Genomic DNA, 126,681 nt, shown 5'->3' with positions numbered 1-126,681 from the left:
TGGGTGGCTCAGTGGGTTAAGCCTCTGCCTTCGGCTCAGGTCATGATCTCAGGGTCCTGGGATCGAGCACCACATCGGGCTCTCTGCTCAGCGAGGAGCCTGTTTCCTCCTCTCTCTCTGCCTGCCTCTCTGTCTACTTGTGATCTCTGTCTGTCAAATAAGTAAATAAAATCTTAAAAAAAAGAGAGAGAGAGACTCTAAAAAGTGGAGAGGAGAAGGCAGACCAACTAGGGACTGAAGGGACTGAGGGAACAAGTCCTTGGAGGTGTCCTCTCACCTCGTCATACTGAGGTAAAACTTTGAGGAGCCTGGCCACCTGGAAATGCTGCTGGGCTCAGAAAACACCCGTGAAGAAAACCCTGCTTTCTGCAGTGAGAAGTACGGAAGGAGTCAGCCTCGCAAGACAGGAAACTTTTAGACCATATCCTCCATCCTCTAGTTAGACATGGCAGAAAAAACTGTTACCCTCCCCACACTCATACCAGCAGGTGCCCAGTGGGAAGCCTTAGCTTCCCTCCCCAGTCGGCGGTAGTAAGTGTCCCACCGTGGTCCACCAGCCTATCTGATGACAGGGGAAGGCCACAGGAGTCAGACTTCAACCATCCTCCAGTAGTAACATGGCCCCTCCCACCATCCCCCAGCAGTACCGACCTACCAGCACTCGGGTCAGTGGAGGTCAAGTGGGGGCCTCCGAACTGGTAATCCCTGGACATCTGACTCCCTTCTCTTGCTGGAGCGGTTTTGGGAAAGGCCAGCCAAAATAGAAGGTTTATGTAAAATTCAGAACCTGGTAACATGATAAATGTCTAGGTTTAAAGTGAAAATTGTATGTCATACTAAGAACCAGGGAGATCTTAAATAAATTTTTCTTAAGATTTTATTAATTTGAGAGAGCAAGCCAAAGAAAGAGCGCAGGCATGAGCAGGGGCAGAGGGAGAGAGAGAAGCAGACTCCCCAAGGCGGGGCTCCATCCCAGGACCCCGGGACCATGACCTGAGCCGAAGGCAGACACTCAACCCACTGAGCCACCAGGTGCCCCTTAAACTGAACTTCAAAAGGCAATCAGTACATGCCAACATCAGGAGGTTAGAACCACCCAAAAAAGATTTTAAAGCATTTAGATTTTTCTTTTTTTTAGGATTTTATTTGTTTATTTGACAGAGATCACAAGTAGGCAGAGAGGCAGGCAGAGAGAGAGGGGGAAGCAGGCTCCCCGCCGAGCAGAGAGCCCGATGATGTGGGGCTTGATCCCAGGTCCCCGGGATCATGACCCGAGCCGAAGGCAGAGGCTTAACCCACTGAGCCACCAGGTGCCCCACATTTAGATTTCTTTTTTAAAAAACTATCCGCCCCCCCCCCCGCCACACACACACACACACTCCAGCAAGAAATAATGAATATGCTTGAAACGTGGAAACAACAAAGCCTCAGCAAGGAGATGGAAAGAAAGACCAAGTCGGAATTTTAGAATTGGAAAATGCAGCCAAGGCTTCGGGGCGCTCTCAGCAGCAAGATGAAGGAGAAGGAGGAAGAGCTCAGTCCCGTCTGAGTGGAAGAGAACGTAGACCTGAGAAAGACAAGAGCCCGAGGGTTCCCGGCCACAGGCGAGTCTGTCCTCAGCGTCCAGAAGCGGAGGGAGCACGGAGATGAGCTCGGCTGGGTGAGCAATGGCTGAGGACTTGCAGGTTCGGCGGCAGACACGAAGCTCCATGGACTCCATGGACGTCGACGACGGAGCCCAGCAGGACGCACTCGAGGACACCCCTGTGGGATGCACAGCCTCGTTCAAGCTCAGCCCGCCACAGACCCAGCCACTGTGAATCGGAGAGAAGTGGACCCTGCCCGTCAGCAGAGGGCAGTTCAGACGGTAGGGGAGACGGCAGAACGTTCTCCAAGTGCCGAAAGAGGACGTGTCTGGCCAGAATTGTAAACCCAGTGAAAGAATCCTTCAGGAATGAAATGGGAATCACAGCCTTCCTAGTTGAAGGAGAATGTCTAAGAAGTGTGTTGCCAGTAGACCTCCCCTGGGGTAAGGAAGGTCTAAACAGGAAAGAAATACCAGAGGGGACCGTGGACCGCCAGGAAAACAGAAGGAACAGTAAGTACATTTACGGGCACATGTGGTAGGCTTTCCTTCTCCTTTGGAGTCTCCCAAGTAACTCTTTAATAAATGAAGCACAAAATTTTAACACTGCTATATTTTTAAAAAACGTACTGAGTCACCCATTTAAACCATACAGTGTTTTTTGGTGCATTATGTCATTAATATTTTTAACTAGTCGTAAGATATGCGTAACTTAGAATTTGTATTTTCCATTTCCATTTCTCCGTGTAAGGCTCAGCAGCATTGAGCACGCTCACATTATTGTGCGACCACGACCCCATTCCTCTCCAGAATTTTTTCATCCCCCCAGAGCAAAACTCGGTGCCCCTTAAATGATAATTGCCCATTGCCCCAGCCTCTGGTAACTACTGTTCTTTTTATCCCTATGAATTCAACTATTTAGGCGCCTATTATGGTGGATTCGTTAACAATATTGTCAGTTGGGGTCTACCGTATTTCACTTAGCATAATGCCCTCGAGGTTCTGCTTCTGTGTTGTAGCAGGTGTGAAGCTTTCAGTCCTTTGTAAAGCTGCGTCTCTCCCGTGTACCCACGCTCCGTATTTTGTTTATCCCTTCGTCCGCCGACAGATTTCTCTGTTGTTTCCTCCTCCTTGCAGCTGTGAATAACGCTGCTGTGAACCTTGGTTTACAATTCTCTGTTGAGGACCCCGCGTTGTTCTTTTGTGTGTGTGCCCAGCAGTGGGGCCGCTGGCTCCCCCGGTGAGTCTCCGCTTGGTTTCGGGAACTGCTATGCTGTTCTCCACAGCAGCTGCTCCACCTTCACTGCCACCAGCCAGTCTCGCGAGCCGTGTCCCCACATCTTCAGTAACGCTCATCACTTTGTGTCACTTTTCCTAGTAGCCATCCCGGTGGGCGTGCAGCGGTGTCCCCTGTGGGTCTGATTTGCATTTCCCTAATAGTGACACTGAGCAGCTCTTCACGCGCTCTCGGCCACTCGTCTGTCTGCAGTGACGTGTGCTCGGGGCTTGTCCACTTTTGAATTGAGTTATCTGCTCTTGTTGCGCCTCAGGAGTTCCGCACGGGTCCCGGGTATCAATCGCTTATCGGCTATGTGATAAATAGACTGTATGACTTGGGCAGGGAAGCGCACAGAATGTGCAAACGCGGAAGCAAAGGGGATACATTTCATTACACCAACTGCGGCACAGAAGGGGGCGGCTCTAGTCATCAGGGTCGAATGTGGTTGTGGACGAAGCTCTGTTAAAGTTACAGATTTTCAAGTGGGGTTTAGAGGCAGGTGGGGGGCGCCCGGCTGGCTCAGTCAGTAGAGCGTGCGACTCTTGATCTTGGGGTCACGGGTTTGAGCCCCGTGTTGGATATAGACCTTACTTGGATAACTAAAACTTAAAAAGACAACTGAGGCAATGGTGTAAGTCGGTTGAGAGAATTCAGTTTCAGCTGAGAGAAACGGCGCGCGAGAATGTGAAAGCAGGAGGGAGCCGGTTGTATTTAAGAAACTGCCGGTACAGCCATTACGGAGAACGTGTGGAAGATCCTCAGAAAATGAAAAATTGGGTGATCATGTGGTCCAGCGGCTCCACTTCCGGGAACGTATCCAAAGGAAACGAAAGCACTAGCTCTGATGTCTGTCCCGCGCTCACAGCAGCATCGTCTACGGTCGGCAGCCGTGGAAGCCGCCGGACGGGTAGAGAAGAGGCAGCTCTGCGGGCGGTAGAGTGTTCCTGGGCTTTGTTTGAAAGGAGGGGAAGAGAGAAAAAAGAGAGAGTCTTGCCATTTGTGACAACATGGATGGACCTCAAGGGCATCATGTTCGGTGAAATAAGCCAAAGACAAATAGTTCGTAGTCCCACGTGTGTGTGGAATCGGAAAAACAAACTCAGAGAGGGCGCCTGGGGCGGGCGCCTGGCTGGCCTGGTCGGAGAGCACGCGAGCCTCGCTCTGGGGGTTGTGGGTTCGAACACCGTGGTAATGTAGAGATGACTTGAAAATACAATAATAACAAAGCAAAAATCTGTTGTAAAAGGGGGGGCTGGTGGTCAGCTTTGTGGTTACCAGAAGCAAGGGGCGTGAGGAGGGGTGACGGGAGAAAGACGGTCCGCAGTCGAAAGCCGCTGCACGCCAGGCCCACGCGGAGGCTGCGGGGCACAGCACGGTGACCACGGCGAGCCCCGCTGCGGCCCCGTCACGCTGCGCGCCGTAAGCGAGCCTCGTCCCCGGTGCGTGGACATCGCAGTGAGTCGGAGGGGAGAGGAGTTAGCTGGTGTGAAGGGGAAATTGTGCGTAGGAAGAGTTTAATTCGAGAAACAGTGGAGGCAGCGGGGATTAAGGGAGCACTTGTCCTGAAACAAACCTGCAGGGAAGGGTGATCTGCTGCTTTACAGGGTTGAGAGAAAACAGTGGGGACACGCCGCTGGCTCTGTCCCCAGGAGCAGGTGACGCGATCTCAGGGTTGTGAGTTGGAGCTCCACGTTGAGTGTAGAGCTTACCAAAAATTTTTTTAAATTTTCTTGAAGATTTTATTTGTTTACTTGCCAGATCACAAACAGGCAGAGAGAGGAGGAAGCAGGCTCCCCACCGAGCAGAGAGCCCGATGTGGGGCTCCATCCCAGGACCCTGAGATCATGACCTGAGCCAAAGGCAGAGGCACAACCCACTGAGCCATCCAGGTGCCCCAGAAATTTTTAAAATCTTAAGTAAATGAATAAATAAATGAGAACAGTTGGGGCCATTTGTCCAGGCTCATGCCATAGGATACATATTCACATTCATTCATCCGGAATTACTTGTTCGATACCTGCTTTTTGATCACTCAGTTTTCTAGATGTTTGGGACACACCAGTAAGCAGAGCAGGTGAATATCCTTGCTTCCGTGGGGCTGACAGTTTTGCACTGGGAAGAAAATCCCACTCTCCGTGTCCACTGGGTCGCAACTATGTTCCCTCAGGCTGACAAAACCAGAAGCTCAAGTCCTACTTGTGATTTGTTCAGTGAAACTTCAACAGTTTCCTCTAAGTATCCTTGATCATTATTTATAACCTCCTTAATGGCACACATTTCACTGATACACTATTCCTTTCAGTGAACTAGTGCTCCAGGCTTTCTCAGGGGGATTCCGGGACACTTTCACAGAGCAGCGAAGACAGACTGAGTGCTTGCTGTGGTCGGACGACGCTCCAAGTAAATCTTCCCCTGCCAGCTCGGGGCGCATGTGAACCCGGTGAGCTGTAGCTGAAGTCAGTCACTTTATTCTTGGTTTTAGAAAAGAAAAAAAAGCCAGTAGGGACGCCTGGGTGGCTCAGTCGGTTAAGCCTTCGGCTCGAGTCGGGTCATGATCCCAGGGTCCTGGGATGGAGCCCTGTGTCAGGCTCTCGGCTCAGCAAGTGGCCTGCTTCCCCCGACCACCGCCTGCCTCTCTGCCTACTTGTGATCTCTGCCAAATAAATAAATAAAATCTTCAAAAAAAAATTATAACTTACTGGCTTCTCCCTCACTTGTTTTATACCTTCTACAGAAAACACATTAGATACTGCTGGCAAAAAAAAAAAAAAAGGAGTCAATCTTTACATTAAGGGGTTTATCATATCTGCTGAGGATCAATTTTGTCTTTTTAAAAAATTGTATTTATATTGTTAAGAAACACTACATATTTGCAAAGCAATTGTTGTAGTAGAGAAGGGCATGAATTACAGATAAATCTTCCCCTACCAGAGATATAATAACTTAGTATATACCCTCTCAAACTTTTTCCTTTATAAATATCTGTCTTCCAACAATTTACTGTAAAATTTTTCAGTAAACAGAGGCCTCTGGGGCACCTGGGTGGCTCAGTCAGTTCAGTGGCCTACTTTTGGCTCCAGCTCCGGTTTTGATCTCAGGGTCCTGGGTACAAGCCCTGGGTTGGGCTCCACACCGGGTGTAGCGCCTACTTAAAAAACTTTAAAAATTAATAAGTAAAAAGTTGAAAACACTCTGTAGTGAATGTGCAGTATCCCATCACTAAATTTTGTCATTAGCATTTGACCTGGATTTATGTATCCGTCCATCTGTTAGTCCACCTGAGTTTGGGGGGCACGCCGCAGTAAATCGCAGACAATGATGCACCTCCCCTAAATATTTCAGCACTCATGTCAGAACCAAGGTCTCAGGGGCAGAGGGGGAAGGAGAAGGAGTCTCAAGCAGACTTCCCGCTGAGTGTGGAGCCTGGTGCAGGGCTCCATCCATGACCCCAAGTTCTTGACCTAAACCAAAACCAAGAGTTGGCTGCCCAACCAACTGAGCCACCAGGCCCCCAATTTTTTTTTTTTTTTAAGATTTATTTATCCGTTTGAAAGAGAGATTGAGCACAAGCATGGGGAGGGCCAGAGAGAAGGTAGAGAACCTCAAGATCCCGTGGGGCCAGTGAGAGACTTGCGACCGCACACCCCGCTGAGCCACCGAGGCGCCCCACGAAGAGCTCTTAAATGTTTCAAAGTGTTTTTTTCTTAATGAGCTCATGCCGTATTTTTTCTTTTTTTGCAACTTGGAGAATGTTTCCATTTGAGTACATGTGTACCTCGTTTTATCTCTCCAGTTGCGTATTCTTACGTGAACGTACCAGAGTTTGCTGACCTTTGACTTCGCATTGGTTCCGCTTCCTCTCAGCCGACTCTGCAGTCAGGCGTTCGGCTTTGCTTCCCTGTGCAGGAGACTCTGGGCTGCTACCAGCCGCAGACCTTGTCTCGTGTTACTCTGACTCACAAGTTACTTCTTCCGCGATATACCTGTAATCCATGCTCATGTGTCTTCAGATTTGTCAGATAAACTCATTACACATTATGTGTTAACATAAATAGCATATTTTTATGAGAAATAACTTTTCCAAAGAAAAATTCCATGTGGAAAGTGACTTTATTTTCTATTTTTGCAAATTTCATTGATGTCTAGTTTAATATAAGTCAACTGAATTTTCTGATCCATTTTTGCAGTCTCTTATGATGTACTTTGGCTTAAGTACATGAAGAAATCTGTCTCCGTGTAGGTAATAAATAAGTTATAAAGGATAGGAGTATTTTAATAATTCAGATAATTCTTCTTGGACACTCTAGCAAAATATAAATGTAATAGTTCCTTAGAGGTGAGTTGCAACGTAGAATATGAAATCGGTTAACTTTTTGTTTTCTGTTCCATTAAAGTCCATTGGTCTCTCTTGGAATGTAAATGGATTCTCTACCCAGCTGTGATTTTACCACTTCACGTGGGTCATTAAGAAATTCCGGCTCCCTGAACTGTGTTGCTCTTCCACTCCCTGTGTGCGTCCAGAACCGTTCGCATCTGTCAGTCCTCCCGCTCGCTTTATGAGGAGAGGTGAAGGACTGGAAAACTGAAGATTCTCGTGCTTGGTCACAAGTTTTCCAGATCTCCAGTATTCACTTCAAACTCAGTTGTATCACTGGAGACAGATACGTTCCGTTGTTTCTTGAAGTAACAAGCGCACTTCGCTCGTCCTCACGCTCTAAGTCCGAATAACGTAGTCACTCGGTTGTGCTTTCACGGACACGGCGCACGTTCCGGGGAAGAAGCTTGTCCAGCTCGCGTGTGCGCAGGCGCGTGCTGGACTCGGCCGCCGAGGGTGCGGCCCGGGTGCTGTCCGCATCCTTCCGTGGCGCCTTGCAGAATAGCAGCATTTTTGGCTTGTGGGTCAAGACTTAACACATTAATTTTTGAGACACTGGCATGGTTCATGTCCATTAGTTCCATTCTTCTGGTACAGCGTTCCGCTTGCCTTGATTCCTGCTAAGATGCCCGCATTCTTACTCTCCATTGCTTTTACAGCATTGGGACAAACGTCAGGGTAGTGAAGTGCGTGGAACGCCTTAGTGATACCCGTATAGCAGTAGATGCATGGTACTTAGTAGTGGTGAGACAGTCTTTGCCCCTTGCATCCCTCGTACTCCCAGAGCATTGAGAACTGCTCGGCTAGAGTCGGTCAGTGACAGGGTGAAACCCGTAACAAGAAGTTTAGCTTCCTGGGAGGAGCGAGTTTACTAAAGGGCAGAAGGGTCAGAGAGTAAGGAAACTGAAGCGTCCTCTTCAAGGTAGAAGAGGGCTTTTGACTTTTACTAGTAGTACTTCTTGGGGGTGGGGGTTAACATCGTAAATTTGAATGTAAATACTTTTTTTTTTTTTTAATTTTATTTATTTATTTGACAGACAGAGATCACAAGTAGGCAGAGAGGCAGGCAGAGAGAGGGGGGAAGCAGGCTTCTTGCTGAGCAGAGAGCCCGAAGCGGAGCTCGATCCCAGGACCCTGAGATCATGACCTGAACCGAAGGCAGAGGCTTAACCCACTGAGCCACCCAGGTGCCCCGAATGTAAATACTCTTGATTTATTTAAATTCAGGGACTCCTGTTTTAGAAAATCTTATACTTCCCGTTTTTACAGACAGTCTCATAGTATGTATAATAATGTTGGAGAACACTGCCAGATGCTGTAGTTAATAATTTTAATACTCCAACAATTCTTAGTTTTAGTTGGCTTCATAATGACCTGTGTATTTTTTGGTAGTAAGTTTGCCGTGGTCGTTGTTTTATGTAGGCTGCTATCAAAACATCCCTTTAGCGTTTACCACCTGGAGCACAATGGAGTAGAGTAGCTAAAATTAATTAAACTGGTGATGGAAAAGTCCCTAAAATTAAAAATTAAATCTTTATTTTTCTAGTCAGTGCATATTAGATCTTGTGGCTGTTTGACCCTTTGTGTAAATAGATACTGAAATTGATAGTATTTCTTTGTTTCAGGAAAGTATCTGAGGCAAAAGAGAATTGACTTCCAGCTCCCCTATGACATCCTTTGGCAGTGGAAGCACAACCAGGTACAGGGCCGGCCTCCCTCCCAGGCTGCCTTCTCGGGGGTGGGTGGAAGGGCGTGCCAGCCTCGCTCCGCCTCCGGGTTACGCTCAGTGCTCGGTGCTCTCATCTTAGGAAGTATCCAGACTGCCCTGTGAAGGTTAGAGACGAAGAAAAACGAATTTGCATCCATATCTAATGTGACCTCTTTGCCTTTACTCATACTTCAGAATAGCAGTGAGGGTCTGCTTTCCTGGGCAACTTCTCTTCTGGTCTGCACTTGCTCTGGTAGCAGAGCTCCGTGCTGTGAGGTTCCTGTCGGATGTCCGTCCCAGGAGGGTTTAGGTGCGCTGCCAGCAGCACTAAGAAATGTCAGGCTTTATTTTTGTTGGCTCCTTCCCATCGGTTTGGAATTTATTTTTCACATACAAAGGAGATTCTCCTACCAAAGGAAACAGGAAAAATGTTTAACATGCATACACTTTTAAAAGATCTTTATGTTGGGAACTAAAAATGGGAAGGTGCTGTTTTTCTCTGCTTCTTCCCTAATGGAAAAGTTTCCCCTGGCAATTTTTGTAGTTAGCCGTAGGCCCAGGCCTCATGTTGAGAACAAGCATCAGGAAATAGAAGTTGTCATACAAAGGAGGTGAACAGGCTCCTGACCTTTGCCAAAATTCCACCAGAGTTAATTTTGGAAAGCCAGAAGCAGAGGACATTCCCCTCTGCATTCACTTCTCTGGGTGGCCTCTCTTGAATTCTAAGAGGAGCAGTTTGTTAGATATCTGTCTCCAAGTTCATGACCGTGAAGGAGACAGTGCTCTGACGGTCCTGCTGAGAAATGGAGTTGGGCTGTTTTTTGCAGGTTAATACACCCTCACCGAGACCACAGTGCTGCCTTCGTTCGTCCTGCCTCTTACTGGACAACACTGGCCAGCTGATCACCCCTGTTCTAATACCTTCCTTTTTTCCTTTTTTTTTTTCTCTGAATGCCTTCTTAATTGCAATGAGAGCTTCCTTTCCTGCCTTCCCTCTCCCCTGTATTCAGTAAATTAATTGCCTTAATTAAAATGTGAAAAGTGTTTTTCTGGAATACCCGTACTGAAAAGGCCAGGGTACTCATCTTTTTAACTTCATGTGCTAGCCAGACCATCTCAACAAGCCTTTGAGTGTTTTCCTTTCTTTTCATAGACACAAACTGAGTCTTAATGTATCCAAAAGAGTAGCCTCATCCTGCAGGGTCATTTCCCCGCAGGCTGGTTTGCGTGTGCGCCCGGCCACAGCGCGCACGTATTCCCGGGAAGCTCTTCCACATTCCTTCTCTTGTTGAATCTGTTTCTCTTGTCCTGATCCAGTAAGTCACTTCTTATTTCAGGGTAAAAAGTGAAAGCACCGAGAATTTCCCTCAAGTGTATCCAACCCAGAAAATCTTTCTTATAAATATTCCCATACGAGCAGAGCACGTGAATAATTTCTTATATTTTTAGTGATTGATGCTGCTGTCTGGTATTTGAAGTTAAATGCTATATCTAGATTTTTCTTTTTTTTTTCTTCTAGCTGTACAAAAAGCCAGATGTCCCACTATATAAAAAAATCCGTTCAAGTGAGTAACTTGAGAGCTATTTTTTTCTGCCTTCATATCATCGGTGTTCTTCTTAGCCTAGCACTTAAAAAATTATCCTCTATGTTCACAAATTACTCTTTGCTGTCTTCTCTCAAGATGTCTACGTTGATGTCAAGCCCCTTTCTGGTTACGAGGCCACCACCTGTAACTGTAAGAAGCCAGAGGATGACACCGGGAAGGGCTGTGTGGACGACTGCCTCAATAGGTACTGTACTAAAGTGACTTCTCTGAAAGCACGGGCTTCAGGGTAGATGACACTTCATTTGGAGGGAAAAGTTAAGCTCTTTTATTTCCTCTCTTGAAGTTGCACAAAGCTATATAAAACCTAATTGATGTGTCTTGGGCTGGTTCGGCAAAGTACCATAGACCTGGTGGCTTAAACAGCAGAAATTTATTTCTCACAGTCCAGGAGACTGGGAAGTCCAAGGTCAAGATGCAAGTATTTGGTGTCTGATGAGGACCTGGCTTACAGACAGCCACTTTCACCTTGTGTGTTCACATGGCTTTTCCTGAGCACATGCTTATGGAGAAAGAGCTCTCCGTTCCTCTTCCTGTAGGGACACTAATTCCTTCGTGCAGTTCCCATCCTCACACCCTCATACAAGCCAGCTGCCCTCCCAAAGGCTCTGCCTCCAAATTGCCATTACACTGGGGGCTAGGGCTTCAGCTCTTCATTCTGGGGAGACACAAGCATTCAGCCCACGACATAAAGTATTCAGGAAATTTTAGAAAATTTCCTAGATCTCCGTACGTGGTAACCATAACCAGGGAGCAAGGTAGGATGGTGACGGTGAGGAGGAAGAAAGGCATGATGTACTCTGAGGGAAGACCGGGCTGATGAGCCGCTCACATATGCACACAGGTGCACATGCGCTGACTGGGCCGGTGGCTCTGATGAAAGGTGTCCGTGCTGTCGCCAGAGAATGAAGGTATGGGGTCTGGCTAGTTTGGCGATCAAAACTATTATTTTACTTTGGGGCCATTGAGTTCTAAATGACATGGAGATTTCAAAATGGAAATGTCTGATAGAGACCCAAGAATGGAGATCTAGTTTGATGGGTTTTAGTTACATGTGCAAATTTATAGTAAAAAAGAACCGGTGAACTTGACATCAATAATTCCTCTTCTGGATAGTTTTCCTGGCCAAAGACGACTGCTTCCCCAGCGTCTGGTCGGCTGTCCTGGGGGCTGCGGGCATCCATGTTTTAAGACCTCCTGTAACAGCGCGCCAGCTGGAGCGTCCTGCTCACCGCGTCGTCGGCTCGTCACGCCTTGCACACGCACGTGCGGTTGCAGGGTCACAGCTGCCGGCCTGGTCTGTGCTGTGCGCTAATTGTTCTTTACTCACAGACGTTTTATATGTATGCTTTTTTCCTTTTCTGGTCTTTTTTTCTCTTTTTATGTATATACACACTTTTATGTGTATATGTGTATTATGTGTATCAGTGCGGTCCACAAGCTCACCGTTGTTAGTTCTCTTACCTTCTGTGGGTTGACATGCCCAGTTCGCCGTCCCCCTGTGCCTCGTCATTCCAGTTATTCCCAAGGTTTTCTATTAAAAAGTGCGCTACTGTGAAACTGTATAGATTCCTTTTTTTTTTTTTTTTTTTACCCCTTAAGGTGTATTCTGAGAAGAATTGTCTGTACAGACTACATGAACATCTGTGTCAGTCTTACTATATTTCGGACTGACTATATACTGTATACTTACTATGCCCAGTAGCTCTCATGAATTAGTCCGTTAATTTGCAGGATTGCCACCGTGATGTGAATATACTTACTTCCCTGTAGTTCACCTCCTTTAGGCAGTCACATCTAACTTCATTTTTGGTGCTTTAATATTTCATTGGTTTAGTGTTTGGGACTATCATATGTCTTTAAAATTGCTTAAATTTGCATTCCTTTCTATGCTAACATTACTGTTTTTTTATATGATATTGTATTGTCTACGAAATTGCCATGATATAGCTGCCATCACATTGGTGAGTTCTTCTCTTTTTCCCAGTAGTCTAATGAGATAGGTAATAGTTTTATATTTTATAAATGAAGGATTTTAGAGTTTGGATAGTAAGTTGCCCATATTATATACAGCACTTAACTAACAAACAGAATTTGAACCCATGTGTGTTTGATTCAAAACTCATGTTCTTTCCACTGTATATACTGCTTATTGCGTAAGTCGTTAGTCTTTTAACGACATGAAACTGAAATCTGAATGTCTGCATTTCCACAATTACATTGGTCATCTTACGTCATTTTTTATATAAAGAGTTTTATTTATTTATTTGACAGAAATCACAAGTAGGCAGAGAGTGAGAGGGAAGCAGGCTCCCCACTGAGCAGAGAGCCCGATGCAGGGCTCGATCCCAGGACCCTGAGACCATGACCTGAGCTGAAGGCAGAGGTTTTACCCACGGAACCACCCAGGCACCCCTGTGTTGCCTTTCTTTTTAAAAAAAAAAAAAAAAGTCAAATCCGGTGCTGCCGACTTTGAGACTCTGAACCCTACATCCGTACATATTCATGCGTCTAATGAAAGGGGAAGATGCACAAATACCTAAGAAAAATGAAAATATATTATCTAGTGGATGCTTCCATATATATTTAAAAGTAACCCACATAAAAATTTAGTTAAATGGAGCTACCTGAAATGTCTTTCCTGTCTTAGTAGTCAAGGCATTGTAAATATTTGTAGGGAAAAACTCAAAGATCTGTAAGATTCAGTTTTATGTCTACGTAAGGCTCATGTAGCCCAAAGGAAACTGAAATTCAGGATGGTCTTAAAAACAAGTAATGGGTTTTTATAAGATGTTTTTAGAACATGGCCTCCTCTCTTCTAAACACCTAGGAATCATCAGCGTTGTTTATAAATTCTATAAGACCTTCCTTGCTTAATACTTCTGTCTGTATGCCATCCATATCGAGCCCATTACTGCTCCAGAACATTCCACGTTCCCTAGAGCAGAGTCTCATAATTCGTTTCAAGCTGCTTTTCAACCCTGTGTCCATTTGTTCACAGCACGTACAGAGCCACCCTCTCAGCGTTCACAACAACACACATGTTGTATAACAAAGCCAAATACTTAAGGGGAGATAAAGGGGTATTGCCCAGGAAGCCTTGTAATGCCACCGGAAGCGGTGACTCCTGAGTTTACAAGCCACAGACTGAACGTCAGGGTCCCTGGCTAACCCGTGGGGGCCCTGTGTGAGCGCCTTTGCTGAGTGCAGTTTACTTCCACTTGTCCCCACAGGGAGCATCTCCAGGACCCTTCAGCTTTTGCTACAGAAGAGCGGGAGGCCTTCAAATTCTTGGTCCCCAAAAGTAGGGAGGGTCCTCTCCCATGCTTCTAAGGCTCACTTCTTCCTGACCTGGCACGATTTCTAGTAGGACTATTTTTCATGTGAAAACCCGCCTCTACTCACGGGAGATGGTCTGACCTCCGTAGCTATTAAGTCAGTCTCACTAGTACACTTGCCAGTGACTCTTAAACATAAAATCTCACCAGGTGAGGAAAAGAGCTTTCTGATCTAGGTCTGCATCTGGAAGGAGAATTCTCTCGTCTTACACTGAACGGCATTCTGTAGCTAAAGTGAGTGGCACTGTAGTGGCCGGCCGGTTAGCTCAGTGGGCTCGAGCCTGCCGCTGCTGAAGTTAATGGCAGTTTGTGCTGTAATCAGTCATGATTACATAGTCATGGTCTGCAGCACGTGCTTTCACATTGTGATCCGTTTGCAGTTTTGTTTTCCAGACACGATAACTAGAATATGTTCTACTTTTTACGTAAAGGGCTTATCTTTTTTTGTTTTTTTGTTTTTTAAGATTTTATTTATTTGTTTGTTTGAGAGAGACAGAGATAGCGAGAGAGAACACAAATTGGAACGAGAGAGGGAAGCAGGCTCCTTGAGGGAGCCCGATGCGGGGCTCGATCCCAAGACCCTGGGATCATGACCTGGGGCTAAGGCAGCTGCTTAACTGACTGAGCCACCCAGGCGCCCCCAAGGGCTTATCTTGATAATTGAAACGAATGGAATATATTTCAGTGCCTTCAATGGAAACCACAAATTTTCAACAACCTCTAAATGAGTGTTCTCCAGCAGAAATTTTTTAAAATTGATTTTAAAATCTCTTTCATCTCAGCACTCTGTTACATTGTAGTTCTTTTATCCACATAAAGCTTATTGTTTTGTGTGTTTTAAGGTATGATGAAAATTCAGGTGGGGTATTGTCAAGAGGGGTTACAGTTGAAACTGTGGGCATGAACAAGCCTTCCTCTTTTTTTTTTATTTAAATCCAATTAATTAAATGTAGTGTCTTACTAGTTTCAGAGGCAGAGTTCAGTGATTCGTCGGTCGCATGTGACACCCAGTGCTCATTACGTCTTTCATGTCCATCACCCAGTTACCCCAGCCCCCCATCCTCTGCGAATGAGCCTTCTAAAGATGGGAGGAACAGGAATGTGCCATGGAAGGGAGAGAGGGAAAAAAGGATTTCTGGGTTTTTTCCAAAAAAAAAAAAAAAAAAGAAGAAGAAGAAGAAGAATTCGTTATTGGAAAGGTGGGAAATCCATTATCATAAAAGATGAAGGAGGAGAGCATTTTCAGGTTTGGTGTTCAGTCGTATTCATTGAGCAAAGAATTCATTCAAAGAATGAAAAAAGGTAGTGAATTTGGCAGTAATGTAGTGTCTTTCTCACAAGTTCAGCTTAGTGTCTTGAATTAAATAATCTGGTAGGAGTTTTCTCTGTTTACTGCTAATTTATGTGATTTGACACTGTTTCCTGACCTTTAGAAAAGGATAATGTTTATTTGAAGAATGGCTATGAAAGTACTTTATATTATAAAATGTTAAATGCTTTCTCAACAAGATTTGTAAGTTACGATATGGATGTGTGTGTGTTATATAAACTATAATGTGATATTCTGATCTACCACTATATTCTTGACCTCCTTTGTTTAATTATGTTCAGCAGCCTTACTGTGATTTTATTTTATTTTTTTTTAGTTTTTTTTTTTTTAAGATTTTATTTATTTATTTGACAGAGAGAGATCACAAGTAGACAGAGAGGCAGGCAGAAAGAGAGGGAAGCAGGGTCCCCGCTGAGCAGAGAGCCTGATGCGGGACTCGATCCCAGGACCCTGAGATCATGACCTGAGCCGAAGGCAGCAGCTTAACCCACTGAGCCACCCAGGCGCCCCCTTACTGTGATTTTAAACCAAACACCAAAACTTAATGGCTTCTCTGAAAGATCAAGAAATACAAAAAAAAAGAAAGCAGTTAGAAGACGTGTGCATACCAACTTTTCTCTACTATATTGAGAATTTTTTGCTTGTTAATTCTCTAGAGGTTATAAGTTCAGCTAGTAACAGAGATTGGAAATGTTGTTTCCAGTATGGAGAGGTCATTTACACTAATGAAATGTAAAAATCTTTTTTTTTTCTTTTTTAAGGTTTTATTTATTTATTTGACAGAGGCACAGCAAGAGAGGGAACACAAGCAGGGGGAGTGGGAGAGGGAGAAGCCCACTTCCCGTCGAGCAGGGAGCCCAGTGCGGGGCTCCATCCCAGGACCCTGGGATCATGACCTGAGCTGAAGGCAGACACTTAATGACTGAGCCACCCAGGCAGGCACCCCCATGAAATGTAAAATTCTTATAAAACCACAACAGTGCGGGGGCACCTGGATGGCTTACTTAGGCTAAGTGTCTGCCTTCAGCTCGGGTCACGATCCTAGGGTCCTGGGATGAAGCCCCGCATCGGGCTCTCTGCTCATTGGGGAGCCTGCTTCCCCCCACCACCTGCTTCTGCCTATTTGTGATCTCTGTCAAATAAATAAAATCTTTTCTAAAAAAGTACTAAAATGTATACTTAAAAATATTTATAGTGTAAAGTTTATGTGTCATTTTACCACAATTTCAAAAGAAAAAAAAATCTGTAAATGCCCATCAGCTACTTCAAAATACGAATGCTATGTAATCTTCAAATTATTAATTCCTCTGTGGGTTGTAGTTTTATTAGAGTTTTATTCTTAGCACAGAGTTAAATAGGATAGTTGTTTATCCAGGATGCTTAGTGGGCAGTTAGCTAATAATGTATTCAGCACTTGGAAATTTTCAGTATTATTCAGAAGTTTTGAAGTTGTGCACTCTTCACCCTTGTGAACATTGTTAACCCATCCAACCTTGATAAAATAAAAATTTAATGTATTTTAAAAGTTCCTGTAAAACAAAAATGGGTTCATGAAGGCATATATAATATTAATTGGCATACAATTGTCTCTTTTCTTTCTAGAATGATCTTTGCCGAGTGTTCCCCCAACACTTGCCCCTGTGGTGAGCAGTGCTGTAACCAGAGGATACAGAGGCATGAGTGGGTGCAGTGTCTAGAACGATTTCGAGCTGAGGAAAAAGGTTGGGGAATAAGAACCAAAGAACCCCTGAAAGCTGGGCAGTTCATCATCGAATACCTAGGGGAGGTTGTCAGCGAACAGGAGTTCAGGTACAGTGATGAATGATGATCCTGCAGTAAAATGGCAGAGGTACCAGATTAGAGTGTAAAGTGGAGATTTCAAGTTTACTTTGAACTTAATCATTAATTGACTTTCACATCTTCCTCTCCTCTTTAGGAACAGGATGATCGAGCAGTATCATAATCACAGTGACCACTACTGCCTGAACCTGGATAGTGGGATGGTGATCGACAGTTACCGGATGGGGAACGAGGCCCGATTCATCAACCACAGCTGCAACCCAAACTGTGAAATGCAGAAATGGTAAGGCAGCAGGGGAAGGCGAAGTCACAAATCCTAAGAGAGCAGAAGGCATTGAGGGTATCAAGAGATGAGTCTGCCTTCAGGGTGCGTCTGCTTTCACAGCACCTCCCGCGGCTCTCCCCAGGCAGAGCTGCTGCTGCTCTTTCTTCTCTTCATCCTAACTCCTCCCAGAAGAATATAGCAGCATATATGGTGACATAATAACAGTGATACCTAAGACTTAGCGACTGCTCACTGTGTGCCCGGCTCTGTGTTATATGCTCTTCTCCTGTGAGGTCACTCAGCATATTTATTACCTGCCCACTGGCTTTGTCACAGTAAAATAGGTAAGAGTCTAACTGAAAAGCAAAAAATTACATCTAAAAAACAATTGAAAAGGGGCGCCTGGGTGGCTCAGTGGGATAAGGCCTCTGCCTTTGGCTCAGGTCATGGTCTCGGGGTCCTGGGATCGAGCCCCACATCGGGCTCTCTGCTCAGCGGGGAGCCTGCTTCCCCCTCTCTCTCTCTCTCTCTCTCTGCCTCTCTGCCTACTTGTGATCTCTGTCAAGTAAATAAAATCTTAAAAAATAAAATAAAATAAAAATAAAAAACAGTTGAAAAAAGATACTAGGAGAAGATTCTGGGAAGATGGTGGAGTAGGAAGCATCAGGAGTCTGTCTCCCCTTAGATAGTTCCACTGGCAGAATCTGTCTGCTGGAATAATTTTGGAGTCTGTGGAAGGCTTGCAACCGCTAGGGGAGGCCCGAGATGGTAAATCGCCTTCCTTTTAGTCAGTTCAGTCAACTTCAACTCTTAGAACGGTAGCAACTCCCATGCCTACCCCCAGCCACATGGAAAGTAGCTCTGCATGCATTCCAGCAGCTTGCACACAGATTGCAGATGCTAGGATGGGTAAGGAGGACCCTGTCCTCTAAAAATGGGGAGTCTGGGCTCTGATTGCTGCTTCTGATCACAGACGTGCAGACAAAGATGAGCAGCCATTGTGGTGGCCCCTCCCACCATCGTGGTGGCCCCTCTCCTGCCCCATGAAGTGACTTCCAGGAGACTTGAAGAGCCAGGGCCCTATTTTCTCCCCTTCATTTTTCACTTTTTTTTTTTTTTTTTTTTTTTTTTTTACTTTTGTGGGCCAGATATTAAAGATTAGGGCATGTGAGCCTTGGGGAAGTTGGGAGAACCTTATTTCTAGACATACCACATTATTAGGTCCAAATTTGCAGTGTTCAAGGAAAAGTCACATGGAATACAAAGAAGCGGAAAACTGTGGCCCGTTCAAAAAAATACAATCCAAAACAGTCTGTCCCTAAAAAAGACTCAGTGGCAAATACGTTAGACAAAGACTTTATAAAACACAAATCTCCAGAGGTGCTCAAAGAACTGAGGAACGATATGGAGAAATTCATGACAATGATGTGTGAGCAAAATGGAAATGTCAGTAAAGAGATAGATAGCCTAAAAAGAAACCAAAAGAGGGCGCCTGGGTGGCTCAGTGGGTTAAGCCGCTGCCTTCGGCTCAGGTCATGATCTCAGGGTCCTGGGATCGAGTCCCGCATCGGGCTCTCTGCTCAGCAGGGAGCCTGCTTCCCTCTCTCTCTCTCTGCCTGCCTCTCTGTCTACTTGTGATCTCTGTCTGTCAAATAAATAAATAAAATCTTTTAAAAAAATTAAAAAATAAAAAAAAATAAAAATAAATAAATAAATAAAAAGAAACCAAAAGAATATTCTGAAAAGTACCATAATTGAAATGAAAAGTTCACAAGAGGGAGTCAGAGGCACATTTGAGCAGACTGAAGAAAGAAGCCATGAACTTCAAGATATGACAATGGAAATTCTCAAGTCTGAGGAACAGAAAGAAAAACCTTGAAGGAAAGGGAACTGACCCTAAGGGACCTCTGGGACACCATCCAGCTGACCAACATATGCATCGTGGGTGTCTGAGAAGGACCAAAGAGAAAGAGGCAGAGTGTTTGAAGAAATATTGGTTGAAAACTTCCTCAGTTTGCTGGACGCCGTGAACATGAATAAGCACAAAGCTCACTGAACTCCAAGTAAGGTGAACTCAGAGACACACAGCAGGAAACATAATCAAAATTCCCAGTGATAAAGAGCAGATCTTGAAAGGGGCATTAGACAAGCAAGTCATAACATACGATAACATCACGTGCAGATTTCTTACCAGAAATTTTGGAGGCCTGGGGTGCCTGGCTGGTTCAGTCACTGGAGCCTGTGACTCTTGATCTCGGGGTTATGGATTCAAGCTCCATGTGGGATACAGGGATTACTTAAAAGTAAAATCTTTAGGGCGCCTGCATGGCTCAGATGGTTAATAAAGGTAGAGGCATTTCACTCCCTGATTTCAAACTGTATTACGAAACTATAATAATCAAAACAGTATAGTATTGGCCTAAAAATGATACAAATTTAATAGAGAGCTCAGAAATAAACACATGCTTGTATGATCAATTAATTCACTTCAAAGGAGCCACAAATACATTGTACAGAACAAGAAGTCTAGTCAGGAAACTGTGTTGGGAAGACCGGACCCTGTCTACACCGTACACAGAAATCAAGCCAAGATGTACTAAGGACTTAAAAGTAGCACCTGAAACCATAAAATTCTTAGAAGAAACCGTGGGGGATAAGCTCCTTGACATCATTCTTGGTGAAGACTTTCCGGGGTTGACGCCAGAAGCAAAGGGCAACAAAAGCAGAACTAAGCAAGTAGGACGACGTCAGACTATAAAGTTCCTATGCAGCAAAGGAAGCAAAGGAAAACATCAACAAAATAAGGCAATCCACGGAATGGGAGAAAATATTTGCAATTCATAGATCTGATAAGTGGTGATACATGAAATAACTCCTACAACTCTTAGCAGCAAAGCACATCACTACCAAGTCTACAGTAATACTGAAGATGTCACTTCATTTTTTTTAAAGATTTTATTTATTTATTTGACAGAGAGATCACAAGCAGGCAGAGAGGCAGGCAGAGAGAGAGAGGAGGAGGCAGGCTCCCCACGGAGCAGAGAGCCCGATGCGGGGCTGGACCCCAGGACCCTGAGATCGTGACCTGAGCTGAAGGCAGAGGCTTAACCCACTGAACCACCCAGGCGCCCCAAAATACTGAAGTTTTTTTTTTTTTTAATTTATTTGACAGAGATCACAAGCAGGCAGAGAGGCAGGCAGAGAGAGAGGAGGAAGCAGTGTACAAATTTTTAATGTCACGGTGTATGTAGACCAAGGGTCAGCAGACTTTTGGGGTGCTCCAGTAAAAACTTACAAAAACGTGGGTGGGGTTTGCTATAGTTTGCCAACCACTAGCATAGACTAAAAATGCTTTCTGAATGGGAAGGGGGGAACCTGAATATATTAGAGAAATTTCCATTTGATAAGGATAGGATCCAAGCTAAACCTTGGTGTTTCTGACATTGGCAAGGAGGCAGCAGTGGAGCAAGAGAAGAAAATCTGTGGCATCAGACAGCCTGGATTTGAGTCCCCTGGTTATAAATGCAGCTTCCTTGCTGTGTGACTGAATAAACTGTCTAAGCCACAAATATTTCCTGTATAAAATAGGGATCAAAGTACCCGTCTCATCAGGCTGTTCTGAGGGCCAGTGCGCTCACTCGTTATCAGTACAACACAGTGATGAAGATTTTGAAGCCAGACTGCCTTGATCTGAAACTCAGTTTGATTCCTTCAGTTATTAGCTGTGTGACTTTGGATAAGTTACTTGACCTCTCTGTGCCTCAGCTTCCTCAGAAACTGGAGCTATAATACTACCTAATAATAGTGCCTTTTGGGGGTGGCTTAGTCAGTTAAGCCTCCGATTCTTAACCTCAGCTCAGGTCTTGATCTCAGGATCGTGAGTTCAAGCCCCGAGCTGGGATCCACATTGGGTGTGGAGCCTACTTTAAAAAAAAAAAAAAATGCCTTTTTTATACTGTTGTTGGAAGGATTGAATAAGTTAGTACAACAAGATGTTATAATTAATGTAACAATCACTCAGTGATTATAATTATTATTACATAAAGCATCTAGAATAGTATGTGATAAATTATCAATAAGTTACATAAAATAGAACCAAAGAGAGAAACTCATAAAAGAAGTAGACTTATCATCAGAGAGACGTTGAATAATACCAAGCAAGAAAAATTAAGACCCGTTCTGACTGACAGCATAGACCCTGTTTTCCAGAAAGCTGAGTGAGGGCTGTTAGTCCGGCAGTGTCACACAAGCTGGACGGCATAGAACACAGACACTGAAGGTACAGAGACTGGCCAGGAAACCCCAAGTAATTGAACAGATAAGCAAAGGCACATTTGAAGTCAGCGTACCATTTCAGGCAGGGTGTTAGGAATCTCTGCCTTCGGGGCGCCTGGGGGGCTCCGCTGGCTAAGCAGCCGCCTTCGGCTCAGGTCATGACCCTGGGTCCGGGGCTGGAGCCCCAAGTTTGGTTCCCTGCTCAGCATGGAGTCTGCTTCGCCCTCTTCCGCTGCCCCTGCCCCCTGCTCATGCACACACCCTCTGTCTTTCAAATAAATAAATAAAATCTTAAAAAAAAAAAAAGAATCTCTGCCTTTAACCCTCTCCTCCTCCGTAGGTCTGTCAATGGAGTATACCGGATTGGACTGTATGCTCTGAAGGACATGCCAGCTGGTACCGAGCTCACTTACGATTACAACTTCCATTCCTTTAATGTGGAAAAACAGGTAAGCATGAGCCGTTCGGGAGGGAGGCGGGACTTTGCCACCGCCCCCGCACACCACAGGCCTTAAACGTTACTGAGCAGAGCCGATGAGAAGGACGCTGGAGCCGGCGGGTTCCAGCCCACTCCCTAGGGCGCCGGCTCAGAACTCGGTAGAACGAGACTCTCCGTCATGTTGGTCTTCAGCCAGTCCTTGGCCTGCCTGGCGAAGAAGTTTTCCCAGAGTTTAATCTTTCCTTTCCATGGAGACACATTTCTGTTTACTTTACTCGGTCGCTTTACCTCTGTCTAAAGACTTCGCGACTGAAGCTCCCCGTCGGGCGTCCGGACGCTCGGGCGCGCAGCTGGCCTCGGCGGGGAGGCTGCCGGCCCAAAGCGCGGCTCTCCTTCCTTTCTAAGCAACTGTGTAAGTGCGGCTCCGAGAAGTGCCGAGGGATCATCGGGGGCAGGAGCCAGCGCGTGACCGGACTCGGCGGCGGTCGGAGCGGCCAGCCCGCGGCGGCGCCTAAGAAGTCCGGACGCTCGAGAGAGAAGAGGAAGTCGAAGCACAAGCTGAAGAAGAGGGTGAATAGCGGCCTCGTTCCGGCCCCGGGCAGCGCCGGCGGGCGCAGGGGCGGGCGGCCCGGGGGGTCTCAGCCGTCCCGGCGCCCTTCAAGGGCTCCCGATTGACCCCTCCTTTCCTGCGGTCCGGTCCCTGTGTTTTCCAGAGAGGCCACCCCGCTGAAGAACCCAGTGAAAACATGAACACCCCAACGAGACTGGCCCCCCAGATACAGATGAAGCCGATGTCTAACCGAGAGAGGTAAAAAGGAGGTTTTCTTGCCTTTGTGTGATTTGCTCGTCACCTTAAAAGTCATTAAACATCTGTACGGTTGAGTCGTTTCTTTGTGCAGGAGGTCAATAGCCAAGAATAGGGAGATGTAAATTTGGATGGGGGGGATACGTGTTTGTTTTCCCCAATTCCTAACTGAAATTTAGCATTTCCTTCAAATATGACCATAGGCAAAAAGTGTGTGTGTGTGTGTGTGTGTGTGTGTGTGTAGTATTTGCAGTTTCCGTGATTTTATCACCAATGTTCACAAAATATCACATGATTTCTACCTTGAAATTACTGTTGTTGTTAAACCTACCACTAGCCACTAGAACTTGTCATGTGTTAACAAATCAATGTTTAGGGGCGCCTGGGTGGCTCAGTGGGTTAAAGCCTCTGTCTTCAGCTCAGGTCATGATCCCAGGGTCCCGGGATCGAGCCCCACATCGGGCTCTCTGCTCAGCGGGGAGCCTGCTTCCCCCTCTCTCTCTGCCTGTCTCTCTGACTACTTGTGATCTGTCAAATAAATTTAAAAAAAAAAAAAGAAAAAATCAATATTTAGGGGCGCCTGGGTGGCTCAGTGGTTAAAGCGTCTGCCTTCGGCTCAAGTCATGATCCCAGAGTCCTGGGATCGAGCCCCACATCGGGCTCTCTGCTCAGCGGGGAGCCTGCTTCCCCCTCTCTCTGTCTGCCTCTCTGCCTGCTTGTGATCTCTGTCAAATAAATTAAAAAAAAAAAAAAAGAAAAAAAAATCAATATTTAGGGGCGCCTGGGTGGCTCAGTGGTTAAAGCGTCTGCCTTCGGCTCAAGTCATGATCCCAGGGTCCTGGGATCGAGCCTCACATCGGGCTCTCTGCTCAGCAGGGAGACTGCTTCCTCCTCTCTCTCTGTCTGCCTCTCTGCCTACTTGTGATCTGTCAAATAAATAAAAATCTTTAAAAAAAAAAATCAATGTTTACTTCTGTATCACGATTTCGGGGTTTTTTTTTAATATTCTGAAAACAATTTCAGTATATTTGATTTCTTTTTAACCCTGTGTATTAAAAATTAAAATTTTTAAATTAAATTTTTTTTTAAATACTTTAAAACTTTGTTCAGGGAAGGGTGACACAGGCTTCATCAGACTGCCAGATTTCCTGCTTTGTTGATAAATTATTAGAGCAGTAAACAGGGTCTGTAGTGACCATTTTCACTCTTCCCTGTACTCGGGTAAGAGTCGTCCGTGTCAGGAGTAAGCGAAGTAAATATGCATGTGCTGGGCTTCCCGGGTCCTGGGACATATCCTCCATCTTCCCTGGCCATCTTGCTCCAGTATCTTAGAAAGTTCATCAGCATTTGTAACTTCACTGTGGTCTTGGTCCCTTTTGTCCCATATCACTTGAGTCATAGAAATTTTAAACTGGAGGAAAACAGGGATGATCTAGTCCAGCAGGTTTCTGCTCCAGCTGCATATTTGCCTGGGAGCTGTCAGCACCTCCTGCCACCCAGGCTGCTCCGCATATCTCTTACCCCGGAATTTTCAGAGGTGGGATGGAAGCATTAGTAGTCTGTAAAGCTCCCCTGATGATTTCAGTGTGACCAGGTCAGGAACTATAAAATTGGTCGAAGTTTAATTTACTGAGGCCCACGGTTTGAGACTTACCCAGTGTCACATCTGTTTGTGTGTACACTGGGGTGGGGATCAAATTGTGGAATCATCACCTTGTGTGGGGTCCTTGAAGACAGACATAACTTACCATAAGCTTACAGGTCTGTGTGGGGGCACTGCATCACACAGGGTTTGCCCAGGCCATACCTGTCTCACGTGTCTCGGCCTTGATCTGCTGGTCCGGTCCTCCTTCCTACAGCTAGTCCTGAGCCCACGCTTCGTCTGGGCGACTTCAGTGAGAATTCGTGTACGTACTCGATAAATCACAGCCTTCGAGTCTGGCTGTTTCACTCGCCAGAGTTTCTGCAGCTTTTAAGTGGTATTTGCCAGATGCTTACAAATAGTCGAGGGGAATGTTTTATGTTATATGGAGGAAAAAAAAATGCAAAACTGAATTGTTTTCCCATATATAATATATAATTATTTTATAATATGTGGATTAACTGATAATTACTGGTTTATATCATCGTTAACAATGGTTCTGGGGCACCTGACTGGTTCAGCCAGTAGAGTGTGCAACTCTTGATCTCTGGGTTGTGAGTTCAAGCCCCACATTGGGTGTAGAGATTACTTAAAAATAAAATCTTCAGGGCACCTGGGTGGCTCAGTCCATCAAGCCTCTGCCTTCAGCTCAGGTCGTGATCCCAGAGTCCTGGGATCGAGCCCCATGTTGGGTTCTTTGCTCAGAGGGGCCTCTGCTTCTCCCTCTGCTTGTACACTCTCTCTCTCTCTCTCTCTCTCTCTCTCTGTGTGTCAAGTAAAATCTTTTTTTAAAAAAGTGGTTTACATAAAGTGGGCATGTAATAAATGCTTATTGAGTTAATGAATAAAAGACCTTCCTTCCTTCCAGGAACTTTGTGTTGAAGCATCATGTATTCTTGGTCCGAAACTGGGAGAAGATTCGGCAGAAACAAGAGGAAGTGAAGCACACCAGCGACAGCCTCCACTCTGCGTCGCTCTACAGCCGCTGGAACGGCATCTGCCGAGATGACGGGAACATCAAGTCCGGTACGGCCGGAAACGAGTGCACCTGTTGGTTCCGTAGTGTTGTCTCCCACTGCTTATTTTAGTTGCTTTCATTCTATTCAATGATTCGTTTTACTCTGGACCAAAAAAGCTAAGATCCCAGCGTACAGGCATCATTGAGCAATCACCTGTCCATCCCAGCCTCAGGTTCCTAGTCTGTGCTCGAGGGAGTAGGAAGAATCCCCTTCACCAGCTTCCCAAACACCACCTGTAGCCTGCAGCGTCCAGTCATGCAATCGCTTGTGGGCGCCCCGCGTCCCTTCCTACCTGGACTATAACTTGCACATGGGTAAATCGTGATGCTGCATGCGGGAGAAAATGACAGCAGCGTAAATTTGAAGACTTCTTCCCCCCACGTTCAGATGAGCACTGTGCGCACAGACCTCCAGGTTGCTGTTCTCTGAGCTTCTTGAGTGAATAATGTAACCGCTTTCCTGAGTACAGATCTGTTGTCCATTGGCCTGTCCAAGCGTCTTTTCTAAGCCAATAGAGTTCAAGAGCGCTCGCTCCTCATTGAATCTTTCCTCCCCCTCAAGAAGTAGAAGTGTTGTGCGTGGTGTATGAGGGGAGCTGCTTACTCTGTGCAAACTTGATCGATGCGGAAATTTGCCTCCGGTCCTGTCAGTAACTTGACTGGCGTGAAGTCTCCGAACTTACACCCCAGTTAGGTCTAGTCTCCTGTAATAACAAGTACTTCTGGAGTCTGGTACAGGTCAGGGCCTGCGCTCAATGCATGAAAAACATTCTCTCATTTAATCTGCGCAGATACCTCCTGAGGGGAGCACTACCGTTATTCCCCCTTGGCAGCCCAGAAGCTGAGACACAGAGAGCCTGAGTAACTTGCCCGAGATCCCGAGCTAGGAAGTAGCGAAGGCAGAATTCAAACACAGACTCACTTTGGGGCGCAGGCTGGCAGCCGCTGTACTACACAGCATTGGGTCAGAGATCGGGGCCTCAAACGTGCAGCTTCAGTCTCTGTGGTAAACTCCAGCGTTTCCACAGATTTCTTGAAAGAAGAGAGAGAGAACTCCACCATCACTAACTAATCTGCTTCATCACTTCAAGGAAAATAGAGCAAATGGCAAGAACCCATGGGGGAGGAGAAGGCCACATGGCGCTCTCTTTTCCTAGAACTGATTCTCACTGTGTCCTTGCAGACGTCTTCATGACCCAGTTCTCGGCCCTGCAGACGGCACGGTCGGTTCGCACAAGGCGGCTGGCAGCAGCGGAGGAAAACCTTGAGGTGGCGCGGGCAGCCCGCCTCGCCCAAATCTTCAAAGAGATCTGTGATGGCATCATCTCCTACAAAGGTGACCCCACTCACCCCAGAGGCTTTCTCCTCAGCTTTTCTGTAAAAATCCTGCCACTCACCCTCACCTGAGACCCCCAAGACCAAGAACAACTGACCGACCACTCAGGGCGAGGGGTTTTAGGAGGCTTTCTTCGTTCTTTCTTTCGTCAGCATAGAATGCATAGGACTGGCTTTAGTCTTCCGGGAGTGTTGATAGAATCTAAGTCCCTTGGGGGCGCCTGGGGCACTCAGTAGGTTAAGCCTCTGCCTTCGGCTCAGGTCATGGTCTCAGGGTCCTGGGATCGAGCCCCGCATCGGGCTCTCTGCTCAGCGGGGAGCCTGCTTCCCCCTCTCTCTCTGCCTGCCTCTCTGCCTGCTTGTGATCTCTCCCTCTGTCACATAAATAAATAAAGTCTTCAAAAAAAAAAGAATCTAAATCCTTTGATCTTCTATGTCAGTCTTCGGTATTTATTAGAATTTTATCAAAGCTAAGTACTGTATTTAGAAATCACATTTTTTAGCTATAGGACAGAAAGAACAGGTCTCTGTCTTGAATGTCATTTTCCTGAATGAGGCAGTGAATTAGTAATTCAAGGAAAAGGGTGTTATGAACATGTGATTTCAGTGTTTCTTAACCTCTTTTTTTTTTTTTTAAGTTTTTTGTTTGTTTTTAAGTAATCTCTACCCCCAATGTGGGGCTTGAACTTAAAACCCTGAGATCAAGAGTCGCATGCCCTACCGACTGAGCTTTTAATGCATTTTCATGCAAACATCGTTACCTCTCCTTTCCTCTTTCAAGACATCTTTAGAGTATGTGGTGGGGGTGATGGTGGGGAAGGAGAGTTTTTAATCTGGGGGAGGTAGTGTGGTAGTGTTTGCGACTTTCTGACCAGGAAATTTGGAGATGTTTAAAATGAGAGCTTTTAACAAATAACTGCAGCTTTTTGCCCTCAACTTTGCTCTCTCTCTCCCTCGATTCTGAATAATTTGGTTTCCCTTCCCTGTTCCTTTTCTGGCTACTACTTATCTCTATACCTCAGTGGCTCTTGGCAGTTTCGTTAACCTAAGGAGATAGAGAAGATAGGGGAACCAGCCTGTCCTAACGTGTAAAGGCTTGTGGCACCTGTTCTCTTTCCATTCCAAAAAAAGTCACCCCGCCCATGGCCAGCAGGGCCGTCTGATTTACTGTGAAGCTGCAGCCAGTACATCGACATGTCCCCATATTGTGGGCATGAAGTAATAGGCTTTTTCCCTCACTGTTGCTAGAAAGTAAAGTAGCCTGTGAAGGTTCCCCAAAAAATTAAAGATGAAAGGTCATGATCCCAATCCCCGACGGACCCCCTGCTCAGCCGGGAGCCAGCTTCTCCCTCTGCCTCCTCTGCTCCCCCTGCTTGTGCATTCACTCTCTCCCTGACAAATAATTTTTCCTTTTTTTAAATTAAAGATGGGGGGCACCTGAGTGGCCTAGTCAGTTGAGTGTCTAGCTCTCGAGTCCAGCTCACATGGTGACATTTTGATCTCTGACTTGTGAAATCAAGCTCTGAGTCAGCTGTGTGCTCAGCATGGAGTCCGTTGGGGGTTCTCTCTCCCTCTGTCCCGCCCCCGCCCTGACCCACCTTCATACTTACTTCCCTCTCTCTCGGATAAATAATACATCTTTTTTTTTTTTTTTAAGATTTTATCTATTTATTTGACAGAGAAAGCACAAGCAGAGGGAGGGCTAGAGAGAAGGAGAAGCAGGCTCCCCACTGAGCAGGGAACCCAAGGCGGGGCTCGATCCCAGGCCCCTGGGATCATGACCTGATCCAAAGCCACACACTCAACTGACTGAGTCACCCAGGTGCCCCAATAAATAAATCTTAAGGAAGGAAGGAAGGAGGGAAACAAAAATAAAAAATAAATAGAAACACCATACGACTCAGTAATCACATTACTGGGTATTTGCCCAAAGAAAATGAAAGTACTAATTGAAAAACACACGTGCACCCCTGTGGTTTTTGCAGCATTATTTAGAATCTCCAAGAAGTAGCTTCCATGTCCATCCGTAAATGAATAGATAAAGGAGAGGTGGTATGTGGCAATGGAATGTTACTTGGCCATGAAAAGGAAGGAAATCTCGCCATTTCTAACGTGGATAGACCCACAGGGCATTATGCTTTGTGAAATAAGTCAGACAGATACCATGTGATTTCACTCGTATGTCAAAATTCTTGAATACAGAGAACTGGTGGTTGCTGGAGGAGAGGGGAGGGGATGGATGAAATAAAGGGGATTAAGTACAGACTTGCAGTCACAAAATAAATAAGTCACAGAATTAAGTACGGCGTAGGGAGTGCAGTCCGCCATAGTGGAACAGCTTCGTGTGGTGACAGATGGTGACTGCACTCACCGTGGTGTGCGTCGAGTCACACACACGGTTGTCAGATCATGAAGTTGTGTACCCGAAGCTAACACTGTATGTTAACTATACTTCAGTAATAAAATAGAATGTTTTGAAAGATTCTATTTATTTTAGAGAGCGCTCGCGAGCAGGGGGAGGAGCAGAGGGAGAGAGATCGCCTGGCGGGCTGCGCTGAGCGTGGGGCCCACGCGGGGCTCATCTCACGACCCTGAGACCCCGAGCGGAGCTGGAAGCTAGAGTCAGAGGCTTAAGTGACTGAGCCACAAAGGTGCCCCAGGAAATAGAATTTTTTTTTTTTTAAGATCTATTTATTTATTTATTTATTTGACAGCCAGAGATCACAAGTAGGCAGAGAGGCAGGCAGAGAGCGGGAAGCAGGCTCCCCGCTGAGCAGGGAGCCCGATGCGATGCGGGGCTGGATCCCAGGACTCTGGGGCCATGACCCGAGCCGAAGGCAGAAGCTTAACCCACTGAGCCACCCAGGCGTCCCAGGAAATAGAATTTTTAAAAAAGAAAGTAGATAAGGTAGCAAGTAGCCCCAGTTATGAATTGTTCACATAATAGAAAGTAACTGTGTTACAAGAAGATGGATTCCAGAAAGTATTTCCAGTTCTAAATCGTTCATTATCTGGAATTTAATTGAACCCAAACCAACAGAATAATACTGTGGCCGACGGTCCACAAGCAAGAACTAGAAAACCCTGTTTGGGGAAGACATTCTTGGCTTCAGTAAAGTGTGCGGAGTTGGGCATCACCCTCCGCCCCTCAGTACTTCCCCGTCTCTCGTTGTTCCTGTCCCGGGTCGTCCTGAAAGTCGTCCCCTGCCTCCCAAGAGCGCACATTTCTGAAAAGTCCTGTACATTTCATGGTCGCACCTCAAAAAAGCTTGGATTTCCCCCCCCGAACTTCTGACGTGGGGGCTTCTGCGTCCTCCGAGAGAGTGCGTGCCGGCCTCTCCCGGTCACACCGGCCTTCTGACCCCGGCCTTCTTTTGCAGATTCTTCCCGACAAGCTCTGGCCGCCCCCCTCTTGAACCTCCCCCCAAAGAAAAAGTAAGTTCCCCAGTGTAGGAACCCGGGAGGTTTCAGTCCGTGCTCGGCGTGCCGGGTTGACACGCTGGCTTCCTGCTGCAGGAACGCGGATTACTATGAGAAGATCCCCGAGCCGCTGGACCTGGCCACCATCGAGCGGCAGATCCTCACCGGCCATTACAAGACAGTGGAGGCCTTTGATGCTGACATGCTCAAGGTGTTCCGGAACGCTGAGGTACCTACACTGACTTCAAACGTGGATTTAAGATGTTTATTTTGAAGGAGAGGTGGGCAGGGGACGGACTAGCTGGGGGGCGGCCTCGATGGGGGTGGACATGAAGGAGGGCCCTTGTCGTGATGAGCACTGGGTGACATACATACGCGATGAAACACTGAGTTCTCCAGAAACCAATATCACATTATAGGTTAGATAACTAGAATTTAAATAAAAACTTTAGAAAAGGGCGCAGTCCGTGAAGCATCCGCCTTCAGCTCAGGTCATGATCCTGAAGTCCTGAGATGGAGCCCTGTGTCGGGCTCCCTGCTCAGCGGGGAGTTTGCTTCTCCCTCTGCCTGCTGTTCCCCCCTGCTTATGCTGTCTCTGTCTCAAATAAATAAAATATTTTTTAGAAGTAATTAATAACTTCTTTAGAAAATTTTTTTCTAGAGGCTTAAGATTTTTACCTTCTGTCAACCTTTATATTTCTGGCAAAGGCAACAATTTTTTTTTTTAAGATTTTAGTTTAAAAAAGAAAGGATTTTATTTATTTGAGAGAGTGAGAGAGCAAGCGTAAACAGGGGAGCAGCAAGCAGAGGGAGAAGCAGGCTCTCTGCTGAGTGGGGAGCCCCGTATGGGAGTTGATCCCAGGACCCTGGAATCATGACCTGAACTGAAGGCAGAAGCTTTAACCGGCCAAACCACCCAGGCGCCCTAGAGACAACAATGTTTACTGAGTGCCCTTGTGTAAAGGTTAGGTTTGCTAAATATTGTGGAATCTTTATATATAGTAAAGACATTGATATCACTAGAAGGAAAGACTAAATTATACTCCCTAAAAAGACATTTTCATAAAAACCTAATTTAGGGGTGCCTGGGTGGCACAGTCAGTTCCGCATCTGACTCTGGTTTCATCTCAGGTTGTGATCTCAGGGTCCCCAGGCCCACCTTGGGGCCCGTGCGTGGGTGCGCACCCACATTCTCTCACTCTTTCTAGTTGAATAGATAAATCTGGGGGGAAACAACCTAATTTGGTTTTGAACCTTTGTATTTACATAGTACATTTTACACACTTAAGTCATAGCTGTAGTTTCTTTCCTCAAGGGAGTAAATAAATGTGAAAGACACAATTGTGTAGAGTAAGTAGAAATAAATCTGAAGGATGGAACTGGGGTTTAGGCTAATGGGTGGTAGATTACACTGGTGAGAAGGTGACCTTGAACCTAAAAGAGAAGATAGAATATTGTACAGAACATGGAAAAGACGTTTTTCAGTGATTTTGAAATAGTTGGAGAGGAACGAGAGGAAAGGGGCTTCAAGGCAACAGGAGAATTGAGGTGAGGAGGTGAGGACAGAAACGAGCAGGGCCGACAAGTAGGAGAACTCGGTCCGTGCTGGGCGCCAGCACGCTTTCTGCCCAACCCGCTTTCTGCCCAACCCGCTTCCGTGTGCACAGCCTGCGGCTGCGGGACAGTGAGCGGTCACGCCGCCGGCTCAGATCGGCGTCCGCGGGGTGTGCGGGGTGTGCGAGCCCAGGACGGTGCACAGCCGCAGAGCAAACAGGAAACGCACACTCGGATCCCCTGTGCCTCCTGCGGGCGTGCGGGCGGCCGGGCCCGTCGCTCTGACCTGAGACCCCCGCCCCGAGGTCGGGAGCCGCGGCCCCGCACACTGAGCGCCCCCCGCCCCCGAAGACCCACCAGGATCTCCCCCGCTCTCCCGCAGAAGTACTACGGGCGCAAGTCGCCCATCGGGAGGGACGTGTGCCGCCTGCGGAAGACCTACTACAACGCCCGGCACGAGGCGTCGGCGCAGATCGACGAGATCGTGGGGGAGACGGCGAGCGAGGCCGACAGCAGCGAGACGTCCGTGTCCGAGAAGGAGAACGCGCACGAGAAGGACGACGACGTGATCCGCTGTGTGTGCGGCCTGCACAAGGACGAAGGCCTCATGATCCAGTGCGACAAGTGCATGGTGAGCCCCGCGGGCCGGCCTGCGGGCTGTGGAGGCGCCGCCGCGCTCGCCTCGCCGCTCGGGGGGCCGATCCCGTTCCGCGCCCCGCACCTTCCCTCGGCCCGCGGGGGCAGCGCGCGTCTGTGCAGGACGGGGCTTCCCGCGGAGCCGCCTTCCTCGGGAGCCGAGTGGACGGGGCTCCCGACGGAGGAGCGTCCGGGGCGCTGCCTGGTTGGGGAGTGGAGCCAGGAGGGGCGGGGGCGCCCGGGGCGGTCCGGGGGATGCAGCCCGGAGAGCATGGGGGGACTCACCCCTCCTGGCGCCCGGTCCCTGGGCGCACCCCTCTCCAGGGGTCCGCTTGTCCCCCGAGCACGCAGCTGGACAAGGGCCGCCCTGGTGCTGTGTTCCGTGCTCCGCGCTTCCCCACACGAGCCGGCGCGGACCAGGCAGTGTACTTGGTTCAGACAAGCTGTCCTTTTCCCGGGTCTTAAACCATTTCTGACTTTGCACTTACCTACTTCTCCCTTCGTGCCTGTTCGACCTCACCCTGTCCTACTGCTGATTTTTTTTGTTATTTTATTCTTAGCTCCCAGAGCCCTCCAAGCCCACTCTTCTCTCCCCAGGTGTGGCAACACTGTGACTGCATGGGGCTGGACTCGGACGTGGAGCACTACCTTTGCGAGCAGTGTGACCCGAGGCCTGTGGACAGAGTAAGCTGCCTTCTGCTGGGACTCGGATCTGCATGCAGGAGGCTAGCGAGCGGGCTCTCACCTGCCCTGCTGCTGGGGCACTGCATTTCCCCGATAAAGCACTCAGCCTCTCTGGGCCTTAGTTTCTTACACTCTACACTAGGGTAGTAATTCTGCCCTTCCTTTTCCCAAGCATGTGGTCAGAGGGGAAGTACATTACGTAGAGGCCTCTGGAAGGACTGGTGCTGAACACGCGGTCAGCTCCCCATGCGAGTACACAGGCCGGTCTTAGGCCCACCTGGCAGGAGAGACTGTGGGTTGGGTGTCTTGTCCGAGTTGCCAAGCGGGTTTGTCCTGGGTCAGCTGTGTTGGCGTGCTGGTCTCGGGCGGGTGTTCGCCGTGAAGGGCAGCGTTCCGTGACCGCGGTGTCGGCGTTCTGAGCGGACGTTTCTGTGCTCTGAGGGATGCACTGTGCAAAGTCCGGCATCCCTGGCCTCTGGGCACTAAATGCTGGTGGCTTCCGTGAGTCCTTGTGACAGTCACTGTCCTGGCTCACACGTGGTCGTGCTCCGCAGGGGTGCAGGAGCGGCCATACGGTTAGTTTCCTCCGGCTCCTTGGGGCACTTGGCCTGTCGGTCTCGTTCTCTGCCTTCACTTTCCCAGTTCCACTCCAGCGGCTTTCATCTGGTTCATGTGTGTTGTGTGGGCATGACTGAACAGTAAGTCTCAAATTGGTTGCGAATTCTAGGTTTGAGTTCTTTTCCTCTTGAATGGAGATCAGTAGGCTGGTGTAGTAGTCCCGGCCCTGACCCCAGCTTTCTGTTCTCACCAGGAGGTACCCATGATTCCTCGGCCCCACTATGCCCAGCCCGGCTGTGTCTACTTCATCTGTTTGCTCCGAGATGACTTGCTGCTTCGTCAAGGTGCGCGCCCACGAGCTGACCCTCCTTCCGAGCAGTGCGAGCATCTGCTCTCTGCGTACTAGTTACTGTCCCCGCATGACCACTCATAGCAGTTACATATGGTTGACCCTTGACCATGCAGGGCTCAGGGGCACCAAGCCCCCGCCCCACCCTGGATGCAGTCAGAAATCCACATACAACTTTTGACTCTCCAAAAACTCAACTACTAATAGCCTAATGTTGACCAGAGCCTTGCCGGCATCATAAATAGTCGATTTTCACATATTCTGTATGTTACATTTATTGATATATTGGATGCTTAGGACGGAGTAAGCTAGAGAAAAGGAAGTATTAAGAAAATCGTAAGGTTTTTTACATTACACCCACAGTGCTGTGCTGCACTCATTTAAAAATAAAAATCTGCATATAATTCGACCCGTGCCCCTCAAACCCACGTTGTTCAAGGCTTGGCAGTATTGGTCTGCTATCCTCCAGTCCTTGGGGTTTACACGTTTTCCCCTCCCCCACATAAAACTAATTCGGAGAGACCAGGGTGTCAGTAAGCTAAGTTTAGGACTGAGAAAAACTTGCAGGATTCCAAGAGAAGGAGGACCTCCCTCATGCCCTCCTCACAGTCCAAAACTGACGAGCATCGCCGTTACACCGCCCGTGGTAGCTCTCTGTGTTTTAGACCTTAAACCCTTCCCTGTAGATCGCGTTCACACAGGCATCGTTTAACGTGTCCTGTGCCTTCCTAGGTGACTGCGTGTACCTGATGCGGGACAGCCGGCGCACACCTGACGGCCACCCAGTCCGCCAGTCCTACCGACTGTTGTCGCACATTAACCGAGACAAACTAGACATCTTCCGCATTGAGAAGCTTTGGAAGAATGAAAAGTACGTGTTGAGGTCCTCTCTCTTCCCCCAGCTCTGCCCTTCCAGCGCAGAGCCGAATATGGCCGAGGATCTCGCCCGTCAACTAAACCTCTCCCTTTCTTCCTTAGAGAGGAACGGTTTGCCTTTGGTCACCACTACTTCCGCCCCCACGAGACCCACCACTCTCCGTCCCGCCGCTTCTATCACAACGAGCTGTTCCGGGTGCCACTCTACGAGATCATTCCTTTGGAGGCTGTGGTGGGGACCTGCTGTGTCCTGGACCTTTATACTTACTGTAAAGGTAGGTAACCTGAGCTGCTGAAGAAATGATCTCCTGCCCCCATTCCTTCCATCTGCAGCTGCCACTCCTTTCTTGTGTCTCTGATGAAAGATTGTCCCAGGCTAGCCATGAAGCTTCAAAGAGCTGTGTTTTCTCTTTCTTTTAGCTAGCACTTGGTGCTCATTTAATAAATGTTTTCTTTTTCTTTTTTTCTTGATACTCAATAAACGTTAATTTCCCTTTGTTTTAACTTAGCTAACATTTCTTAGTAAAGTCTCCTCAGCGTGCCAGTAGCATCGTCACAAGCACGTTCTTCCACCTGCCCATTCCAGAACCCCAAAGGCCATCATCAACTCTGGACGTGAAACAAACCCAAAAAGCACACTGGCTTTTTCAGCTCCGTGGTTACCGGCATAGGCTGTGGAGTGCATCTGTTCTCAGATTCCAGCCCCACCACTTTTTACCTGTGTCCCTGGGCCGCTGGCGGGAGGGATTAGTACCTGTCATGGGTGGGAAGCAGCTCACCTTCTCTGTCGTAGCAAATGGTCCAGAAGGATACATACTCCATTCACGCATCAGCTGCTTGGGGCTCCCATCATTCTGGGGACTCCATCCCCTGGCTATAAAGTCCTCATTTCCAGATGTGCCCCCTCATTCATCCTGCCTTTGCTCTCTCCTGGCGTCCCCACACTGTGCTCTGTGTTCCCGCACAGATTGCTGCAGCCCTTGGGTGAGCTGCCTGTCTGGTTCCCCCCACCCTGCGGCCCACCCCTACACTCAGAGCTATACACGCCACTCGCCATCTGCTCTTCCAGCACTGCTGTCTGGGGACTCTGCTTTCTTCTGCGGTCACCACATGCCTCTCAGCATCCCTTCAGGGTCCGCGCCCTCCAGTGGTGCGGACTCCTCTCTGGGCAGCTCAAGCTCCAGGTGAAGGAGGGAAGGCAGGAGGGTCCTTTAACAGTATTTAAACTCCTAGGGAGACCCAAAGGAGTGAAGGAGCAGGACGTGTACATCTGCGACTACCGGCTTGACAAGTCCGCCCACCTGTTCTACAAGATCCACCGGAACCGCTACCCCGTCTGCACCAAACCCTACGCCTTCGACCACTTCCCCAAGAAGCTCACTCCCAGAAGAGATTTCTCCGTAAGTCTCCTTCCTCCTACCCGTCGTACCAGGGCAGGGTGGTTCCCACGGGGAATTCCTAGGGCTGGAACCCTCAGGCTTTGCGCCACTTCATCCCGTTAGTTCATCCAAACCGTAGGAATTGGTCTCCAGTTAGGATTTTTTTCTTTGTCTTTCTCTCGCTTTCTTTTTTAAGTAGGCTCCCTGCCTAGCATGGAGCCCGATACAGGCCTTGAACTGATGACGCAGAGATCAAAGACCGGAGCTGAGACCAAGAGTCAGACGCCCAACTGACTCAGCCACCAAGGTGCCCCTGTTTGGGATTTTTAAACAGCATACATACATTTATTCTGCATTTCCCAGCACGTACATATGCTGGTTCGGCCTTTCTCGGCGCACCACGCATCTGTTTGGCATTTCCTGACACGCGCACACACCTGTTCTGCACTTCCTGGCCCGGGCTGATTCTCAGCAAGTGATCAGTGTCTGTATTATCGTCAGGTTTCCTTCACTTGTCTCTCCCCGCTTTACTGTCTTGGCCCTTGAGCTCTTAGTGTAGTTTTTAAAGATTTTATTTATTTATTTGACAGAGAGACACAGCGAGAGAGGGAACACAAGCGGGGGAAGCCGGAGAGGGAGAAGCAGGCTTCCTGCTGAGCAGGGAGCCCATTGCGGGGCTCGATCCCAGGATCCTGGATCATGACCCAAGCCAAAGGCAGATGCTTAACTACTGAGCCACCCAGGCGCCCCTTAGTGTAGTGTTTTGTTGAGTTTTCATATCCATAATTTTAAGCAAGCAAGCAGAGAGAATAGCAAGAGCCCTGAGAAAACTTTAGTGAAAATAATTCAGGGCTTTTCCCATATATCTCTCCATTTAAAATGTAAGACACCATCTTTATATAAAATGTGAAAAGTACAGAGGCATTAAGAAGAAAAAATTGTATATCATCCCACTACACAGAAAATAACCACTGTTAACATTTTCATTTCTTGCCTTTTGCGTACGCTTTTTCTTTAAATTGTTGTGAACATAGTGCTCCAGTCCTGTGCCATTCATCAGTCCGCAAAGGCTTCGGACGTCGGTCCATCCACAGCGTTTGCTGTCCTGAAACTCTGGACTGAGCTACTCATCCTTGACTCTGCTTTTTGTGGGCTTGTCAAAACTTGGGGCCGTCTTCCATTCTGTTCTTAACATGTTAAGAATGTTAAGAAACCTAGAATGTTAAGAAACCATCTAACCGGAAAGAAACTTTATGTCCATTTTCCCTATATTGTTTTTGGATTTCTCTAAACAGTACTTACTTTATATTCTCTCCACCCACCACCAAGCCCTGCCTCTCCTCTGGACTTCTTTGGTCTTGCTTGCTTGGGCAGCAGCTCTCAGGTCAGCCTTGAAGCCCCAGCCTGAACTACTCAGGCGTTAGGATGGGGCAGACCGGACTGGGAGCCCGTCCCCCTTACCATCGTCAGAGGCGTACAAGACACCGAAACCACTGTGGCCTTACAGACTGACAGAAGGACGGACCTTCCGCCCTTAAAACACAGCCACCCAGCTCAGAAGGGCTTTGCCCTGTGTTTGCCTTCCTTCGTTTCCCTCCCCATCCCGTCTCCCAGCTCCCCTGAGCCAGTTTCCGCCGCAAACTCAACGCCTTCCCTTTCTTTGCAGCCTCATTACGTCCCAGACAACTACAAGAGGAACGGAGGGCGGTGAGTGCACGGGGGACGCGAGGGGAGCCCTTGTTAGAGAGGGTGGCTGGCGACTTGAGTGGAGCAGGGGCAGCAGCACCGAGCACCCAGCCCCCCCGAGAACAGGTCCAGCAGCCTGTGGAGCGGGCAGCAGCTCAGAAGCCCTGGGTGTCGGAGGCCCAGGCCTCGACGGAGCTTTAGTCAGGGGCGGGGAAGGAAGACTCGCAGGGAGCAGAAACAGGACAAGAAAGCTCTGAAACAGAACTCTAGACCAGTGCGGAGGTGTCTCCTTTCCAGAGGTTTCTGTAAGCTTTTCCCATCACCTCGAGGCGTGTCCGTCCTCGGGGCCTCCGTCGAGGACCTGCCGTCCCGTAGCTGCTCAGGGCAGAGCGTCACCGAGCGTGGTGGCGGTGGAGCTTCCACTGGTGCTGGTTTTGACCGGAGAGTCTTGTTCTCGGAGGAGCAGTGAAGGCTTTCCTTTGGTTTCCTTCCGTTTCCTTCCATTTCCTTCTGTTTCCTTCCGTGGTGGATGGGGCCATGCGGACAGTCGGAAAGGCAGACGCCCCATGCGGATTGTCCCTGTGGTGGGACTGCAGGCGTCACAGGGTCGCGTCGCACGTCTCTGCTAGCTGGTGGTTTGACCAGCTCCGCGGTGGCGCATGCTTCCCTGAAGGACGGAAAATTGAGTTTTATAATTAGAAAGTAGATTTCAGGAAAAGGCCGTGATTTGTGCAAATAGTGATACAGTGATGGCCAGAGCCGAGGCTTCTAAGAGCCCGCTTGGGATCTCGAGCCAGCCGGAGGCCCCTCCCCTCCTCCCGCCTCCCCTCCTCCCCCCTCCCGCCTCCCCTCCTCCCCCCTCCCCTCCCCTGCAGGGCCTTAGTCAAAATTCCCACATCCCTCTGGCAGGTCGTCCTGGAAGTCCGAGCGCCCAAAGCCCCCCCTGAAAGACCTGGGCCAGGAGGATGACGCTCTGCCCTTGATTGAAGAGGTCCTGGCCAGCCAGGAGCAAGCCGCCAACGAGATGCCCAGCCTGGAGGAGCCGGAGCGTGAGGGGGCCGCTGCGGAAATCAGCGAGGGGGCCAAGAAGCCAGAGGAGAGTGGGCAGGACCCCCAGCCCGCCTGTACCCCTGAGGAGCGAAGGCACAGCCAGCGGGAACGACTCAACCAGATCTTACTCAATCTCCTTGAAAAAATCCCTGGGAAAAATGGTAAGACAGAATCGGGCTCGTGTCCCAGGTTTAAGATAAAGGGGAGATTAGGAAGGAAGGAAGGAAAAAGAACAACTTGCCACTCCTTGCCCAGGACGGGAAGTGTTCTGCGAAAACGTCCTGGTCCTCTGGTGGGCCCCGGCGCGGTCGCATCCCAGGAGGGGGACTGGGTGACCAGAGCTCCGCCCCCCGCCCCCCGCGCCCGGAGCCCGGAGCCTTCCCTCCTGAGGCTGGAGGAAGGCCCGAGGTGCCCAGAGGTCGGAACAGGAGTCACGGGACTCCTGCGAGCTCCTTAGAGCTCAGACCTGGAACGAGGAGCGGGAGGGGTGGTCGCTGAGCCTCCCTGCTTCCGTTTGCAGCCATCGACGTGACCTACTTGCTGGAGGAGGGGTCGGGCCGGAAGCTGCGGAGACGCACTTTGTTCAGCCCCGAAAACAGCTTTCGGAAGTGAGCGGCGCAGCGGCTCGGGCGTCCGCCGTCGGCGGAGCGCACAGTCCTGCCTCGGCCTGGGAGCGCGACGGGGCGGGCGGGGCCGTGCCGCGGGCAGTAGGTACTTCACACACCGTGGAGCCAGCGCAGCGGAGGGGGTCTGTCTAAACAGCGCGCTCGGCCTCGGGCTCCTCTCCACCGCTTCCCCCCGCGGGTTCGTGCCGGGAGGAGGACCGGGCACGCGGGGGTGGCCGGAGCCTCGTGGAACTTGATAACACTCGCCCCTGCCCCCAGGCTGGGTCTTTCTGTGTCACCTCCGATCCCACGGGCCCTGCCGCGGAGCCGCTTCCTCTGCCCAGGGGTCCGGGGACCCCCCACCCCCACCCCCACCCCCCCCCCCCCCCTCCCCCCCCCCCCGCCTCTTCTCTGTGGGCTCCAAGAGCTACCCCCAGAGACCTCAGACAGAAGCGGCAGCTGGGGCCTCTTTCCAGACAGATCCTCGCCGGGGAGAGTTTCTCCTTTCTTGCCCAGTCAGGTCAGAGTAAGACGCCAACTGCCGAGTCCAAGCACTTGCACCCTCCGCCCTTCTCCCTGCCTCTCCCCCCGGAATGTAATCGTGGGTCAGGGAAGGCCCCCATGGGGTCAGAGGGCACAGGACTTGCAGTCGTGTTTTTGTTTTAACCTTCATAACCTGCCAGACCTGGTTTTCTAATAAGAAGGCCAGGCCCCTGTGGTTCCCGGCCGCGCCCGCGCTGTGGCCGCGTGTGTCTGCCGGGCCCCAGGGACGGAGACGCGTCTCAGAACAGACTCACTGTAGAGCCTCCGTAGAAGCGACCCCAGCCTCCCCCGAGTCACTGCACAGACCGCCGGTCAGAGTGTCTGTCGTGAGTGTGCAGCATCAGCTCAGAACACTACTCTGTTTTCTCCGTTACACGGTTTTCAGTGTCCCGCTCTTAGAGACAGGGCTCGCCCCCCACGTCCCATGTACTCCACCCCCTGGTGACGGCAGCAGGAGGGACATCATGATGTCTCCTTCCTTCCCCTTCTCTTGGCCAGAAGTTACCAGACAATACTGTCTCTTTAAAAATAAAATTTAAAAAGCTTTGCTTTGTTGTCTTCTCAGACATACATATGCATATACGTTTTAGATGTTCTTATAAGAGAAAAGATGGATTTTAAATGTGCCAAGTTGTGTGTGTATATATGTCCGTATGGATGTGTGTGTGTGTCTGCTGCGTGACTCGGGAGCAGTAGAGCAGGACGCACGGCCCCACCGTTCTCGAAACCCGGACCAATGCTGTCCTCACTGTACATTTCCCCGTGATGCCGACGCTCCGACTTGTTTAGGTAGAAACTCGGACACCTTCCATTCCATTGAATCTTTGTTTCTTTTTCTCCTTTCTGTGTCGATCTTGAGGGAAGAAAAACAAACAAAAGAGGCAGGGGATGCCAAAGATCCCCTCGAGCAGAGAAAAAGCAGAATAAATATTTTATTAAAGAAAAAAGAGAATTAAGAAAATAGTTTGGAGTATTTTCTTACTGTAGAGAAGCACTGTACATTACGACGAGACCTGGGTATGAGATACTCACGTGCGGAGCCGGAACCGTCGCATGCCACGCCCGTTTAAGTGGTTTCCTTTGGTTTTCATTGCAGGGAGCTGGGGGGGAGGGAGGTGGGAAATAGGGGCACTTTGGGGGTCTCCTTTAGTCAAAAAGCAGGAAAATGACAAGAAAGAGATTAAAATTCAATATTTCCTTGAATAGTGTTAAACACTAAAATTTTAAAAAAGACAAAAAAAGAAAAAAACTTTGTAAAATGTGAGAACAGAAGCAAAAGACACTACGCTCTGTCATTTTATCTTTCTTTTGTTGAAAGACTAAAAACTGAAATGTTTTTTAGACAATCAAATGTTAGGTAAGTGCAAAAACTTGTTTTTTCTTACTGGTGTAGAAATTAATGCCTTTTTTTATTTTTCGGTTATTTTATAATAATGAAATAAAAAGAACCCCCCCAGCTGCCGGGTGGGTTTCGGTGTTTGCAACGCGGGGCAAGGCACTACACCACTGCGAATAGATACAGTTAGTCTGCATGTCTGTAGGCTGTGTGATTGCGGAAAACATAAATGCTGCTAATATATTTCCTTTTTACAAAAGCATATCTAAATAGATGATTGTTTTGATGTTAATCTTTGTAAATTATGTATTACCGATTTTAACATTGGATGTAATTGCATAAAAAGCTTGCATCTCAATCCTTGAAAGTCTAGTATTAAATGGAAAAACTTTTCCTAACAACAGAGTGGTGAGCCTTCTGGTTTTTTCCCCCCGTCCCTGTCCTCCATTTCTCTTCCAGGATCTCCTTCCTCCATCCTGTTCCCAGACAGGTCTTTTTACCACCACGCCGCCAGCGTCAGCCCTAAGCCAACTGCCCCGCAGACTAGTCACTGCGCCTGCGGCCGCACACACACGCACACACACACACACACACACGCATGCACACACCCGCTCGTACTCATGAGCCAGCCCCAGGCTTGGGGACAGTAACTGCAGGCCGCTGTGTCCCACCGTTGCCATAGTAAGCAGCTTCCATAATACTCATACACTCACATTCACAACAGCCCTTTCAGGAAGGTACCCAAACCCGACTCTTTTTTTTAAGATTTTATTTATTTATTTGATAGAGAAATCACAAGTAGGCAGGGGGGGGGGTGGCAGGGAGGAAGCAGCCTCCCCGCCGAGCAGGGCTCGATCCCAGGACCCTGGGATCATAACCTGAGCCGAAGGCAGATGCTTAACCCACTGAGCCGCCCAGGCGGCCCCAAACCCGATCTCCTAGGTGAGGGAACTGCAGCAACACAGGTGATGTCGTTTGCCCCGTCCTCTAGCTCGTTAGATAACCTCGTGACAGCCCTGAGGTTACCACTTCCATTTCATAGAAATGAAAATCGAGTGTCACCCAGAGGTCACCCAGTAACCAGTGCTGGACTCAGAATTCCAAAACCTTCATGTTCATCTGCAAACAGAAAAGTGTCAGAAATAGCCCGTGTGGCCCTACTAAGGAAGACAGACTCACTCCTGCCAGCAAGTGCAGGACCCAGCGGAGGTCAGCCCAGCCCGGCTCCCTGCGGCCGCTCCGAGCTCAGCGGTGCGGCTGCCCCGCAGCATCGAGAGCGCAGGCTGCGTTCCCAGGACGCAGGGTGGTTTGGTATCTGCAAGTCGGTCAGTGTGTTACCTCACATCAGTGAGAGGAGAACCACAGCATTTCGACAGATGCACAACAAACATTCGACAACGTACGTTCTTTTATCCATGATAAAAACCCTTCGAACAAAGTACGCTTACAGGGAACACACCTCAGCATGACTAAGGCCCCGTGTAAGAACCGCAGCTGACACAACACCCGCTGGTGGAAAGGTGAGAGGCTACCCCCGAGCTCGGGAACAAGACGGGGGGGTCCACTCTCCCCACTTTCGTTTGACATAGTCCTGGAAGTCCCCAGCCATGAGCAATCAGGAAAAAAGCAATAAATGCCACCCAAATTGAAAAGGAAGACGTAAGACATTCACTGTTTCCGGAAGGCACGATACTACACACAAAACACCCTGAAGACCACCAGGAAACTGCAGAACCGACGGGTGGTCTCGGGGGCGTTGCAGGACGCAAGACGTCGGGAAACCGCAGCACCGCTACAGGCCGGTGATGAAGCCTCGGGTAGAGAAATTAAGAAAGCCACCCCCCCCCCAAACCCCGTTCACAACTGCAGCAGAAACAGTAAAATACCTAGGAATAAACTCAACAAAGGGGGCGAAGGACCCGTTCTCCGAAAACGGTACTGACGGAAGAAACCGCAGACGCCGACAAACGGAAAACCACTCGGTGCTCATCGACCGAGGACGACTGCGGCGAAAATGTCCATACTCGGGGCGTCTGGGGGGCGCCGCCCGTCAAGCGTCCAGCCCTCGGCTTCGGCTCAGGCCATGATCTCCGGGTCGTGAGATGCAGCCCTGCGTCGGGCTCCGCGCTCAGCACGGAGGCTCTCTTCCCCCCACCGCCCCCTGTGCTCACTCTCTCCCGCAAGTAAACACAAGCTTACGTAAAAACTTAAAAATGTCTGTACTGCCCAAAGCAAACCATGGGTTCAATGCCATCCCTGTCAAAATGCCAACAGCGTTTTTCAGAACAAAATCCTAAAATCTGTGGGGAACCGCAGAAGACTGAGGAGCCAGAGCAATCTTGGAAAAGAAAGTCAAGATTGGAAGTTCCGACAACTCCGGATTCTAGGTCCTACCTGAGCTGCCGTCATCCCAGCAGTGGTGCTGGCACAGGACAGACACACGGGTCCCGGGACAGAGTAGAGAGCCCGGAGCTGGACCTACAACCAACGTCCATTACTCTGGGACTCAGGAGGCGAGAACGCGCAGCGGGAACACACAAGCCTCCCCGGGCGGCGAGGGAAACCGGCCGCCGAGCGCAGCAAAAGTCGGAGGGTGCCCGGACCCCGCGCAGGGGGAGACGCGGGAACTGAAGCTGGAAACATCCGAGAAGAGAGCGCCAGGCTCCGTAGCCAGCCACAGCAACATCTTCCCAGATGTCTCCTGAGGCAAAAGAAACAAAAGCGAAAATAAACTCTTGGGACTGCATCAAAATAAGCTTCTGGAGCGCCTGGGTGGCTCAAGGGGTTAAGCTTCTGCCTTCAGCTCAGATCATGATCCCGGAGTCCTGGGATCGAGCCCCACGTCGGGCTCTCTGCTCAGCGGGGAGCCTGCTTCCCCCTCTCTCTCTGCCTGCCTCTCTGCCTACTTGTGGTCTCTGTCACATAAATAAATAAAATCTTATTTAAAAAATTTAAAAGTCAACTGACAGAATAGAAGATATTTGCAAATGACACATCCAATAAAGGGTTAGTATCCAAAATACATAAAGAACACCAAAAGATAATAATTAAAACTAGCAGAAGACACGAACAGACATTTCAAAGACCTCCAGGTGGCCAACATGAAAACGCACTCAGCATCGCTCCGCATCGGGGAAACGCAAATCAAAACCACGAGGACCAGCCACCTCACACCCGCCGGCATGGCCAAAACCAAAAGCGCACGGACCAGCAAGGGCTGGCAAAGCCGCGGGGAGCAGGCCCCGGGCGCCGCTGGTGGGAACGCGGGCGAGCGCAGCTACTGCGGAAAACAGCGTGGAGGTTCCTCAAAAACTCAAAACTAGAATTACTGTCGGATCCAGGAATGCCACTATCGGAGACTTACCCAAAGGACAGAGAACCCTCATTCGAAAAGATGCACGCACCCCTGTGTGTTTTATTCTTTTAAGACGTTCTTTTTAAGTGATCTCTACACCCAGTGCGGAGCCTGCACTCGCGCTCACTGCGCCGCCCGGGTCCCCCGTGGCCTCGTGCGCACCTGCGGCCGCACTCCCAGCAGCTGCACCCGGAGAGCAGACATGTGTCCCTGGACAGATGAATGACACACACGACAGAACCCTACTTCGCTGCAAAACAAGAATGAAATCTGGCCGCGTGCAGCAACACGGCCGGAACTGGAGGGTACAATCGTAAGAGACATACGTCAAAGATAAATGCCATGATTTTGCCCACATGCGAATTTAAGAAATGAAGGAAATTTAAAAGGAGACAAACCCCAAAACAGACTCTGTTGTGTTAGAAGGGGGGTGGGGAGCGATGGGAGTAAGAGGTGAAGGGGACTTCCCATCACGAGCAGAGTGATGTACAGAGTTAAAGAATCACTGCACCACACATCAGAAACTAACATAGCTCTGTATGTTAGTTACCTTTGCCGGAATTTCCATTTTTAATCTAGTTTTAAAAAAACAGTTGCCTGGGGCTCCTGAGGGGCTCGATGGGTTAAGCATCTGCCTTCAGCTCAGGTCATGGTCCTGGGATCCTGCTCCCTGTTATCGAGCCCCACATCGGGCTCCTTGCTCAGTGGGGAGCCTGCTTCCCCCTCTGCCTGCTGGCCCCCACTTGTGCTCTCTCTCTGAAAAAATCTTTTTTTTATAGATTTTATTTATCTATTTGACAGAGAAAGCGAGAGAGCACAAGCAGGCAGCACAGCAGAGGGAGAGGGAGAAGCAGGCTCCCCACTGAGCAGGGAGCCCGATGTGCGGCTCGATCCCGGAACCCCAGGATCACAACCTGAGCCGAAGGCAGTCACTCAACCAACTGAGCCACCCAGGCGCCCCCAAATAAAATTTCTTTAAACAGAAAAAAATCAGAGTTGGCTGCAAGAGCCGGATGTCTGTCGGCTCGGTGAGGACAGGAGGCTCTCCTGCCGGGCAGGCGGTGGGGCGGGCGCAGAAACAGCACACGGCCCTGCTTCCTAAGTTCTTCGGCCTTGATCACGTAAGCGCTGCATCCGCTACTGCTTTTCCAGACAACACGGACGAGTGGCAGCACAGAGCAGACGCTCTCACACCTGCTCCACTTCCTGACGCTCCGCAAAGCCTGTGCGGCTCACTGTGTCCGCAAGCCTGAGTGAGATCCAGCAGCTGTGACGACAAACACCACCGGGTCCCAGCGACACTCCAGCACGACTGTTCCGAGTTACCAGGGGACCCCCCGGCCCCGTCAGAGCCTGTGTGTGGGGACAGGAGTCAGGCAGGGCAGACCAGGTCCTAGAAACCAGACGCTGTGACAGCACATGGGAATCACCAGTCCCTGTGCACATCCTACTGTGAGAAACACGGCTCCCCACGTCAAAGTCACATTCACTCTTTTATAATTTCATGAGAAAAATAGAAAAAGAAGAAAGAAAAAGAAAATAGAGAAGCTGCATGACCTTGAGTGCTCTGACTCCTAAGGCTGCAGCTGGCAGCTCCCAGGGGCTGAGTGTGACACGACAGCCGTCATGCCAGAGCGGCCCTGAGGGGTCAGGTCTCCCGAGTCGGCCAGCGAGGAGCCCAACTGGGGAAGGGTTGGGGGCAGCAAGAGGTGGCCGGGAACGGCAGCAGGAGTCTGGGAGCGGCAGCAACGCGCCAGCCAGCTCCTGAGGACAGCTCCCTGCCCTTCTGTCGCCAGCCTCTTGTCACCTTGATACAAGCTCCCCGCCACTGGAGGAAACAGTCCAGGGTCCTTCCCCTGTATTCCCCACCTGGTTCTGTCTCCCTGGACTCCCAGGAGCTCTCCTGCCGGCAGTCAGGGCCAACACCCCCGGCCCCTCCGAGCTCCACCTGCTGTCCCCGCGGGACTGAGACGCAGCCACTCCCACCTGAGCACCGCAGGCCACTTAGTGCGCCTTCGGAAGCCGCGTCACTGCACAGTGGGGACATCAAAAAGATCACTTCTGTTACCCTTTAATCCCTCCCAGTGCCTCTGATAGGGTTCTTGGGAGCAGAGGGGCAAGGCCCCGCGCCTCCCCGCACCCCCCTACTTCCTCCAGCTCCCGCCCTGTGGGTCTTGCCAAACAAGGCAAGGGAGCCGGCCTCAACAGGGAGGCCTCTGCATCAGCAAGGGCGGGAGGCAGGCCAGGAAGCGGGCCTCCCGCCCTCCCCACAGCCCCTGTCCCGACACCCAGTGACACACACATGTTCTTCTCCCACACTTTATTGGAACAAAGGAGGGGGCAGACCAACACCACAGACCCGTCCACCGTGGGGGGGGTCCGGACTTCAGCACCTGGCACAGCCGGAGCACATAATAAATACAGGCAAGGCGGGCGGCGCGCGAGTGGGGGGCATCCACACGCAGGAAGGACACTGGAGAACCTTCCGGTCTCCGGCAGAGACGCAGGTGGCACTGGCGCAGTCCACTCACAGAGGAACAGGGCAGGGGGCGCGATTTCCATCGTGCAGGTGGGAAGGGAGACATTTCCTTGTGCAGGTGGGAAAGAGGAGAGAGACGCAGAGAAACTCCTTTTCACGTTTCCAGGAAGAGCAGAGTTCGCCTCACACGTGGCACGAGAGGGGGAGGAAGACTGATGTCCCCCCCCCCCCCCCCAGCGCGGGGCGGGGGGGGGGGGGGGCTCATTGCGCCGCCACCGGGGTGCACAGGTCCGTGGGCCATGGGTGGTTGGTTCCCGAGGCGCAGGAGGGAGAGGCGGACCGGCCAGGGGCTCGGCCTAGAGGACGAGAGACGTGTACCCCACGGGCACCAGCCCCTCGGCGCCGTCCCGCCCGCAGCGGAGCCAGTCCTCGTCCACCGTGGCGACCACTCGCAGCACCTCCCCGCGCCGGAAGCTGAGCTGGTCCGGTCCCGCGGCCGCGTGGTCACAGAGCGCGCGCACCGCCCTGCGGGGAGCCAGAGGGACACCAGCTGTCGCCGGGGCGCCTTCCCCACTGCCGGGGCTCATGCATCAGCGCGCGGGGGGGGGGGCCGCCCGGGGGCGGGGGGCCCCCCCCCCCCCGCCGGGCCCCCCGCGCCCGGGGGGGGGGGGGGGGGGGGGGGGCCGCGGCCACTTATCTGACGCCACCCGCACTCCCTGGGGCTTCAAATCCATCCCAAGCAACCAGGCGCCTTATCGGAACCCTCCCAGGCAGGCTTCCTGGGGGGCCCCTCAGGGGCAAACACAGCACCTCCCCCCAGGGGCTGCCGGCACAGCGCGCGGCGCCCGCACCACTCCGCCCACCTCCTCTTCCCCTCCCAGGGCCGCATGCTCGCTCTCTGCACCCCAGCCCGGGGTCTGACCCCCGCCCCAGGCCCGCTCTCCACCACGCGCCCCAAGACCCTTCGGAGACACAGGCCAGCACCCCGTCCCCCGGCCCGCGCCGCTTCCCTAACCAGCTCTCGGCCCTCCGAGGCCTCCAGCCGCCGCCGCCCTCACGCCCCACGGGAGCAGGACACGTTCCTCACCCGCCACACCCGCACCGGGCCTTCCCCGACGCCCCAGACCCGGCGCCCAAGCACACAGTCCGCCCTTCCCCGCGTAGCGGCCACACAGCAACTGCGCATGCGCCCGCCGGAAGGCCCCCCCGGAACGCCCCGCGGGGCCGCGGGCTCCAGGACGCCCCGGGCTCCGGCGTCCGCCCGCCTGTTCCCTCCTGGGCAGCGCGCCAGGCACGCGGTACTTGAAAACCGCCGTCCGACGAGGGAAAAATCCAGAAACCCCACTCGGGTGACCGAGAACAGCCCCCGGAAGCCAGAGCCAAAGCAGGGGCGGCACCCCGCTCCCCCGGGGACAAACGGCGTGTCCGCTCCCGGGGGGCATGCGGACCCGGTGCGCCACCAGCCGAGCCTCCATCCCGCCCGCTTCACGCTCCGGCCCCGGCGTCCGCAGGGCAGGGGCCAGGCACGGGGACAAGAGCGTCACGGGCCCCCCCCCACCTCTGCACGACGCTGGCAGCTGAGGCCTCGAGCTCCTCGGGAGGCGACAGCGGCTCGGGAGGTGCGCCCCGCTTCACCAGAGCCAACACGCTCACGGTCGGGGGCAGCCAGCTGGACGGTCTCCTGGGGGTGAGGACACGGGGTCGCAGAGGTCACCGGCCTTCAGCAAAGGCCCCAAGAACCCACGACTTCAATGGTGGGAAGAGGTCAGGAGGGGGCCCCTTCGGGGTTCTTAGGGAGGTGACAACCCCAGACACCAGGAGGGCCGGAGCGCAGGTCACGCGTGGTTCTCAGCTTTGACGGCCGAGCGGGGAGCTGGGAGCTGACGCCCGCGGAGCTCCCAGCCGGGCCAAGGGGAGACCCAGGCTCTGAAGGGACCCCCACCCCAATACCTGGACTTCATGGGTCCTCCATCCGTTTCCGCCAGGCCCCCGGGCACGCCAAACAGCCTCCCCAGCCACAGGCCTCGGCCGGGTGCCGTGTCCTCCGTGGGCACTGGCCTCGCTTGCGGGCCTCCGGCCACCGGCCCAGGACGCCACGACCTCCACCGGGGCAGAGGGAAGCCCTCGCTGCCCCCCGAGGCGTAGACTCGAGAGGCCTGGGTCAGCTGCTCCCACCAGCTGCCTGGTGCGGGGGCACCGGCGGGAGCGGGAGGGCCCGGAGCCGTCTCCCCCGCGGCCCCCCGAAGGCTCTGGGCCAGCCGTCCCCCCCAGTGCAGCACGGCGTGCACCGTCTGCTGCAGGGCCGGGGGTGAGCCGGGCCTGGCAGCGGCCGGGGATGGGCCCAGGGGCAGGTGGTGGTGGTGCTCAAAGAGCAGGTCCAGGTGGAAGGTGAGCACCGAGAGCGGCTGCAGCAGGAGCAGCAGCTCCGTGGACAGGGCGGGGCAACCGCCCCGAGCCAAGGACAAGAATCCGGTGGGCAGGTACAGGAGGGACAGTAGGCCTGGGGAGAAGCAGGCCACCGTCAGACCCCCAGCCTCCGTCTATGCTGGGAGCTGCGGGGGCGGAGCCCGCAACCCGCAGAACCAGGAGTGACACTGCATGCAAAAAATCAGGGGGCCCGGAGCAACAGTGTGGGGGTGCACTGGCCTGGAGCCTCACCCAACAAGGCCCCAAGGCTGAGCAAGCGTGCCCGAGGGTTCGGGGGAGGACAGCCCAAGGAGACCCTGGGGCAGGCAGGCAGGTGAGGCAGAGGCAGGAGGCAGGGGAAGGAGGAAGAGGCGGGTGGACGGACTCCGGGCTCCGGAAGTTCCCTGGAGGATCTGGGTTTTCCCCGCTGTGGGGCAGTGCCATGCACTGGACGTGGGAGGCACCGAGGAACAGAGGTGGAGCCGGGGACCAGGGTCCCTCCGGCATCACTGGGACCCGCAGCAGAGCCAGCTCTCTGGCTCCCTCCCCGCCTGCCACCCCGCCCTGCCCGCAGGAGTCTGACCTGCATCTTCCTGGAGGCTGGAAAACCACAGCTCCAACTGCTTAGTGCTGGGGACGAAGGACAGCGAGGGCTCAGGGCGGTGCAGTGCCCCTGCCCCTCTGTGTGGGGGATGAGGAGCTTCCAAGAGCGACAAGGCCCCAGCGCCGCGACCCTCCCGCCCGGGACACCCGTGTAGTCCGGGCCGTGGGCGGGGCGCCAGGAAAGCGGCCACTCACTTGAGGAGACCCAGGATGAAGGCGTGAAAACGGCTGCGGCTGCTGCTCAGCGGGGCCAGGCGGCTGACCTGGCTGTACAGGGTCCCCAGCGCACAGCTGCTGGCGCCTGCGGACACCGCGCGGTGAGCCGGGCCCAGCCGCGCCCCGGCCCGGCCCACCCGCCCGCGCCCCGCGCCCACCTGGCTTCACCGACGCCTCCACCACGCTCCAGGGGCTGCTCCTGCGCTGCCCGGTGATGAGGTCCTTCCGGAAGGGCTTCAGCCCGTCGGCCACCAGGGCGTGCAGGGCCGGACAGAGGGTGGTCAGCACCAGATGACCCACGTCCGGGCTCAGCCGGCTATCCCCCAACTGGGCCTGGAGGCGGCACAACCGACACGTCCTGGGTGGATGCGGCCCCCTCCCCGCCGCCCGTTCGTGCGGCCGCAGGGCCTCCCACGGGCACCCTCACCTTCTGAACCAAGTTCCGGGCGGCCCCGAAGTGCGAGATGATCTTGTCCACCGAGGCGCTCACGGCTATCAGGAGCCCTGCGAGGGGCGGGCAGGGAGCGCGCGTCTGTGCGGCGCCCGCGCCCACCCCAGGCCCCCGCAGGCCGACCCGGGGGCGGAGAACGCGGACCCGCCGCAGCTGCCCCGGAAGCTGGGGTCAAGGAGTCCGGGCGTCCTACCTTTCTTCTGCTCCTGCAGCTGGCCAGTCCCGCTCTGGGCTTCTGCCATCCACCGTCGCTGGGCCCCTGGGGCGCCGGCGAACGACCAGGAACTCCGGGCTGGCGTGAAGGAAAAACGCGGCGACGCTTACGAGGGTGACCCGAGGACGCCGGGTTGGCGCCCCGGGCCGGAAGCGAGCTGGGGCAGGGGATGGGCGGGGCGCCTCGCGCTCGCCGTCCCCTCCCCCTCCCGGGCCGTGCACCCACCTCCGCCCCGTCTGCCCCGGGCCGGACGGCGCGCGCCCCGCCCGCTGGGCCGGTGGAGGGAGGGCAGCCCGGGGAGCACGTGGGGGACCGGGACCAATGGGCAGACAGGCCGGCCGACGAGAATGGGAGGAGACACGGAGGGAGAGGCGACCCCGGGGTCGGGAGGCTGGGAGGCGCGGGCGTAGGCACACCCGGGTCCGGCGCCCGCTTCTCCCCCACCCTCCCGAGCGAGGCGGGGACCGAGCCCCACCGCGTCCCCCGCGCCCCCGGCACCGCAAAGGCCCCGGACCGTGCACTTGCTGGCACCCCCTCAGCCCGTGCCCCCCACGCCCGGGCCTCGAGGTCCAAGGCCCTGCCCCACGGCGGAAGGCGGGGGCCGGATGCCCGCCCCCGAATCCGCTGGCGGGCGGGGCCGCGCCGCCTTCCCCGAGGACGCTGGGGGCTGAGGTCCGGCGCGGGGGGGGCGGAGCGACCCCCGCGGGCGAGCCCGGGTCCGTCTTACGTAGCCTGGGCGGAGGCGGCGGGCTCCTGGTCCGGCGGGGGGCCTTCGGCGGGCGCGGCGGCGGTGGCAGCGGGGGGGCGGGCACCTGGCAGGGCGGGGGGGCCACGGCGGGGAAGGTGCTGCTTCTGGGAAAGAGCGGGGACAGCAGCAGTGCCAGCTCGGGGCTGGCCAGGCAGGGCAGGACCCCCCGAGCCGGAGGCGAGTGGGCGCCCACGGGGGACAGGCGGACGGGCAGCAGCTGCTTCTGCGGGGGCCTCGGCGCGCCCAGCAGACGCAGCTCCGCGCGAGGCGGGCTGGCGGGAAGCGCCGGGAGCTGGGTCCCCGCCGCGCCCGCGCCCTCCAGGAGGGGGCGCGCGGCGGCCGCAGATCGCGGGGCGGGGGGCGGCGGGGGGAGGCCGGCTGCAGCGGGGATGGGGGGGCGGCGGGGGCGGGGCGGCAGCCAGGCGGGGCGGACGGAGAAAGAGGGAGCAGAGAGTTAGTGCCGCAGCCCGGCGGGTCCCCCCAGGGCGCCCCTCCCGGAGCGCTCTCTGGCCGCGGCCGGGGGGGAGGGGGTTGGGGCGGGCCGCACAGACGGAGGGGGCGGGGCCGCAGCCCGGCCCCTCCCCGCCCCGCCGTTCCCCGCGGCCGCTTACCCGCACGGCCGGCCTGCGCGCCCGGCTCCTCCGGCTCCCGGGCGGCGGGGACCTCCTGGCCAGCCGCGGGGCTGCCCTCCCTGCCCTCCTCGGGCGGCCGCTCGGCGATGGGCTGCAGCCCCGGACGGTTCTTCCTCCTCCGCGGCGGCACGGGCGGGGGCGGGGGCCGGGGCGGCACCAAGGCCCAGCCGGCCGGGGGGTCCCGGGGCGGCACCGGCGGGGGCGGGGCCCGGCTTCGGGAGCGGAGCTCCTTGAAGGTGGTGACTTCCCGGGGCGGCGCGGGGGAGCCGCCGAGCGAGCCGCTGGGGGGCAGCTCGCTGTCGGGCGAGAAGACGATGAGCCAGTCGCTGCGGTCTTTCTTGACCTGCGGCGCCAGGGGCAGCCCCGGGCCCCGCCTGCGCTTCTGGGCCAGCTCGTGGAAGGACGTGATTGTCCGGTGGGCCGCCGGCTCCTCGCTGACGTCACTCCGCCACCCCGCGTCGGTCCTGGAGCTGCCATCAGTCACTGCCGTGCGGCCTGCCCACCCCGAGTCGAGTTTTGCGGGTCGCGAGTCCCCAGCGGTGCTGCAGCCGGAGTCCCTGCTCTCCGCGGCTTTCCAACCCGCGCCCGGCGTTTCCGTGTCGATCTTCCAAATGGGGTTGATCTTCCAGCTGGGCTCGGTTTTCCCAGCGTCGGCTTTCCCGTCATCATCCGCCTCCGGGAGCTCGGAGGCAGGGAGGTCCAGCTCCCCACCGTCGTCCTCCTCCTCCGGGGCTGGGGAAGGGGGCTCCTGGCAGGTGGTCAGGGCGTTGCAGTTGGAGTCCAAGCCGGGGCCGGGTGGGGAGGAAGCTCCCGAGCAGGAATCGGGCGAGCAGCAGAAGCTGTCCGGAGAGCAGGCTCCGGGGCCGACGGAGCCCAGCGGGGAGCCCTGCTCCAGGGGGACGATGCTGGGCTGAGGGTGGACATCCTCGTCGCCCAGGAGGCCCCTCGAGTACACCGAGATGGGGGACTCGTCGGGACTAAGATCTGAGCAGGAGCTGAGAGAGGAGGAGCAGCCCGGGTCCGAGGGGGAGGCGGCCCCCTCTTCCTCCCGGGCTGGGTCCTGCCGGTTTTCTAAGCCCGGCCCGTGCTCCTGGCAGCATCTGCAGGGCACCGCTGGGCTGTTGGAATTGGCGTCCACCAGGGCTCCGCTGCAGGGCCCCCGGCTCTCCTTGCCCCCGGTGTCCCCGGGGGGAGGGGGTGTGCTCAAGGGCCCCTCCCGCAGCTCCGGACGGCGGGACAGGTGCAAGCCCAGGGAGACGTGCTGGAGGTGGATGTGGTTGAGGTTGCAGAGTAAAGCCCTCTGAGGGGACAGCATCGTGCCGGTGGCGACGGGACGGCCTCTGGAGAATCCGGGAAGTCGGGCCTCTCACCCGCCTACCTGGCAACCGCAGATGCAGACCTGGAAGACGGAGAGTGATGCCCAGCCGGAGAGGACGCGGGCCGCCAGAAGGACACCGAGGTGACGGCCAGCTGCAGCAGGCGTGAAAGGCGCCGGCCGCTTTGGACAATATTTCAATGAGACGCAAACGTCCACACTGCAGTATTTGCAGGTGGAGCTGGAGGGAGCCCCCCGGGACTGGGGCGGGGAGGGTCAGAGAATGCGGCTGCGCTCTGGATTTCCGTGGAGGTGCGGGGGCTTGGAAAAGGATGAGGCCCAGAATGGAGCCCCGGATCCTCTCTGCGGCAGTCTGGCCCTGCACCGGCCCCCCCCGCCATTTCCCCAGCCTGCCCTTCACTCCCAGGGGAAGGGGCCGAGGCAGGCCCCGCCCAGATGCCCGTTAACGGGGTGGGGGGAGGCGCGGCTGGCTGCCTAATGCGGGCAAGGGGCGGGCGTGGGGACAGAGACCGAGTCCGGTCCGCGGAGGTGGGCCAGCCGACCCCCGCAGCCTCGGTGCCGCTCTGCTCGGACCCCGCGCCTGCCCGTTCTCTCCGCGCTCGTCTCCGTCCCCCGGGCGCCGCCCCACTCTTCCGTGCAATGCTCCTGCTCGCCTCTCCCGCACCCCCGCGGGCCCCGATGCTCCATCCACACCCACCGCTGAGCCCCCCCTCACCAGGGTCCTCCTGCAGCCTCCGCAGCTGGGCTCCTCCACGACTCCCAAGGTCCCCGCCGGACCGCACCGACTGGAAGGGGGGCGCTAGGACAACCCGCCGGCGCCGCGCAGCCGCGCCCCTTCACGCAGAGGCGGGGCGGGGCCCGGGCCCAGCCCCCATCGCCTGACGTCGTGCGCGTGTCCCCCACCTAGGCCCGCGCGCGGCGTCGGAGGCCTGACGCAGCGGGTGCCGACCGGTCCGCGAAGCCAGCCCCAGGGGATCCCGGCCGCCCCCCACCCCTGCCCGGGCTGCCAGAAGCAGGCGCAGAAGAACCACAAGAAGCTTCGATGATTTATTGAGAGCCGCCCCGCCCTGCCCCGCCCGTGCAGCATCCAGGTCACTTCTTCCTCTTGTAGATCTTGTTCGCCAGCCCCAGGAAGATGGCCCGCGGTAGGGGCGACGCGTGCTGCTCGATGAGGCCCATGAGGCGGGCGTAGCTCTCCTCCTCGTACTGCGCGAACACGGCGGGCAGGTCCAGCTCCTCGTACAGCGCCTTCACCCAGGCCACCTTCTCCGCCTCCTTCTGCCCGTAATTCTCCTGGGAGGGGCGGGAGGCAGGGAAAGGGCTTAGCACCCCCGCAACGGCCCTCATCCACACATTCCAGCCTCCACCGTCAAGGGCTCTGGAGCGCCTGCGGTCTTGTCCTTTGCGGCCGGCAAACCGTCAGAGAGCAGCTCGTCCGGTTTCCTCCACCTCGGCACTACCAAGGCCGGGGCTGCCTAAAAACGCGGGGGGCTGTTGTGTGCAAGGGGGGGAGGGGTGCTGTCTGGAGGCTCATCTGGCCTCTACCCACTGAAGATCCCCATAGCACGTGACAGAAAATGTGTGCTGATGATGCCAGACATCCCCTGGGGTGCACAGTCACCACCACCCCCTTGAGAATCCTTGCTCTGTCCCTTTCCTGGGAGCTCTGGGGTCGCGGCCACACAGGAACCTGCAGCAGCCGGCGCTGTTCCGGGGACGCCCGCTGCAGACACTGAACCACCAGCCAGCTGCATTTGTTGTCCTGGATGTCTGTGCCGATCTTGCCCGTCACACTGGGGTCCCCAAAGAGGTCGAGGTAATCGTCCTGGGCAGGGGGCAGAGGAGGACATGTGAAGAGGCTCCACAGCGGGGCCCTGGGGGCTGCTGTCGCCCAGTCCCTGCCTTCCCACCTGGATCTGAAAGAACTCCCCCATCTGCAGCAGGATCTCCTTGGCATTGGCGTGCTCCTTCTCGCCGTCGATGCCCGCCTACGGCGAAAACGGAACCAATAAGCCGAACACCGGGGGGCCTTCACTTTCCTTGCTGCACCTCCTGGGGGCCCCCAATGCGGGCCCCGGATCCCCTCCCCTCTCTGTTCAGACGGCCCTGGCTTCGGGGCTCTAGGATGTCTTGGTGGTCCGACCTCTAGCGCGCCTCTTCCAGCGAGGCCCTCCGGCATGTGCCCTCAGACGGGAGGCCGGCGCGTGCCCAGCCCGACTCACTCTTCCTGCTCCTGCCTGGATCGAATGGGAACTGGGGAGAAGTGAGGCCGGGGCGCGAGCAGGCCGCCCGCCACCAGCCTTTGCACCTGGTCTTCTTCCGCTCAGTGTGAAACCACCCCCATTCCGACCAGATGGAGGGCGTAGTGCTCCCCCAAGGCGGGCGGACCCCTCGCATATCCCGGCCTCCGCTGGCCTTCACAAAAATCTTGAGGGGACTCCATCATCGCACAGACCCCCTCAGACCTTCAGTGACTTGCCCGGGGTCACAGGCCAGACAGCAAATTGTCCGAAGTCCTCTGCTTTGTGCCGTCTGTCCAAAAGCCCCACCGGTGAGCAGCAAGGGGTGGGAGGCTCACTCACCATGTACATGGCGGCAGCCACAGGGAGGTAGAACGAGTAGAAAGCGGTCTTGTACTTGACAATAGATTTGTACCTGAGTAGGGGGAGAAGGTCAAGTCCTCAGAAGGAAAGCGCACGGCAGAGCCCTCCCTCACCGCCTGATTCCCTGTCCCTCACCTCTTCTCAGTGAATCTGCCAAGATCCACGTTGCCCTGGGGGGCTGTGATGAGGTCCAGAGTCTGTCCGATCTCCGTCTGATAGGAACTCTGAGGAAGAGGGAGACGGCCCCTGAGCTGGGCTTTCCCTGGGGCCGGGAAACCCTGAAAGGCAGCCCACGCCACAGGCCGAGACCGCGCTGCCCAGCTCCGCTCCCTTCCAGGCGAACCCGGCGACACCCCGGACCCCGAAACCCCCGAGGCCGCACCAGCTGCGGACAGCCTGGCCCGGAGCCCGGGCCTGCGCCGCACCTGAAGGAAGAGCTCCAGCAGGTTCAGGTAATAGGGCTGCTGCCGGCAGCGGAGCCTGAGCAGTCGGTAGACACAGGCCTCCAGCAGCAGGGCGTCGTTGACGGCGTCCAAACCGATGCCCGGCTGGCGGGGACACGGAGGAAAACAAGCTGTGGGCCCCTGGCCGTGCGGAACAGCTCCGCGCGCTGTGCCGCCCCGAGGCCTGGCCGCTCTACCTTCTGATACCAGCAGATCTGCCCCCGCCGGGTGAGGGAGGAATCCATGATGTCGTCGGACACCAGAAAGAAGGACTGCAGCTGCGAGAAGGCAGACCGGACTCAGCCGCGGGGCTCCTCCCGGCGCTCCTCCGACCCGCTGCGGGGCTGCCGCTGCCCAGCGCCGAGCGAGGAAGGGCGGTCGGGCCGGGGAGACCGAGGCCCGCCGTTCTGCGCTGTGGGGCCGGGGAGGTTCTAGGACCTCGCTGTTCCGGCTTCCGAGCAGCAACCCGGGAGACGCCAGCGGGTCTCGCCCATCGCCTCGCGAGCAGCCCTGGTCGCGGGAGGCACGGGTGTCGCATTCTGCGGGCTTCTCTCGCCAAGAACTTGAGCGACTGCTTAAGGCCCCTCCCCGCAGTGCCTTCCAGGGACTTCTGTGAGGAAAGGAGGCCCGTCCCGTGTCACCCCCAGGCCCTCCGCTCACACAGGACAAAGCCACACTTCGGGGCACTGACAGGCCAGAGCTGCAGCCTCCCTTGGCCACGTCTGCCTGCAGGTCTCCAACGTGTAACCACGCCAGCGGCAGCCGAGGGCCTCTCCTCTGGGCACCGGCCGGCCTCGGAGGCCCAGGATGAGCTGGTTTTCCCAGCAGGTTGTTCAGTCCCTGGAGGCCAGGACGTGTGCCCACCTGGGGCCGAGCACGGCACTCGCCCCAGAGCCGGTGTGTCCTAAGCGCCTAATGAATGCGACGCTGTCCCGAACCCCAGACTTCCCGCGTTCACGCTACACCTTCCCAGCCTTTAAAAACAGCTTTTCAGGACGTGGTTTTAAACCTTGGCTCCGTCCTGCTGTGTGGACCCACGGGTCTGCCTCGCTCCGATTCCCCAACGCTGCCCGTGGCCTCCAGCACGCTCAGTGTGCCGCAGCCTGCGGTGGCCACGGCTCTTGCCCCAGGTGACCCCTTGAGGAAGGAGGCGCTGATCCGCGCCCGTACGTCTGGCCACACACGGGCTTTCCACGCGGGAGGCGTGTGTGTTTATGGGGTGCTGACTTGGGGCCCCTGAGGACACAGGCCCCTGACTCCCCCACCTGCTTTCAACCAAGATGCTCTCCAAAGGGCCTCACTGCACAGCCTCCCTCACGCCCCTCTGCCCCACAGCAGTGGTTCTTAACCCAAATGCACTTCCTCTTTATTAGGGGACCTTTAAAAAAACAAAATACCAGCGCCAGAGTCCCACCCCCGGTCAATTAAGAGAGAGATCGATCCGCAGTATTAGTTGCAGTGAAGGCCTGTTCCGACGGTTAAGGCCTGAAGAACTGAGAGCCGCCAAACACGGTACCCTCGATGTGACCTTAGATGCTTAAAAACAAAACAAAAAAACCTAGAACAGACATTTTGGGGAGAGTCAGGAATATGTAAACACGGACTATGCGTTAGACACTATCACCGTTACTGGGGTCTGAACGTGTCCCCCCTGATGCACACGCTGAAACCCTAACCATCAGAGAGGAGCTGCCCAGCCCCTTCCCCACAAGGGGCTGCGGCTGGCAGGGGCTGCTGAGCCAGGAGGGGGCCCCCAACCACACTGGGGCCTTGGTCTTTGACTTCCAGCTTCCAGAAGTCGACAAAATAAAGCTCTGTTTTTTCTGCACTACGCGGTGTGCAGTCTTTCGCTGGGGCGACCCGCGTGAGCGGAGACAGACGTGACCAGGCACGGTGCTGAGGCGGGCAAATGTCCTCGCTCCTAGGAGGTGACGGCTGAAATGGACTGTAGGACACGAGGCAGGAGGAGAAAGATAAAAGCGGAAATTGTCACAGAAGTCCCCCAAGCGAAAACAACAGCGGGCAGCTCAGGTGTACTGGCAGGTGCCGGCACCGCAGCCGCGTGTCATCCCCTACCCGCCCCCGCTGCTCCCTGGGGAGCAGCAGGCAGCTCTGACTCAGCTCTGACTTGTGCCGTGTCCTTCCACCAGGTGACCCGCCCTGGCCCCACAGCTCTGCTCCTCTGTTCTGCCCAGACCTGCCCGGCCTCCCTGCCTTGCCCCGCGGTGTGTATGGGCTCCTTGTCCCCAGCGCCCAGTCCCGCAGTGACGCCACTGTCCCTTTCCCTCCTTGGAGGCAGATCCCGCCTCCCCAGCCCCATGGCAATTCCAGACTCCACGGCTCTGACGGGTCCACCCACGCTGCCCAGGTGGAGGAGGCAGTGTGGTTGGCCCCAAGCACATCACACCACCCTTGAGGTAGCTGCTCCTTTCCACACGCCAGGTCCTGAGTGCCTTCCCTTCTGAGCCCACTGCCACTCTCCTCGGGGCCTGGCGCCGCTCCTGGAATCCAGGCTCCTGGCCACTAATGAAGCTCTCAGGCTAGGCAAGGAAACTGTACCCCTCCTCAGGGGCAAACGAACTGGGTACAGGAGACAAGGACACATGGGGACTGGAGCCAACCAGAGAGCAAGCGAGCCACACAGGCGCACATGCCCCGCCAGCCGGGCTAGGACTTACCACCAGCCCGCGGATGCTGCAAGGGAACCTGGGCACAAATGTAGCAATTTTCCAAGCGATGCTAGAAATCTGGGTTTTTATGCAACCTCTCTTCTTGCTTAAGTTTAGAGCACTTCGCTTTAGGAAACGGCCAGCTGGCGGGCTGCAAGCCTTCCGTCTCTGCTTTAGAACTGCCCCTGGAAGAACTATGCCATGCTGACGGCTGTCCTTGCTCAGAGGAAAGAGCGGACGCCTTTATGCCCGGTTCCAAGGCCCGGGGCCCACAGCGGGCTCAGTCTGTAGGTGAAAGGTGCTCCCACGGGCAAAGGAGTCCCCGCGTTTGTTAACCCTTAGAGTGAAGCACGGCTAAATCTGACTACTAATGTCCAGAAACACATGGAGAAATTCGTCTCAAACTCATCCCTCCCCTTCCCCCCAGGTCAGCCCCGACCCTGGTTAAGACCTCTGCGTCTCCTGCCGTCCCCGCTCCTTACCAGCTCAACACACCAGCCCACGGTCAGGGCCCGCCCGAGGCTCTCGGCGTCCTGCTTGCTGGGCTCCACCAGCTCCCGAAATGCTATCAGCACCGTCAAACCCCGATTGTACTTGCCCCCAGTCACATTGTACTCCAGGACCTGGGGGCGAGGGCAGAGGAACAAGACAGCAGGTTCCCCAGAGCGCCTACTCTTAAGACTTCTCCCAGCCCTCTCCCGATTCCAACCCAGACTGGATTTTAACCTCCTCAGGCCCCATTCCTCCTCCCAGAGCCTGTGGAATGGCAGCCTTGGCTGCCATCTCCAAATCCCAGAGCACAGCTGGAAGGGTCCCTCTGCCCTCTCTCTGCCTGGTCTTCCTCAGGACATTTGTTTCCTTTTAAGCTCAACACCGGGCTTGAACTCATGACCCTGAGATCAAGGGTCACACGCTCGACGGATTGAGCCAGCCAGGCGCCCCGTTCCTCAGTAAGTGGTTAGGGCTCCACGCTGCACATTAGAATCTGCTCCCAAGCGCCCGAATGCACTATACATACCACTAGAATGGCTGGCTCGTCCGGACTCTGCTTCCCAGCTTCCAGCCCCATCCCCACCTCTCCGAGACCTCCCTGCCACTTACCCCTCCCCACCGTCCAAACCATCAGCAAAGGAAAAGCCTGTCTCATTGGAGGAAAGACAAGCCTCCCAAAGTTGGCCGGAAGTGCGCTCAGGAGGGGGAGGGGACCCAGGCCTATCGCCTCCTGCTGGGAGCTCTCTTTTTTGCCTTCTGCTGCCCTGCAGTCCCCCAGCTCCAATGCAGTGTCAAAACCTCCCTTCTAATCGTCATCCCAGTGTAGGCAAACCTTCTCCTTGGTTCTCCTCAAACAAACGAGACAGTATTTATAAAAAGAATTACTAGATATCCTAAAAGAATAAAAAATTAGGCAGCTCAAATATACCAGCTGAACTTCCTGCCCTGGAGCAGAGGTTTCATTTCATTTCTTCTCTTTTTTTGAGTACTTATTTACTTTAGTGGGAGGAGCAGAGGGAGAAGGAGACAGAGTCTTAAGCAGACTCCACACTGAGTGCAGAGCCCAACACAGGGCCTGATCTCATAACCCATGAGTTCATGACCTGACCAGAAAATAAGAGTCGGAAGCTTAACTGACTGAGCCACCCAGGCGCCCCAGAGGAGAGTTTCTGGTGATGCTCAGCTTCCCCGGAAGCTCCTCGGGCTGCCTTCTTTCCAGCTCCCGGACAAGTGGCACCTGAGAACTCCTGGACACCTAATTCCCTTTCTCAACAAAATCCAAGACTTAGCAGGCACTCCAGGGGCCTCCATCCCAGAGAACGCAGTCTGGATGGCTCACCTGAACCGCGAGGCAGGGTGGGTGGGCTGTGTAAGGGTCCCTGCTCCCACCCTGCCCCCTCCAGAAAAGACTGAGTCACTCAGGTAAAAGCCGCCCCTCCTCTCACCCCGGTGTCAAAGATCCCCCAAAAGCCACAGCTGGATCCCACACATCTACAGAGTGAACTGAACCTCAGATTAAGTCTCTGAAGTCACCAATCCTTCACCTCCTTGAGCCGGGCAATGGCATCTCCTGTCTCTGGGTGGCCCACGCCATCCTCGGTCAGCACCTTGACAATCTGGGAGAAGTGCTGGATGAAATCCTGCTTTGCTTGGGCGTAAGAGTCCGATTTCTGGTCTCCGTTCATTGTGAAGGAGGAGTAAAGTGCTCTGTGGAGAGAGGAAAACCAGGTCAGAAACCTGAGCAGCTGCTTCCCTCCCCGAGGCCCCTCACCCCCCACCACACTCACCGAGGCTCCTCTGTCCACGCTTGGCACCAGCAGCGGGCACCATGCCAGGCCCCCAGGACTGGGCACCCGCGCACCAGGGAGGGACGCCGAAGGGGACCCAGCCACCTCTCCCGGGGGACCCAGCAGGGGACTGGCAGCAAGAAGACGCCCACAGATCTCAGCCAGCGGGACAGGGGCATCATGGGGGTGGCATAGGGAGGGGGCACCGAGCACTCCCTGCAGGGGCAAGCACCAAAGGCAGATGCGCGGCGGCGGCTCCTCAGGTCATCCCCACCACTCTTTTATCTCTGGGCCCAGAACGCCGCGCTCTCTGCTGAGCTGGGCCTGAGGGCATTTCCAGAGAGAAGGAAATGCAAGGAGCAAAAGGCATCTGGTGACCGACAGTCAACGGGTCGCGCTTCACGCAGCGCGCACGTGACACCGCAACTCAGTGCCACCTAACCGTCCCCTCCAGCGCTGACTCCTGCAGCGAGCCTCCGGAATCGCCCCCCTCTCGGCTTCCTCCCCCAAGCCCTGGGGCACAGCCGGAGCAGTCCGCACTAGAGCTCCGGAGGACGAGGGCCGGGAGCGCCCGGGCAGCGCCCTGCTTGATGGGGGCCAGCTGAGGCTCTAGGACGCAGGAAGACCCGGGGGCAGCGGCGCCAAGTCTAGAACCCGGGTCCCCCCGGTAGGCGGGGAAAGGGCTGTGCAGGCTCGTGGATACCCCAAGAAGAGGAGAACTGCGCCGTAACCGGGGGACCACGGACACGAGGTCCCGGGCTCGGGGACTGGGCGCCCCGAGCCTCACAGGCAGCGCTGGGACCTCTCGGCCAGCCTCGGAGCAACACGGCGGCCGGGGAGGCTGAGGCCGCACACAGCCGGAAGACCGGCCGGTCAGGCCACCGGCCCCCGACACGGGGGACCTCCTGGACCCCGCGGTACTGCCACGAAAGTGGGGCTGAGGCTCCCACCGCCGCCCCAGTCCCCGCCGGAGACCTCTCTCACCTGCTCCTGGATGCCGCCTAAGGTTCAGTCCTAGCCGGGAACTCAGAAAACCGCTCCGCTCGGCGCGCGGCCCTCTGGGTCCGGTAGTTCCCGAGCTCCCTTCCTTCTGGACGGAAAAGCCTCACCAGACTACAATTCCCGGCATGCCGCGGGAGGGACAGGCCCACACGGTCTCTCGCGGGCCGCCTGGGCGGAGACGAGCCACGCTGACTGGCTGCCTCCCCTCGTGTGAGTATGGGGCCCTGGGCCGGACAACCAATGGCAGGGCTGCGTCCCGGGCGGGAGGAGCCGGCCGGGGCTGGCCGCGGAGGCGGGAGGCAGGATTCCCTCCCGCAGCGGCCGCCGCTCCCTGCGCGGGTGGGCGGTGGGCAGGGCTGCAGCGGGACCGGCTTCGCCGCGGGCGGACTGGAGAGACGGACGCAGCCCGCAGCCCCACTTCGGAGCGGCTGGGGCCGCAGCTACGGAACATCCGCAGGTGCCGAGCACAGCCCCGACGGGCGGAACCCAGCGACGGGCAGTCTCGGGAGGAGATGAAGAAAGCGCTGCGAGCGGCCGCCGCGTCTAAAACGACGGAACACGGCGCCTGCCTTCCGCCCAGCTCGTGGCCTCAGGGTCCTGGGATCGAGCCCCCGTCGGCCTCTCTGCTCAGCGGGGAGCCTGCTTCCCCCTCCCCCTCTGCCTGCCTCTCCGCCTACTTGTGATCTCTGTCAAATAAATAAATAAGATCTATAAATAAATAAATACTTAAGAACAAAATTTAACCAATTTGTACATTGAAAACTATAAAACACTGCTGACAGAGACTAAAGAACACCTAAACAAATGGAAAACAGCCGTATTCCTGGAGAAAAGACTTAATATTGTTAAGATGTCACGCAAAGCAATCTACAGATTCGACACAATCCCTGTCAAAATTCCAACGGATTTCTCTGCAGCTATGGAAAGACAATCTGCCAATGCGTATGGGGTTAGAAAGGGACCCTGGATGGCTAAAATAATCTGGATAAACTCGCACTTCCCGGTTTCAAAATGTACTACACGACTATGATAATCAAAACAATGTGTTCCTGGCATAAGGATAGACCTACTGACCAAGGAAACAGAATTGAGAGTCCAGAAATAAACTCATACATCTGTGACCAGTAGGTTGGTTTGTTTGTTTTAGGATTTTATTTATTCATTTGAGAGAGAGAGATGGAGCACACAAGCAGGGGGAGAGGCAGAGGGAGAGGGAGAAGCAGGCTCCTGGCTGAGCCAGCCAGGAGCCTGATGTGGGCTGGATCCCAGGCCCTGGAGACCATGACAGGAGCCGGAGGCAGACACCCAACCCTGTGAGCCACCCGGGCGCCGCCACCAATAGGTTTTTTACAGAGGCACCAAGTCCACTAAATGGGGAAAGGACAGTCTCTTCAACAAATGGCACCAGGTAAACCCAACTGTCTTTCCTCAGGCAAAAGAATGAAGTTGGACTCCTACCTCACACCATATGCAAAAATTAACTCAAAATGGATTAAAACCTATATAAAGAAGCTAAAACCATAAAAAATCTTAGAAGAAAACATAGAGATAAGCCTTCAGACCTTGTCTTTAATAGTGGGTTTTTTTGCGGGGGGGTTAAGTTTGTTTGTTTGTTCGTTTGTTTTAATTTTTAGGGGCACCTGCCCAGCTGTTGAGCGTCTGCCTTCAGCTCGGGTCACGATCCCAGGGTCCTGGGAGCAAGTCGCAAGTCAGCGGGGAGCCTGCTGCTCCCTCTTCTGCTCACCTGCTTGTGCTTGCTCACTCTCTCTGACAAAATCTTAAAATTTTTTTTTAGGTAATCCCTACCACCCAACATGGGGCTCAAACTCACAACCCTGAGATCCAGAGTCACAGGCTTCACCACCTGAGCCAGCCAGGCACCCCTAGTGATGGATTCTTAAATACGACACCAAAGGCATAAAAGGCAAAAGGTAATCCGAACTTCATCAAAATTGAAAACTTTTGTGCACCAAAGGACACCGTCAAGAGAGTGAAAAGAGAGTGTACAGAATGGGGGGGGGGCACCTGGGTGGCTCAGTGGGTTAAGCCTCTGCCTTAGGCTCAGGTCAGGGCCCAGGGACTGAGCCCCTTGAGTTGGCTCAGTCTGCTTCCCCCTCTCTCTCTGCCTGCCTCTCCGTGGGTGCGTACTTTTGATCTCTGTCTGCCAAATAGATAAAATCTTAAAAAAAAAAAAAAAAAAAGTCTTCCAAAAACAAAAGTGGCATATTTTACCATGATTAAAAACAAAAACAAGGGGCACCTGGGTGGCTCAGTGGGTTAAGCCTCTGCCTTCAGCTCAGGTCATGATCTCGGCGTCCTGGGGTGGAGCCCCGCATTGGCCTCCCTGCTCCTTGGGAGCCTGCTTCCCCCCCTCCCTGACCCTTCTCTCTGCCTGCCTCTCTGCCTACTTGTGATCTCTCTCTGTCAAATAAATAAAATCTTGAAAAAAAAAAAAAACTGAAAATCATGTGCTTCCTTGGAGAACTAAAGTGAGGTCCAGAAAACGTCATTACACACAGTAAATTACACGCCAGGGCTCAGCCAGCCACACCCAGAATGGACTTCGCGGGCCTGTAAACCTGCACATCTCCCCTCTGAGGAGCCTGTGGATTCTTCCCCCAGACCCGCCTCTTCCTTCCCTGGCCGTCCTCGGCCAAGGCCACCCTGGGACAGGGCTCCCCGCTTCCCACAGGTGACCACGCGCAGGGGGTGGGGCAGGGTGGGGGGCGAACGAACAAAGGATACGGACCCTGAGATGGGCAGAGGAGTGGCGGGAAGCCAAAGCAGTCCGGAGAGAAATGACCCTCCAGGAAGGAGGACGCTGACCTGGTATGGAGGCTGAGGGCGCTGCAGGAGGGAGCTGGGCTCCCGGATAATGGGTGTCAGGGGCTCGGAGAACGCTGGGAGGAGCGCTTCTCGCAGGGCGGGGGGGGGGGGGGGGGGGGGGGGGGGACTGAAAGCGGCTGGAAAGGGAGGCTTCTACTAGCATGGGTCCTGCCCGCTCCTCGCCCAGCCGAATTGGAACTCCCCAGCCTCAAATGCGCGGCGGGCTCAAGCCTTGGGTCCACCGGACCCGCAGCGAGAACTTTCAGGAACCCACAGGACCTCTCTGAGCTGGTGTACTTTTAATGAATCAAAGTATAAATGTGCATCTTATCCAATTTATAGAGTTGAGTCAGGGGTCAAAAGTGGCAAAGTGGGAGGAAAGTCTGTTTTTATTTTAATATTTTATTTATTTATTTGACAGAGATCACAAGTAGGCAGAGGGAGTGGGAAGCAGGCTCCCCGCTGAGCAGAGAGCCCGATTCGGGGCTCGATCCCAGGACCCCGGGATTATGACCTGAGCCGAAGGCAGAGGCTTTAACCCACTGAGCCACACAGGCACCCCAGAAAAGTCTTTTTTTTTTTTAAGATTTTATTTATTTATTTGACAGAGAGAGAGATCACAAGTAGGCAGAGAGGCAGACAGAGAGGTGGGGGGGAAGCAGGATCCCTGCTGAGCAGAGAGCCCGATGCAGGGCTCGATCCCAGGACCCTGGGATCATGACCTGAGCCAAAGGCAGAGGCTTTAACCCACTGAGGCACCCAGGTGCCCCCCAGAAAAGTCTTAATAAATATTCAAGTCTGCTTAAATCCGAAGAATTATTTTTTTTAAAGATTTTATTTATTTGACAGAGAGAGAGAGTACAGCAGGGGGAGCAGCAGCCAGAGAGACAGGGAGAAGCAGGCTCACTGAGCAGGGAGCCAGATGAGGGACTCCATCCCCAATCCCAGGATCCTGGGATCATGACCTGAGCCAAAGGCAGACACTTAACCGACTAAGGCACCCAGGCGGCCCCCAAGAAATTCTTAATCCACTCTCTTTGCAAACTCCAGGTTAAGGAAATGGGGAGAGGGAGTCAAAGAAGAGAGGGGGGAGGCCATGTGTCCCAGAACTAAAGCACTCTCACTTCCTCATTCCCAGCCTGGGACCTCCTAGAACTGACCTTCGCTATGGGACACAGCGAGTCTGGGATGGTCTAGACTCAGCCTGGCTAGGATGAGAGCCCCTGGGCTCTCCTACACCAGACCTAATCCTCAGTGGGAAACACTGGGCAGCACAATAGACCGTGGCTTCCTACACACCCAGGTCCCTGACAGCTCAGAGCCATCCCCTCCCCCAGTCACGAGAAGCCTCCAGCACTTAGGGGAAGAACGCACCTTAGCAGGCAAACAATCGTGGGTTCAAACTCTGGTTGAACTCCTTATTGGTTGTGTACTTGGGGTTCATTACCTAAACTCTTTGAACATCATTTTTCTCCTCCCTAGAACAGAGATGGCATGTATCTTGGGTTGGTGCTGGGCTTTCTTCTTCATATGGTGAGAGCAGCACTCCAGCAAGAATGTACCAGGCCGGCTCTTGGCCATGTCCCCAGACCATTAGGCCGCGGTCTGCTTGGAGCAGTTGTGTTTTGTGGTATCTTTTTTTTTTTTTTTAAGATTTTTTTTATTTATTTATTTGACAGACAGAGATCACAAATAGGCAGAGAGGCAGGCAGAGAGAGAGGAGGAAGCAGGCTCCCCACCGAGCAGAGAGCCCGATGCGGGGCTCGATCCCAGGACCCTGAGATCATGACCTGAGCCGAAGGCAGCGTCTCAACCCACTGAGCCACCCAGGCGCCCCTGTGGTATCTTGATAGGCCAGACAAACTGTCCTCTAGGAGTGCCCCCTCTCACTGGGTCAGGTGACCCTTTCCAGCTCTCTGTGGCTCCCAAGCTCACCCCAGTCACACCCTGATCACAGAACACCGATGGGGTCCGAGCCCTCACCTGTCTTCTCCATCCCCTGGAGCTTCTTGTGGACAGGAACATAGCTTTGTCGTGGCCTCCCAGAGGAGAGCACACAGTCCGCCCTAAGAAGAAACCTAGATGGAATTTATCTTGATAAGTAGAGAAATATTCTCTTTTTCTTAAAGGTTTATTTATTTATCTTAGAGAGAGGGGGAAAGAGAGAGCACAAGCCGGAGGAGGGGCAGAGGGAGAGGGAGGGAATCCCCTTCCCACTCTCTGGGAGCACAGAGCCCTCGGGCTCCACCCCGTGACACCGAGACGGCAACCTGAGCATATGCCAAGCCTGGACGTCCCACTGATGGGGCCACCCAGGCGCCCCAGGATTCTCACGAACACGCCCAGAACTGTCACCCCGCTGGTGCAGAGGCCGCACGGGGCGCGACCATCCGATTCTGTCAAACACCCTGCTTTCCCCCACAGCAGCCACACACTCTGCCTCGGCAGGGAGAGCTTCCGTGAAGCCTCCACCGGCAATACCACAGACACTTCAGGACACATCTCTAGTGGACAAGGAATTTTTTTAAACATAAGGCACAAAATTAACAGTAATTCCTTAATAGGAATTACATGCTTAATAGCATGTAATAGCCAACCTGTGTTCAGATTTCCTGGATGGTGTCAAAAATGCATTTTGCGGGGCGCCTGGGTGGCTCAGTGGGTTAAGCCTCTGCCTTCGGCTCAGGTGATCTTGTGATCTCTCGCTCTCTCTCTCTCTCTGTCAAATAAATAAATAAAATCTTTAAAAAAATGCATTTTGCGATTGGCTTGTTCAGATCAGAATCTAATTCGGGGTCTCACGCTGCACTCGGTCGGTCGGCTGTGTCTTAAACTGTTTTTAAACAAACAGTTACTCCTTCCCCCTTGTTTTCATGCTGTTTCATTGCTGATTAACTGGGTCTTTTGCTGCTAGAACTGCCCGAGTGCTGGGTCTGGCTGATGGCGTCCGCATGTGATGAACTCATTCCTCTACTCCCTGTGCTTCCTGTGGACCGGTTGGCTGGGAGGCGCCAAGAGCACCAGAATTTGTCCAGGACATGTGCTTCCTCTTGCCTCCTGCAAGGAGCAGTGGCGCTCCGTGGCCCCACTTCTGTGTGCCAGACTTGATGGTTTTAGTGGCTATTGATGAGTATTTTGTTTTATTTACTTTTAAAGTACGCTCTCTACCCAATGCAGGGTTGACTCGCAACCCCAAGATCAAAAGCCACATGTTCTACGCCCGAGCCAGCCGGACACCCCTGCTGGTGAGTATCTTCCATCTAACCTGATGGACAAGAGAAGCCCCGAACAGAGGGGATGAGGAAGGGCACCGAGGTGCAGGGAACCGCACGTGCAAAGGCCCGGCCTGCAGCAGCGGCGATGCAGAGGGTGTGGGTTTGGAAAACATCCGGAATCTACAGATTCTGGTGACTGACGTGAGCTGTCGGTAGCAAGAGGCTCCCAGTCTCCCTGCGGTTCAGAAACAGTTGAGACAGGTCGGGTGGAGTCGGGGCGGGTTGGGGTGCAGGTAAGGAAGGAAGAAGACGCAGACTCGGCCGCCGCAGTACAAGGTGCAGGAGAGAGGGGGCCGGATGGGGTTGGGGCGCTGGATCTGAGGCCTACAGATACAGAGAGAGGCTGGAGCCGGCTGAGTCGCCCCGAGAGCCCCTCACCATTCAAAGTTACTCACTGATCCCCTACCAGGCACCAGGAATATACCAGTGGGCAACAGAAACAAAATGCCTATTCTTCTGGAACTGACTTTTGGCGGGGGGGGGGGGGGGGGCGGACGCAGGGAATAAGTCCAGTGTATAAAAGCTGGGTGAGGGGAGCACCTGGGGGGCACCTCAGTCATCAGGCGTCTGCCTTCAGCTTAGGTCATGAGGTCCTGGGATCCAGCCCCACATCGGGCTCCCTGCTCGGCGGGAAGCCTGCTTCTCCCTCTCCCTCTGCCCTGCTTGTGTCCCCTCTCTCGCTGCCTCTCTCTGTCAAATAAATAACTAAGTCTTTAAAAAAAAAAAAAAAAAGCTGAGCTGGGAAGGACAGCAAAGCACGGGGAAGCCTGCCGTGGTCCGTGGGTGGTCCCGGAAGGCCTCACCAGCAGCGGTGCCCGGACAGAAGGGAGCGAGCCACAGAGCCCGCAGGGGCAACAGCGTCCTCCGTTCGTGGAGGGAGCTCAGAGCAGCCCCCTTCTCCGGTGGGGGCTTCTCTTCCTTGTTTGAGAAATGTGGGGTGATGTAGGAAAGACCGCTAGGGTTCAAAGCCCCCAGGCAAGAAAGAATTCTTGAGACGTCTTTGGTGCAAAAAGGTGGTTTTATGAAATCACAGGGACAGGCCCCACGGGGAGAAAGGCGCACGGAGGCGTCAGGCGCGGCCCATTGCCCACATCCGAGATGGGAGAGGGTTAGGGAGGGTCCAGCGGGGAGCGGTAAAGGAGGTTTCCAGAGGAATCTCTGTTATGTTACTGCGGACTTACAAGGTCCAGGCAGTTGGGCTAAGGTCACCTTTGCCCTCAGCAAAGTTCAGCACGTCTGAGTCCCCCAGCTGAGTCCCCAGAGGAAGGTCACTCTTCCTGTTTCAAGGCCTTGTCAACGGGCCGCGGGCAGTGAGATTTAATAATTTTTCTTCCGCCTTTTGTTTCCCACGTCACCAGGGCCAGCATGACTAGATTTGTGGGGGAGGACTGTGAAGGAGCAGGGCCTCATGAGGCCTTCAGCCTGCGCTCTGAGTGAGGAGGGAACATTGGTGGGGGTCAAGCCACGAGCCAGGTTTGCACCCTCTAGCCCCCTTTCCAGACCCTGTCCCCATGTGAGGCTCTCCCACCGTCTCTCTTCTCCCTAGGGTGGACCTGCCCACCCGGCCCCAGAGGCAAGACCAGAGCTGCAGGGAGGGTGGCGGGCCTTTCCAGAAGGTTCCATGGGCCCACACACCTGTCCATGCAGCACCACTCACCACAGCCGGAAGGTGGAGAAAGCCAGAGGGCCGGTTCCCAGACAGAGGGATAAACAAGGTGTGACCTGGACACAATGGAGTATTATTCAGCCTGAAGAAGAAAGGACGTCTGGAGAGACGCTGCAGTCCAGAGGAGCCGCGGAAACACGCCGAGTGGAATAAGTGAGTCACGAGCAGACAGCGAGTGACTCCACTTTCACAAGGTCCCCAGAGTCCGCAAATCCACGGACACAGAAGACAGAACGGCAGTCATTGGGGCCTGGGGGGTGGGAGCAGGGACTTTGTGCTGGATGGGGACGGAGTTTCTGGTTGAGTTGGTGAGAACCATGTTGGAACTACTATTGTGGTTGCCCAACATGATGAATGTACTGGAAGCCACTCAACTGTACGCCTAAAAACGGTAAACAGTCCGTTTCTTCTTATGGATATTTTACTACAATTTTTCAAAACACCAAAAGCGACCTGGGCGCTGGTTCTGGGCAGTTTCCTCCCCTGCATGTGACAGCTCCCACCGCGGACTTCAGGGAATCCAAATGGTGCCCCAGAGGACGGCCTCCCTTCCTATGCGAGAAGCCCATGGCGGGGTGGGGACGGGGAGGGGGCACAGAATGCGGTGTTCCGTACCCAGCTACCACTTGCATTGACGCAGAAGCTTCCGGAAGCCCTGTCGCCTCAGTACAGAAGGCGAACCTCGATCTCTGACGGGCTGTGAGTTTGAGCCCCACATCGGACACAGATTACTAAAAATAATAGTAATAAATAGGGGCGCCCGCGTGGCTCAGTGAGTTAAGCCTCTGCCTTCGGCTCAGGTCATGATCCCAGGGTCGTGGGACCGAGCCGCATCGGGCTCTCTGCTCAGCAGGGAGCCTGCTTCTCCCCCACCCACCCCTGCCTGCCTCTCTGCCTACTTGTGATCTCTGTCAAATAAACAAAAATAAAACATAAAAATAAAACAAAGTAAAATGTTCCTATATTTTTAAAAGGGGGGCATATATTGTTTGTGACAGCGTGGTCGTTTCGGAGACACAGAAACTTTGGCAGCATGCGGGGGCGGGGGCGTGGAGCGGCTGCACCTCTGAGGCTTGAATATTGCGCAAGTGTCCGCGCAAATCACCGTGAGGGCACGTGCACAAAGTCCAGGAACCTGCTGGAAGCGCACACGCAGGGCCACCCCCCGAATGGGGCCGCGGGCGGGGCGGTCGGAGGCGAGGGTCCAGGCGCAGGGCCCCCGCACCCCCAGGACCGTCCGCCCAGAGCCGCGCAGGGGGAAGTTGGGGGTCCTGGACGCGCAGGGGCAGGGCCGGGCCGGGGGCGGGGCGCGCGCGGCGCCCCTGGGGCGGCTCTCGGGCGCCCCCTGCAGGCCGGCCGCGTCGTGCGTGCGGCGCGGCGGCTGCAACTGGCGTGTCTCTGGGTCCGTGTGTCCCCGTAGGGCGCGTGTGCGCGTGCGCCGACGCTGGCCAGTCCGCCCCCGCCTCCCTTCAGCTCTGGCGCGGCCTCCGTGAAAGCACCGTGGGAGCTCCTCCGTCACCCACAACCCTCCCCTCCTCCTGTCCCCACGAAGGCGCACTTCTCGAACCCTAAGGGCAGCAGGCCTATCTCTGTCCCGTCGGGCTGGTCCGGCTCTAGGAGCCCCGCGCGGGGCAGGGCACGAGCCGAGAACGCATGCAAGCGCGCGCGCCGAAGGCTGCGGGGGCTCTCGTGACACGAAGCGGAGGCCTGGATCCTGTAGGCCTACTGTCCCTCCAGCTTTGTCACCCATGGGCCACCTGCTCAGGGCTGCTTGACCCTGGGACAAAGTGCAGAACACCCCTCACGTGGTGTGGTCACTGTGGACCCAGGGTCAGCCCCAGGGCTTCTCCTCTTTGACCTCATTTCAGGTCAAAACTTTTGGATCGGACAGGGGCTGCTTTGGGGCACCAACCGCACTGTCTGTTAGCTCCTCCGGGCTTGGATCTCTGGGATTCTGCTCCTCCCAAAGGGTCTTTGAGTGAGATTGAAATCCCCAGGCCAACTTTAAACATCCCATGTCTCTCCCCAAGCCACAATCATAAGACCTAGTTCCCCGATCCCTAAAGTCTACTACATTCCCTCTGTTTACATCTTTCAACTATCTTTGTTTGTTCTGTCTTCTATAAACAGAGCCTAGTATCCCGGGCTCATTCCCTCTTGTAAGTCCTTCCTGCTATCTAACCTCTTTCTGTTCCACTCAGAGTCTGAGGGTCAGGATGGAGGTTAGTGGTTACAGCTCAGCCCTAGCAACCACACTGAATCTGATTCCCAGCTCTGCTGCCCACAAGAGTTTTAGCCCCAGATGAAGTATATCAGGCACGGTTCCATCAGGAACCGAGGGCTCTCTCAAATCAGATACACTGAGTAATGTTTCCTAACAGGGTTATATCCCACGGTGTGCACCGATGCTGCGAAACCCCCAGGGGTACAGCATTACATAACAGTGGGCTTAGTACCACCTTTAGGAGCCCAGAGCATGGGGAGAGAATGGGTCCTAGAATCTGGAGAGGGTCCCTGGCAGGAGCTGTGACCTCCAACAACCTGGCTGGAAGAAGGAGAGGGGAAGTCCCCAGCCTTCCTCTCCTCTTATCTCATCTTCTATTGGTGCCCCTGGCCAAGCCCAACAGAAGCCCTGGGCAAGGCCTTCAGCCTCCCAGCCCCAGACAGAGTGGACAAGGGTGGAGAAAGGATCTGGAGTGGCAAAAGATGCCTAGCCAACCCTCCTAGCCTCAGCTCCCTCGCTGTCAAACCAGCTCTCAATCCCCCTTTCCTTCCCGGTTGTCATGGTGATAGAGAACCTGCCCGGGAGATGTACAACACTGTCCCAGCCCGCCACAAGTGCTCGGTGGACAGGTCCTACTGTCTGCCTGTTGATTCTAACGATTGATTGGCAGCTCAAACGTAGCCTTTCTAAAACTGAAACCTTGCACGTTTCCCCTGAAAACCTGTCCTTCCCCCAGTCTCGGTAAATGGCACCGCCATCTACCCAGCTGCTCGCACCAGCCCAGCACCCTCCTTCGGGGGATGGAAGCCTCCCTCCCCCACTCCCCGCATCTGTCCCTCTGCCCTCTGTGCCCTTCTCCAGAGAAGCCTCAGATCTGTCTCCCTCTCACTGTGTCTACTGCTGCCGTTAGGCTTCGCCTCCCGCCCAGATCACTCTTACAGTCTCCACTCTCGCAGCTGCTCTGTGATCTCCACCCGCCAGTTGGAGGGATCTAGAGCCTGTGCTGGGTATTGTCAGTCTGCTGGCTGAAACTGGTGCCCTCCAAGTTCCTGCTTCCAGTCTCCAGCCTCACAGGGACCGCGCCCCTGTGCGCCCAGAGCCTGCTGCTTCCTCCCTGCAAGCACCCGTGCCAGAGCAGCCTTCTCTCTCTGTCGCACTGGGCCTTTTCCTTCCTCAGAGACGCCACAGGTAGACCCCTAACCCCACAGAAAACTGCTCGCTTCAAGTTGTCCCCACTAGATCCTTCTCGTCCTTCCAGTTTCAGCTGAAATACTTCCCCATGTCAGAGGCCTTCCCAAATCACCTCATCTACAACACATGTCTCTCTCCTCTCCCAGGTGGCTCTGCTGTTCTGTGCCCCTGTCAAGTCCTTAACAGCACTTACAAAGCTTGTGTTTATGGGCACACCTGGGTGGCTCAGGCCCAGGTCTCAGGGTTGTGAGATCACAGATCCCTGCTTCCAGCCCTGGCTCAGGGCTCAGCAGGGAACCGGCTTGAGATTCTCTCCCTCTGCCCCTCCCCTCACACACATACAAGAGCACTCTTTCTCTTAAAAAAAAAAGAAAACCTTAGGGGTAGCTGGGTGGCTCAATGGGTTAAGCCTCTGCCTTCAGGTCAGGTCATGATCCCAGGGTCCTGGGATCGAGCCCTGTATCAGGCTCTCTGCTCAGCAGGGAGCCTGCTTTCCCCTCTCTCTCTGCCTACCTGTGATCGCTCTGTCAAATAAATAAATAAAATCTTAAAAAAAAGAGAGAAAAGAAAACCTTACAAAAACACCACGTTTGTGGTTGTATGTTCATTTTTTTGGTGCTTGTTTTATTTATTTATTTTTTAAGGTTTCTATCGGTCATCTCTTATTCCCAACTTGGGGCTTGAACTCAGGACCCTGAGATCAAGAGTCACACGCTCTTGCTACTGAGCCGGCCTGGTGCCCCAGTGGTGCTTGTCCATTGTCAGTGTCCCCACACTGGAAATCCCTTAGAAGGGTAGAGGCCCTGTCTGTTTTGCTCACCATTGCGTCCTTGGGACCCAGCACAGACTAGGTGTTCAGCAAATACTGGCCAGCGAGCAAATGGTGGCCTGTGTTACCGTGGCCGTGATGCTGTCAGAGGCCTGCCAGAGAATCCCAGCACATTGTCACGATGCTCCCCATCCCCTTCCTTCAGGCTCCAGTCCCCACCATAACCCCCTCCTTCCTAGATTCATCTTGGACTACTGCAAAGTACAAAGGAAAGGGGGCCGTATCACCAAAATCTCTATTCAGGTTGATGACAGCATGAATGAGTTGGAAACTTATCAGAAAAAATGGATGACAGAGGGGGTATGCCAGAAGATGGGGTGGTGAGCCAGCAAGTTGGGGGAGGGACCCTGTGGGGACAGGGACAGCCCGCTGGGTGTGCCCCTTTTCTTTTCTCTGTCTCCCTTAGATAAGACCAGCAGTTCTGTCCTCCTCTCTCCCCCTCTCTCCACAGCCTCTCGCTTTGTAAGCATGTCCAGCCAGGAGAACATACACGCCCAAGAGCTTTGCTCAAGGATCTCTAAGTCCCAAAGGGACTTAGCAAAGTCCATCCTGACCGGGGCTCCAGGAGGTAAGGAAAGGGGAAGCCAGTGAACAGGGTAGGGAATGAGGGTGGAAATCAGGAGCGGGGTGGGGACACACATGACCAATGTCTGCTGCTGGCCAAGAGGGCCTCGGTGGTGGGGGTGGGGGTCTCTGCTCACTGGAGTGTCCCCTATGTTCAGTTTTGGGCTCTGGTCCGAGCCTCTATCTCAGCCTCTGTAGGCGGGGCGGCGGGGGTTATCCTGCAGCCTGGGAGCCACGGGGCACTCCCGTGTTGCCTGGACTCTGGCCCCTGGTCGTGACATTTTAACCAGCATGCAGGACTGCTCCCTCAGCCCGGCGTGCCTCTCGCAGCCCGACAGCGTGCAGCAGACCCCCAGGGACAGGGGCTCAGGGCCATGGAGGGTATGGCTGGGACTGGGGCTCCTCTGGGCAGGGCCGGGCAAGCCACAGGGATCCTAGGACTGGAGAGGCATTGAAGGGACTGGGGAAGCTCAGAGGAGGGGGTCGGGAAGCCAGCCAATTGGAAGGAAGAAAACGGGGAGCTTAGGAAAGGGGACAGGGCAAGCGTGAGCAGCGGCTCCGGACTAGATAGAGCGAAGGGCTGAGGCTGCGGGAAGCCAGCAGCTGAAGGGCAGGGGGTGAGGGCTGGGAGGGCTCGGAGAGCTGGCTGGTCAAGAACCAGAGCCTAGAGCCGGCCAGGCCTGGATGCGAAGCCCATCTCTCAGATAACGTCTGTGTAGTGCCTGTCTTCTAGGAAGGGCTCTGTGAAACCTGGCATGGACAAAGGGGACTTGGGGTGTGCTGAGGTGAAGGGATTGGGGTGCAGCAGTGGCCCACACAGCCCTCTTCCACTGCAGGGCCAGCGGGGTACCTGCGGCGGGCCAGCGTGGCCCAGCTGACCCAGGAGCTGGGCACGGCCTTCTTCCAGCAGCAGCAGCTGTCGGCCGCGATGGCAGACACCTTTCTCGAGCACCTTTGCCTGCTGGACATCGACTCGGAGCCCGTGACGGCCCGCAGCACGAGCATCATTGCCACCATCGGTGAGTGCCCCCAGCCCAGAATCAGAGAAACCCTCAGAGACCCCGCGAAGGTTTCTCAAGATGCTTCCCCACCTGCTGTCTCCTCTGAGACCACTCTGTGTTTGACAGAGTCATTCATTCAGCAAATACTGGCAGGGCGTCTGGTAGCCAAGGTTTGGGTCTCTGGGAGCTGATCGGTAATGTAAACAAAGATCCCCGTCCTTGAGGAGCTGACTGTCTAGCTGGGAGAGACAATAAATACCAAACATACTAACTTACAAAGAAAAAGATCGTTTAATATGTGAGAAAGTGGTAGGAAGTATGGACACAAGGAACACAGCATTGCAAGGGGCGGCAGAGGCTCGAGGCAGGAGGCTGCGGCCCCATGTGGGGGCCATGAAGGAGATGAGAGGAGGCCACGCTCAAGGTTGGGGGTTGGGTTCCAGACAAGGAAGCAGCCAGTGCAAGGGCCCCGAGTCAAAGAGGCTGGAACTGTTAGAAGCCACCTGGGGGGAAGAGTAGCAAAATGAAAACATTGTAGGGGAGGAGATCAGGGCTTACAAGCCATTCTTAGAGTTTGAGTTCAGTTTTCCTCTGGAGAAATGGGAGAGGGCTGCCAGTGCTGGAAGGAGAGTGACTTGCTCTTATGCTGTGATGGACTGCCTGGGAAGAGGTTGAGGGTGGCCCTGGGGGCCAGAGCAGGAACGGCTGCTGTGACATTTCTGGCTCAGACCAGGTGTGGGGGGGGGCAGTGGCATTGGTCAGACGGGATCAGATTCTGAGAGCATTTGGAAGATGGAGTTGATGGGATTTCCAGATGGTTTGGACATGGGGACGGGGAGCAGAGAGGGGCCCAAGGCTTTCAGCGTGAGGCACTAGAAGGACGCATTATCAACGGAGCAGCAAAGATCTTAGTGCAGAGGTTTCCGGGGGAGGAGATCAGGAGTTGGGCTTCGCACATGCAGTTACAGATGTGATCAGATACACAAGTCTGAGTTTGGGGCAGAGGTCTGAGCTGGAGATATACATGTGGGAGTCATCAGCATGTCGATGGTACTTAAAGCCCTGAGACTAGGTGAGACCACCCCCGAGAGTGAAGGGAAAACGACAGAGAGGAGAATGAGGCAGCTAATGTTGGGGGGGGCGGGAGCCAGGGCTGAGACGCGGCGGCCTGCGGGGTGGGAGGAAACAGGAGAGGGGGCATGCCCTGCGCGCCAGGTAAGGAAGGTGCGGCAAGCGCGGGGTCCGGAGCTGTGGATCCGCCAGCCGGGATGCGCACTGAGAAGCGATCCCTGCATTCAGCCACGGCACAGAGGTTCTTGGCGACCCTGGCAGGAAGAGCGGCAGCAGAGAGGCCCGCGCCGCAGGGAGTGAGAGCCCGGGAGAAGCGGGGAGGAGGGAGGCCCGCAGCTGCGAGCGCGGAGGGTCCTTGCAACGAGTTTTGAGGCAGAGAAGAGCAAAGGATAGGGCCGTGGCTGGAGGGGGTCCTGAGGCTCAGAGACTATGTCATGAGGAAGGAGCCGCGCGGTCCGTGCTGATGGCCGTGATCGACAGCAGGGCGCCCGCTGGTGCCACAGGCCGGCGCAGCGCCGACTCCGTCTTCAGCAGCTGAGAAAGGGGCCTCGCGCGCGCTGGCTTTGGGCAGGGACTGGAGAGGCGGGTCCGGCGGGCTCCCAGCGGCCCGGCCAGCTCAGCAAAGATCGCCTCTCCGCCGTGCGTACGGCCTCTCAGCTCTGCGGGCCCAGACGGACCCCAGATGCCCTCACCGGGCACGGTACCTCCTGCCGTGCCCCTCACGCGCCGGGGGACTCCCCCTCCGCCGCGGCCACCCGCTGCCAACACGGCCCGCTCGGCCGCGCTCAGGACGCCCGCCCCGGGCACCCCGGACAAGCAGGTGCTGGCTGACCTGTGAGCGGAGGTCGCGTCCGGAGTAAAGGCCGGGCGGCGGGGCGGCCGCGGACGGGCAGACGGCGGTCTGAGCGGCCTCCCCGCTGCAGGGCCGGCCTCGCACTCGGTGGAGCGCCTCAAGGAAATGATCAAGGCCGGGATGAACATCGCGCGCCTCAACTTCTCGCACGGCTCCCACGAGGTCCGGGGCGGGGCTAAGGGGAGGGGGCGGGGCTAAGCTCGCCGGTGGCGTGGGGTGGTGGGGGTCCTTGCCGCCTTCCCCGGACACCGCTGCCCGCTCGTCCCCAGTACCACGCTCAGTCCATGGCCAACATCCGGGAGGCGGTGGAGAGCTTTGCGACTTCTCCGCTTGGCTACCGGCCGGTGGCCATCGCCCTGGACACCAAGGGACCAGAAATACGCACCGGCGTCCTGCTGGGGGTGAGCGTCGGACCCCGCGCCGCGGGCTTTCCCGGTCGCCCCCCTGCTGTGCGAGGGGCGGGGCGGGGGCGGGGCGCGGGAGGGTGGGGCAAGAGGCGAGTCTCAAGGCCACTCTGGCCCCGCCCCTAGGGCCCGGAGGCCGAGGTGGAGCTAGTGAAGGGCTCCCGGGTGCTGGTGACGGTGGACCCGGCGTTCCGGACGCGGGGGGACGCGAACATCGTGTGGGTGGACTACCCCAATATTGTCAAGGTCGTGTCGGTGGGGGGCCGCATCTTCATAGACGACGGGCTCATCTCCCTCCAGGTCAAGAAAATCGGTGCGGATGAGCCTTTGCTCCAGCCAAGCGGGGACGTGGGCATACTCCCTTCCCTGGGTCCCCTAGCCCGCTAGACCCGCTGCCCTCTCTCCTGGCCAGCACTCTTCCCCTCCCGTCCCCAGGGCTCCTGGGGTCCACACTTGTGGGCTCAACCCTGGGTGGGGCTGGACTGCCGGGTTTATCTCTTGGACAGACGTCCACCCGGGGCCTTTTCCGTGCGCAGGCCTGGCGGAGGGTGGAGAGACACTAGGACATGGGTTCCTGATCCCTTGGGGTCCCAACACCTGGGCTCCCTCTCCGGGACCATGCCCCTGGCTCACCCCTGACCTGAGCGGGCTCTTTCCATGCCTGCAGGTCCAGATGGGCTGGAGACCCAGGTGGAGAGTGGAGGCCTCCTGGGCAGCCGGAAGGGTGTGAACTTGCCAGGTGCCCAGGTGGACTTGCCCGGGTTGTCTGAGCAGGATGTTCTGGACCTCCGTTTTGGGGTGCAGCATAACGTGGACATCATCTTTGCCTCCTTTGTGCGGAAAGCCAGTGACGTGGCTGCCATCCGGGCTGCTCTGGGGCCCGAAGGACGCCACATCAAGATCATTAGCAAAATTGAGAACCACGAAGGCGTGAAGAAGTGAGGCTTGGTTTTTGTCCCTAGCAGGCCCTAGCCATCCCCACCACCCTCCTCTTCTCCAGTCTTCCTCTCCCTGGAATCTCCTGGCTCTTCCCCAGCCCTGACTCCCCCAACCGCCCAGGTTTGATGAAATCCTGGAGGTGAGCGATGGCATCATGGTGGCGCGGGGCGACCTGGGCATCGAGATCCCAGCCGAGAAGGTTTTCCTTGCCCAGAAGATGATGATCGGACGGTGCAACTTGGCGGGCAAGCCGGTCGTCTGTGCCACACAGGTCTGGAGTGAGCGCTTGGGGCCCTGGGCCTTCTCGGGGTGTTGGGGATGCCTGAGGGCGGGTACCCACACCTCAGGTCTAAGTATGTTCTGCTGTCCCATGTTTGATCCTCAAACAACGAAGTTGGGAAGAGATTCTGTGAGCCCCATTTTCAGATAAGGAACCAGAATCACATACTTTGTGACCATGACCCTGGCTTTCGGGGTCCTCTGAGGGTGGCAGAGAAGTAGCTGGGGCAGGGTCCCAGGTCAGATGGGAGTCGTCCAGCTCTGATCCCCCATGTCACCCAGATGCTGGAGAGCATGATCACCAAGCCGCGGCCCACCCGGGCAGAGACGAGTGACGTGGCCAACGCTGTGCTGGACGGAGCGGACTGCATCATGCTGTCGGGGGAGACCGCCAAGGGCCTATTCCCAGTGGATGCAGTGAAAATGCAGCATGCGGTAGGAGCTCGGTTCGGGGCCCCAAGCCCCTCCCAGGCCCAGGGCCGCACCCCTGGCTGACTTCCTGGTGCTTGCAGATAGCTCGGGAGGCAGAGGCTGCTGTGTATCACCGGCAGCTGTTTGAGGAGCTGCGCCGGGCGGCACCCTTGAGCCGCGATCCCACTGAGGTCACCGCCATAGGTGCCGTGGAGGCCGCCTTCAAGTGCTGTGCGGCTGCTATCGTCGTGCTGACTACGACTGGCCGGTGAGATGGACCCTGGCAACACCAAGACACAGCTCTGGGCCAGGGGCAGGCTGGGATGGGCCCCAGGCTTGGGTTTTGTCTTGACGTAGGAGACGAAGAGCATCATTCTGTGGCAAAAGGAGAGGCAGCTGGAGGCCAGGAGAGGCAGATCTTGGAGCAGGGGGACGTGCCCGTGAGCTCCAGGGGGCTGGAAGGGCGCCAGGACACTTTAGGACCCTGCTTTTAGCCCACAAGCCCTGAAGTGCTGAGGTGTTGCAGAAGGGCCCAGAAGGCCTTAGTCCAAGTCTTTGCTCTGAAATCAGCTATGATCCCCTGCAGATCTGTTTTCTCGGGTTTCAAGGATTAACAAGAGACGTTTGTGAGTTAAGTACTAGGTCTAGGTACCTTCTCAGAAGGGTTTTATGCTTCTCCAGAAGTTTCTTATTATCTGCTCTGCTCTGTCCTTCATTGTCTCTGATCTGCCTTGTGTGGTGAGGAGGGCAGGCGCTCTTATGCCCATTTTACAGGTGGGAAAAGCAGGGCCCTGAGGACTATGATCGCTCACCCAGGGCTGCACAGCTTGTTTGCGACTCCTGGGGCCCGAAACCCAAACCCGTTTCCTGGTTCCACACCCTTTCCCTGTTCTGAGACCTTCTCCAACCCCTTCAGCTCAGCACAGCTGCTGTCCCGGTACCGACCTCGGGCAGTGGTCATTGCTGTCACCCGCTCTGCCCAGGCTGCCCGGCAGGCCCACCTGTGCCGGGGGGTGTTTCCCTTGCTCTACAGTGACCCTCCGGAGACCATCTGGGCGGACGATGTGGATCGCCGGGTCCAGTTTGGCATTGAAAGTGGTGAGCCGTCTACGTTTCCTTCCCTCTGCCCTCCCTGGCCCTGGACTAGCATCTTCAGTCCCCTGACCTCACCTTCCACACCCACTCAGAGGGCCTTGTTTCTCTCCCCTGGTGCCAGAGTCTCTCCGAGAGGTTCACAAAGACATGGAGATGTCCTGGCCTCCAGGGGTTGGGGGACAGGCTGGGGAGGAGGCAGGGGCCGGGGGGGCATGTTGGGGAGGGGAGCAGTAGAGGAGAGGTCAGCCTGGGTGCTACCCGCAGAGGCAGCCAGAGTAAGAGGTGAGAGTCCAAGGGGGACCCGGCCTCCCCTCCCCCAGGCTGGAATGAAACTCTGATTTCCCGACTGATCATACCCCACCTCTTCTTCCAACATAGCCACAGAGGTGGACAGTGTGACTCCTTAGCCGCACAGCCCACGCCAGCCCGGGACATGCCTGTAGCTCTAGCGTCCTGCAGGGGTTGCGGTCCCCACAGCATCACCAGGGCCCCTCAGGGCTGCCCTGGAGGAGGTGGAGGGTGGTGGCCGGTTCTCACAACAGGGCTGGTCTCCGTCCCTCAGTGTCTGACTGTCGCCTTCTCTCTGCGCCCCTGCCAGGAAAGCTCCGTGGCTTCCTGCGCGTGGGGGACCTGGTGATCGTGGTGACAGGCTGGCGACCTGGGTCTGGCTACACCAACATCATGCGAGTTCTGAGCGTACCCTGAGATGCCCCACGAGCCAGCCCCCTCCCCCCACAGACCCCCTGCCCAGGCCACACTTGCTCCCCTCCCCTTCACGCAGGCCCTGGAGGGCTGTGTCCAGAGCAGCACAGGACATATGGCAGCACCAGCCCCTGCGCCCCACGCTCTCAGCTGGGCCCTAAGATGCTCTGATCCCTAATCCTAGCTTAGCTGGTTAATTCGATTCCCCTGGGCTTCCTGTACCCAGGGGGTGTGGGGCAAGGGGCACAGGGCAGTCCCCACAAGATCACTATCGTGCATTCTGATATTCTCTGATGTGGCCCCCACGATGATCTGAGGCCCCCCAGGACAGCGCCCCCTTTTCCTCCATTGTGACGGACAGTGACATCGAAGCACCACCCTTTTGGGGAAGTGAGGCTGGATGAGCGCTAGGGAGCCTGAGAACGGGGAGTGGGGTGGGGGCTCATCTTGTCACTATCTTTACAACCTCTGTGGGGTTTGCAGGCCCCTCCCTGCCCACCTCATGCCTTGCGGTCCCGATGCCCTGCGGCCTTGTCCTGCACCCAGAAACTCCTTCATGCTGTGCTCCCCCACACAAACCAGGAGCCCAAATGAGTAGCTCTATTTTCCTTTTCAACCCAGCTGTTCGGGAGCAATTATAAAACCCCAGGACACTATACTCAAAAGGAAAGATTTAGGGTCCTGGTCCCCATTCGCTGATACTGTAGAACAGGCATGGGGACAGAGGAGAGGAGCAAGAGATTTCTCTTGGTACTGGCTAGCCTACTCTTCCCCAGGCTTGGATACCTCAGGTCCTCCCCTCACTCTTGCACCAGCAGTCAACTCAGAAGGGGCTAAAACCCCTAAAAGTAGCAAGAGTCCTCCTCCCCGCTCTCTGGGGCAGCTCTCCTGTCACTCCCTAGGTCGCTCCTAGGTCGGGAGAGGGCTCAGGATTGCTGCCCGGTGTTGGAGCTGAGCCAGGACCACAAGAGCTGGCATGGGGGCCCTGCTCCTTCCTCTGTCCCTATAAGGAGAAGTGGGGAGGGATGGATAAAGGAAAGCTGAATAAAATGAACTAATGATAAATGAAACTAGCAAATGAATAAATACAATTATTATGTGATTGAATAATAATAAACAAGAAAGGAAAGGAGGGAGGAAGGAAAGAAAAAATGACATCTGAGGATTTTAGCCACTTGCCCCCTGCCTGGGGGGGATCCAGGCCAGCACATTAATGAGGGAGGTGCCAACCATCCCTTAGCCTCAAGGGGGACCCCAGCGGGACAGGGGCACAGGGAGGAGGCCCCCCACACCCCGTCTACAAAAAGATAGTTCTAGCCTGGGGGCAGATAATGCAAGGGACTTGACAGGAGAGTGTTCCCCCTTGGGTGGTAATGAGGGGGAGGGCCCGCACTTGGCAGTGAAGGCAGAGGCCCAGACTGGGGAGCCAAGACATCTGTTGACAGTAGCAGAGGCACAGGGGGTTGACAGTGCCCAGCTGTGATGGGGACACAGAGGACAAACGCAGCCGACAGCACCTGCAGGGTCACTGGCGGGAAACAGAGACTTGAGTTGCTTGGCAGTGATGGTGGTGGCAAGGAGTTGTGCTTGGTGAGTTGGGGGCCTGGGCCTGAGCCTGCACCGGCAGGACCATGCCCAGGGAACACCCTCCTCAGAGGCCTTGGAGTCATTGTACTTGGCAGTGAAGACCAATTCTTGAGCATGGCGGACGCTCAGTACACTTGATGAGTGGGTGAATGGGTTAGGAGGACCTCAGACAGGCTGCAGGGGGCCTGAGCTGAGGACAGAGACCATCTTCTTGGTAGCAAAGGGAGATATTTCCACAGGGCCACATTTTAGGTCTCCTTGGCCTTCCCCAAGAGGCGTCTGCCCTTGGGTATACACCGCTGCCCCCAAGACCTCATTCAGGGGTTTCACATGTTGGCAGAGAGCTGGGGGCCCCGAGGGGCAGCTGGCTCAGGCACTGATGGCCTGGGGGGCTGGGCTGTCCCTGGAAGCTTGGCCAGGAGCCCTGAGGAGGACAGGCGTTCACTTCCTGAGCCTTTGCGCCCAGGAGAGCCGTCCCCGGCTGCCCGTTGAGGCAGAGAGGGTTGGGAGGCTGAGAGTGGGCGGCCCCGAAGTCCTAGTCGCCGTCCACCTCCTCCTGGGGGGGGACCCAGCAAGGACACCTGGGAGCGTCCGGCCCGGGACAGGCTAGCATGGAGGGTTCGGGCAGGTGGGACAGGCAGGCGGGAGGTAGAGGCCCACGGACCCCGGGCCAGCAGAGGGCCACCTCGGACAGGCACTAGTGGGGAGGCTGGGGAGCCTGCAGAGCGTCGAGCAGAGCGAGCAAGGAGGGCGGCTGGAGAGTCAGGGGAGAGGGGCAGAGGGCCCCGCTGGTGAGTCAGGGCGATGGCCACACTGGAGGTCACTGCGGCTGCCTGCAGGGGTGCGTGCACCAGTGGCTCCCACAGCACCGGCTTCCCGCTGAGCCGGGCTCCTGTGCCTGGGGCTAGGCCCCGAACACCCCGGGCCATGTCCCTGTCGTGTTGCACCAAGTGCTGCTCCATGGTACCCCCGCTGCTCCCTGGACTGGGCTCAGAACGCTTCCGCTGCAGCACGGAGTTCTTCTTGCCTAGACGGGGTCCCAGAGGGAGAAGGAGGAGAGGGAAGGAGTCCAAGGGGAAGGTTGGGTACCGGAGAGCAGGAGGAGAACAAGACGGAGGCAGAGGAGGGCAGCAGGGTGGGGGCAGGGATGGAGAAAGAGGGTCAGGGCCCAGAGTACAAGAGTACATATCAGAGATGGTGTGGTTCAGGGACAGGTACTCGGGGAAGGAGGACTCTCCGCATGGGGACTCGGGGCCGTATCTCCAGGGGCAGGAGACACTGAGTGACAAGGACAGTAAGACACGGTGTTGAAGGTCTTGTGGGGGCATCTGCTGAGAACAGGGTGGGCTGGGGTGTGACGCTGATGCCCTAGAGCCCGGGCCGTGGGAGGCAGGGGTGCCTTGCTATGGGGTGGGGCGGGGGTACAGCCAGGACCCCGGGGGCAGGCAGACCAGTCTCACCGATGCGGCGCAGCCGATCCATGGCCACGGTCTCGAAGGCCCGCCGCATCATGGGGAACTCCTCCAGCACCGCGTTGAAATGGTCCACGCTGAGCGAGTAGAGGCGGCAGTAGGTGTCTGCCCGGACGCTGGCTGTGCGTCGGCCGCGCGTCAGCAGACAGATCTCTGTCCGAAGTGGGAGAAGGCCCTCAGAACCACCGGCCCCAGATTCCCTCGCGCTCCTCAGGCTCCTCCCCACCCACACCAGGGTCCCTTAAAAACCCCAAGTGTTGTCTTTCTCCGCAAGCGCCGTTAACAATCCCTCGCACTCTCTCCAGACTGAAGCTGACTAACGGTGGGTCTTCCCGGCCCCCACGCGCCTGGTTATCCCGCTCCATTTAATTCATACCCACTCCCCTGCTCTGGCCCAAGGGGCAGGCCAGGGGCAGCGGATGAAGTCCAAGGGCAACCGAGGAAAGCAGTGCCCAAGGGCAAAGGGCAACACGATGGGGGCCAGAGGGCAGCAGGTGGTTTGGGGTCCAAGACAGGGCAGAGGCTCAAGCGGCCCTGGGCAGCATCTGGTGGAACGGCCCCCAGGGCCCTGGCCTGACCCTTGTATGCTGCCGTGGGGGCATACCCCCCGGGAGCTCCCGAACCCAAGCCCCTGGACCAGCAGGGCTCTTTTCCTGTCTTTCCTCCATCTCCTAGGGTCCTTGGGTTTCACTGCTTTGGGGTTCTACAAGCCCGCTGGCCCAGAAATCGTGAAGTTGGCCACGCACCAGACTCCCTTAGGAGGCAAGTTAGAGCCGCAGAGCCCCAGGCCCCGAGACTCTGGGTAAGCGGGCCTGGGGGTTCTGCACACAGCCAGGCAGGGACCCTGATCTAGGGGAGCAATCGCCCTCTGGCTTCTGCTCCAGTCCCCCCATCCTCCCCGAGGCCTGCTGACCCCCAAAGTAGGATCCGTCAGTGAGGCGGGTGTCCCGAGCGCCGCGCGCCAGCACACTGAGCAGCCCATGCTGGATGAAGTACATCTTCCTGCCCACGGAGCCCTCACGCACCACGAGGTCCCCCGGCTGGAAGACCTCAAAGCGCAGCTTGGTGAGCACGGCCGTGACGAAGCTGGGGTCAGCGTGGGCGAACAGTGGCATGTGGGCCACCAGGCCCCGGCACGTGAAGTTGATGATCTCCTGGACAGGGGAGATGCCTGTCAAGCTGGTGGTGCCCCCTGCCCCGAGGTGCCCCCCTTGAGCTCATGCGTTCCCAGAGGCCCCACCCCAGGGGCCATGGTCTGCCAAAGGACGGGGATGCTGTAGTCAGCCTGGGACAAGCCCTAAGCTCCTGCCTTCAAAGCTCTCCCATAAGCCCCTGCAGGACTGTCCCCCGAAAACAGAGATCCCTGCGGCCCCTCCCCATAGGACCTTCCAGAAAGACCCTAGTCCCCATAAGCCCCCCACAGTCCTGGCTTCTGATGCGGTCCTCCGCAGGCCCCGCTCCCTGCAGCTGCGCCTATGGACCAGCAGCCCCTAGCACGGAGGGCGCCCCACAGGCCCCGCCCCACCTCCCGAAGTGGCTCGCTCAGCTCCCCCAGGATGCTCTCCTCGTCGAACATCTTTCCCTGGTATCGGTGCTCGTAGTACTCGTGGATGCGCTGCCGGGTGTCGGCCGGCAGCTTGTGGAAGGACATGTACTGCTCCACCTGCTTGTACTGGAGAGCCAGCCAGAGGCCCGTGCGCGGCGGACACAGAGCCAGGTGCAGGGCAGGCCACGGGGCGGGGAGGGGCACGTGGAAGGACGACCACAGGCACCGGGCAGATCCGAAGGGGTGAAACACAGAGACACGAGGGCAGACAGCGGGTCATGGGGAAGACACACGGCACAGTCCCAGGAAAACCCAGACGTGGGCAGAGAAAAGTCCAAGGACAGGGACATAGGTCCAAACAAGGAAACAGTTACACACAGGGGCATGGCACAAAGGGACACAAGGCAGGGAAGGGACATGGAGACCCAACAGGGGCATGTGTCAGAATCAGCCTCAGGCGGGGCTGTCCCACCTCTGCCGAGCTGCCATGCCCACCCCTTCCTTCTCCCGCCCCTGCTGACCTTCTCCTGGTACTGACGTCGGGAAGAGTCCAGGGACTGGATGAGCGCTGTGGCGTGGCCAATGAACATGGCGTAGCATGTGGCGCCCACGATCATGCTGAGCATGGTGAGCCAGACGTCGGGCGTGCCCACAGGCGCCTGCTGCCCGTACCCGATGCACAGCATGTGGCTCATGGCCTTGAACAGGGCGTGGGAATACTGGCGCCCCCACGAGTGGTTCTGGAGGGCAGAGCGTGTCACCCAGCTAGGCACCTCATTCTCCTCCTGCACCCCCCATCCTTCGGTCCTTCCGCCTGCCCCCCTCTGCTCCACACTTGGTTCTGGGGGCTTCCGGGGCAGACGCGGCCTCTCCGCAGCAGGGGGAGCCCTCCATGGCTGCGCCCCACAACACGAAATCACCTCCTCTAGGTAAACCCCCCCTCCTCACCTCCCCACCTCCTTACCCTATCGTCTCCCGCCTCCTGACCCTGGTGTTTGGGCAGAAGAGCCCCGAGAAGGCCCACAAGCGACAGAGCTGTGGGGAGTTCTCACCACCATGTGGTTGATGGCGACCCAGCAGTCGGGAGGGAAGTCCTGCAGCATGGGGACCAGGAACTGCAGACAGCCGTCCCAGTGGCACAGCAGCAGCATCATTCCAATGAGGTTGCCGATTCGCACCACGGCGCTGGCCAGGTCATAGGTCATGTGAAAGATCTGAGGAGTCGGAGCAGCGGCGGCTGTGGGCAGGCCCCCCGCCCCGCTGGTCCTCCTCTTCTGCCTAGCCCCAGCCCCCACGGGTTTCCTTAAGTGCGACTGTTATTCATGCCTAGAGAGCCCCGCAGCCCAACGGAAGTCAGCTGTGTTACGAGCATCTTAGGGATATGGGAAATCGGTGCCAGCCCCGTGCCCAGAATCAGTGTCACAGCAGAAACTCAAAAAACTCTACTGCACAATCTGCCCGGGCTGTGCCCTCTGGGAGAGAGCAAGAGGGTGTTTCTCAGTGCAATGCACCCAAGGCGTGCATGCAGGCGTCCACGCTGACAGCCCCCTTCCCCACCTCCCAGAACACTAGTGGAGAACTTGCTGGGCTCCAGGCACTGTGCCAGGAGCTTTACCAGCATTACTGCCTTTAATCCTTTCAACCTTCTCATACGTAAGTCTATTTAACATCTTCATTTTATAGAAGAGGAAACCGAGTCTCCTATAGTAAATAGTCAAACGGGGTTAGGATCGCAGGCAATGAGATTGCAGGGCCCACTCTCGGAGCCTCCGAACTGCCCCCTTGAAGCTGCAACTCCAGGCCCTTCCGCGGCCTGCTCCTCTCCCAGTTCCTCCTGCCCTGCCAGGGGCCAGCTAACCCGCAGGCCTTCCTCCGCAGCTGTGCTCCACCCTCCTCCACTCAGGGGCGTGGGGGGACCCACCCCCGCCTCCACCCTCCCCCAAACCCTCCTTGTGCCCCGCGTCTGCCCCACCATCTGGAGAGAGCCCGCCCAGCCGCCTCCCCGCATGAAGTCACCGGGAGCCCCACCCATAGCGCTGTCCCGGTGGAGTACGCGAGCCCCCCCTGCCCACCTCCCCGCCCCACCTCCTCCCACTGGTGGATGTAGCGGATGAGTCGGGAGAGGCGGAGCAGCCGCAGCAGGCTGAGGATCTTGGTGAAGCGAACGATGCGCAGGGCGCGCGCCGTCTTGTAGACCTCGGCGTCCAGTCGCGGCTCCAGCTCCACCACCAGGAAGATGTAGTCCACCGGGATGGACGAGATGAGGTCGACCAGGAACCAGGTGCGCAGGTAGCGCGACCGGATGGCCCGCGGGGCCAGCAGGATTTCAGCGCCCTCCTCAACCACGATGCCCGTGCGGAAGTTGAGCACCAGGTCGAGCAGGAAGAAGGTGTCCGAGAGGACGTTGAAGACGATCCAAGGCGGGGAGTTCTCCTCCTTGAAGAAGGTGATGCCCACAGGCAGCACAATGAGGTTCCCCACCATCAGCAGGAGCATGGTCAAGTCCCAGTAAAACCTAAGGTGGGGGCGGGACGGGGAGTGAGACCGCGAGGTGGCCCCAGACAGACAGACAGCAGGGAGGCCGGCGCGGCCACGGCTGGGGAACGTGATGACCCTTCACAGCCGGGGGGGGGGGGGGGGGGGGGGGGGGGCGGCGGAAGGTGGAACCACCATCTGGGAAAACAGTTTGGTATTATCTAATAACCTTACACATTTGCATTCCCTGCAACCCAGCGGTTCCATTCTAAGTAACTGACACTCCAGGGAAGCATGTGGTCCAGGAGAGACACATGGGGATGTCTGCAGCAGCATGAAATCTGGAATTAATCCGAAACGTTCATCGGTACAAAAATGTGGATAACCAGACTAAACAGCGTGGAGTCATAGACAGTGATATACTCTTGCCCTGGGAGGACCCACAGCCACAGCCCACAGCACCAGTGCACCGCACTGCTCTAGCGCTCAGCGAAAGAGAAAACAAAATGATACATGCTGGGGGGTCCCACCTGCACAAACGTCAAACACAGGTAAGACTAAACTGCATTATTTAGAGATTCACAGAAAAGTGGTGAAACTATTAAAAAAAAAAAAAGTAAGGACATGGGTGTCACAGAAATTAGAATAATAGGTTAGGGCAGGGGTTGTGAGAGCAGTAAGGGAGCTTCTGGGTATGGGCAAGGTAGTCTCTCCTTGTTGGGCGGCTATTACACGCGGGTGTGTTTTGTGGTTATATATACATGTGTGTATGTACGTGTGTGTGTATATGTGCGTGCACACACACGTATTTTGAGTATATATGCAATAGAATACACTGTACCGCTATGTAGATGTCCACTGTATCTGTACCTACTGGAAAGGTATCTCTACTGTATATATCCCACTACACACACACGTATCTCTCTAATATGTATAACATATACGTAATGTCTTACCATGTACGTGCTTTATGTCACTATCGTTAAATATTTTTAAAGTTAAAAAAAGATAAAGTAGGGGCGCCTGGGTGGCTCAGTGGGTTAAGCCTCTGCCTTCGGCTCAGGTCGTGATCTCAGGGTCCTGGGGTCAAGCCCCGCATCGGGCTCTCTGCTCGGCAGGGAGCCTGCTTCCTCCTCTCTCTCTCTGCCTGCTGCTCTGCCTACTTGTGATCTCTGTCTGTCAAATAAATAAATAAAATCTTTAAAAAAAAAAAAAAGATAAAGTACCCCGTGCTAACCCCACAGTGTTGTCGAAAAAATACCCCCTGAGACAATGGATAAGACAGTGCTGTACAAGCACTAGCTGATTTTGTGACTCACCCACCTTTTGTTCCCAGATTTCTGAAGAGGTTGCTGCTTCTTCCATCTCCAGCTCTCTGCCCATTCCTGGTGTAGGACTTCACGCCCTCCCTGCCCCAACCCTCCTTCCCAACACAGCTGGACCCATGATTCCTGGTTCTCTGTTGGGACCTGCTCGCCTATGTTCCTGGGTGGGGTGCTCTGTTCTGCTTCCCCTCTGAACTGAGCTTTTTAGGGATGGTCCACCCCACCCCACAGCCCTTCAGACAGGGTTGCACCCAGAGAGGCTCCATAGGAGATCCCGAGGCAGCAAAGCTTAAAGCTCTGCACTCCTTTCCTTCCCTAATCCTTCCGTGCCTGCTGGCGCTCTGGCTGAGCCTAGGCAAGGGCACTGGCAGGAGAGGGCCACACAGCTGTGGTGGAATTGTGGAAAGAAGAGGTCAGGAGGAAGCTAGGTGAAGCCTTCATTCAGAGATCACTGGACCTTCTAGGGCCCCCATTAGCTATGGTGGTTTTATTTCCATTTTTAAAGATCTATTTACGTATTTGAGGAAGAGAGAGGCAGGGGGAGGGGTAGAGGGAGAGGAAGAGAGAGTGTTAAGCAGACTGAGTGCTTAAGGAGCCTGATGTGGAGCTCGATCTCACGACTCAGATCATGACCTGAGCCGAAACCAAGAGTTGGACGCTTAACTGGGGGCCACCCAGGCACCCCAGCTATGGTGGTTTTAATTCCAGGACACACCTAATCACAGCATCAAACCCGGGCCCAGCGCCTTCCGAGTCTGACTACAAAATCAATCTTTTCAGCTTCCGAAAGAAACACGGGGGCTCCGAAATGCAGGCCTCCAGGAAGCCCCTCAGAATGTGTGCTTTCCATCAACAACAAATCCTTGAGCCCCTCTTCCTCCACCCCCTGGGCCACTGGAGAAATCCTGTACTGTGAGCTTGGGGAGGAGAGGAGAGGAGGGCTCGCCCAGCCGTGGAGAATCTTCACAGCCTGACTCACAGGCAGTCACAAGCCTAGCGGGTGATGCAGGAGAGAGGACAGGGAAGAAGCATGATAATAAGGGGGTACATGGCTTCTGGGGTTACATCTGAGGGTGACCTGGAGGAGGGGAGGGAGACCACCGGAGGCTAGAACAGGTGCCCCGGTGATGTGGGAATAAGGCAGTCAAGAGGGGAGAGGAAGGAACAATGGGAGAAAGAGGAGCATTTAGGGAGAGTGTGTGGTTGTGGACTCGAAGTGCTGTCCAGGTCTCCTACTGTGTTCCCAGGCTCCTGATTCACGCCTCACCCTTCCTGCTCATTCTGCTCCCCACCTTATGTGCTTTGGACACATCCTTGCCTCCTCCAAAAGCTGTCCTTCATTTCCCCCAAGGACAGGACTGCTCTCCTCCCCTAGCGACCTTGATGTAGAGGTACAGCCTGTTGGGGACTATGAAATAGCCCCACCTCCACCGTCCGTCCCTACGTCTCTCTGATAGTCACCTGGGAGGGCGGCGGTGCCCCAACGCTGCTGCCTCCATCGCTCGGAGTCCCGGCCCTGCCCCGCGGCATCCCGGCTTCAGCACCAGGGACAGCGACAAGAACGGCTGCTGCCCCCCCCCCCGACCCCCCATCCTCGGGGTAGCCTGTCCTGCTGACCTGTGCGGGTGCTGGGGGTGCAAGGGCGAGGTGGGAGATATGGGAGCTCGGCTTCTCCCTCGGGCTGACCCCGAGCCGTGGAACATGACATAATTTCCCAGATCCCCAGCAGACAGGACTGCAGGAGGCAGTGGTCCCTAACTCCCGTAGATCCTGTGGTCCAGGGGGAGTGCCGGGTTCCCCGGTGTCTGCTCTGGTGTCAGGGCACCGAGGGCCTCCGACTGGGAATCCCTCGCCCAAGAATTCCCAGGCTAGATCGGGGAAAGTGACTCTGTCATCCCACCCCAGGACCCCTGGGCCGGAAATGGAGTGTCCGTGGAAGAGGGGCGGACCCTGCCCCCGTGTCGCGGCCCCTGGGGGTGGGATCTGTGTCCCCCGCCCTCCTTGCCGGGCCCCCAGTACCGGAAGTCGCTGTAGGGGTGGATGATCCAGGCCCCCGCTGACTTGACCCTCTCCTGCTCGATTTCCACTGCTTTGTGGCTGCCAAACACGCGAAGGGAGAACTTGTTGACCGTGGGCTGGAGCAGCGTCCCGAGCTGCCTCCGCTTGGGCTCGGGCCCCGATGCGGGCCCGGAGAGCGGTCCCGAGGCCGCGGCCGCAGGCGCGGGGGCAGCAGAAGGCGCCGCCTCCAGCGCAGGGGTCGCCCGTTCCTCGGCCCCCGTCGTCGGCCGCTGCTCTGCCTCCATGATGCCCGTTGGTTTACAGGCTTGGACTCGTAGACCCGGCCGCGGCCATCCCGGACCCCGGCCCCTCCCGGAGTGCGGGCTCGGAGCTGCCGGCGCGCGGGGCGGAGGGGGTGTGTGCGCCAGACTCGCCCGCGGGCTGCAGACAGGTTGCGCGGCGCCCCCTGGCGGGAGCCGCCTCCGGAGGGAGCGGGGCCAACGAAGCCCGCCTCCAGGGAAGACTCCGGCGTGGGCGTGGCCTGGCTGGTGGGGGTGCAGCTCTAAGCGCAGGAAGAGGAGGAGGCGGGGAAACGCACGCCAAAGTCACGGAGGGGGCGTGGCCTAGCGTCGGTGGGGTTTTAGCCAATAAGCGCCAGGGAGGCGGAGTCGCCCGAGTGGCGGGAAAACCGGAAGGTAGTTGAAGGTCCCCGGGCGAGGAATTGAGGACCAGTGGAAGAGGCGGGAATGGCCGCTCTTACTCACGGACTTCGGGCATTTCACCTTCTTTCTCAGCACTCTCCCAGGCATATTCCTTTCTTTCCGTCTCCTCCATCCCCCTCTCCCTAGTGTTTCATTTCCGAGGTCGTCGCGCCAGCCTTCACCAAGAGTGACCCTACCGGTCACGGAGTGGACGCTGAGGACACAAAGATGAATACCCGGGTCCCAGACACAAAGCCCGTCTCGCCCATGCCCGCATACAGACACAAGAGCTAGAAGCTCCTAAACATCTCGAATTCCTCCCCCCGCTTTGGTGGCCGCCCTGGGAAGCCGGGCCTCTGGTCCTGCTGAAATGCTGTGCTCTGCCTTGCCCCCAGCCCTCTGCAAATACTCTTCTGCGGGGGCATTCCTGTCCAGCTCCTCCTGACGGCTGGCTCCCAGGGCAGCTCCTCTAGGAAACCCAGAAACACGTTGCCAAGTCTCCTTTCCCCAGCCGGGGTCTGGTCTAGGCTTCCTACAGTATGCCCGAAGGCGGTGGCCACGAGGGTTTCTCTCCCATTGCACCCGAGGGCTCTGAAGAACAGGGGTCTTGCGCCCGGCACAACGCCAGACCTGCCGGACACCTGCAGGACACGCAGTCAGTGCCTGCTGCGCACACGGACGGTCTGGGAGGGTGTTAGCGGAAGAGGAAGGGACCCTCCAGTCGTCCCGTCAGCCCCCTCATTACGCCTCCTCTCTTATTTTCGGGAACCTTCCCTAAACCACTTCTGGCTAACTCATCTCATCGCCATCTGACTATCCCCCATCCCTGTCCCATCCGATAAGTCCCGACTTTCACGTAGTCATACTCGAGCTATGCCCGCTTTCTTTTGTAAGATTTTATTCATTCATTTGACAGAGACACAGCGAGAAAGGGAGCACAAGCAGGGGGAGTGGGAGAGGGGGAAGCAGGCTCCCGGCCGAGCAGGGAGCCGGATGCGGGGCTCGATCACAGGACCCTGGGATCACGACCTGAGCCGCAGGCAGACGCCCAACGACGGGGCCCCCCAGGCGCCCCGCGAGCTAGGCTTTCTTTTCCCTTTGGGACTGTTTCTGCGTCCAGTTTGTGTCAAGGTCTCCTTCTCTTTCCTTTTTTTCCTTTTTCAGTTCAGCTGGTTAACCACTCGCGTACCCTCGTGTGCGACCTGTGAGTTGGGGGCTAAGAGCGGTCGCGGGACTTCCCCTCCCAGCACCTGCTTCTCTGTCCCTCCGTCTCTCATCCTCTCCTCCACGGCTGCACCCCGACCCTCACGGGCATACCGCTTGTCCAGGGCAAAAGCGGGGAGCCCCTGTGCTGCGGTTAGGTGGCCCGACGGCTCTGAGGACTGGGTATCTGCAGACTCGGCGGGAGAGTCAGACCTCACACCAAGCCTCAAAAAGTGTGCGGAGCGCCGGCGCCCCCTACACCACAACGTCCGGGTTCCTCTCCAGCCCGCACAGCGCGCGGAGTCAGCCGCACAGGGTCCCGACCAGGGCACGCACCCAGGACCGAGAGGGCAGCCAGGCCCCAGGGCCGCCAGCCCGCAGGATCTCCCGCGCCCCGCCCCCGCGCCCCGCCCCCGCGCCCCGCCCCCGCGCCCCGCCCCCGCGCCCCGCCCCCGCGCTCCCACGGCCGCGCCCGCCAGCTACGCGAGGACGCGGCGGCGTGCGCGCCGCCCTGGGGGCGGGGCCCGGGGTCGCTGGGAGGTGGTGCGTGCGTGCGTGCGTGCGTGCGTGCGTGCGTGCGTGCGTGCGCGCTCGCGGTGGCGGCGGCGGATCGGAGAGGCCAGAGCGGGAGACCGAGCTGGGATCGGGCCCCGGGCGGGGGCGGTGCGAGCGGCGCCGAGCGGACCCTGGGGGCGGGGACGGAGCCGGGGCGGGCGGGACTGGAGCGGAGCCCGGGAACGAGGCGGGAGGTCCCCGGGTCTCGGGTCGGGGGGGTGGAGCCGCACTTCGTCGCCGCGGGGGTGCCGGGACTCCGGCCGCAGTGCCGCCGCCATCACGGACTTCCTGTGGGACAAGCGCACGGGCCTCGCCGCCAGAACGGTGAGCGCGCGGGCCTGCGGGCCGCGGGGCCGCGCGGGAAGATGGCGACCGCGGAGCGGGCGGGGGCAGAGTGGGGTTGGGGGCCCGGCCGCGGGGCGCGGGGAGAGGAGGCGGGGAGAGCCCTGCGAGGCGGCGGAGGTGAGGAGAGGGGAGGTGAGGAGCAAGACCGGCCTGCCCCGAGTGGACCCGGGAGGCCCTGTGGGAGCCCGGGAGGGGCCGGAGTCGGAGGGGGCGACGGGGCGGGGATGGGAGGGGCTCCAGAGACGGAAGGGAGCGCAGCCCCAAAGTTGGACCCAGGCTGGGGGCGCGGGGGACGCCGCCGGCGTCCTGGGAGCGCAGGCAGAGTTGGACTCGAGAAGTCGGTCCTGGGTTTTCCGAGTGGGAAAGGAGGGTGGGGGGAGGCGTGGAGTTGAGAAGGGTCATGTGCAGCCGCCTCGGGGTGGGGGGCGGCTGTGAGGAACTTCGGCGCGGTGTGTTGTGCGGCGAGACGGTTACGAGGCTGCGCCCCGCCAGGTGGGAGTACCTGGGGAGCCCTGCGCCCGCACCTTCGCTGCAGGCCTAGTTAGACCCGCGCCGGATCCGGTGTCCCCCTCCTCGGTGTTAGGTCGGGCAGTAGCGCCCGGAATGAAAGCCAGATGTTGGAGTCATTAAGCCTTTCCACACCTAATGGCCCCCCAAGACTTGCGTCCCTGGGTGTGTGTAATTTATTTTGTTCTCATATCCTCATCTTCTGGATTGTGAGGGTGATTTGTCCGTGGTTTTTTCCTTTAAGGAAAAAAGCGCTTGTGCACCGTGGTCTTTCAGTTCCAGTAACGAACTGGAAGGGGGCGTGATGCTAATTAAACACGGTTATTCAGTAATTCCTAAACCCGAGAGGGGAGGAGCCAGATGGGAAGCCGACTGCAGCCTGGGGCCCCCGGTATTACAAACTTTAAGGGGGAGCTGGCCAGTGATGTGAGATGGCCAGTGATGAGGGCAGTTCAAGAGGTCAGACCGAAAGCCCTGGAACTTCCTTGTATTTGGTGGATATCGCTGTCTTCAGAAGCCTGGTAAAGTGCATTCCTGGCACAGAATGCCGAGTGGTCTGCTTGGGAAGACAGAGATCCGGTCCTAATAACTGTAGAACGTTTTTTACGATGATGTATCCTAAGATGCTACTGTGTCGAGCTGTGAGGAAGCGCGGAGTGGGGCAGATGTAGTGTAGCTGCCAGCCAAGGACAAACTGGCCGTCTCCATCAGTTACACAGCGTCCCTTCCAATGAGCTGGGGCCCACACCTGAAGTGCTTCCTGGAGCCTCGTTTGAGGAGAGTCTGTGCAACAATGAGATGAAGGGGCCGGTTGGGATGGGGGGTGGGTGCTTCTGGAGTTTCCCACCAGCATTCGCAGACGACCCATACCGCACTCCGCTCAGGAGAAGTTACGAGCACGAGGAAGGCCGAGGAAGTTGTAGTTTGTGAAAGGAGTAAAAGGGCTCAAGGCAGCTCAGCATCTCTGGAACAGCCAGGCCTCGGAGCAGAATCCTGGAAACGCAGAGCTTTTCCCCACTATTTCTGTTTTTCCTTCCCTTCCAGATGCCTCATCCCCGAAGGTACCATTCCTCAGAGCGAGGCAGCCGGGGCAGTTACCATGAGCACTATCGGAGCCGAAAACATAAGAGACGAAGAAGCCGCTCCTGGTCCAGTAGCAGTGACCGGACACGGCGGCGCCGGCGGGAAGACAGCTACCATGTCCGTTCCCGGAGGTGAGGTTTCAGGAGGGGAAACTCCGGTCCAGGGTCACTCACTCGTTTATTAAACAAAGATTTCGTGGTTACACCCTGAGCAGTTGGATAACGTGATATTCAAGACCGTTACTGGAGGCGGCCAGTTGTGCTGTGTGTGTTCGTGTAGAGGAAGTAGATCGTAGGGGCTGAGGAAGCATCCAGCGGGTTTGGTGGGAGCGCAGCAGGATGAGTAATTCAGGGAAGTTTCCTCAAGAACTTGCCATCTAAGCTCGTCTCGGGCCGAGGGAAAGGAGGCCCACACAGAAGGCGAGGGTCTATAGGGAGCTACTGACCTAACAAAAGACAAAGTCGGGTCTGCGTGGTTTCAGTGACAGCAGCGTGTTCTGTGGGAGGGGCAGGGTAGGGGCAGTTTGGAGCAGAATTGGATGTTAGGACAGAAATGGCTCTTTGCTCCCTTCGTTGTAGGGGAACGGAGGGGAGGCCTCCAGAGGCGATAGTTCTGTCGGAGTCTGTCCGCAGGCCTGGGTGACATGGCGCTGTGGGGTCTTCCTCTTCCGTCTCTGGTCCTCGGTCCTCAGAGTGGCCGAGAGCAGGTTTTCTGGTAATGCCACTTGTCCCGTCAAGGCAGGGCTAGTTCTGTCCCGTGTGAGGACCGTGGCCAGAGCTGGCGCAGCTAGTGGCTGTGTGTTGTCCCCCAGCAGTTACGACGATCGCTCGTCGGACCGGAGGCTGTACGACCGGCGCTACTATGGCAGCTATCGGCGCAACGGTTGCAGCCGGGACCGGGGAGAGGCCTACTGTGAGCCCGACTACCGGCATTCGTACGAGTACCACCGGGAGGACAGCAGCTACCGCAGCCAGCGCAGCAGCCGCAGGAAACACCGGCGGCGGAGGCGGCGCAGCCGGACTTTCAGCCGCTCGTCTTCGGTGAGTGCTGGCCCGGGCCCCTCCTCTCCCCACTCCTCTTCCGCCCTCTAGGACCCCGGTAAGTTCTTGGCCGAGTGTGGGGGCATGAACGCTGGCGTGGGTGCTGAGTCTGTCTCCTCTCTTGGAAGCCCTCCAGCTCTTGGAGGGCCCTGGACCTGCTCTGGCCCTGGATGGGCACAGAGCATTTGTGAACCCCAGTGCCCTGCTTGCAGGCTGGGCTGACCGCGTGGGAGAGTGGCTCCTGTGTCCCAGAGGCTTCTGCTCTCCCGTGGGGACCTTGCTTGTGAATAGCCTTTTTCCCCACAAGCTCTGGGCTCTGTGGCCCCCTCAGTAGGTGGGCTTGGGTGGGGGCAAAGGGAGATCTGTGCCTGTCTGGAAGGGCATCGTGTAGAGCATGGGGCTGTGGGTGACACTGGCAACGACACCACTTCTCTGCTCTGCCGGTTCCTCTCCCTGTTCCCGTTTTGGGTTTGGGGACCTGGGATTTTGCGCCGCTCTCTCTTCTCACCCCAATCCGCCTTACTGCATCTGACGTGTTCCCTTCCACTGTCCCCCATCATCGTCTGTCCCCCCTGGCTGGGCGCCTGTGACCGGTGACCCCTCCACCACCCACCCCGCCTCCCTCCGGCCCCCGCTCCGACACCTGGCTTGCTCCGACCCCCCCCGCCCCCCGACAGCAGCACAGCAGCCGGAGAGCCAAGAGTGTAGAGGACGACGCTGAGGGCCACCTCATCTACCACGTCGGGGACTGGCTACAAGAGCGATGTACAAGCCGAATCGTAACGATCCTATAGCCTGTAATGGTCCCATAGCCATCCCAACGTCCCGAGCCAACCCGTCACAGCCTCTGGCCTTTCCTCAGTGGTGTTGTTTATCTGGGTGGTTTGAGTTGCTGTTGAGAATTGACCTCTGCTGTCCACTCCCAGCTCTCATGGCCCCTGGGTTAAAGGTGGTGGGAATCACGCAGGGGTGTTCTCCCCCTGTGACCATCTGTATCTGTTCCCCTTTCCTTCATCTCCTCACCCCAGGTTGCTGTACCCCTTTTCTTCCTACTCAGCTCATTCCCCACCTTCTCTCCCTCCCTCTCCCCGACCCTGCTCTTTTTCATTTCAGATGAAATTGTAAGCACTTTGGGAGAGGGGACCTTTGGCCGAGTTGTACAGTGTGTCGACCATCGCAGGTAGCTACAGCTCCTTTCCTCCCTGCTTTGTATCTTCGAGGCATAAAGAGGTAGTGAGGGTCATCTGGGGCTTTTTTGCTGATTAGCCAGAGGTAGGATTTCTTAATCCCCGGACGGTCCCATTCAATCTGGGATGTTTTTGACGACCCAGCAAATGCCTTTTGTGCCATCCTACAGGGGTGGGGCTCGAGTTGCCCTGAAGATCATTAAGAATGTGGAAAAGTACAAGGAAGCAGCTCGACTTGAAATCAATGTCCTGGAGAAAATCAACGAGAAGGACCCTGACAACAAGAAGTAAGCAAGCAAAGGAGTATGTGGGGAGTCTGAGAGGCCCCACTCCTATACCGGAGTACCTTCCCGGTCTCGGTTAGGCAGGCAGGGGAGTCCTAGACCTTCTCATCCATCCATTCTTTGTTCATCATCTTAGACCAGTAGAACGGTAGGGCCGGAAGGGAGGGTCTGACATGCGTAATCTGTTCCCTTTGTTTCTGGGGCAGTCAGAGTGCTCTGCAGTTTGGGCCTAGCCCAGGATGGCCTTTGTAGGGCTGTGCCCTGGAAATGGCCCTGAGACTGGGAATTCTCATTTCCATCAAAAAATCATTTGAGCTTTCTGTGCTGATGAGGCCCCAGACATTTGTACGTACCGTTTCTGTCCGTGGACTTCTGTAAGCTAAGCGTAGAATAAGGCATGAAGCAAAGACGCAGAAGACAGTATGAACGTGGACCCGCTGGTAGCTGGTGGTCAATGAATTCGGGAGTGGGAGCTGGGGTCAGGGTTTAGGAATGACAGTTTGACAATTCAGGATCTACGCTGGAGCCTGGAACCCCACTCTTCAGCCAGGGGAATCGTTTTAACTATTTAAAACGATGCGGGAAAATGGTCTGAAGTTTGGCAGGTAGTATCTCTCTCCTTGGGTCTGCCAGAAAGGCCATCCCGCCACGGAATTGAGTTTCGTTGGTGGTGCGAGCTGGCGTGTTTTCACACAAGCGGGTGGAATCAGCAGCTTTGCGGCCCCTCCTTGCCGGAGGGGTGCTGGGCACGTGGGAGCTCAACAGACCTCCCCCTCCCCCGTCTCTCTTCTCAGCCTCTGTGTGCAGATGTTTGACTGGTTTGACTACCATGGCCACATGTGCATCTCTTTCGAGCTTCTGGGCCTTAGCACCTTCGATTTCCTCAAAGACAACAACTACCTGCCCTACCCCGTCCACCAAGTGCGCCACATGGCCTTCCAGCTGTGCCAGGCCGTCAAGTGTGAGTGCGGCGGGCCGAGGTGGACTTGGGGCAGCCCCTCCCTCTGCTGGACCTCCTCTGTGTCCCTTTACACTGGCGGAGCCCTGTACCTGTCCACCCGATTATCTGCACTTCTCTTACCGTTGCGTTGACAGCTCCCTCACTTGACTCGGTGACCCGTGTCCTCACCATCCCTGAGGAGTCCTATCCCGCTCCAGTCGAACAGGAGCCAGGGGAGAAAGCTTTGGAAATCAAAGCATTGAATTACGTCTTTTTTTTTCTCATTTTCCTTCCTCGGGAAAGTGTTCAGTCAGGCTGCAAGCACAGAGAGACAGAGACTTCCCACGCTAGAGGTTTATGCTTGTCCACACTGAGGTGCTCTCCGTTTCCAGCAGAGCAGGTGGCAGCAGGGACGAGTGCGACCAAGGGGCCCGGTGGGGGATCCAGACAAGTACCTGGTTCCTCTGGGGTTTTCACGACTAAGCAGTTTTACAGAGTTGAATTCACAGGATGTCAGGCACGGATGTCAGAAGACGGAAACAGCGCGTGGCAGACCCGTGTGCGTCAGTTGAGGGTTACATTCGTGTCTTAGCTGAGGAGCGCGGGGTGTCTTAGAGCAGGCATCTCACCTGGAGGTGGAGCCGGGAGCGCCGAGCAGCTCTAGGCCTGTTGGTCAGACTTGGGATCGCCGGTGCCGCTCAGCCCTGGCCGCCTGGACCAACCTTGACTTGGCCTTCTCCCCTGCAGTCCTCCATGACAACAAGCTGACCCATACGGACCTCAAGCCTGAAAATATTCTGTTTGTGAATTCAGACTATGAGCTCACCTACAATCTAGAGAAGGTGAGAGGGGCCGGCAGCCGTGCCACTTCTTTCTCATAGCCCCGTTCCTCCCCTCCGCTCGCTCCCGTGTTCTCTCCCGGTCTGGCACCGGGGAAACCAGAGTAGCAGAGTAGGGTGAAAGGGAGAAGTCAAAGAAGACTTAAGTTGGAGGAAAACTTGGGAGGAGGACTTCTGCTAACCTTCCAGTAGAGTTCAGATGCTTCTAAGATCCTTGGTTTAGACTTTCTTCTCTGTAAGGGAAGCTCCGTTCTCTTGACCTATTTTCAGAAACCCTGTATACCAGCCGCTCGGAGAAAGTCAGACGCATAGGGGCTTGCCTGCCGTGTCACGATCATCCCTTCATCCTCTCCCATTCCTAAATTACCTGAGGGACACGGGGGGGCTGTAAAGCGGGTTCTCCGTGTGTACGGGACCAAGCAGGAGGCCAAGGCGCTTCCTTCAGGTCTGAAAGCACTTTAGAGAATTGTGGTAAGAGTCTTGGTCCGAGGTGGCTGGGGTCCATCCCCTCCCTGCTGTGCTCCTAGAAGCGAGATGAGCGCAGCGTGAAGAGCACGGCGGTGCGGGTGGTGGACTTCGGCAGTGCTACCTTTGACCACGAGCACCACAGCACCATTGTCTCCACTCGCCATTACCGAGCACCGGAGGTCATCCTCGGTGAGCGGGGCGAGTGGGGGACCATGGTTGTCCAAGTATGGGAGCGTGGGTGGTGGGGCGGGGAGGGCCCCCTAATCACCCTAATACCTTGTCCCTCCTGTCCCCACCCAGAGCTGGGCTGGTCGCAGCCTTGTGACGTGTGGAGCATAGGCTGCATCATCTTCGAGTACTACGTTGGCTTCACACTGTTCCAGGTGAGTGGGGGGCACCTTCTGTAGCCCCCTGGCGTTCTCCTACCTGGTCTTGTCTGCTCCCTCCACCCCGCTTACTGTTCTGGAAGCTGGCCCTCAGCAGCCTGTTCCCAGTCCCACGCTCAGTTCTGTCTGTTTCCCAGACCCATGACAACAGAGAGCATCTAGCCATGATGGAAAGGATCTTGGGTCCCATTCCTTCCCGGATGATCCGAAAGACAAGGTGAACCTTGCGGGGGGGGGGGGGGACTTGAAACTCTTTTCCTTTTTCTCCACAAAATCGCTCTGTTTCACATCATTTTCTTTTTTCTTTGAAACCTCCCCCCTCCCCCCACCGCCCCAGCTACTCAGATGGGGGATTAAGGGCAGTATCCCACAACAAAAGGAAACTCCTGAACCCTCAACCTTCCCTTCCTCTGTAGGAAGCAGAAATATTTTTACCGGGGTCGCCTGGACTGGGATGAGAACACGTCAGCTGGGCGCTATGTTCGAGAAAACTGCAAACCGTTGCGGGTGAGCCACGGGATGAGGTGGCGCCTCCCCCCAGAGGCCATTCCCTTCTCAGGGGCTTTGCCTCTGGATGGCCCCTTGTGAGCAGTGTTGTTAGGAAGGAAGCGGGGAAGCTGAAAGAAGACACCTTTGGTCAATAGGAGAGAGAAGAGGGAGTGGTTTTGTGAAGGGAAGGAGGTTAGACAGCCATGTCTTTCTTGAGCCAACCGGAGACCAAAGCCATGTCCTGGCTTCTTGAGGTCAGACAGGAAAGGAAACTCCCTTTGAAGAGCTTGCATGTTGGTGAGAAGCTAGAGAGCAGCACGAAGTTGACAGAGATACGCCCGTAGAACCCGTCTCCGGGAGTATGAAGGAAGTGATTGTGCATGTGGGAAGGTATGCGGAGCAGTAACGTCAGAAATGCTGGTCACGGTGTGCTCGTGGGAAGGCAGTATTCGTGACATTGTCCTCGGAGGTTGGATGCTAGGGCCTTGAAGGGAAAGGCAGCACTTCCTTGTAGGGCACCGTGCCTCACCTTTTTCCTGCCCTCCACCACCAGCGGTATCTGACCTCAGAGGCAGAGGAACACCACCAGCTCTTTGATCTGATTGAAAGCATGCTGGAGTATGAACCTGCTAAGCGGTTGACCTTGGGCGAAGCCCTTCAGCATCCTTTCTTCGCCCGCCTTCGGGCTGAACCACCCAACACCAAGTTGTGGGACTCCAGTCGGGATATCAGTCGGTGACGATCAGGCCCTGGGCCCCCCTGCATCTCCTCCAGCAGTGGGTGTCCAGTCCAGGACACTGGTGCTTTTTTATACAAGAGAACAGAGCCGGAGCCCTCCCCTTCCTCCTGGCTCCCTGTATACCTGTGAATATGTGAAATAGTGTAAATACGGAAGGACTTGTACCTGTCGCGCTCTCCCCAGCCTTGAACAGAACGCTGTTCCGTCCCGCACACTTCCCGGCCTCCCCTGCCCCCGCACAGTGGCGTTGGATGGGGGCAAGAGGCGGTAACCAGGTGGCACCTCTCCCATGTTTTATAAGGAATTTTGTACAGTCTTTGTGAAATAAAAATGACGTGCTTCATCAGACCCCCACCCCTTGAGTTTGAGCTGTGGGGCGCTGGGCTGCAGGGATGGGAAGATTGGCAGCCCTCCCGAGTTTGCGGATGAGGGGTCCGTCTCACCCTCCCGAGTGTCCCACCCCCCACCAGCCCACCGCCCGTGGGTCCCTGTCTGGTGATGCGGGGTGGGGGGGGTGCTTCTCCCAACAGGCGAGCTGAGCCAGGGAAGTTCCGGCGGCGGTGGCCGGGAGCCCAGCCTAGCCGGAGTCCCCGCGGAAGGTGAGCTGCCGGCGTCGGACGCGGGGCTTCTGCCCGCCGTCTCGCCGGAGCAGACCAGGAACCCGCCGCGGGGCCTGCCGGGAGCTGTAGTTCGTCGGTGGGCGGGGAGGCGGTCCCTGGCGTCACGTGGGGCGCCCCCGTCGGCGCCGTGAGCCGAGGCGCAGGCGCAGCGCGCCGCCGCTGCGGGGATCCTCGGGGCCCTTCCGGCCTTCGCGGCCAATCCGTGCGCGGCCGAGCGGGTGGACCGGGAGGAGCGGAGGGAGCGCCGGGAGCCGCCGCCGCGCAGGGGCGTGGAGGGCAGGGGCGGCCCAGGCCGCAGTTGCAAACATGGCTCAGAGCAGAGACGGCGGGAACCCCTTCGCCGGGCCCGGCGAGCTTGACAACCCCTTTCAGGTGACGCGCGGGCCTTCTCTGGCTAGCTCGGTGCACTCTGCTCGGTTCTGGACGGGCCCGCTTGTCTTCCCGGTCCTGACATTTGTTTCGGGGAAGGGCCGCCACGTGGGGGTGACGGTGACTCCAGACCAGTGGGCACCCTGGGGGGCGGGCCCTGCCCCTATAAGGAGCCGGTGCTGGCAGTGCGGGGTGAAGGGTTGGGGGCAGGTGTTGGGACAGCAGCTTGGCCTCCGACATGCAGTCCTCGCAGCCACAGGCGTCGGAAGAGGCCCCAACGAGTTCCCCCAGAGGCACCAGGTGCCAGCTGAGCCCAGCTCTGCCCACAGGACCCAGCTGTGATCCAGCACCGACCCAGCCCGCAGTATGCCACCCTTGACGTCTACAACCCTTTTGAGACCCGAGAGGTGAGGCTCTGGGCGGTACAGGATGGCAGGGAAGGGGAGAGTGCGCCTGTAAGCCCGCTCTGTCGGGTACAGGGGACTTCTCTGCATGCAAACGGTCTTAGCCCCGGGAGAGAGGCCAGTCTGCCATGGCTTGCCTAACCCTTCTGGGGACACGAGGGCGAACGATCCCGTTTGAGCTCTAAGCCTCCGTCCCAGGATGACTTGGAGACTGGCCACGCCTGGACCAAGGCTTGTGTCTGGGGAGGCTTCTCTGAAGAAAATACAGAATGGGGCTGGTAGGAGTTGAGGGGGAAAACCAGTTATGCTTAGGGGTGCATTTGGAGCTAAGAAATGAGGAGGACCAGACCTGTTTGTCCCACAGAATAGAAAATTCTAAGAGCTTTAAAAAGTGAAGGGGGTGGTTTGGTGGATGAGTGCCTTGAGTCCTGGTCAAGGGATAGGATGTGGGAGCTGATGAGGGCTGCCGCAGCTTAGAGAAGACCTAGTTCTCTGCCAGAGGTTCAGCTCTCTTGGTGGGAAGCCTGGGGAATGGGTTCGGAGTCTCAAGGTCCTCAAGCAGGCTCTAAACACCTGCATTGGAAGGGACTAGGTGGTCCCTAAAGTCTTTTCCAAAATCAACAGCCCCCACCAGCTTATGAGCCTCCTGCCCCTGCCCCGTTGCCTCCACCCTCGGCTCCCTCATTGCAATCCTCGAGAAAGCTCAGCCCTACAGAACCCAAAAATTACGGCTCCTACAGCACCCAGGTAAATAGGGGGCCGGGATGGCAGTGGGGGTGTGGGGAACTGGTCTGGGCCCAGGACTCACATCTCCCGCTGCGGGTCATGGGCAGGCTTCAGCTGCGGCAGCCACCGCTGAGCTGCTGAAGAAGCAGGAGGAGCTCAACCGGAAGGCGGAGGAGTTGGACCGGAGGGAGCGGGAACTGCAGCATGCCGCGCTGGGGGGCGCGGCTGGTAAGCGGGTTCTGGGGTGGGGGCACTGAGGACGACGGGGAGGCATTGGACACTTTTTTCCCCCAAAGATCTTTATTCATTTGACAGAGAGAGACACAGGGAGAGAGGGAACACAAGCAGGGGGAGTGGGAGAGGGAAAAGCTGGTTCCCTGCTGAGCAGGGAGCCCGATGCCGGGCTCGATCACAGGACCCTGAGACCATGACCCGAGCTGAAGGCAGAGGCTTAATGACTGAGCCACCCAGGCACCCCCATTTGATACTTTTTTTTTTTTAAAAGTTGTTCCTTTTTTTTTTTTAAATATATTTTTTAAGATTTTACTTATTTACTTGACAGAGATCACAAGTAGGCAGAGAGGCAGGCCGGGGGGGGGGGGGGGGGGGGGGGGGGGAGCAGGCTCTTCACCAAGCAGAGAGCCCGATATGGGGCTCGGTCCCAGGACCCCGAGACCATGACCCAAGCAGAAGGCAGACTCTTAATGACTGAGCCACCCAGGCGCCCCCATTTGATACTTTTTTAAAAATATTTTACTTATTTATTTGAGAGAGAGAGAACATGAAGGGGGAGGGTCAGGGGGAGAAGCAGACTCCCTGCTGAGCAAGGAGCCCAATGCTGGACTGGATCCCCTGACTCCAGGTTCATGACCTGAACCTGAAGGTAGTTGCTTAACCAACTGAGCCCCCCGGGTGCCCCAACACTTTTGAAGGAGCAAAAAAACCCTGGGAGTGTGGGCTCTGGAGCCACATTGCCGAGTGTGAATTTGGGCACTATTATTTTTTTTTTTTTTTTTTAAAGATTTTTTATTTATTGATTTGACAGAGAGAGATCACAAGTAGACAGAGAGGCAGGCAGAGAGAGAGAGAGAGAGAGAGGGAAGCAGGCTCTCTGCCGAGCAGAGAGCCCGATGCGGGACTCGATCCCAGGACCCTGAGATCATGACCCGAGCCGAAGGCAGCGGCTTAACCCACTGAGCCACCCAGGCGCCCCTGGGCACTATTATTTACTGTGCATGAGCTCTTAGATGAATTCCTTGATCTTGAGTGCTTTGGTTTCCTTACTTATAAAACAAAAGTAACATTTGTACCTGTTTGACAGGAATTTGTGGCAGTTAAATAAGGTCATTCATACAGAGTGCTGGGCATAGTGCTTAGCAATTGTAAATAGTAAACACTGTCAGCGCTGGTTTTGCTCCTGTCCCATTCCCATGTCTCCTTGGATCCCGCGTTGGAGAATGGAGAGAGAACCTGGGGTGGGAGGGAGGGGCGATTCCTTTGTGGGTCTCTGCCTCAAGTCTCGGGTCCTCCTGCTCTCTCTCTGCCTTACAGCTCGACAGAACAATTGGCCCCCTCTACCTTCTTTTTGCCCGGTCCAGCCCTGCTTTTTCCAGGACATCTCCATAGAGATCCCCCAAGAATTTCAGAAGACCGTGTCTACCATGTACTACCTCTGGATGTGTGAGTAGTGAGAAGCCTGTTTTAGAGGACCAGTAAAGGAAGTGACCGTGACATCTTTCCTGCCCTCAAGCCCACCCGCCTAGAACTCAGCATTTCATCTCTGCCCTTTTGAGTTGAAAGCTAGCTTCTCCAGGAATTTTCCTGGGTGACTCCTTTCATACTATTTAGAACGTGTTCTCCCACCTTCTAGAAAACATACAATCTTGTCCTTTTCCCCTTTCTCTTGTTCTCCTGCAGAAACGTTTTCTGAGTCCTTTATTTTTTGTTTTTTAAGATTTTATTTATTTATTTGACAGATCACAAGTAGGCAGAGAGGCAGGCTCCCCGCTGAGCAGAGAGCCCAATGCAGGACTGGATCCCAGGACCCTGGGATCATGACCTGAGCCGAAGGCAGAGGTTTTAACCCACTGAGCCACCCAGGCGCCCCTCTGAGTCCTTTAAATGTCTTTGCAAAGGTGATCACATGTGATAGGGCTCTGTCTCCGCAGCTGAGTGGAGGATTCTGTGGAGGCAGAAGCTTCTCTTCTGTACTCTGCAGCGTTTGGTGAGGGTTTCGTGATTGCCGGCCATGCTCATTGTCCTGTACGTCCGTCCTTCAGGTAGCACGCTGGCTCTTCTCCTGAATTTTCTTGCCTGCCTGGCCAGCTTCTGTGTGGAGACGAGCAATGGCTCAGGCTTTGGACTCTCTATCCTCTGGGTCCTCCTTTTCACTCCCTGCTCCTTCGTGTGCTGGTACCGCCCCATGTATAAGGCTTTCCGGTAAGTTGAGGGGCAGGGCTGGTGGAGAACCTCGGATGGGCCCCACAGCTCCTGTCCTGCCCTGACTCTTCTCCCACTCTCCCTGCTTTTCCTGCCCACAGGAGTGACAGTTCATTCAATTTCTTCGTTTTCTTCTTCATTTTCTTCGTCCAGGATGTGCTCTTTGTTCTCCAAGCCATTGGCATCCCAGGTTGGGGGTTCAGGTCTGTGAGGCTGCCCTCCAGCCCCCCCACCCGCATCCGTCCCCTCATTCCTCTATACCGAGTCAGCACAAGGTCTTGGGGTAGGATTTGCTCAGAAGGAGGAAATGTGGTTTTGATCCCCAGAAGGTGCTTGTTGAGTGCAAGAGACAGGACCTACCCAATCAGAACTCTAGACAGCCTAGGTGTGGGGGAGGAAAAGTACCTGTGGTCAGAGCTGGCTTCCTAGAGGAAGCGCCCAAGAGCGCTTCTGAAGAGGGGGTGGGGCCTCCTCCACAGAGAGGTCTGTTTGGACTGAGGATGTCTTGGAGGGGTCTGGAGAGGTAGGAAAACTGCGGGGAAGCAGGAATTAAACTTTGAAGAGAGTGAATCAGGTGTGGGGTTGTGGTGCTTGGAAAGTGCCAGACTGACGGCCAGGGGGTGGAGGGAGCCCTGGTGGGTTGGGTAGGATGGGGCCCGCTTGCTGATCCTGGAGAGGCTGGGAGGACAGACGTGGGGGGTTGCCCCTCTTGACGGCCGGCGCTGTCCCTTCTGGCAGTGGCTGGATCTCGGCGCTGGTGGTGCTGAACGCCAACAAGGCGGCGGCCGCGCTCATGCTGCTGGTGGCCCTGTTTTTCACCGGCGTCGCGGTGCTGGGGATCGTGATGCTCAAGCGGGTGAGGGGCTGCGCCAAGGTCATGGGCCCCGGGGGCCTGGGAGGGGCACTCTGGAGGCCCAGGAGGGCGCGGCGCCCCGGTCGGGGCCCAGATCTGGGGGGGTGGGGTCATTCCTCCCCTCTCCTTGCAGATCCATTCCTTGTACCGCCGCACCGGGGCCAGCTTCCAGAAGGCCCAGCAGGAATTCGCGGCCGGGGTCTTCTCCAACCCCGCCGTGCGAACCGCCGCCGCCAACGCAGCCGCTGGGGCTGCCGAGAATGCCTTCCGAGCCCCGTGACCACCGACCCCCCGAACGCGAGGCCCCGGCCCTGCCGCTGGAGGGCGCTCCCTCCGCCCCCCCACCCCCACCCCGTCCTGGACGTCTCCGGGACTCGGTGAGACGTCACGACTTGGGGTCTTCTCTCTGGTGCCCCCAAGCCCGCAGCCACGACTGCTGACCCTGAGTTCGGGGTGCGGGGAGCCCACGGGGGCCCCGTCTCGCTTCCCCCGCCACCCCCCGATTAGGCCACACTACTGCCAGCCCTTACACACCCCACCCGGCTCCCCTCCGCTGTGCCAAGGCTGTGCTTCGGTTATTTAAATAAAGAGAAAGAGGAACTGGAACCGAGTCCCCGTTTCCGGGATCTTTATTGGGAGCGAGGCCGCTGGAAGGGAGAGGGGAGCGTGGCGGGGACGGGAGCGGAAGCAGAACGTGACCCCGGAGGGGGCGGGCCGTGGCGGGCAGGGCTGCGGAGCCCGCAGGGGCTGCTGAAGGGCGGGGCGCGGGGCGCGGGGCCGGGGCCCCAGAGGCTGGGCGGGGCTGGGGTCGGACCCCTGACCCCGGGAGGCCCGCGAAGACCCCCGCCCGCCTTAACCCGGCCCGCGTAGCCCCGCCCTACTCCTGCCCCTTGCACCGGGCTCGCGGGCGGACGCCAGCTCCCGGGCAGCCGTGCGCAGCCCCGCCCCACTCCGGCCCCGCCGCCCGCCCCCCTGCCCCGGGCCTGTGGGCCGACGCCGGCTCCCGGGGTGCACCGCGCAGTCCCGCCCCCGCCCCGCCCCGGGCGCCGGGCCGGACCTGCTGCCGCCCAGCCTGGGGAGCGCAGCGTGTTGGGGCGGAGCGGGGAAGGCGGCCCCGCAGCCGGCAGCGCCCCGGCTTCTCCCCGCCGGACTGTCTCAGACCTCAGGACCCCTCCCCTCTTCTTCCCACCCTCCTCGCCTTTACCCTCCCCGCCCTTCTCCCGGGTTCCCGACCGCGGCTTCTCCTCACGCCTGAACCTGCCCTTCTCGGCGCCCCTGTTCTCCAGGGAGATGCGATGAGCCGGCGCCCCCGCGTCCTCATCGCCGTCCCGGGCACGGTGCCCGTCCGGTGCCCGCGGTGGGGAGGGAGCCCCCCGCGACCCCTCCGCGACGCCCCTCCCTTGGGCCCCCGCCCAGCTGGAGGCCCTGGGCCATGCCCCAGGGGACCCAACCCGTTGGTGGGCTCTAGAGCAAAGAGGGTGGAGAAGAGGGAGGACGGGGCCTCGGGCGCCTCTGAGATGCTCCCAAGCGCCAAGGGAGGCCCAGCGAGGCGCCGGCAACCGGGCAGCAGGCATGATGCCCTCGCCCAGTGACTCCAGCCGTTCGCTGACCAGCCGACCTAGCACCCGGGGCCTTACCCACCTTCGCCTCCACCGACCCTGGCTGCAGGCCCTGCTCATGCTGGGGCTAGCCCAGGTGCTCCTGGGCGTCCTGGTGGTCACCTTCAGCATGGTGGCCTCCTCTGTCACAACCACCGAGAGCATCAAAAGGTCCTGCCCATCTTGGGCTGGGTTCTCGGTGAGTTGGGTGCACAGTCCTGGCGGGGGTGGGGGGGGGGGGGGGGGGGGGTGCAGGTTCCTGGGGCCCCTGCGATACACACTAGCGGCTGATGCAAACGCTGGCCTCTCCTCCCTCTTCTGGGTGGCTGTCTTCTTACAGGGCTGGGCACACCCTGTGGTGAGGGGCTCACTCATGTGCCTCCCCCTTGCCAGGCTGAGCCTGTGCCCACTCTGTCCCCAGCTGGCGTTCTCCGGGGTGGTTGGCGTTGTGTCTTGGAAGCGGCCATTCACTTTAGTGGTAGGTGTTAGGGTCTGGTGCTCCCCGGGAGGCAGGTGCCCCGCTCCGGCATGTGCCCCCAAGAAGGGAGGGAACTGGCCGTGCAGTTCATGCCAGCCAGGCATAATTGTGTGTGAGGGGTGGTCCCGTCCGCGGCAGAGGTACCCCCCCGCCAGGACCCCAGCCCTGAGTGTGCTCCTGCTTCCCCCAGATCTCCTTCTTCTCTCTGCTTTCGGTGCTCTGTGTCATGCTCAGCATGGCCGGCTCTGTTCTCTCCTGTAAGAATGCCCAGCTAGCCCGAGACTTCCAAGACTGCTCCATGGTGAGCCTGAGGAGGGCGGGCCAGAGAGACCTGGTGGTGGGAGGTGTGCGGGACCCCTGGGTTTGTCCTGACTTCGCCCTCCCCCCTGCCGCTCAGGAAGGAAAGGTCTGTGTGTGCTGCCCCTCTGTCCCCCTACTCCGGCCCTGTCCAGAGTCAGGGCAGGAGTTGAAAGTCGCCCCTAACTCCACCTGTGACGAAGCCCGAGGAGCCCTCAAGGTGAGTGCGCCCTCCCCGATTCAACCATTCTTTTCTCCCCCTGACCCCATCCCTCTGGTTTTCACCTTTGCCTCCCCTTCTGGAGTCCTCACAGGTCCAGAACTTGTGGGACTCACCCCTCCCTAGGCCCCGCTCACACCCTTCCTCCTCTCTCGCTCTCAGAACCTGCTGTTCAGCGTCTGTGGGCTCACCATTTGTGGTGCCGTCATCTGTACCCTCTCCGCCATCGTCTGCTGCATCCAGATCTTCTCCCTGGACCTTGTGCACACGGTGAGAGGTGGGCCAGGGTCAAAGCCAAGCAGGTGTGATGCGGGGCGGGTGCGTGTGTGTGCTGGGACTGGGCTTAAGGGGACGGCGGCTACTGTGCTGGCTTCTGAGCACCGGGGGCCGTGGGTCGTTTATTAGGCATGTCTAGTGTAGGGATGTGTAGGGGGGGTTCGAGGAAGGATGAGGAGGGGAAGGGCGGGGAGTGGGAGAAATCCGTGATGCCAGGCAGCCCAGAGAGCGGACATTAGACAATGGGACTGCAGATCGGGTGGAGTCCAGAAGATCCCAGATAGGGCCAAGGATAGAGGGTTGGTGTTCTGGTAGGGGCAGAGAACAGGTGGCGATTTGGGGGGTAGGTGGGGCCATGAAGTGGAGGACTTTCTAGATGACTGGGGCAGAGGGAGAAGGGGAGCTGGCTGTGGCGTGGGGGGGGGGGGGGGGGGGGGGGGCAGGCCCAGGACAATGTGGCGGCATCTGGGAGCCTAGAAGCTGCATTCCCAGAAACCAGACCCACTGAGCCGCTTGTGCCCCAGCAGCTGGCCCCCGAGCGCTCGGTCTCAGGCCCCCTGGGGCCCCTGGGCTGTACATCAGCGCCCACAGCGCCTGTCCTTCACACCACGCTGGACTTGGAGGAATTCATACCACCAGTGCCCCCTCCGCCCTACTACCCCCCTGAGTATACCTGCAGCTCGGAAACAGATGCGCAGAGGTGAGGCCGGGCGGAGTCCTGCCAGGGGAACTAAGCAAGAGGGCAGGGGCTGCAGCCTGGCTTGCTGGGGGGAGGGGGCAGGGGGAGGTTTGTGCAGTAGGAGTGCTTTTCCAGGCTCTGTCCTCCCTGTCTTCCTACCAGCATCACCTACAATGGCTCCATGGACAGCCCGGTGCCTTTGTACCCTACGGATTGCCCTCCTTCTTATGAGGTCGTCATGGGGCTACGAGGAGACAGCCAGGTGAGAACAGGGCTCGGCGTGGCCTGGGGAGCTGGCGACAGAGCCTGAAAAGCTGAGGGAGCTGCTGTCCCTGGACAAAGAAGACAGTAGTCCTCACGGTGTTTGTGGCACCTGCCATCTGGTTTTCCCTAGAGCCGGGGCGGGGGTGTGGGCACGCAGGAACGATTATTCCTTTCTTCCAGATGTGGAAACTCCGGCCCCCATAACTGACCTGTGCAGGGTGGCAAAGCCGGCCTGAACGCGAGGTCTTCAGAGACCTGTCCGGCGCGCCGCATGGGGGGGAGGGGGATGGCCGCGCCGGCCGCAGTGCCGGCCCCTGACCCTCGGGTTTCCTGCAGGCCACTCTGTTTGATCCCCAGCTTCATGACAGCTCCTGCGTCTGCGAGCACGTGGCCTCCATCGTGGATGGTGAGCAAAAAGCGGGGAGCGGGGGGCAAGGGCTGGGCTGCCTGGGAGGGCAGAGCTGGGTGGGGGGTGCCAGACTCTGAGGTCTCCAGAGGGCTGTGGACAGACGGCTGCCACCGCACACCCCCCGCCGCCCACAGTGTCCATGGACAGCGGGTCTCTGGTGCTGTCGGCCGTGGGGGACCTGCCCGGGGGCTCGAGCCCGCCGGAGGACGCGTGCCTGCTGGAGCTGCCGGGCTCCGTGCGCTCGGTCGACTACGTGCTCTTCCGCTCCATCCAGCGCAGCCGCGCCGGCTACTGCCTCAGCCTGGACTGCGGCCTGCGCGGCCCCTTCGAGGACAGCCCCCTGCCCCGGCGGCCCCCGCGGGCCGCCCGCTCCTACTCCTGCTCGGCCCCCGAGGCCCCGCCCGCGCTGGGAGCCCCCACAGCCGCCCGCAGCTGCCACCGGCTGGAGGGCTGGCCGCCCTGGGTGGGACCCTGCTTCCCCGAGCTGCGGCGGCGGGTCCCCAGGGGAGGCGGCCCAGGAGGCGGCCGGCCCACCGCAGCCCCTCCCACCCGCGCCCCTGCTCGCCGCTTCAGCGACAGCTCAGGTTCCCTCACGCCTCCACCACCGCCTGGGCACCGGCCTCCCCATCTGGCTCTCCCGCCGCCCCCGCTGCTGCTGCTGCCGCGGTCCCACAGTGACCCAGGCATCACCACATCCAGCGACACCGGTGAGCACGCCCCACCCCTGCACACACAGCCCCGAGGGTCGGGAGATGGCAGGTGGGGGGTTAGAGGGCCAGTGGTGCCCGCAGGGCTTAGGACAGGTGGTGGTCCCCAAGGAACAAGAAGGGGTGAGTTCACTCCCGCAGGAGACACTTCTGAGCGCTCCCCTTCTAAAACCACACTGTCAGCAGCTGAGCGGCAGAAAGAGGAAGAAGCTTCCACAGCTCCCTGCCAGTTCCCATTACCCACCCTCTCCCAGGCCCCCCACCTGCTCCTTGGGCACAGGAGCAGCCCCTCGGCCCAGGTGCTGGAGTGACTGAGGAATGAGGGGACCCAACAGCATTTCAGCCTTGGCCTCGTGCTCCGCGTCCAGGGGGCCAGCGTGTGGGGGGATGCAGCTGCCATGAGACCGTCTTAGTCCCTGTCTTGCTGGGCTGCACCATCGGGTTTCTGGCAGACATGGGCAGACGTGACATTTTGGTTGAGGGTGGAGTGTGGGGCTGGGGAGGATCCTCGGGGGTTGAGTCTCTCCTGGGAGGGCCTGTCGACCCGGCATTTCCACTCCCTCCCTCCCCCCACAGCTGACTTCAGGGACCTTTATACCAAAGTGCTCGAGGAAGAGGCTGCCTCCCTTTCCTCTGTGGATACAGGTCAGGCGTGTGCTTGGCGCGCAGGGGGTCGGGGTTAAGGGAGTGCTGCCTGGCCCTCCGTGCGCCTCCCTTCCCACCTTCTCTCTCTCCAGGGCTCTGCTCTGAAGCCTGCCTCTTCCGTCTAGCCCGCTGCCCTTCGCCCAAGCTGCTGCGCGCCCGCTCAGCTGAGAAACGGCGCCCTGTGCCCACCTTTCAAAAGGTCCCCCTGCCCTCCGGCCCTGCACCTGCCCACTCCTTGGGGGACCTTAAGAGCAGCTGGCCAGGCCGAGGCTTGGTCTCTCGTTTCTTCCAGATGTCCAAGAAGGCCCCAGACCCCAGTGGGAATGGGGCGCATGGATTTAAGCAGGTAGGAGTTAGGGGAGTCTGGGAAGATACCCAGGAAAGCCGTGAGCTTTAGGCTAAGCCACACTGATGCCCGGTCCTGTGTCCCCCTCTAGGTGCCCCGGAGCCCATGGGGTCGGCCAGGCCGAGAGAGCCTCCACCTTCGAAGCTGTGGCGACCTGAGCTCCGGCTCTTCACTGCGGCGCCTCCTGTCTGGCCGCCAGCTGGAGCGTGGTCCCCGCCCCCACAGCCTCAGCCTCAATGGGAGCAGCCGGGAGACTGGGCTCTGACCTGGGCTTCCTGACCCTCTGAACACATCCAGGTGAATGCTGGGGGCACAGGCACCAGCTGGTGGGACCAACAACCCCCAGCACCACACGCGCTGGCTGACACAAAAGAAACCCTCTGAACATCCCCAGAAGTGTCCCTTTGCTGCCTACCTCTGGGAGCTCCTGCTGCTTGCCTCTGGCCCTCAGGACTGGGAGAGCTTCTGTCCTATGCTGCATGGGTATCTGGGTATTCAGGCTGTCTGGGGGAGAGGCCCCTGCTTACAGCATCGGAAGAGGAAAAAAAAGTCCTACCCCCCCAGTGTGAGAGAGCCCTCCGACTGGACAGGGGCTCTCTGGCCGGGGCAAAGGCATGTCCCAGTGCTTCTGCATAGGGAGCTGTGTGCCTGTGCAATGGGGTGGTGAGGCGTGAAGAGTCCAAGAAACCTGGGTGGCTCTCAGCTCTGCCACGTCTACCTGCATGGCCTTGGGCAAATTATTTAACCTCAACTGCCTGATCCGTAAAACATCGTGAAGATGAATGTTTGTAAAGCTCTTAATACACTAAATAGGCCTTCGATAAATTTCAGTTTTCCCCTTCTCTTCTGCATCAGCCTTTGCCACCATGGGAAATTTGTTCTGGCATCTCTCGTAGTTAAGAAAACACTCTCAAGACATTTATTTCCAACTATCTGTATCTCTGCTCCTTTTCGGAGCAAAATGTTTTCTTTCTGCCTTTCCTTCTCTTCTCGGAACACTCCCATCAGGCTCCATCCCCATCTCTCCCTAGGCACTGCCCTTGAAAAAGCCTTCAGTAACCAAAAAGGTATCAGATCCAATGGCCACTTCTCTGCCTGCATGTCACTTGACTTCTGAGAAACATTTAAGACAGATAATCCGCATCTTTTCTCTTCAATTTTGCCTTTCCTGTCTTTGAAGACATCATACCCCTACTTTTCCTCTCTACCCTTTTGGTTTCCTTTGCCAGCTCCCATAACTCAGTTGGATCGTTCAATGCTGGAGAACCCCAGGATTTTCCCCTTGGCCCTCTTCTAGTTTCCATCTGCAAATGGCACTACCAAAACCTATGGTTTAAATAGTATCTGCCATGGGGCGCTTGGGTGGCTCAGTTGTTACGCGTCTGCCTTCTGCTCGGTCATAATCCCAGGGTCCTGGGGTTGAGCCCCACATCGGGCTCCCTGCTCGGCAGGGAGTCTGCTTCTACCTCTCCCACTCCCCCTGCTTGTGCTCTCTGTGTGTCTCTCTGTCAAATAAATAAAATCTTAAAATTAAAAAAAAAAATTAAATACCATCTGCCTGCCCATGTGTAACTTTTCTCCTTGATCCCTCTCCGACCTCCAACTTGACACGTCTGTCTGGATGTCCAATGAACGTTTCAGGCTCACGGCGGCCACAGATGAACCCTGAATCCCACCCCGGGCACCTGTCCCCATCTCAATAAACAGCACCACTATTCACCCGGAGGCACGTTCCAAAAGCTTGGGAATCATCCTGGTTTTATCTTTTCCCTCCTCCGACGCACCCAGTCCTCACCAGCTACCTAGACAGGTTCTAGCCCCCCTCTCCCAGCCTTCCGACTGGTCTCCTTCCTAAACCTCTCTTCTCCGCTCGGTGGAGCGAAAGTCACGTCGCAGCAAGGTTCTGCCGCAGTCCGCCGGCTTCCCGCTGGCCTGGGAGTCCGCTGCAGGCTCCTGAGCAGACCGTGGTCAGGCACGGCCCGTCTCACGCCGCTGCAGCCACACGGCCTCACGCCAGAGCTCGGCACCTGCTCGGCCCGCGGCGCCGTGCGGCTGCGCCCTCCTCGCCTCCGCGCAGGGCTCCCGGTCACTGGGTCAGTGCCGCGTCGCTCCACGCCGAGCACTCGCGAGGACCAGGATTACCGCGTGCCTGTCTAGGCACTGGCGGGCTCTACCAGCAGGCTACCGGGGGCAGAGCCGGCGGGCCGGCGGGGGAGGCGCGCTGCCCGCGGACGGCGTCGGGCTGCCCGGCCTTTAATAATTCAGCAGCCGCAGGGCCGGTCAGGGCGCGGCCGGCCCACAGCACGGGGTAGGAGGAGCTGAGACGGGGGCTCCCAGCGGGGCAGCTTCCGGGCACCGAACGTCCGCTGTCCCGAGGCTCCGGGAGGAGCACGCTCGGGAACGCAGCGCGGCCTCGCCGGGCGGCTCTCCGGCGGGAAACCCGCGGCCCCGCCCGTTACGGGCAGCTGGACGCCCAGGCGCATGCGCGCTTCTCGCCGTCCGCGCCCTCGTTCGCGTAGGCTCCAGACGACGCTTGCGCCGCACCTGGACTACGGCTGGCCAGCGAGAGCAGTCCGTACCCAGGACGACCAATAGGCGTGCTGAGGGGCCGGCGTCCCGCCCCCAGCCCCCAGCGATTCGAGACTCCGCCCGCGGAGGGGCTGCGCGCGGAGGGGCTGCGCGCGGAGGGGCTGCGCGCGGAGGGGCTGCGCGCGGAGGGGCTGCGCGCGGAGGGGCTGCGCGCGGGCTGGGCTCGGGCTGCGCTGGGCGGTGTCCTCGCACGGCCTCTCCGCAGTGCGGGCGGCGCGGGGCTCTCCGTTAGCCTCGGCGGTAGGCGTGGTGGGTGTCGCGCCGTCAGACTCGCTTTCCCCTCTCTGCGTTTGTTCCTATTAATACTAGGAATGGCCTCTGATGCTCCCGGAGAGAGAACAGCGGGGTGGGGCAGAGGGAGGGGCGGGCCCCGCCGAGCAGGGAGCGGGTGCGGGGCTCGACCTCACAGCCCGGGGATCCGGACCTGAGCGGAAGGCGGACGCTGAGCCCACTGAGCCCCCGGGCGCGGGGGACGAAATCTTTAAACGCTCTCCATCCGCGTGGGGTGCGGAGAAAGTCTGTATCATTCTTATAAATGTATCCATTCTGTAGCCATTCGACAAGCGCCCATTGAGCAAGGAACCAGCGCCGGCCACGGCGGGGGCCGCCAGGGAAGGAACGGGGCCCGGGACCCCGCGCCGCGGGGAACGCGGCGGGGTGGGGCGGGGCCGGGAACTCCGGAGGTGTCGGAGGGGGATGGGGCGCCGTGGGAGGGCGGGGCCGGGGAGCCCAGAGCCTCCCGCGACGGGGCGGGGCACCGGGACACAGCGGTCCCTACCCTAGTGGGCTGACCCACGGACAAAGCAACCCCTGGTGCGAGTCACTGCAGCCGTGTGAACTGCGCCGGCCCTGTAGGGCTGCGAGCTCATGCTACAAGCCCCAGCACTAAGGAGTCCGACGGGAGGGAGGAGTGTTGCACGCCCGAAGAGTCTGCGGAAGGGACGGAGAACAAGGGGGAGGAGGCTGGTCTCCCTCCCTTCGCAGTCTGATTTCTACACAGCAGCCAAAGTGATATTTTGAAAATATAAATCTAATCTTGGTACGTCCCTGCACCAAACTCTCCAGTGAATTTCCATCTTAGAGCAAAATTTAAACTCATTGCTGTGGTCACCAAGACCCAGAGACTCTGGCAACCAACCTTTGCCTCCAGACTCCTTACTCGCCCCCTCGCTGGTTCTGTCCAGCACACTCTGCCCTTTATTTTGCTTCGTAATTCTCATGGCCATCTGAAATTATGTTTTTTTGTGGTCCATCCCCACTTGAAGATAAGCCCCCCTAGGGCCAAGGACTTTATCATCCCATTCAGTACTGTATCCCCAGGACCTAGAAGAGTGTCTGGGACATAGCAGATGTCCAGATACTATTTGTTGGGTAGGTGAATTGGGGAGCACATAGCAAGGATGCCTCCTACCCAGTCAGAAGTGTCAGGAAGATGATTCTGATGGCAGGGACTCAGGCTTCCATGGTGAAAACGAGTAGCTGTTCCTTTTTTTGTTTTTGTTTTTCAAGAGTCGAGAAGAAGAAAGTACTCATGGCCAAAGGGAGAGCATGAAATATGAAAAGGTGAGATGAAATATGGCCTACTGGAGAAATGTGGTTAGAGCATAAGGTGCAAATGGGCAGGTGACAAATGAGGGTGGGGCAAGGTCCCACAACCTCTCTTAAGGGTAGTGTGGAACCACTAAAGGATTTTAGGAGAGAGAGAGGATCCTTCAGAATTTGTATTTTAGTTAGAACATCCAATTTTAGGGGGAATGGATTGGAAGAGAAAATTGGACGTTAGGAGACCGAGAGAGAGATGTTTCGGTAGTTTAGAGAAGAAATAATGGGGATTAGGGTACAGAGAGAGGACAGAGTCAAGGATGAGCCCCAGTTCTGGGAGGAAGGGATGGCATTCATGGGGAAAGAGAACACAGGAGGCAGAGTGGATTTGGCTGGAGAAGAGAACCATCTCATGATGGTCTTGCTGACCTGTCCATGAGACACCCAGAGCACAGGTCTGGAGGGGAGAGTGCCGTCACAGAGTCGATCCCAGGAGAAAGATTGGGATTGGAGGTGGAGAGTTTGGAACCAACAGCAACTAGGAAGTAATCAAAGCCATGCGATAGTCTCTCAGAGAGAGCACGACACAAGAGGAGAGGTCTATGACAAACCCCGGAAGGACACCCATAGAAAGAAGCGGTAATGCCTGCAAAGGAGAAGGCACAGCTGAAGAAGAGTGTGGAGTCATGAAAACAAGAGGGTGTTTCAAGAATAGGGGAGTAGTGTGTCCATTGAGGTGAAGAATCCTTCAGATAAGGACTGAACATTGCCCACTGGACTCAGCAACGCAGAGATCAATAGTGACCTTGGCAGGAGCAGTTCTAGAGCAGAGAGGGTCCAGAGATGGCTTGTGGAGTACAGGCAGTGTGAGATATGGCAACTCGGTCCCTGCTCCCTCGCATTGTGGATATTGTTGCATTAAATCCTCGCAACAATGCTTGAGGCAGGAATTTTTGGAGATGAGGAAACCAAAGCTCTGAGAAGTCAAGTCACTTCCAGTATCTCAGGTCTAGTGAGTAAAGGAGCAAGGATTTAAGGCCTGAATAGTCCCAGGGTCCTCGCTAAAACACTCTTCCATCTTGTCTTGCTTTACGGGGATGAGAGGAATGGTGGCAGCTGGGGGGAGCAAGGGTGGAGGGAGGGCTTTGAGGCGGAGGACTCCTGGGACCGTCCCCAGGGGCTGAGTCGCAATAAAGTACTGATTCCTCCATGAGTTTTTCATGGAACTTTCCAGTTCACGGACATTCTTATCTTCTGTGAGCCTCATCCCAGCCTTGCACGGGAGGCTCGGAGCAGTACCGGACTTGCAGACAAGTTCGTGGGTACTCGGTGTGTGAACCCGTCCTTCCTGTGGCCTCAACTGCATCTCTCTGTCAGATGGTGCAGGCTGGTCAGTGTTCAGTGAGGCCCCTCCTGCCCCTAGCCCCGGGCTCCTTTGCTTCAGCCCACACCCAGGACAGCACGAGGCACTGAGCTTCCGAGCCTGGAAGAGCCTTGAAGAAGCCTTGCTAACCTAACTCATTCATTCATTCAGCAGGCAATGAGGCCCACTGTGCACTCACCTCTGATGGAAGAGCTTTGAGGTTTCAAAGAAATAGGAACCAAGAAATTGGCTCCGCAGCCTTGTACCAGCTTTCTGGGAGACTGGCGGCACAGGGCTGAGTACCTGGGAGGCCGGTGTTTGGGGGGATGCTGCCTGGCCTTTCGAGTGGGACAGCCCTGAACCGAGGCTTGACTCTGCCGCTTATGGTGCTGGAGAGTGTCGCCTGTGCAGTTGTGGGGCGCGTGGTTGCGATGAGCACTTAGGAAAGCCTGGCTGCTGTTCTCTAGAGAACTTAGAGGATAACCCTCAGGGTACAAGTACTTTCCCACTGCCCGGAGCCTCACCAGGAAGGCTCTGGGTGTCGCTGAAGAGTCGGTTAATCAGACTTTATTGCCGTCATCATGTTGCAGTATATACCCATGTCCGATCATCACATGGTCACCCCGAGCTCATCCACTGTGATGTGTCAGTTATATCGCAGTGAGGCTAGGGGCAAAGGGGTTGTTTCATCACATGAATCCAAGGATGAAGCCACAGCCTAGTGAGTGTGGAATGAGAAAAGGCCTGTCTTGGACCTGACAGTGCTGGTGACCTGGGGCTGGGAACGCGTCCCCCATCTTGGGAGCTGGTCTGAGGCCTCCAGGGCAAGGAGCCTGTGGCTCGGTCCCTGCCATCTCCAGCGCCGGCGCCTGCATCCCGGACGTCCCCGGCCGCCCTCTCTGGAACTTGAGTTACGTCCTTCAGAAGTGTGGTGCAAAGGGGGCCGAGAAGTGCGTGTCTGCCGCCCCCTCGCGCGCCCCCCGCCGCTGCCGCCCACAGGCGGGTGCTGGAGGAGAGCCCCGGGGGCGGTGGTCCTCCGTCGCCCCCTAGGGGACGCTCCGAAAACTGCTGTCTCTCGTGGGGACCGCCCTCTGGAGGCCTTCTGCGGACGCGGAGGCGGGAGCGCCCCGGCCGGCGCCTCACTGTCCCGCGCGGCGAAAACCCATCGCTCCTGCGACCTGGCTTCGGGATGTTCTGCTCAACGACATAGTCAAAGTAAAAACCAGACGTAAGCCTTTAAATTCAGGCGGACTGTATCATATCATAATAAAAGGACGTGGGGCGCCTGGGTGGCTCAGTGGGTTAAAGCCTCTGCGTTCGGCTCAGGTCATGATCCCAGGGTCCTGGGATCGAGCCCCGCATCGGGCTCTCTGCTCAGCGGGGAGCCTGCTTCCTCCTCTCTCTCTCTCTCCGCCTGCCTCTCTGCCTGCTTGTGATCTCTGTCTGTCAAATAAATAAATAAAATCTTTAGAAAAAATGATAAAAGGACGTTTTACATGAGGACTTTTGGGGGGAAGCCCCGTAATTTAGAAGATCATCATGGAGAAGGAAGCGCAGAGACAGTCCGTCAACCCGAAATTACTGTATCTGTTCTCTCCGCCGGTTTACCGCGCCTCCAGCTGCGTCCACACTGCTTGAGAAGAGTGGTAGTGTCCTGGGGGGTCCCGCAAAAGCACTGAGCCAGCTGGAATATTCTTACGCGCTTCATTGAGGTGTAGTCTGCATACCGCAAAAGTCCCTCTTCTTCTTCTTCTTCTTCTTCTTCTTCTTTTTTAACCCTAACCCTAACCCAGAGCCCTGAGATCATGACCTGAGCTGAAGGCAGAGGCTTTAACCCACTGAGCCACCCAAGCACTCCCCCTTTTTAAAGATATTATTCTTTTATTTTTATTTTTTTAAAGCCAATTCTTATTTTTTTAATTTTTAAAAAGATTTTATTTATTTATTTGTCAGAGAGAGAAAGCACAAGCAGGGGGAGTGGCTGAAGGAGAAGCTGGCTCCCCGCTGAGCAGGGAGCCCTGTGAGGCTGGATTCCAGGACCCTGGGATCATGACCCAGGCTGAAGGCATCTGCTTTACCGACTGAACGCCCCAGATGTCCGAAGATTTTATTTTTAAGTCTTCTCTGCTCCCAACGTGGGATCTGAACTTACAATCCCAACATTAAGAGTTGCACAGTCCCCTGACTGAGCTAGCCAGGGGCCCCGTAAACACTTTGATTTAACATATGTTTTATGTTTTTGTAGCACAATGATAATTACATATTGTGAAAATGACATATATTACATGTAATTTATTTGTTTTTTAAATAATTTAAAGATATTAATTTTTAATATTTAAATTTTAATAAATTTATTTTGATATATATAATATATAAATATAATAAATATAAAATTTAATACTTAAAGAAATAAGATGCAGCAGGCAGAAAAGAGGTGAAAGCAGGCCCCGCCGAGCATAGAGCCTGATGTGGGACTCCATCCCAGGACCCCAAGATCATGACCTGAGTCGAAGCTAGAGGCTTAACCCACTGAGCCACCCAGGTGCCCCTAAAATTATTTGTTAACTTGTGCTCTGTTTTGCTTCTATTAAATCCCAATTTATTCCATTTGGTTTCTGCAAGATCTGACTACATTATGTCTTCTAGATGATGGGGCCTAAGCATTCACTTATTGAAAACATATTTAATAATAAAAATTTGCCCCCCTCAAAATTTGTCCCATTATTCTTTCTTTTTATTCCAATTAAGGTAACTGTATTGATTCTTTTAAAGTATATGTGAAAGTAAGTCCTTAAAGAAAAAAGATTTTATTTATTTGAGAAAGAGAGAGACAATACAGCATGGGGAGCTGCAGGCAGATGGGGAAGCAGAGGAGCCTAACATGGGACTCGATCCCAGGACCCTGAGATCAGGGCTGCAGCCAAAGGCGGGCATTTAACCAACTGAGCTACCCAGGTGCCCTATAAGTGAGTCCTCTTATCTTTACATTGATTCCAGCCGGGGAAAGAAGCGTGTGTTAGGAAATATTTGCTAGGGGCGGGGTGGGGGGGCGCGCTCAGGCTGCAGAGCTAAGCTGCCCCTCCCAACTGAGAGTCAGTCGTCCCTGCTGCTGGGGAATTCCCAACACAGATTCCTTATGCAGCCTCAGGCCTTGACCGATGCTTTTGGAGAAAAGGATCCAGAGATGCTGCCACGCAGCTGGGACATCAGAAGCCAACGTGGGCTTCAACTTGGGATGACCTAAAGCAATGGCAACAAGTCCGGCTTTTGAAAATAACCAGCACCTGGCACAGAGTGTGGCACACCAGAGGCACTCAGGACATATGTGCTGTGTGTCATGGGATTCTGGACATGAATCCAGCTTCTACCACTGAGTGGCCACTGGACTTTGGGCAATTTTTTTTTTAAGATTTTATTTATTTATTTGACAGAGAGAGATCACAAGCAGGCAGAGAGGCAGGCAGAGAGAGAGGAGGAAGCAGGCTCCCCGCTGAGCAGAGAGCCTGATGAGGGGCTCAATCCCAGGACCCTGGGATCATGACCTGAGCCCAATGCAGAGGCTTTAACCCACTGAGCCACCCAGGTGCCCCTGGGCAATTTTTTTTTTTTAAGATTCTATTTATTTATTTTTTAAAGATTTATTTATTTATTTATTTGACAGACAGATCACAAGTAGGCAGAGAGGCAGGCAGAGAGAGAGAGAGGAGGAAGCAGGCTCCCCGCTGAGCAGAGCCCCATATGGGGCCCAATCCCAGGACCCTGAGATCACGACCTGAGCGGAAGGCAGAGGCTTAACCCACTGAGCCACACAGGCGCCCCTACTTTGGGCAATTTAATGACCTTTCAGAGTCTTAATTTCCTCGTCCTTAAAATGGAGGAAATGGGGGTACCTGGGTGACTCAGTCCGTTAAGTGCCCAACTTGTGATTTTGGCTCAGGTGGTGATCTCGGCGTCATGGGATCAAGCCCCGCATCAGGCTCTCTGGGCTCAGCAGGGAGCCTGCTTGCGGCGCCCCCAACTCTCTCTCTCTCTGTGTGTCTCTAAAATAATTAAGTAAATAAAATCCAATCAATAAATAACACAAGACGGGGAAGTTTTAGTATCCTCCTTGTGAGAACCAAACGAGACGGCGAACATGAAGTAGCACAGGGGGCGCCTGGGGACTCCCGCTCAGGTCATGATCCCGGGGTCCTGGGATCCAGCGCCACGTCCAGCTCCCTGCTCAGCGGGGGTCTGCTTCCCCCTCTCCGCGCTGCTCCTCCTGCTGGTACTCTCTGTCAAATAAGTAAAATCTTTTTAATTTAATTTTATTTATTTATTTGACAGACAGAGATCACAAGTAGGCAGAGAAGCAGGCAGAGAGGCAGAGAGAAGAAGGGAAGCAGGCTCCCCGCTGAGCAGAGAGCCTGATGCGGGGCTCGATCCCAGGACCCTGAGATCATGACGGGAGCTGAAGGCAGAGGCTCTAAGAGCCACCCAGGCGCCCCTTAAATAAGTAAAATCTTTTAAAAAATCCATAAAGTAGCACGGAATAAGTACTCCATAAATACGAGCTCTTATTATAACCAATAGTATTTATTTTTTATTCTTAAAGATTTTATTTTATTGTATTTATTTTTCTCTAGCAATCTCTTCACCGGCTTGGGGCTCGAACCCACGACCCCGAGACCGAGACTCACAGGCTCCACTGCCTGGGCCGGGCGGGCACCCCCTGCGGGAGAATTTTTACAAAGTGAAGGGTAAGAAGGAGAGACAGGAAACCCGCAAACTCGGCGCGGAAGGACGCGGGGCGGGGCTGGGGGCTCTGCGGCGGGGGCGTGGCGGGGCGGGGTGCGGGCAGCGAGGCCCGCGCAGGGCAGCGCTTCCTGGGGGAGCAGGAAGTCCGGGGCAGGCGTGACCCGCTGCCTCGGTCCCTTCAGTGCCGCCGCCCCCGCCCCCGCCCCCGCCGGCTCGGGCGCGCGCGCAGGTGGCTCGGCCGGGCCTTCGCGGAGAGACGCGGGCCTCAGCGAGGCGGGGCCTGGCGCTGCGCGTGCGCGCGGGCGCTCTCCAGCCTGGGAGGGCGAGCGGCCCCTCCGCCCCGTAGGTGGGAGGGCGGCCCCGCGGGGAGGGGCGCAGAGGCGCGGCCCGTGTCGCGGGCCCTGTCCCCACCGCCGCGCCCCTGCCCCCCGCACCCGTTCGCGCGGCTTCTGAAGAGTCTCTAGAAACGCTCGCAGACTCCGCTCATCCTCGTCGGCCGGAGCCCATGCCCTCTCCGGCCTGCGAGCGGGAGCGGGTCGCGGCGGGTCGCTGGGCTCCAGCCAGGGAGGGGGTCAGAGAAGGGCTATGGCCGGGCTCTCCGCACGCAGCCTCACTGCGTCTTTGGGGGGCGGCCCTGTTCCCAGGCAAGACTGATGATGTGGGGGGACGACTGGAAAGCTCTGGGTCCAACGAGATCGTGACCGTCTCTCCCGCACCACTCTGTGGTCAGCGGAAAGCGAGGACGCCGGCCGGCCACACAGACCACGGCGTCGGGCTTCCCATCCCGAGGGCAGTGGGTATGGCCCAGCGCGACTGAGACGGTGACCGAAGGTCGCACATCCAGTACTTGGCGGAGCTGGGGCTCAACCCAGCTTGCCCCCCCAGGCTGGCCTCGGTGCTCTCCGAATCTAGAAGAAAGAACCGACTGTGCCTGCAGTGTGTCTGGAAAGTCTTCCCTGAAATAATTTAAAAAGCCCAAAGACCCCACAAAGAAGCAGTTCCTGAGCAGCTCCAGGCTCCAGGCGCTGTTTGGCTTACAGATCCGGGAGTGACCCTCGGCGGCGGCGGCGGGGATGGGGGGTGGGGGGGCGACCTGCTTCGTCTCACAGAGGAGCAATTGGCTCCACGCTCCCGCTGTATTGTAGGCATGGTGGTCCCTGGCCACCATCGTGGACAACCCCCTGCTCACGTCCACTGAGGACACAGCTGTGGACACTTTCTGGTTTCTGAACCTCACAACTTCCCTGTTCTGGCGGAAGGGAAACCAGTCATGACAGTCCTCATCTGATGACAAAACGTGGCCCAAGAGGCCTGATGCTGGTGACTCCTGCCCTCCAGGTGTGCAGGCCCTCTGCCCAGGGCCCATCCTCCCTGCTCTTCTGCCTCTTCTCCTACAGGAAGCCTTCCTGGGTCACTCCCACCATGAGCACCTGTCAGCTCATGTTTATCTGGAAGCATCTGCGTAGAACCTCTGGAGGGCAAACTGTACCTTAGCCGTCTCCCAGCATCCTGGGGCTGAACCTGCTTTTATTAGTATCGCCTTTATTGGTATTACTTTACTTTTATTTTTAATTTTTTTCTTCTTTTTTCTTTTTTTCTAAGTAAGCTTGCCCAACATGGAGCTTGAACTCACAACCCCGAGATCGAGAGGTGCACGCCCTGCCCACCGCGCCGGCCAGGAGCCCCATCTTCGTTAGGTATTCCTTTTTTT

General features: G+C 56.3%; 9 protein-coding genes across 21 annotated transcripts in view; 6 read left to right on the top strand and 3 right to left on the bottom strand.

The window, feature by feature from the left end:
• Positions 1-39,635, top strand: part of ASH1L (ASH1 like histone lysine methyltransferase) — a 181,233-nt gene extending 141,598 nt beyond the window's left edge. Inside the window, exons 7-27 of the mRNA XM_032845040.1 lie at positions 8,865-8,938; positions 10,467-10,512; positions 10,630-10,738; positions 16,822-17,028; positions 17,156-17,302; positions 21,900-22,008; positions 22,404-22,568; positions 22,712-22,806; positions 25,314-25,471; positions 26,647-26,799; positions 30,179-30,233; positions 30,315-30,447; positions 32,155-32,403; positions 33,006-33,092; positions 33,904-33,994; positions 34,732-34,870; positions 34,978-35,150; positions 36,109-36,275; positions 37,921-37,961; positions 38,850-39,151; positions 39,511-39,635. Coding sequence (XP_032700931.1) covers positions 8,865-8,938; positions 10,467-10,512; positions 10,630-10,738; positions 16,822-17,028; positions 17,156-17,302; positions 21,900-22,008; positions 22,404-22,568; positions 22,712-22,806; positions 25,314-25,471; positions 26,647-26,799; positions 30,179-30,233; positions 30,315-30,447; positions 32,155-32,403; positions 33,006-33,092; positions 33,904-33,994; positions 34,732-34,870; positions 34,978-35,150; positions 36,109-36,275; positions 37,921-37,961; positions 38,850-39,151; positions 39,511-39,602 — 2,792 coding nt within the window. The 3' untranslated portion in view covers positions 39,603-39,635. The remainder of the gene's footprint in view (positions 1-8,864; positions 8,939-10,466; positions 10,513-10,629; positions 10,739-16,821; positions 17,029-17,155; positions 17,303-21,899; positions 22,009-22,403; positions 22,569-22,711; positions 22,807-25,313; positions 25,472-26,646; positions 26,800-30,178; positions 30,234-30,314; positions 30,448-32,154; positions 32,404-33,005; positions 33,093-33,903; positions 33,995-34,731; positions 34,871-34,977; positions 35,151-36,108; positions 36,276-37,920; positions 37,962-38,849; positions 39,152-39,510) is intronic.
• Positions 39,636-47,615: 7,980 nt separating this feature from the next.
• RUSC1 (RUN and SH3 domain containing 1) lies at positions 47,616-54,718 on the bottom strand. Of its 3 annotated transcripts, XM_032845232.1 has the most exons (11): positions 54,630-54,718; positions 52,564-53,977; positions 51,926-52,324; positions 51,178-51,276; positions 50,961-51,037; positions 50,692-50,866; positions 50,513-50,618; positions 50,298-50,344; positions 49,259-49,808; positions 48,868-48,989; positions 47,616-47,840 (listed from the first exon to the last, which is right to left on the bottom strand). In XM_032845232.1, the coding sequence occupies exons 2-11, from the start codon at positions 53,891-53,893 to the stop codon at positions 47,665-47,667; spliced, it is 3,081 nt and encodes a 1,026-aa protein (XP_032701123.1). In that variant the 5' UTR covers positions 53,894-53,977; positions 54,630-54,718; the 3' UTR covers positions 47,616-47,664. The 3 variants fall into 3 exon arrangements, with proteins under 3 accessions (XP_032701123.1, XP_032701121.1, XP_032701122.1); XM_032845230.1 differs by lacking the exon at positions 51,926-52,324 and having other exon boundaries at positions 52,558-53,977; XM_032845231.1 differs by lacking the exons at positions 51,926-52,324; positions 54,630-54,718 and having other exon boundaries at positions 52,558-54,144.
• LOC116859664 (putative uncharacterized protein RUSC1-AS1) lies at positions 53,970-54,805 on the top strand. Its single transcript, XM_032845128.1, is given in 4 exon segments — positions 53,970-53,991; positions 54,099-54,550; positions 54,619-54,647; positions 54,649-54,805. Coding segments are annotated over 4 exon segments (651 nt in total). The 3' UTR covers positions 54,797-54,805.
• A 174-nt stretch (positions 54,806-54,979) lies between these two features.
• FDPS (farnesyl diphosphate synthase) lies at positions 54,980-62,908 on the bottom strand. 4 transcript variants are annotated; one of them, XM_032845238.1, is made up of 11 exons: positions 62,893-62,908; positions 61,909-62,232; positions 61,666-61,828; positions 60,112-60,252; positions 57,158-57,238; positions 56,943-57,065; positions 56,653-56,741; positions 56,497-56,569; positions 55,825-55,902; positions 55,605-55,739; positions 54,980-55,207 (listed from the first exon to the last, which is right to left on the bottom strand). In XM_032845238.1, exons 2-11 carry the CDS (start codon positions 62,088-62,090, stop codon positions 55,007-55,009), a joined length of 1,266 nt encoding a protein of 421 aa, XP_032701129.1. In that variant the 5' UTR covers positions 62,091-62,232; positions 62,893-62,908; the 3' UTR covers positions 54,980-55,006. The 4 variants fall into 4 exon arrangements, with proteins under 4 accessions (XP_032701129.1, XP_032701130.1, XP_032701131.1 ...); XM_032845239.1 differs by having other exon boundaries at positions 62,194-62,232; positions 62,893-62,898; XM_032845240.1 differs by lacking the exon at positions 61,909-62,232 and having other exon boundaries at positions 62,893-62,905.
• Positions 62,909-75,354: 12,446 nt separating this feature from the next.
• On the top strand, positions 75,355-82,551 carry PKLR (pyruvate kinase L/R). 2 transcript variants are annotated; one of them, XM_032845235.1, is made up of 12 exons: positions 75,355-75,489; positions 75,783-75,866; positions 76,322-76,504; positions 78,481-78,572; positions 78,680-78,811; positions 78,941-79,127; positions 79,482-79,752; positions 79,874-80,024; positions 80,315-80,467; positions 80,545-80,711; positions 81,360-81,541; positions 82,137-82,551. In XM_032845235.1, exons 1-12 carry the CDS (start codon positions 75,390-75,392, stop codon positions 82,241-82,243), a joined length of 1,809 nt encoding a protein of 602 aa, XP_032701126.1. In that variant the 5' UTR covers positions 75,355-75,389; the 3' UTR covers positions 82,244-82,551. The 2 variants fall into 2 exon arrangements, with proteins under 2 accessions (XP_032701126.1, XP_032701127.1); XM_032845236.1 differs by lacking the exon at positions 75,783-75,866.
• A 914-nt stretch (positions 82,552-83,465) lies between these two features.
• On the bottom strand, positions 83,466-92,948 carry HCN3 (hyperpolarization activated cyclic nucleotide gated potassium channel 3). The gene is made up of 8 exons (XM_032845233.1): positions 92,665-92,948; positions 88,931-89,360; positions 87,898-88,059; positions 87,367-87,585; positions 86,825-86,971; positions 86,213-86,453; positions 85,288-85,452; positions 83,466-84,854 (listed from the first exon to the last, which is right to left on the bottom strand). Exons 1-8 carry the CDS (start codon positions 92,946-92,948, stop codon positions 84,154-84,156), a joined length of 2,349 nt encoding a protein of 782 aa, XP_032701124.1. The 3' UTR covers positions 83,466-84,153.
• A 2,183-nt stretch (positions 92,949-95,131) lies between these two features.
• Positions 95,132-103,761, top strand: CLK2 (CDC like kinase 2). Of its 5 annotated transcripts, XM_032845045.1 has the most exons (13): positions 95,132-95,426; positions 96,999-97,168; positions 97,849-98,077; positions 98,755-98,842; positions 99,191-99,257; positions 99,435-99,551; positions 100,343-100,509; positions 101,236-101,330; positions 101,855-101,984; positions 102,096-102,178; positions 102,319-102,398; positions 102,598-102,688; positions 103,224-103,761. In XM_032845045.1, exons 2-13 carry the CDS (start codon positions 96,999-97,001, stop codon positions 103,407-103,409), a joined length of 1,503 nt encoding a protein of 500 aa, XP_032700936.1. In that variant the 5' UTR covers positions 95,132-95,426; the 3' UTR covers positions 103,410-103,761. The 5 variants fall into 5 exon arrangements, with proteins under 5 accessions (XP_032700936.1, XP_032700935.1, XP_032700933.1 ...); XM_032845044.1 differs by lacking the exon at positions 95,132-95,426 and having other exon boundaries at positions 97,852-98,077; positions 98,758-98,842; XM_032845042.1 differs by lacking the exon at positions 95,132-95,426 and having other exon boundaries at positions 97,852-98,077.
• A 488-nt stretch (positions 103,762-104,249) lies between these two features.
• SCAMP3 (secretory carrier membrane protein 3) lies at positions 104,250-109,428 on the top strand. The gene is made up of 9 exons (XM_032845104.1): positions 104,250-104,401; positions 104,728-104,805; positions 105,427-105,549; positions 105,636-105,756; positions 107,080-107,208; positions 107,808-107,967; positions 108,069-108,170; positions 108,706-108,823; positions 108,954-109,428. Exons 1-9 carry the CDS (start codon positions 104,336-104,338, stop codon positions 109,098-109,100), a joined length of 1,044 nt encoding a protein of 347 aa, XP_032700995.1. The 5' UTR covers positions 104,250-104,335; the 3' UTR covers positions 109,101-109,428.
• A 432-nt stretch (positions 109,429-109,860) lies between these two features.
• Positions 109,861-115,581, top strand: FAM189B (family with sequence similarity 189 member B). Of its 3 annotated transcripts, XM_032845058.1 has the most exons (12): positions 109,861-110,617; positions 110,840-110,896; positions 111,087-111,197; positions 111,294-111,413; positions 111,576-111,683; positions 112,217-112,389; positions 112,531-112,630; positions 112,969-113,038; positions 113,176-113,748; positions 114,325-114,393; positions 114,486-114,739; positions 114,831-115,581. In XM_032845058.1, the coding sequence occupies exons 1-12, from the start codon at positions 110,393-110,395 to the stop codon at positions 115,002-115,004; spliced, it is 2,034 nt and encodes a 677-aa protein (XP_032700949.1). In that variant the 5' UTR covers positions 109,861-110,392; the 3' UTR covers positions 115,005-115,581. The 3 variants fall into 3 exon arrangements, with proteins under 3 accessions (XP_032700949.1, XP_032700951.1, XP_032700950.1); XM_032845060.1 differs by lacking the exon at positions 114,831-115,581 and having other exon boundaries at positions 111,576-111,715; positions 112,990-113,038; positions 114,486-114,628; XM_032845059.1 differs by lacking the exon at positions 114,831-115,581 and having other exon boundaries at positions 111,576-111,715; positions 114,486-114,628.
• The last annotated feature ends 11,100 nt before the right edge of the window (positions 115,582-126,681 follow it).

The sequence above is a fragment of the Lontra canadensis genome, unplaced genomic scaffold (assembly GCF_010015895.1).
Source record: "Lontra canadensis isolate GAN:19392208 unplaced genomic scaffold, GSC_riverotter_1.0 scaffold160, whole genome shotgun sequence".
Lineage (NCBI taxonomy): Eukaryota > Metazoa > Chordata > Mammalia > Carnivora > Mustelidae > Lontra > Lontra canadensis.
Note: the sequence above shows the minus strand (reverse complement) of the source record. Positions and strands in the feature narration are given on the sequence as shown.

What these genes read in the sequence shown, in the direction of transcription:
- PKLR (XM_032845235.1), top strand. Translation starts at nt 75,390, where the DNA reads ATGTCCAGCCAGGAGAACATACACGCCCAAGAGCTTTGCTCAAGGATC. An exon ending in CCTGACCGGGGCTCCAGGAG is followed by an intron (nt 75,490 to 75,782) that starts GTAAGGAAAGGG and finishes ACCAGCATGCAG; the next exon opens with GACTGCTCCCTCAGCCCGGC. An exon ending in CAGTGAAAATGCAGCATGCG is followed by an intron (nt 80,468 to 80,544) that starts GTAGGAGCTCGG and finishes TGGTGCTTGCAG; the next exon opens with ATAGCTCGGGAGGCAGAGGC.
- CLK2 (XM_032845045.1), top strand. Translation starts at nt 96,999, where the DNA reads ATGCCTCATCCCCGAAGGTACCATTCCTCAGAGCGAGGCAGCCGGGGC. An exon ending in CTTTCAGCCGCTCGTCTTCG is followed by an intron (nt 98,078 to 98,754) that starts GTGAGTGCTGGC and finishes GCCCCCCGACAG; the next exon opens with CAGCACAGCAGCCGGAGAGC. An exon ending in GCTGTGCCAGGCCGTCAAGT is followed by an intron (nt 100,510 to 101,235) that starts GTGAGTGCGGCG and finishes TCTCCCCTGCAG; the next exon opens with TCCTCCATGACAACAAGCTG.
- FAM189B (XM_032845058.1), top strand. Translation starts at nt 110,393, where the DNA reads ATGATGCCCTCGCCCAGTGACTCCAGCCGTTCGCTGACCAGCCGACCT. An exon ending in CCTTTCCTCTGTGGATACAG is followed by an intron (nt 114,394 to 114,485) that starts GTCAGGCGTGTG and finishes CTCTCTCTCCAG; the next exon opens with GGCTCTGCTCTGAAGCCTGC. An exon ending in GGGCGCATGGATTTAAGCAG is followed by an intron (nt 114,740 to 114,830) that starts GTAGGAGTTAGG and finishes GTCCCCCTCTAG; the next exon opens with GTGCCCCGGAGCCCATGGGG.
- FDPS (XM_032845238.1), bottom strand. Translation starts at nt 62,090, where the DNA reads ATGATGCCCCTGTCCCGCTGGCTGAGATCTGTGGGCGTCTTCTTGCTG. An exon ending in TGGGCTGGTGTGTTGAGCTG is followed by an intron (nt 57,239 to 60,111) that starts GTAAGGAGCGGG and finishes GCCTTCTCGCAG; the next exon opens with CTGCAGTCCTTCTTTCTGGT. An exon ending in AGATCTGCTGGTATCAGAAG is followed by an intron (nt 57,066 to 57,157) that starts GTAGAGCGGCCA and finishes TGTCCCCGCCAG; the next exon opens with CCGGGCATCGGTTTGGACGC.
- HCN3 (XM_032845233.1), bottom strand. Translation starts at nt 92,948, where the DNA reads ATGGAGGCAGAGCAGCGGCCGACGACGGGGGCCGAGGAACGGGCGACC. An exon ending in TGAGCGAGCCACTTCGGGAG is followed by an intron (nt 86,454 to 86,824) that starts GTGGGGCGGGGC and finishes TCCCCTGTCCAG; the next exon opens with GAGATCATCAACTTCACGTG. An exon ending in GGATCGGCTGCGCCGCATCG is followed by an intron (nt 84,855 to 85,287) that starts GTGAGACTGGTC and finishes GACCCCGTCTAG; the next exon opens with GCAAGAAGAACTCCGTGCTG.
- SCAMP3 (XM_032845104.1), top strand. Translation starts at nt 104,336, where the DNA reads ATGGCTCAGAGCAGAGACGGCGGGAACCCCTTCGCCGGGCCCGGCGAG. An exon ending in ACGGCTCCTACAGCACCCAG is followed by an intron (nt 105,550 to 105,635) that starts GTAAATAGGGGG and finishes GGTCATGGGCAG; the next exon opens with GCTTCAGCTGCGGCAGCCAC. An exon ending in GGATCGTGATGCTCAAGCGG is followed by an intron (nt 108,824 to 108,953) that starts GTGAGGGGCTGC and finishes CTCTCCTTGCAG; the next exon opens with ATCCATTCCTTGTACCGCCG.
- RUSC1 (XM_032845232.1), bottom strand. Translation starts at nt 53,893, where the DNA reads ATGCTGTCCCCTCAGAGGGCTTTACTCTGCAACCTCAACCACATCCAC. An exon ending in GGAGGCGTCGGTGAAGCCAG is followed by an intron (nt 50,619 to 50,691) that starts GTGGGCGCGGGG and finishes CGGTGTCCGCAG; the next exon opens with GCGCCAGCAGCTGTGCGCTG. An exon ending in GGAGGACCCATGAAGTCCAG is followed by an intron (nt 48,990 to 49,258) that starts GTATTGGGGTGG and finishes CCTCACCCCCAG; the next exon opens with GAGACCGTCCAGCTGGCTGC.